General features: G+C 42.4%; 9 protein-coding genes across 14 annotated transcripts in view; 5 read left to right on the top strand and 4 right to left on the bottom strand.

Annotated features, from left to right (window-relative positions):
• Positions 1-8,364: 8,364 nt before the first annotated feature.
• On the top strand, positions 8,365-15,460 carry LOC100498238 (cathepsin S-like). Its single transcript, XM_031891631.1, has 7 exons — positions 8,365-8,714; positions 9,264-9,386; positions 10,253-10,405; positions 11,863-12,084; positions 12,895-13,060; positions 13,323-13,425; positions 15,203-15,460. The coding sequence occupies exons 1-7, from the start codon at positions 8,583-8,585 to the stop codon at positions 15,300-15,302; spliced, it is 999 nt and encodes a 332-aa protein (XP_031747491.1). The 5' UTR covers positions 8,365-8,582; the 3' UTR covers positions 15,303-15,460.
• A 6,334-nt stretch (positions 15,461-21,794) lies between these two features.
• crp.4 (C-reactive protein, pentraxin-related, gene 4) lies at positions 21,795-24,411 on the top strand. Of its 2 annotated transcripts, none has more exons than XM_012954026.2 (3): positions 21,795-21,902; positions 22,085-22,143; positions 23,521-24,408. In XM_012954026.2, the coding sequence occupies exons 1-3, from the start codon at positions 21,895-21,897 to the stop codon at positions 24,180-24,182; spliced, it is 729 nt and encodes a 242-aa protein (XP_012809480.1). In that variant the 5' UTR covers positions 21,795-21,894; the 3' UTR covers positions 24,183-24,408.
• Positions 24,412-26,417: 2,006 nt separating this feature from the next.
• Positions 26,418-28,428, top strand: MGC107876 (protein). 2 transcript variants are annotated; one of them, XM_012954028.3, is made up of 3 exons: positions 26,418-26,579; positions 27,044-27,098; positions 27,524-28,428. In XM_012954028.3, the coding sequence occupies exons 1-3, from the start codon at positions 26,550-26,552 to the stop codon at positions 28,180-28,182; spliced, it is 744 nt and encodes a 247-aa protein (XP_012809482.2). In that variant the 5' UTR covers positions 26,418-26,549; the 3' UTR covers positions 28,183-28,428. The 2 variants fall into 2 exon arrangements, with proteins under 2 accessions (XP_012809482.2, NP_001015727.1); NM_001015727.1 differs by having other exon boundaries at positions 26,457-26,579.
• A 3,367-nt stretch (positions 28,429-31,795) lies between these two features.
• Positions 31,796-38,216, top strand: apcs (amyloid P component, serum protein). 2 transcript variants are annotated; one of them, XM_012954027.3, is made up of 3 exons: positions 31,796-31,980; positions 35,720-35,774; positions 37,231-38,216. In XM_012954027.3, exons 1-3 carry the CDS (start codon positions 31,951-31,953, stop codon positions 37,887-37,889), a joined length of 744 nt encoding a protein of 247 aa, XP_012809481.2. In that variant the 5' UTR covers positions 31,796-31,950; the 3' UTR covers positions 37,890-38,216.
• Positions 38,217-42,456: 4,240 nt separating this feature from the next.
• On the top strand, positions 42,457-49,694 carry LOC496737 (uncharacterized loc496737). Its single transcript, NM_001011284.1, has 3 exons — positions 42,457-42,491; positions 48,192-48,289; positions 48,581-49,694. The coding sequence occupies exons 2-3, from the start codon at positions 48,235-48,237 to the stop codon at positions 49,228-49,230; spliced, it is 705 nt and encodes a 234-aa protein (NP_001011284.1). The 5' UTR covers positions 42,457-42,491; positions 48,192-48,234; the 3' UTR covers positions 49,231-49,694.
• Positions 49,695-53,016: 3,322 nt separating this feature from the next.
• LOC100135384 (uncharacterized loc100135384) lies at positions 53,017-61,855 on the bottom strand. Its single transcript, NM_001114050.1, is given in 3 exon segments — positions 53,017-55,280; positions 56,517-56,575; positions 61,834-61,855. Coding segments are annotated over 2 exon segments (726 nt in total). The 5' UTR covers positions 56,530-56,575; positions 61,834-61,855; the 3' UTR covers positions 53,017-54,567.
• Positions 61,856-66,976: 5,121 nt separating this feature from the next.
• LOC100489587 (C-reactive protein) lies at positions 66,977-72,072 on the bottom strand. The gene is made up of 3 exons (XM_012969638.3): positions 71,784-72,072; positions 69,091-69,149; positions 66,977-68,734 (listed from the first exon to the last, which is right to left on the bottom strand). Exons 2-3 carry the CDS (start codon positions 69,137-69,139, stop codon positions 68,022-68,024), a joined length of 762 nt encoding a protein of 253 aa, XP_012825092.1. The 5' UTR covers positions 69,140-69,149; positions 71,784-72,072; the 3' UTR covers positions 66,977-68,021.
• A 5,637-nt stretch (positions 72,073-77,709) lies between these two features.
• On the bottom strand, positions 77,710-83,857 carry LOC100145348 (uncharacterized loc100145348). 2 transcript variants are annotated; one of them, NM_001126820.1, is made up of 4 exons: positions 83,815-83,836; positions 81,478-81,627; positions 79,880-79,938; positions 77,710-79,007 (listed from the first exon to the last, which is right to left on the bottom strand). In NM_001126820.1, exons 3-4 carry the CDS (start codon positions 79,932-79,934, stop codon positions 78,331-78,333), a joined length of 732 nt encoding a protein of 243 aa, NP_001120292.1. In that variant the 5' UTR covers positions 79,935-79,938; positions 81,478-81,627; positions 83,815-83,836; the 3' UTR covers positions 77,710-78,330. The 2 variants fall into 2 exon arrangements, with proteins under 2 accessions (NP_001120292.1, XP_031746068.1); XM_031890208.1 differs by lacking the exon at positions 81,478-81,627 and having other exon boundaries at positions 78,026-79,007; positions 83,815-83,857.
• A 21,230-nt stretch (positions 83,858-105,087) lies between these two features.
• The window catches only part of LOC101730495 (C-reactive protein), a 10,843-nt gene continuing 6,843 nt past the window's right edge, over positions 105,088-109,087 (bottom strand). The window contains exons 1-3 of one of the 2 annotated variants that reach the window (XM_004917332.4): positions 108,105-108,225; positions 106,617-106,675; positions 105,088-106,507 (exon numbers count right to left, since the gene is read on the bottom strand). In XM_004917332.4, coding sequence (XP_004917389.1) covers positions 105,795-106,507; positions 106,617-106,671 — 768 coding nt within the window. In that variant the 5' untranslated portion in view covers positions 106,672-106,675; positions 108,105-108,225 and the 3' untranslated portion in view covers positions 105,088-105,794. Of the gene's footprint in view, positions 106,508-106,616; positions 106,676-108,104; positions 108,226-109,087 lie in introns of those variants that run through there. The other variant, XM_031891193.1, reaches the window with a different exon arrangement.

Genomic DNA, 109,087 nt, shown 5'->3' with positions numbered 1-109,087 from the left:
AGGAAGGGCATTCCATAACCTCACTGCCCTCACCGTGAAAAACCACCTACGCTGCTTCAAATGGAAGCTCCGTTCCTCTAATCTAAAGGGGTGACCTCTGGTGCGTTGATTGTTTTTATGGGAAAAAAGAACATCCCCCAACTGCCTATAATCCCCTCTAATGTACTTGTACAGAGTAATCATGTCCCCTCGCAAGCGCCTCTTTTCCAGAGAAAACAACCCCAACCTCGACAGTCTAACCTCATAGTTTAAATCTTCCATCCCCTTAACCAGTTTAGTTGCACGTCTCTGCACTCTCTCCAGCTCATTAATATCCTTCTTAAGGACTGGAGCCCAAAACTGCACTGCATACTCAAGGTGAGGCCTTACCAGGGACCTATGAAGGGGCAAAATTATGTTCTCATCCCTTGAGTCAATGCCCTTTTTTATACAAGACAGCACTTTATTTGCTTTAGTAGCCACAGAATGACACTGCCTGGAATTAGACAACTTGTTATCAACAAAAACCCCTAGATCCTTCTCCATTAAGGAAACCCCCAACACACTACCATTCAGTAGATAGTTTGCGTTTATATTATTTCTACCAAAGTGCATAACTTTGCACTTATCAACATTGAACCTCATTTTCCAGTTTGCTGCCCAGTTATCTAATTTTGTCAAATCGCTCTGCAAAGCGGCAGCATCCTGCATGGAACTTATAGTTTTGCACAATTTAGTGTCATCAGCAAAAATAGAAACAATACTGTCTATGCCCACCTCCAGGTCATTAATAAACAAGTTAAACAGCAAAGGCCCAAGGACTGACCCCTGCGGTACTCCACTAACCACACTGGTCCAATTAGAAAATGTTCCATTTACAACCACTCTTTGTACTCTATCCTTCAGCCAGTTCTCTATCCAATTACAAATATTATGTTCTAGGCCAATATTCCTTAATTTGATCATTAACCTTCTGTGAGGTACTGTATCAAACGCTTTAGCAAAGTCCAAGTAGATGACATCAACTGCCATTCCAGCATCAAGGTTCCTACTCACCTCCTCATAAAAGGCAACTAAATTAGTCTGGCAAGATCTGTTACGCATAAAACCATGCTGGCACAAACTAATAGTATTGTGAACTGCAATGTATTCAAGTACCCTATCCCTTATTACCCCTTCCAAAAGTTTTCCTACTACTGATGTCAGACTAACAGGCCTATAGTTTTCAGGCTGAGAACGGGATCCCTTTTTAAATAACGGCACCACATTAGCAATCCGCCAGTCTCTTGGCACCATGCCAGACCTCAATGAATCCTGAAAAATTAAGTGAAGAGGTTTGGCAATCACAGCGCTCAGCTCATTTAATACCCTGGGATGAATCCCATCCGGCCCTGCCAGTTATATAGGACACTGAAACTCCCAGCATCTCCAACAACCCAACTTACTGAAACTCCCAGCATCTCCAACAACCCAACTTACTGAAACTCCCAGTATCCCCAACAACCCAACTTACTGAAACTCCCAGCATCTCCAACAACCCAACTCACTGAAACTCCCAGCATCCCCAACAACCCAACTTACTGAAACTCCCAGCATCCCCAACAACCCAACTCACTGAAACTCCCAGCATCTCCAACAACCCAACTCACTGAAACTCCCAGCATCCCCAACAACCCAACTCACTGAAACTCCCAGCATCTCCAACAACCCAACTTACTGAAACTCCCAGCATCCCCAACAACCCAACTCACTGAAACTCCCAGCATCTCCAACAACCCAACTCACTGAAACTCCCAGCATCTCCAACAACCCAACTCACTGAAACTCCCAGCATCTCCAACAACCCAACTCACTGAAACTCCCAGCATCTCCAACAACCCAACTCACTGAAACTCCCAGCATCTCCAACAATCCAACTCACTGAAACTCCCAGCATCTCCAACAACCCAACTCACTGAAACTCCCAGCATCCCCAACAACCCAACTCACTGAAACTCCCAGCATCCCCAACAACCCAACTCACTGAAACTCCCAGCATCCCCAACAACCCAACTCACTGAAACTCCCAGCATCCCCAACAACCCAACTCACTGAAACTCCCAGCATCCCCAACAACCCAACTCACTGAAACTCCCAGCATCTCCAACAACCCAACTCACTGAAACTCCCAGCATCTCCAACAACCCAACTCACTGAAACTCCCAACATCCCCAACAACCCAACTCACTGAAACTCCCAGCATCTCCAACAACCCAACTCACTTAAACTCCCAGCATCCCCAACAACCCAACTTACTGAAACTCCCAGCATCCCCAACAACCCAACTCACTGAAACTCCCAGCATCCCAAACAACCCAACTCACTGAAACTCCCAGCATCCCCAACAACCCAACTCACTGAAACTCCCAGCATCCCCAACAACCCAACTCACTGAAACTCCCAGCATCCCCAACAACCCAACTCACTGAAACTCCCAGCATCCCCAACAACCCAACTCACTGAAACTCCCAGCATCTCCAACAACCCAACTCACTGAAACTCCCAGCATCTCCAACAACCCAACTCACTGAAACTCCCAGCATCTCCAACAACCCAACTCCCTGAAACTCCCAGCATCCCCAACAACCCAACTCACTGAAACTCCCAGCATCCCCAACAACCCAACTCACTGAAACTCCCAGCATCCCCAACAACCCAACTCACTGAAACTCCCAGCATCCCCAACAACCCAACTCACTGAAACTCCCAGCATCTCCAACAACCCAAATCACTGAAACTCCCAGCATCTCCAACAACACAACTCACTGAAACTCCCAGCATCCCCAACAACCCAACTCACTGAAACTCCCAGCATCCCCAACAACCCAACTCACTGAAACTCCCAACATCCCCAACAACCCAACTCACTGAAACTCCCAGCATCTCCAACAACCCAACTCACTGAAACTCCCAGCATCCCCAACAACCCAACTCACTGAAACTCCCAGCATCCCTAACAAGCTAACTCACTGAGACTCCCAGCATCCCTAACAAGCTAACTCACTGAGACTCCCAGCATCCCTAACAAGCTAACTCACTGAGACTCCCAGCATCCCTAACAAGCTAACTCACTGAGACTCCCAGCATCCCTAACAAGCTAACTTACTGAGACTCCCAGCATCCCTAACAAGCTAACTTACTGAGACTCCCAGCATCCCTAACAAGCTAACTTACTGAAACTCCCAGCATCCCTAACAAGCTAACTTACTGAGACTCCCAGCATCCCTAACAAGCTAACTTACTGAAACTCCCAGCATCCCTAACAAGCTAACTTACTGAAACTCCCAGCATCCCTAACAAGCTAACTTACTGAGACTCCCAGCATCCCCAACGAGCTAACTTACTGAAACTCCCAGCATCCCCAACGAGCTAACTTACTGAGACTCCCAGCATCCCTAACAAGCTAACTTACTGAAACTCCCAGCATCCCTAACAAGCTAACTTACTGAGACTCCCAGCATCCCTAACAAGCTAACTTACTGAGACTTCCAGCATCCCCAACGAGCTAACTTACTGAGACTCCCAGCATCCCCAACGAGCTAACTTACTGAGACTCCCAGCATCCCTAACAAGCTAACTTACTGAAACTCCCAGCATCCCTAACAAGCTAACTTACTGAGACTCCCAGCATCCCTAACAAGCTAACTTACTGAGACTCCCAGCATCCCTAACAAGCTAACTTACTGAGACTCCCAGTATCCCCAACAACCCAACTTACTGAAACTCCCAGCATCTCCAACAACCCAACTCACTGAAACTCCCAGCATCCCCAACAACCCAACTTACTGAAACTCCCAGCATCCCCAACAACCCAACTCACTGAAACTCCCAGCATCTCCAACAACCCAACTCACTGAAACTCCCAGCATCTCCAACAACCCAACTTACTGAAACTCCCAGCATCCCCAACAACCCAACTCACTGAAACTCCCAGCATCTCCAACAACCCAACTCACTGAAACTCCCAGCATCTCCAACAACCCAACTCACTGAAACTCCCAGCATCTCCAACAACCCAACTCACTGAAACTCCCAGCATCTCCAACAACCCAACTCACTGAAACTCCCAGCATCTCCAACAATCCAACTCACTGAAACTCCCAGCATCTCCAACAACCCAACTCACTGAAACTCCCAGCATCCCCAACAACCCAACTCACTGAAACTCCCAGCATCCCCAACAACCCAACTCACTGAAACTCCCAGCATCCCCAACAACCCAACTCACTGAAACTCCCAGCATCCCCAACAACCCAACTCACTGAAACTCCCAGCATCCCCAACAACCCAACTCACTGAAACTCCCAGCATCTCCAACAACCCAACTCACTGAAACTCCCAGCATCTCCAACAACCCAACTCACTGAAACTCCCAACATCCCCAACAACCCAACTCACTGAAACTCCCAGCATCTCCAACAACCCAACTCACTTAAACTCCCAGCATCCCCAACAACCCAACTTACTGAAACTCCCAGCATCCCCAACAACCCAACTCACTGAAACTCCCAGCATCCCCAACAACCCAACTCACTGAAACTCCCAGCATCCCCAACAACCCAACTCACTGAAACTCCCAGCATCCCCAACAACCCAACTCACTGAAACTCCCAGCATCCCCAACAACCCAACTCACTGAAACTCCCAGCATCCCCAACAACCCAACTCACTGAAACTCCCAGCATCTCCAACAACCCAACTCACTGAAACTCCCAGCATCTCCAACAACCCAACTCACTGAAACTCCCAGCATCTCCAACAACCCAACTCCCTGAAACTCCCAGCATCCCCAACAACCCAACTCACTGAAACTCCCAGCATCCCCAACAACCCAACTCACTGAAACTCCCAGCATCCCCAACAACCCAACTCACTGAAACTCCCAGCATCCCCAACAACCCAACTCACTGAAACTCCCAGCATCTCCAACAACCCAAATCACTGAAACTCCCAGCATCTCCAACAACACAACTCACTGAAACTCCCAGCATCCCCAACAACCCAACTCACTGAAACTCCCAGCATCCCCAACAACCCAACTCACTGAAACTCCCAACATCCCCAACAACCCAACTCACTGAAACTCCCAGCATCTCCAACAACCCAACTCACTGAAACTCCCAGCATCCCCAACAACCCAACTCACTGAAACTCCCAGCATCCCTAACAAGCTAACTCACTGAGACTCCCAGCATCCCTAACAAGCTAACTCACTGAGACTCCCAGCATCCCTAACAAGCTAACTCACTGAGACTCCCAGCATCCCTAACAAGCTAACTCACTGAGACTCCCAGCATCCCTAACAAGCTAACTTACTGAGACTCCCAGCATCCCTAACAAGCTAACTTACTGAGACTCCCAGCATCCCTAACAAGCTAACTTACTGAAACTCCCAGCATCCCTAACAAGCTAACTTACTGAGACTCCCAGCATCCCTAACAAGCTAACTTACTGAAACTCCCAGCATCCCTAACAAGCTAACTTACTGAAACTCCCAGCATCCCTAACAAGCTAACTTACTGAGACTCCCAGCATCCCCAACGAGCTAACTTACTGAAACTCCCAGCATCCCCAACGAGCTAACTTACTGAGACTCCCAGCATCCCTAACAAGCTAACTTACTGAAACTCCCAGCATCCCTAACAAGCTAACTTACTGAGACTCCCAGCATCCCTAACAAGCTAACTTACTGAGACTTCCAGCATCCCCAACGAGCTAACTTACTGAGACTCCCAGCATCCCCAACGAGCTAACTTACTGAGACTCCCAGCATCCCTAACAAGCTAACTTACTGAAACTCCCAGCATCCCTAACAAGCTAACTTACTGAGACTCCCAGCATCCCTAACAAGCTAACTTACTGAGACTCCCAGCATCCCTAACAAGCTAACTTACTGAGACTCCCTGCATCCCCAACGAGCTAACTTACTGAGACTCCCAGCATCCCTAACAAGCTAACTTACTGAGACTCCCAGCATCCCTAACAAGCTAACTTACTGATACTCCCAGCATCCCCAACGAGCTAACTTGCTGAAACTCCCAGCATCCCCAACGAGCTAACTTGCTGAAACTCCCAGCATCCCCATCGAGCTAACTTGCTGAAACTCCCAGCACGTTGAGTGCGGTGACACCCAAAAAGCTGCCTTTAAAACAAGGTTTGGTAAATAAAATGGGGACTTTTTAGTTGAAGGTACAAGGGTTCTTACTGTAAGTCTTTTTAGTCCAATCACCTTTACTAGTAATAGACCCAGATCAGTACTAATAGACCCCAGGGCTGCTATAAGGTACCAGTAGGCCCAAGGCAAAGATCTCATTGGCTGGCCTCCACAACTGCTCCAATACATTTTAATATGGTTATTCTCAAGCAGGGGAGCTTGAATACAATAATACAGTAAAAAATACAGAATACGTCTGAGCTTACTGAAATAGATTTGATGTGCAGGTGTGCCAGACTGTACCAATAAAGATAAACTGTTACTCCCCCAATGAGAGACCAAACAATTTGCAATATTATGTGAAGTTGCTCCTGTCAAATGTGCTGAAAATAAATCCTATTTTTGTGTGTGATTTATAGTATAGTGTACCTGCCCTCCCATTTAGCGGAGACAAAGACCCAAAAACAAGGAAACCAGTGCAGGATTTTCCTAAATATCTAAATAGGGCTGCACAATTGTGTGTAACTTTAACTTTACTGAATGTATAGACGTTGACTTACAGTGGTTAGACATGTTATATGGAAGTAAACATTGCATAGGGAGTAGTAAAATAATGTAGGAATAAGCTTATTACCAGATTAACCACAGAAAAGAGGAGGTAGCGAGCTGTACTAATAAAAGCTAATAACAGTTCTAATAATACAATAAAAATGGTTAAAGTTCTGTTTCTGAAAACTGAAATCATATGGTAGGAGAAAGAGTTTAAATAGATGAACTGAGCAGAACAATGACTCAGTTTTCTGAGTCCAAGAGTTTCCACATGTCTAGAAAATAAGGGATTAGGTTATGTATTTTAGCAATACCCGACTCAAATACCTGATTTAATTCCACTTTTTATTTTGATTAAGGTGGGAGGCAGGGAGGTTTTCCATTTTGCAGCTATTGAAAGGTGAGCAGCTAATTAAAATTTGAGTAGATTTATGGAACTTTGGAAATGGTTTGCCCAGCAGAAAAGTGCAGGGTTTGCTGGGATAGGAGTGCGTACTATTCTACTCAATAGCTCTGAAACCAAGAAGGGTGGTCAGGAACTAAAGAATGAAGTTTAACTGGAGTATGATACCAAATCATAAGGATCTTGTAGATACATTCTCTTTGTCTAAAGCAGCTGGCCATTCTAGCATTTTCCCAAATAAAGGCTCAATCCTGGTCTGTTAAAGGTTGGGTCAGAAAAGCATTTGATCGTATCTGGGTGTCTACGAGGTGGGTCAGCCTGTGGGTCTGAAAGTATTTAATAGATTTTACAAATTAGACCTTTCTGTGGGAGTCCTTTTCTAGCAATTAACTCAAATGGTGTGGGCAAAGCTATTTTGGCGTTGTCAGAACATGGTTTGAGAAAGTGTCTTAGTTGGAGGTATTCAAAAAATGTCAAGGCATTCTGATGCATTTTCTGCAGGTCATTAAAGGATAAGACCTCCTTAGCCCAAGGATTTAGTCAATTGCCTACAGTCTGCATTCCTGTGCCTTCCCATGTGTCAATAATGTGAGAGTGGGCTCCAGGTAGGAAGTCAGCGTTGTTAAGAATTACTGTATTGAGTGATTTAGTGGATATTAGATCATTATTAATTTATGTAGAGTCAATGGGGGCAGTGTGGTTAGTAAAGAAGTACAGCGCTGGTACATAATTCTTATTACTGCCCCAGTAAAGCTTACAATGCAGGGTCCCTATAACATACTGTGGGCAATTTACCAGAAGCCAGATAACCTTGCTGAATGTTTTTGGCCTGTGGGAAGAAACACATGTGAACATACCAATGATTACACTGGCTAGAATCAAACCTAGAACACAGACCTCACATTGGGTATGCAGCGCAATTCTGAATTATCATCTACAGAAATTAATTACATGATATGGGAGGCTGCTTAAAAGACAACCAAATTCATTACCAAAATGGATGATCAAACATAAGAGTTTTTTGGAGAGTCACATTTTTTTTGATTGATTCTAACATAAGCAGCTTAGACAAATTATGAACATCTATTAATATATACAAGCAAAACTCGCTCTATAAAAATATTTTTGCAGTGCAAGCGGCAACAGGTCTGTCAGACATTGTCAAAGTGAGATTAGGGCCTGCATCTTTTATATCTCACCTCTTGGACAGATATTTGCTGCTACAACCACAGGTTCCTGTTTGAGGGGAACACAAGACCCCCCCCCCCACACACACAAACCAGTATAAAGCTGCAGGTTGGCTGCACAATGGGCTGTTGGAAAGTTCTGCTCCCCAGGATCTTCCTCTCACTGTGCAGGTAGAGCGGCTCTTTTCTCTCCTCAGCTTATGCTCCTCATCTTATTCTATAGAATTCTCATGCACACTCACTCTTACATAGGCTCTTGCATCAGGAGACCATGGGACCATCCGGCATCTGCCTTGTGGCTCTGCTTTCCCTACTGATCCCGGCTCACTCGGCCCCTGATCCCACCCTGGACACTCACTGGCAGCTGTGGGTTAAAACTCACCAGAAGAGCTATAAGGATACGGTAAGGACTTCATTAGGCCTAAAGACTTGCAATTTAATAAGTAGAAATCTAGATGTAACTGCAGCAAATGAAAGCTTTTTTAGGAGCAATGATCCTTACAATCAGGCAGTGGTCAGAATAACAGACTAAAACATTATAGCATGTCATTCCATAATGGCCTTTATGTACAAATATTGGAAATACAAATTAATTAAACTCTCAGGCTGATCATAAAGTACAATTCCACAACAACATATAGAACTGAACACAAGTGTTTACCTTTAGGCTTCTACTTGGCAATGATGGAATATAGTCACACAGTAATTAAGATTAATAAAAGGGCAATTGACCAGGCCCTTGATCATTCTTTAATGAAGTCTATCTCTTGCCATAGTGTTAGTAGATAAGATGAAGCCATTCTGACTAAATATCTCAAATACCTGTATTTCTAGGTAGAATGCAAGGTAAATGAAATTCATTATACTGTTTGGGGGGGTGATTTAATAAGAGGTGCAAACTTACCATTATCTAGTATGTTCAATGATATCAACAACCCCTTACAATTCCCAGGAAGAGGAACGTGCCAGACGGACCATCTGGGAGGAGACACTGAAATTTATCACAGTCCATAACTTGGAATATTCCTTGGGACTCCACACTTATGAGGTTGGGATGAACCATCTGGGAGATATGGTAAGAACTCCAACCTTCTATGCAAAGGTTCCCTGGTGTTTAGTAGTGTTAAAATTGAAAAATATGAATACTAAGGCATATGATATGCATTAACCTCAAGGGTATTGACATAATTTGCTTAGAAATAATAATTTATTGTATATTCAATACAAAACATATTTCAAATAATTTGAAATCCATCTATGGGACATAAATTGTTATATAAAAGAAGGCAGTGCTGTAGAATTAAAAACACCTGAAGCACATTCAGCACATAAGGGCAATGTTAATCCATACAGGCTCAACTGTAGCACACCCTGCACCCTGCTTGTACTACTTTCTCAAAGTGCCTTTTGGCATTGGAAATAGCAGCTTATCCCAGGAAGAAGGCACAATAGAAGGCTTTTGTTATTAATATTTCCTTTTATTATCTGATAGCCCTATATACCTGCTAGTACACTCCCAACTTACATATTGTGACACTCTCAGGCGTACTCACTTTGGAGGAAACGTCTTAGGGCGGGCACTCTCAGCAGTTGGTCCTTTTCTGGGCTTCAGACAGCTAGCTGGTTTGGCAGAAGAACAATCTCTCTAGTCTGGGTTGGAGCTCCTACCCCTAAGATATTCAAGAGCTCCTTTCATCATAGCTGCCTGAAGGGTCTCTTCCTCAAGATGGCTGCTAAAATGCTTTTTTTTTTATAGTTGATGGCGTCCCTTCTCTCTCTGAGGGTACTTTCTTCCTCAGTCCTGCCAGAGATACTGTATATGCTGAAGAGCAAAATGTTTTCAATCTCTTAATATCATACACTCATAATCTCCCTATAAAACTATTATTATAACAGCCAATGTGTATCACTGTGATTGTGTAACATTGTATTATGTGCCAGACAGGTGAGGAGGTGAAGGCGACATTGACAGGTTGTGCTGGATCAGACCATTCACTGGCCAACATGACCCATGAACCAAAGTTATTAGAAGCTAAGATACCGGCATCAATAGACTGGAGAACCAAAGGCTGTGTCACTAGTGTAAGAAGTCAGGTATGTGTGTCTCTCTCTCTATATATATAAATATCTAATGCCATAAAGCCATTTATACTTCTAGAATAGCCAGTTACACAGTCTGCACTCTTTGTATTTAGCCAAAATGCATTAAGAGAAGGCTGGCATTGTTTTAACGTGTGCCTGTTTTTTAAATCACACAGATTAATTGACTCTTGATGAGTAAGGCAATAGTCTGACCTGCACTAGGAGCAGGAAAGGTAGGCAGGAAGCTTGGCTCTAATATAAATCAAAGTGAACTGTTTAAGGGTGGCTATAGACCCTTCCATAAGGTATGTTAAGATGACATCCCCAAAAAGCTGCCTTTAAAACAAGGTTGGATAAATAAAATGAGGCCATTTCAGTTGAAGGTACAAGGGTTCTTCTTTTAAGTCTTTTTCGTCCAATGACCTTCTCTAGAATCAGACCCAGATCAGTACTAATAGACCCCAGGGCTGCTAAAAGGTACCAGTGGGCCCAGGGCAAAGATCTCATTGGTGGGCCCCCACAACTGCTCCAATACATTTCAATAGGGTTATTCTCAAGCAGGGGAGCTTGAATACAATAATGCAGTAAAAAAAGTAAAAAAATACAGAAAAAATCTGAGCTTACTGAAATAGATTTAATGTGCAGGTGTGCCAGACTGTACCAATAATGGTGGGGAAATATAAACTGTAATCACAAATACCAGCTTTTATTAAGAATATATTTATCCTTAAGGGACATTAATTCTAATTAAAAGTAAAATAACAGTTAGGCTAATCTCTTGCCATTTCTGGAGGATTCAATCAAAAGTTACAGAAGATGGAAGGTCTGATGGTGGGCCCCCAGTCCGGGTTGGGCCTGGGCAATTGCCCCTTTTTCCCATTAATCAAAACAGCACTGATAGACCCAGTACTGATTATCAATAATGCCACCCAAGTAATTATTTTTATGCATCCCCTAAAAGTCTAAATTGCTCAGACTTCTCAGACAAATGAATATACTGTTTATCAGGATATTTGTCTATTTAATGATATTGTCATATGTAGCAGGAGGCTGACTGGTTGTCGCAAAATAAATAAATTAAAATAAAATAAAAGTCCTCAGTTCACAAGACCTTAATAATATTGTGTTCTTTGTACTTGATCTGATGTATCTCACACACTTAATGGCCAAGCTTGATCTTATTTAAAAGATGGGAACAACAAACCCTCACTGATGCTTCAATAATTTTGGGCTGGAGCTTGGGAATTGTTGATTGGTATAATTACAATACTAGATATGTACTAGACTGTTAGTATATGACCCTAAATATAACATAGTTGTGTATTTCCCAATATTATAGTGCATTGTGAAGTGAAACTAAGGGGAATTCAGATAGAAATGATGGTATGATAACTGAAGACATTATCTACTGTGCTTTTATCTTTGTATATCACTTCCATTTTCAGTTCTTTTTAAATCTTTCAAAACAGGGAAAGTGCGGATCTTGCTATGCTTTCAGTGCCGTGGGGGCCCTGGAATGCCAAGTGAAAAAGAAAACGGGCTCACTGGTCACATTCAGCCCCCAGGAACTGGTGGATTGTTCCTACACTGAAGGAAACAAAGGCTGTAAGGGGGGGACTTTACGTTCTTCCTTCATGTACATGAAGAATTCTGGCATTCTGGAGGATTTCAATTACCCATACACAGCAAAGGTAATAATTTAGTGGAAAGATGAATATCAATAGTGATGGGCGAAATGTTTCGCCAGGCATGGATTCGCGGTGAATTTCCGCGTTTTGCCATTGGCAGATTGTTTCGTGAAACGGATGAAAAAATTTGCAGTGGAAAAATTAGTCCAAGAATAGTCGCGGGCGTCAAAAGAATAGCCGTGTGACGAAATAATAGCCGCGGGAGACAAAAGAATAGCCGTGCGACTAAATAATAGCCGTGGGCGACAAAAGAATAGCCGTGGGCGACAAAAGAATAGCCGCGGGAGACAAAAGAATAGCCGGGGGTGACAAAGAATAGCCGTGGGCGACAAAAGAATAGTCGCGGGCGACAATTTGTTTTGTCACACAACATTTTCGCAGTTTCACTAATTTTTCGCCGTTTCGCGAATCTTTTGAAAGATTCGCAAATTTTTCGGCGAAGCGAAACGGAACAGATTCGCTCATCACTAAATATCAATCACATAAATGCTAATCTGCAACAGGCCTTACAATAACTGATTCTAATGACATTTTGATGATTTCATGAACAATCATTTTTTTTACCCATATTATATACAGGGTACAACTCAAGCACTATTCTTACCATGTTATTCATGCAGGAATGGCTCTAGTCCTCCATAAAGAGATAATTAGTGACTTAAAAATCGGGTTAGACTGAATTTCTACTATAGGTAACGCATCTCTACACTGTTTGCTAGTTCATATATAAATAATACATAATAATAATAATGATGACATAATAGATAGTGCGAATGAGCTTTGATCTGATTTCTTTTTGGTATTCCCCACTAGGAAGAAAAGTGCAAAAAGAAGAAGCCAAGCAAAATTGGACTCATTAAGGATTTCCAAAGAGTTCCTGCTCGAGATGAAATGATGCTTATGAAAGCTGTAGGAACTGTAGGACCCGTGTCTGTTGCCATAAACAGCAGTAGTGCAGGGTTCCGTATGTACAAGTCAGGTGCGAGCCAAAGCCTGTGTAATACTGTCCTGTCCCTGTAACATAGGGTTTCCACCCACCAACATTCCAGCGCTCGAACTTTAGGTTCCCCAAAAACTTAACTCAAAAGATCACCTTTACAGTAGCCTATGGCGCAAAAGAGAGTAATTCACTATAGAGGAGTGCCAGAGGGAAGGGCCCTGCTCACACACACACAGTACAATCTAGATAGGAAAATATCCACTTTTACCTTCTTGTGGATTTCTGTTTCTTTCTTTGACAGGTGTTTTTTATGATCCATCTTGCATCTCGACTACAAACCATAATGTGCTTGTGGTTGGTTATGGTACAGAACAGGGCATGGACTATTGGCTGGTTAAGAACAGGTAAGACAGATGGCAACCTAAAGGGATGTTGGGGTTTGAGCAAATTCAAAAGAGAAGCCCCTGTATAATTCTTAGTCCCAGTTCAAAGCTGAGCATAGATCACAGTAACACCCACATGACATTTCATCAAGCAGAAATAAATGTTTTAATGAAGTGTTTTAAGGATCTGATGGGATCCCAGCCAGGAACATCAAGGTTTCTAGTTGCTTTCCCTATCTACTAGGCCAGGTGAGCTGCTAGCAGGCTTGCTCATTACCTTTCACCTGGCTTTTCCAATCTATTTCCATCAGCCTTATTGATCAGATAGGGTCAGCCAATCAGAGCTGACTTTGCCCTATTTAAACCCAGTTCCCACCTTACTTCCTTTGCCTCAGCATTGGACTCTGTTAGCCTGAGCACTGTAGCACATCCCTGTTTTTTTCTCCCTTGCTGGCTCCTATTCCTATTCCCTGCTTTTAGTCCTGTTCTTGTTCCAGTCCTGTCTGGCTCCTCTTCCTACTCCTATTCCTGTTCTAGTCCTGTCTGGTTTTAGTCCTGTTCTAGTCCTCTCTGGCTCTAGTCCTGTTCCAGTCCTGCTCTGGTCCTGTTCCTGCTCTGGTCTCTTTGCCCACTCTTTCCCACTCCTGCCTGTACCTGTCTCTATGCCCACACCATCCTGCTCCTGACTCTACACCAGCTCTGTCCTGCTTTTCCTTGTTATTGTTTCTTCTAGTATTATTTGGCCTCCAATAAGGATTAATTGTATCTTAATTGGGATCAAGTACAGGTACTGTTTTATTATTACAGAGAAAAGGGAATCATTTAACCAGGAAATAAACCCAATAGGGCTGTTCTGCCCCCAATAAGGGGTAATTATATCTTAGTTGGGATCAAGTACAGGTACTGTTTTATTATTATTACAGAGAAAAGGGAATCATTTAACCATTAAATAAACCCAATAGGGCTGTTCTGCCCCAATAAGGGGTAATTATATCTTAGTTGGGATCAAGTACAGGTACTGATTTATTATTACAGAGAAAAGGGAATAATTTAACCATGAAATAAACCCAATAGGGCTGTTCTGCCCCAATAAGGGGTAATTATATCTTAGTTGGGATCAAGTACAGGTACTGTTTTATTATTACAGAGAAAAGGGAATCATTTAACCAGGAAATAAACCCAATAGGGCTGTTCTGCCCCCAATAAGGGGTAATTATATCTTAGTTGGGATCAAGTTCAGGTACTGTTTTATTATTATTACAGAGAAAAGGGAATCATTTAACCATTAAATAAACCCAATAGGGCTGTTCTGCCCCCAATAAGGGGTAATTATATCTTAGTTGGGATCAAGTACAGGTACTGTTTTATTATTACAGAGAAAAGGGAATCATTTAACCATGAAATAAACCCAATAGGGCTGTTCTGCCCCCAATAAGGGGTAATTATATCTTAGTTGGGATCAAGTACAGGTACTGTTTTATTATTACAGAGAAAAGGGAATCATTTAACCATGAAATAAACCCAATAGGGCTGTTCTGCCCCCAATAAGGGGTAATTATATCTTAGTTGGGATCAAGTACAGGTACTGATTTATTATTACAGAGAAAAGGGAATCATTTAACCATGAAATAAACCCAATAGGACTGTTCTGCCCCAATAAGGGGTAATTATATCTTAGTTGGGATCAAGTACAAGGTACTGTTTTATTATTACAGAGATAAAGGAAATATGTTATAACATTTTGAATTATTTGACTTAAATGGAGTCTATAAGAGGTGATATTTTATTTTTTTTCCAGCTGGGGAGCAGGCTTTGGAGACAAAGGATACATTAAAATGGCTCGAAACCGCAACAACCATTGTGGCATTGCCAACAAAGCTGCCTATCCCATTGTGTGACGCCTGGTCCTGGCAGACTAGAAATAGGCCAGCTGGATTCTGCTAATGCTTTCATGTCTCCGTTTGTGTTTATGTTTCTATAATGTTCTTTTGTATTCAAATGCATCATTCATTCCAGAAACCCGTTATCCAGAAAGCTCCGAATTACAAAAAGCCCATCTCCCATAGACTCCATTTTAATTAAATAATTCTGAATTTTAAAACTGATTATCTTTTTCTCTGTAGTAATTAAACAGTACCTTGTAATTGATCCCAACTAAGATATAAATAATCCTTATTGGATGCAAAACAATCCTATTGAGTTTAATTAATGTTTAATTGATTTTTTAGTAGACTTAAGGTGTGGAGATCCAAATTACAGAAAGACCCCTTATACCCTTGGTCCCGAGCATTCTGGATAATGGGTCCTATACCTGTAATATAAAAATCTTTATCACTGCATAACAATTATTAGTGTCCTGTAAGTTCTGCTATATTTGTAAGCCAAAATACATGTTTTCTATACCTTAAGTTCATGCATTATGATCACTTATGATAATAAAACTCTTTACAATACCTGCAAACACTTGAAATTGGGGATTGAAAGTGAAATGTTTGAGGCCACTCTCCTCTCTGAGAGTCAGGAAATGGGAATGGACCACCAAAATAAGTTCAGATGTGAGTTATGATTCTCTGTCCCCCACAACAAGATGTCTATATCTGGGAAGTGAGTTATACAGTGGATATTGCTTTACTGTGCCATACTGGATCCACAAAAACAATATTTTGTATGATCAGCAGAACTATGGGAAGGGAGGAAGATAGCAGCTCCCAGTAGGTATCAGAATAGCACTCAATAGTAAGAAATCCAAGTCCGGCTTGGGACTCCTCCAGTTACATGGGAGTAGGAGAAACAATAGGTTTTAATGTGTAGCTCTGGCTCCTTCTAAAAGCTCAAACTCGGGCACAATGCACTGAGATAGCGCCTACACACCAATATGTGATACGTGGGCAAGACTAAAAGATTAGCCACATACTTGCTTGATAACAGGGGTGATATGCCCTGTGGCATGCCAGTTCCATAAACAGTGTTGGTGTCTTCAAGGATTTTTTTATGTCTGCCATGGTGCCAAGAGATTTGTAAATTGCTTTTGGTGGCATTATTCAAAAAAGGATCCCATTTTCAGACTGATAAATAAAGACCAGTTGGTTTGATATTTATGGTAGGTAGAAGACATACATCTTTGGTGTTCCTGTCCTGCATCTTTTGCTGCAGCTTTTCCTAGGCAAGCATAAACCATATTTGCATCCCCTACAGTCCCTGTATTGACACCCTGGCAGATTGCCCTAGGCCTGCACATAGTGTAGAATTGCAGTATAGAGAGTGCCATTACTGACTGCATCTCACTATAGAATGTGCTTGGGGAGCCATTAATGGGTGCTCTCACTGTTTAATGTGCTAACAGTACTAAAAACATGGTGTTACCTTAGGTGCTCTAGAGTTAGTCTTTTTGAAACCACCAATCCCCAGAGGTCCCTGTGGGCAAAGCACAAGGTACAATATCAAAATAAAGGTGGAATACAAATCCTACTTGAAGCAGAAACTCTTAAATAAGAACATGAACAAAGAGTAAGTTTTATCGGCCTCAATTTCCAATAAGAAAAAAACACTGCCACGATTACTGGCTGGCTAGAACATTAATCAAATCACAATTCAATTTAAAATAAGGTCACTTTGAATTGAAAACATTATCCACAAATTCATTAGCAACTCAAAATTTAAAAAGATTCTAAAAAAAGCTGTAGAAAAATTTTCACCCAGAGGTGGGCCAAGCACCTTAGGCAACCCAACCGGCAACCATGCCCTCCTCCTCCCCTCCTCCCCTGCATGGGCATGCTGGGGGGGGCAGCATATGGCAACAAGTGGCGGCAGGGGCAAGCGAGCCTGGACTAGTGGTAGGCAGACATAGTACCTGCCTAGTGCCCCCCCCCACACATCGTTGTGCCCTCGACAGGTGCCTCTTCTGCATTCCCCTAAGGGATCAATTCCATTTCAGAAAGCCCAAAAGAGGGTTAGAAAAAGCTCTTGTTAGCTTTCACATCTGCTGCCTGGCATTGCTTGCTACAGCCAAGTTTATTATCTACAAGGACTCCAAGGTCCTTCTCCATTATGGATTTGCCTAGTGCAGTCCCATTAAGGGTATAAGTGGGGGCATATTTTTACATCCCAGGTGCATGACCTTACATTTATCCACATTAAACCTCATCTGCCACTTAGCTGCCCAGATTGCCAGTTGGTCAAGATCCTGCTGCAAGGATGTCACATCCTGGATAGAATTGACTGGTCTGCAGAGTTTTGTGTCATCTGCAAACACTGATACATTACTTATAATCCCCTCCCCTAAGTCATTCATGAACAAGATAAATAAAAGTGGACCCAGTACAGAACCCTGAGGGACCCCACTGAGAACCTTATTCCAAGTAGAGAATGTACCATTAACAATCACCCTCTGTACCCGATCCTGTAGCCAGTTTTCTATCCATGTGCAAACAGCATTACAAAGACCAACAGACCTTATTAGTGGGGCACTGTATCAAATGCTTTGGCAAAATCCAAATAGATCACATCTACTGCATCCCCACTGTCCAGCTTCTTACTTACCTCATCATAAAGAGCAATCAAATTGGTCTGACATGACCTGTCCTTCATAAAGCCATGCTGATTACTGCTCATAATGCTATTATCCAGTACATAATTTTATATGTGATCCCTTAACAAGCCTTCAAATAACTTGCGCACCACATACGTCAAGCTTACTGGCCTTTAATTGCCAGGCTGAGATCATAACACGTTTCTAAGCTTGCAATTAAAACCCCTTGTTATCAAGACTTGCCCCAAACTCTTCCCTAACTTGAGGGGCTCTATAGCATACCCCTACAATTAATTTACCTTACAATTTACTGTCAGTGAAATGTTCCTTCATTTTTCATGTTATTACTTTTATTTCACTTACTTTTACTTACTATACAAAACCAAATACTGCAAAACAATAAATAGTCAGTATTTTGGAGCTGCCTTGGACTTTGAGACCAAACAACTGATTTTGTCTTCTATTCTACAGACTGAGCCTTTTTATTTAGACTACTGGAACACATTAACTCACTGTTTTCCTGTAAACAAATTGTGCACCCTGTGTGCTCTATGCTGCTGGATGCTATAAACCATTCTTAGAGAGGGATTAGTAAGCAGTTAAAATTTGGTTTTGATTTCAACCAAGACTGCATGGAGAATGTCCTTCTCATATTTGAGTAGAACTATTTTTCTGCCAATCTGCTAGAGTTGATATCATACAGGCAGTTTAGTACAGTCCTAATGAAAGTGGCCCCACTGTTTGTGGTAGGGAAAATACTGTAGATTATAAGGTCAACTGAGGCAGGGCTAGAGTCAATGTATAAATAATATCTGTTGGCCATCGTGTTGGAGCTTTATAATGAATAGTAATGAAATAATCTATAGACAAAACATTCTATTACTTGGCGAGCTGAAGTCATAAAAAAGATTTACCCTCAACTGTTGAAAGCTGGAACGGCTTCTCTGACTATTCTTTCCTTATTGGCATGATACTTTTGCAGTTTCTGTGTGGCTGTTGGATTTGCACCCAAATGAATGCTCGACTAAGGCTTCATTATAGTAACATAATAAGCTAGGTTGAAAAAAGACACACGTCCATCAAGTGCCTATATATAACCTGCCTAACTACTAGTTGATCCAGAGGAAGGCAAAAACCCCATCTGAAGCCTCTCTAATTTGCCTCATAGGGGAAAAAATTCATTCCTGACTCCAAGATGGCAATCGGACCAGTCCCTGGATCAACCATTATGCAATGGCTAGTAGGAAAATAGCCTAATGTATGCACCTAATATAAGCACCTTTTGCACAGAAATAAAACTCTGCATGCATTTCCAAAAAGCAGTGAGGTGTGAGCTCTTATTTTAGTCTTAGACTTAATGTTTATAGCAATTCACATGAAGCAAGTGCATTTTCTAACAGGAAACAAGTTAGTGTTAGTGTTGCAAGGCGCCAGACAAATTCCTTCAGCTGAACCATGGCTACTAATGGTTAGGTGTTTCAGCTTTAGTAAGCACAAATAATTTGAAATAATTGCACATGTATGGAAAAGTCCTTAATGCCTAATTAGGCTGCTGCCATAGATATGATAGAGGTCCACTCACCTCTTTATAACAAACTCAAAAAATATATGTGCCTCAGAATAAACAGACACATACAGTATGTCTTGCATAGTGAAATACCACTAATTCAGAAGAGAAGCTTCTTCAGAATCCCTACAATTCACAGTGAGTCTCTTATAGGAGCCTAACTAAAGAAGTAGGGCAGAAACGTTGTACATTATGTTTTGGCTTCTGTACCAGCCCAAGGCACCCACAGCCCTTTAGCAGGGAAGATCTGTGGTATGAGAGCTGAGATGATGAGTATGGCTAATGATAATTATGAGAGTAGTAGTCAGCACCAAGCCTTGTGATTAGTTAGAAGTAGTGCAGGTTCCCCAATGGCCACTTTCCATCGGCATATCCTGGTACAGAAGAACAGGAACGGCACCTCTTGTCTTTGTAGATTAAAATGCCTGTATTGCAAAATTTTTTTGGGGCAAACAACAATAGCAGCTATTGTTGTTTGCCCTAAAAAAATGTTGCAATAAAGGCATTTTAATCTACAAAGACAAGAGGTGCTGTTCCTGTTCTTCTGTACTAATGATAATTATGAGACTAGTTACGCTAGTGATCACAAGCCTAACCAATTCACATACAGCAACGAAAAATAGTTCCCTGTATATAATTGTTATTGCTAAGGTTGAGAACATAAGTCTAAATCTGCATCATTCTGTACATCCTACAGTATTTCTTAAGTTACCCAACCATGTTCTGGGCAGAAAACAATCCTCCTGAGCGCAGTGGACCATTTAATTGGGCCTCTCATTGGAGGTTTGGTACAAATGTTAGCCTTGTATAGTGCCAGGATTGTGACGTAAAGGTCACTTCAATATGAGAATCAGAAATGATCTGGGAATCTGATGGAAGAGTATTGGGTTGTCAGATGCCAGAAGAACCCTACCCTACCCCCCTGAATATGTAATGCCAACTTTAAAGTGTAATGGAGGAGAAATAAGGATCTAGGGATTTTTATGGTTTAGGTTAAGGCCATTTTCTATTATAATATGACAATGTCACTATGGGCAAATCAAGATCTATACAAGATCTATATACTGCACCCACTGCCCCACTGCCCACATTCACTAATGATTTTGTAGCTTAATGGAAGCAAGTTCCACCAACAACGTTCCAACATCTACTGAAAGCAGTAAAGGGAAAAACAACTTCATCTAAATACCCTTGGTTTTGCAAGGACATGTTGGACAGGCCTGAATACTTATTTTTTAGTTTAGTTTATGGCAAATCAATTAAATAACCATCTCAAAGAAACTGCAGGGGTTTTATTTAATCCAGCACAGGGCCATTAGCAATATAAAAATGGTGTTTGTCTTCACCATATTGATATTACGTATTTTCTGGACTAGCCTTAGATTAAATGATATTATTAAAAGCCAATGAGGAGTTTTGCCACAAGGCTGCAGGCTGAGTTATACAGGGAACTCCGAGTATCACTTATATATTATAAGGGATAATGTACCCCCTACTGTAAATGATAAGGATATTAGCAGTCACTGAGGGGTTCTGTGCCCATATAAAGGCACAAGGCTGCAGGCTGAGTTATACAGGGAACTCCGAGTATCACTTATATATTATAAGGGATAATGTACCCCCTACTGTAAATGATAAGGATATTAGCAGTCACTGAGGGGTTCTGTGCCCATATAAAGGCACAAGGCTGCAGGCTGAGTTATACAGGGAACTCTGAGTATCACTCATGTATTATAAGGGATAATGTACCCCCTACTGTAAATGATAAGGATATTAGCAGTCACTGAGGGGTTCTGTGCCCATATAAAGGCACAAGGCTGCAGGCTGAGTTATACAGGGAACTCTGAGTATCACTCATGTATTATAAGGGATAATGTACCCCCTACTGTAAATGATAAGGATATTAGCAGTCACTGAGGGGTTCTGTGACCATATAAAGGCACAAGGCTGCAGGCTGAGTTATACAGGGAACTCTGAGTATCACTCATGTATTATAAGGGATAATGTACCCCCTACTGTAAATGATAAGGATATTAGCAGCCACTGAGGGGTTCTGTGACCATATAAAGGCACAAGGCTGCAGGCTGAGTTATACAGGGAACTCTGAGTATCACTCATGTATTATAAGGGATAATGTACCCCCTACTGTAAATGATAAGTGTCAGTTTTGATCCTCACCAACCATGTCCGGATTTTGCCCAGGTCTAATATCTAAGCAACTATTTAGCTACAGAATACTTTGCACCTTTTTGCACTTCATTTCAAAAGCATCTTCTAAGGATTACAGCAAGACTAACAGAGATTTCCCACTAGGCATCCGGCTGTGGCGTTCATTCTTCCTCTTATTGTGTTGAGCCAATTTCAGTTTCACTCTATTCTGTATGGGAACTGGACAATGGTGGGGTAAGTCATTCTCTGTCTGCTTTGTATTCACCGTTTGTTTAAACTGTTTCAGTAACGGCCAATGGGTTGGACCAATTTGGGGGAAAAAATAAAGATTAACTGTTGGAATATTCCCTACAGGAATATAATGTAAGTTGATTTTCTCCCTCCATGTAACACTAAAGACTTTTGTGTTTCTTTAGGAAGATGGAGAAGTTTGTTCTGTGGTTTCTTTTTCTTGCCGGATCTCTTGCACAAGAAGGTAAGTTTGTCTTTCTGTCAAAGCTTTATTCTTTCTGTCCATCATGGCACGAGTGCATCAAAGCAAGAGATGTCTATCTTGGAAAAGGAAAAGATGGGAGGGTCAGAGTCAGGCTCAATAAATAATTATCCATATCCCCCCAATAGCACATTCCTATGATGATAATACTCAACAGGGAAAGAAGGAAAGCAAGACTATGTACATCATTCTGCCTATAATGTTATATTGTTGGAAGGGCTCTCTCCCTCTCTCCCTAAGTTTATGTGAATGAACATTCATATGAGACTGAAGCTGTGCCCTGGCTGGGCAGGGACCCCCAACTGGCCTCCCATATTCATATGCATAGGGAATTATGCCAAAATAGGGTTGGGACAAAGGGCGCCTACACACATGCCACCCATATGGTATAAAATTAGATAACTGACTTACTTTGTGGCTAATACAAGGGCACAAGATATGAAGTGCAAGTAAAAAAAAGGTTCTTACATGTAAATGAATCCTTAGTTCTCTGCTCCTGCTGGACACATAGCCCTGTACTATTCCATCTCATACATATTCCTTTAGCATGTTTAAGTGCCCATTTACATTTGTTCTTTCTAGGCAAGTTCCAATGAAAATATTAGGTTCCAGCATGTACATTAAGGTCTCTGACTTATCCTAGCATGGATTCTTACTTTCTGGGTGTATAGGCTTGAGCTTTGCTCTGTGTTAGTATCCCCTGTATGTTTTCTCTTTGCTTGAACATTGACAGTTGTGTCCACGTAATGATTGTTGAGTGTCTGAAACCTTGGCCTGTGCATATGAAATTCCATCCTACTTGCAACCTCATTTGGATCAATCTGTCTACTTCTTCCTCCTTATTGCCATTACCTCCCTTGATATATTTGAATGTTTCTATTACACCTCCCCCCTCACTTCCCATTTGTGTAGAGGGTGATAATCTGAGACAGTTTGTAATTGGTCTTCATTTTTTATTATTTGTAGTTTGTGAATTATTTAGCTTTTTGTTCAGCAAATTGGAATTTGAACAGCTAGCAGCTATCTGGTTGCTAGTGTCCAAATTACCCTAGTGTTCTGAATTGGCATATCTTGGTATCCAATTCAAAAAATAGGAGAACAGCTGAATTTTTTTTTAAATAACAATAATATTGTAGCCTCACAGAGCAATAGTTTATGGACTGTTGGGGTCAGTGACCCCTATTTGGAAGACTGAAAGAGTCAGAAGAAGGCAAATTATATAAAAAAATATAAAAAAATAAGTGATGAAGACCAACTGAAATGTTCATGAGAATTGGCCATGTTTAGAAAGTAATAAGAAAGTTTACATCAAGGATAAGTGATGAATAATAATTTCTTCTTTTTTTCCATGTTACTTAGATTTGGTTGGCAATGTCTTTCTCTTTCCTAAGCCGTCAGTAACAACGTACGCAATCCTGAAGCCAAAGGTAGAAAAGCCACTGAAGACTCTCACCGTTTGCTTGAGATCCTACACATCCCTCACTCGATTTCATCCCCTCTTCTCTTTGGCCACTCGTAGTCCAGACCAGGACAATGCGTTTCTCATTTTTCCCAAGCCTCCAAACCAATTTTCCATTTATATTAACCAAGAAGAAAATGTTTTCAAAGTTGATCCCAGTGCTACTGAGTGGAAACACACCTGTGTGAGCTGGGACTCTGCCTCTGGGGTGATTGAGCTCTGGATCGATGGGAAATTGTATCCAAGAACAGTTTCCAAAAAGGCATCATCTATTGGTTCCCCATCTAGTATTATCCTGGGGCAGGAACAGGACTATTTCGGTGGTGGGTTTAATGTTGATCAGTCCTTTGTGGGTGAGATAAGTGACGTCCACATGTGGGATTATGTACTGACCCCAGATCATATACAGAAGGTTCTGTTTGCCAATATGGATTTCACTGGTAATATCCTCAGCTGGAGATCACTGCAATATGAGCTAAGAGGCCAAGCCTCTTCCCAGCCTAAACGCCAGTGTAAAGCGCTTGAGCACCATTATGGATTGTTTGCCAAGTGCTATGAATGAAAAGTAATTACTGTACCTTAAACCTTAATATTGTTTCCATTAACTTTACTAATTTTACTGTAGCTCTTGGTCATCTTGGAAATCAGGCAGTTACAGAATAAAGATGCAATAGACTACAGGGATAACATGTAGCCTCCTAATTCCCCTTATTTTGATAACATTTAAATCAATTCTGTTTGTATTTACATCATATGTTGATAATGAATAAAGTACCTGCTACATATTAGTATATGTGAGTATTTTTTTTCTCCCTTGGGCCCATTAGACCTTTACACAATTCAGTCCAGTGATGGCCAGGCTACACTAAAATGTTGAAGAATTAGAATGACCCAATCTCTTTGCCTGCTGAAACATGTATCTCAACCATGCAACCTGTAATTTAGATCAATGGAGCTTTTTAAGTTTGTCCATTTTGGGGCTGAAAAGTGGTACAGAGCAGTTTATATTTATTTAATAAAAGGTGGCATGGAGAGATATCTGGCAATGATATCTGCAATTAATGTGTGCCATTGATATTATGGTGATACTTACTCAGCTACACCCGAACTGAGAGACCACCAAGCTTCTTCAAACCTTACTTGGCTAGTACCCTACTACCCATAGTATAGTGTATGCTTGGGAAATGGAGACTCTAATTAAAGCTTACCTACTCTAGGTACTCAACTAACATCTTATCAAATCCTGTGCAGGGTTGGACTGGCCAACCGGGATATCAGGAAATATCCTGGAGGGCCCTAACCCTGTTGAGGCCTGCCACCTGCCCACCAGCAGCCACCCCCAGCCACCACTTCTCCCCGCTCAATCTTTAATTTTCAATAGCGAAGTAAGTAGCTTAGTGGAGTGGGAGCTGTGGTGCATAGTGGTGGAACAGGAGCTGTGGTGGCTGAGGGCAAAGCAGGAGTAGGGGGCAGCTGTGGCTGAGTGGTAAGCCCTTCGATGGCTGGGTGGTGGGCCCTTAATTGGATACCTGGTGAGCCCCACATACCTAAGTCTGACTCTAATCCTATGAGGTTATTATTGTCAAATGTGTGATCTAGTTACTTCTTCCTTTGATCACCCTAATTGTGCCTCAAATCTCCCTTATGCTTGCCTGACCTTCTTAATTGCCCCTCTTCAAGTTTTGTTTCCACTTGCAAATAATGTGCCCTAAACATCATGTTCTCAAACATAAATGTAGGGATCCATAGGGTTAACCTGCTCCTATGGCTTTAAACCCTACAACTTCCTTAGTCTTGCTGTTACTGGGCAAAGTCCCATGTATCAGTTTAGAGATGCCTTATTGGTTTATAGGTTGACTCCACCCTTTGCACTCCAATATAGTGTTTGACAAAGGGGTGGGTCTTCCTCTTTGGCTGCATCTGCTGACCCAGGTGGATGTTCCACTGAGCCTGGGATCAACAGGGCCCCAGTAAAGCATTTTACCCTAGAGTCTGCATCTACTCTAGAGAAGTTGGGGACAGGGACCCCGTGAATGAGGACCAGTTAGATAGTTACTCTTGTTGAGCACTTTCTAGGAAAGGGAGATAGAGACGGAAAGAAGCAAGAGCAGTTTTGGCTCCACCAAGGAAAATAGTGGTAAGTATTCATCCATACAGGCACTGTTGCCTTAGCGTAGGGCCATGGTTAAGACATAGGAGGCAGGCAGTATCTGAACCCTGATCCATAGTTGCTGTGGGACCCTGAATGCTAGAGTTAGTCAACCTGAGTAGTGTGGTATCCAATCTGACTGTTCCAAAGGGTGGGCAAGCTGACCAGGTGCACCGACCCTGCCCAGGAGGATTTGGGATAAACCGGTATGCATCCTCTCTGTGCTGTCCTCAGAGTATTACTGTCTTATAGAAGCTGTATGTGAGTAAAGCTATAACCCTGCATATTGATCGTCTCTGACAATAAACTGATTCTATTGTTCAACTGCAAGAAGCTTCTGGCGCCCATTTGTTACTTTGCACTGCACACAGTTACAGTAGGTTTTAGTTGCACTACACCACAGCTCTGTTTGGTCACTTCCACTTAGCAAAGGCCCATCCTGAAGGATTGAGTTGCATGTACCCTATGCTCTAAACCTACACTAGCCATGCTGTTGGCTTTGTTACAGCCAAGAAGGGGTTACATAAATATGAAGTGTAAAGTTCACATCAGGTTGAAAGGTCTCCCCACACATAGCTGATAAGGTTATATAACTGGCTGAGCCAGCTGGCAGTTAGTGTATGTGGGCTAACACAGTATAAATATTGTCCTCTTAATACTCATGCACAGAACAAGGTGGAACGTGGAGAGACATTGCAACACTACAAAGAAGGACAATCTTATTTTCTGTAAAATAACATTATTCTTTAAAAAAACTTAGCAGTGCATATATTATCCAGGATGTCCATAAAGCAAAGGGACTCCTTAAAGGTATGGTTAATGCTTGGCTTTCTGGGGACAATTGTATTCCAAGATGACTTGATGACTTTTAGGTTCTATATTGTTTAGTTTTATGGTTTTTCTCTCAAACCGAATTCTGAAGCATTATAAAACAAAAGAGTATATACATAATAATGCAGATTACAAATACTGGAAGGTGTCCATTAGAACATACCATATAAAGAAGAGGGGGGACATGAGACCAAGAATGAATAGAATGTCAGTGATCTTTTATGTATTGAGCTCTAAACTCTATATAAATCTGTCCCAAAGTGTGTGACCGGCAAGATCATGAAACTGACAGACGGGGCATTGGGCGTTGTGCTTACCAGGTGGCAGTCACTTTAGTATAGTCTATAGTCTATCACGAAGGATTGTTAATTTAGATGAAGCTTTTCTAATGAGAGAGATCATGTAACAATCAATCATTAAGAGGAATGTTTTCTTTTATGGAGATGGGGAGATATGTCCTGTGGTTTGTCTTCTTCGCTGGATCTCTTGCAGTAGAAGGTGAGTTTTTCATAACATGAAGATCCCCTTTTCCCCCTTTCGAGCCCCATAGTTGACAGTTTTATATAAGTCCAATTCTGACATCAGAAGGAACAAGCTAGTTATAGTTTTTGTAGTTCATATTCTGCAGGGCTGTACAATAGAATGGTTTATTCAAGGAAGATAAACAGTACAGCCGATAACTGATACAGCGGCTAAAGAGGGACCTGCTGAATAGAACTTGCAATCTAAGCAGCTTCTACAGACATTAACTCATATAGATAAGGAAAACCATGTTGGCTTGCTTACATGCTTACGGGCACATGTGTAACTCATGGGTATTTCCTACAATATCACTGTTCAGTTCTTTACATGAAGAGTCACTTAAACCACTGAATATATGCAGCAATTCTCTCCTCTTCTCTCTTTGTCTCTCTTTATTCTAGATTTAGGAGGAAAAGTCTTTATTTTTCCCAAGGCCACAGACACAGTCCGTGTGATTCTAAAGCCTACGATAAAAAAGCCAGTAGAGAGTTTGACCGTTTGCCTGGAATCCTACACAGAATTGACTCGAGGACATTCCCTTTTCTCTTTGGCCCTTCCAGGAAAGGACAATGCTCTTCTCATCTTCCCAATGTCACAGACCAAATGTGAGTTCATTGTAAACCAAGAAGCTTACCAGTTCAGAGTAAACCCAGAGGTATTTGACTGGAAACATACCTGTATGACCTGGGATTCTGAGTCTGGAGTGGTTCAGCCCTGGATTAATGGAAAACTGTACCCCAGAACTGTTATAAAGCAAAGATTACAGATTGATAGTGAGACCAGTATAATGCTGGGACAGGAACAGGATTCATATGGTGGCAGGTTTGATGTCAGTCAGTGTTTTGTGGGTGAGATAAGCAATGTGCACATGTGGGATTATGTCCTGACCCAGGAAGACATACAGAAGGTTATGGCTGGAAAAAACGATTTGAATGGGAATATCATTAACTGGAGATCATTGCAGTACGAGATAATAGGAGATGTGACTGTCCAGCCTAAGCTACAGTGCCAGTCTCTGGAGAATAATTATAACTTGTATTCCAAGTGCCATGAAAGTTAATTACAGGACTCTTTGATTTTTTTAATAAACTAAATGCTTTATACATATAGAGCACATAATCAGCTCGTTGTATGCATTCAGATCATATTAAAAATCAGGGATGCGTCTTATAAATGCAAAATATTGCATTTATATTGTTCCTAAATGCGCATTATACAGTAACCTTAACCTTGGCTGCCAGTATATGTATGCAAGGGTTTCATGAACTTGAATTAAAGATATTTGAAATAAAGTTTTGATGTGAAATATGCTGAGCTAATACTGATAATGGTGGGTAATAGCTGCTCTCTGACACAAAATAAATCTGCATACAGGCATTTCTGGGGTCTCATAAAGCTATGGGAATTTTTATACTACAACAACCATGCACCCAGAGCTTTACACAGATAACTGCATTAATCAGTTATGACACTCAGGCCCGCATTTGTGGCGAGACAACAAAGGCCCCGTCCTAGGGCGGCAGAAATTTAGGGGCAGCATGCCGCCCCGCCGCAACAAAATTTTGACATTTTGCTCCCATACAGAGCAATGGGGACTTCTCCCCACTGCTCCATATAGGAGTTTAAATGCCCACGCATGTGCGCTTGTGGCGGCGCGGCACGGGGGGTGGTGGGGTTGTTTGCATGCACGGGGGGGGGGGGCAGGGCGCGAATGGGGGGGCGGCCTAGGGGCGCCCGGATTTGAAATCCGCCGCTGATGACACTGAGGACAAACAAGTAGAAGGGAGCCAATATGCTGGACAACCTGAACCGTAAACGGCAGAACAGAGTCTGGAAGCCATGAAAAGATGAGGTTTAATAAAAATAACTTAATGTACAAAATAGAAACCAGAATGAGTGTGCTGAATATAAGTGAGGTAACCGGCAGGCTGAAGCAGAGTCCAATAAAAAGGCCAGATGTCGGGGCAGGCAGCAAGCAACAAAGGTCCAATCAACAGGCCGAGGTCAGGACAGGCTGAAATAAACAGGCTGAGGTCAATCTAAGGAACTTAAAATCAGGACTAAGCAGGTTCAATGCAAAACTGGCCAAATCTGGTAGGAGAACTCAATGATTGGAAACCAGAAGTTGCTTGAAACAGGCTTTTAAAGGGTCTAAGATGCTTAATCGAGGACACAAAGTTAACAATGTGGGTGGAGGAGAGCAGCAAGGAGAGGTAATATATATCTATCACGATAACTGACCCACACCAACTCCAAAGGTTCCCAGTGGCTGAGAGGATTAGTGCAGACACAGTTCAACACGGAGACCGATTCTATGTGTTTTTTGACACTATACAGGTATGGGATACCTTATGATACCTTATCCGGAAACCCGTTATTAGGGGGTCCCTAAGGTCTTTAATTATGCAGTGGCGTTTGCTGTGCTATCCACAGGGGAGAAAATCATCATAGGTGGATTTTCAATAAGGCTAGGGTAGGCTAAGCCTCCCCAAACCTGCTTTGGCACCTTAAAAAAAACAAAAAAAAAACCTGGCTCCCTTTCTGCACTGTCCTGCAAATCTTCTCCAGGTTCTGCAGAAATCAGCTGTGCTCTGATTGGATCTTTCTTCTTGTGGATTCTCCAATCAGAGCACAGTTTTCTTGACAGGCAGTAAAATTGACCAATCAAGGCGCAGATGCAGACAGGGATCGGGAGATTTTGCAAACTGGAGGCAGTGCAGAATTGAAGACTAAAAAAAGAAGAATCTGCAGGCTGTAAACTTTACCCAAGAACCAACTTTGAACTTTTGCTGCAGTTTTCCTCCCACAGGTACTATACACAGGTACTATACTGTATATGTTCTAAAGACTGACCCACTAGCTGAAATTAAATTGTTTTTGTCACCTGACATCTATAATATCCCTTTCCCCTACCCTAACAGATGGAGGGTAAGTTAACTTTTCCCCCTGACAAAGCTCATTGTGCTTTTATATATTTGTTATGGTTTTTTGCACTTTCTATTTTTCCTTTTACTTTTGTCATTGTTTTTTGCATTTCTAGTTAGTTACAGTGGGGCCAATGTTGTGTATCAGTGCCAGTATTATAGTGCCAGGGCCTGAATATCTGCCATCTGTACCCACTGCTCCTCACGGCATATAATGTGCTGGTTTTGTATATAAAGACTGCGTCTCACTGTATATAACATGCCTGGGATGTCAGTACCCACTGCCTGTCTCTCTATAAAGCTAACTTAAACACATCTAAAGGGGAGGTTCACATTTAAGTTAACATGTAGTATATTATAGAATGGCCTATTCCTAGCAACTTTGCAATTGGTCTTCCTAGTTAATTTTTTATAGTTTTTGAATCATTTGCCTTTCGCTTCTGCCTCTTTCCAGCTTTCAAATGAGGGTCACTGACCAAAAAGTATTGCTCTGTGAGGCTACAGTTTTATTTTTCCATGCAGACCCTTAACTAACTTAACTATTCATATTCCCATCTCTTGCTTAAACCACTACCTGGTAAATAAGACCCTAGCAACCAGATAGCTGCTGAAATACCAAATGGAGAGCTGCTGAAAAATAAGCTAAATAACCGAAAAACCATTCAAAATAAAAGAGAACCAATTGCAAATTGTGTCAGAATATCAATGTCTACATCATATTAAAAGTTAATTTAAAGGTGAACTACCCCTTGAAGCTAACTGATCACAAACACAAATGTTGGAGAACCCTTAACAAGTGCGCGTATGAATGCTTTTACATCCTAAGCATTTTAGGGTTAAAAAAAGCACCCCCACCCGCACTTTTGCACAGTATCCCTGGGAGTCAGTGGGAACGGCAAGAGGTAGTTGGGAGGTTAATTTTTTACACCAGCAGCGAATCCACTAAGTCTCACATTAGCTGTAGGTCAGTCTGTGTTAGCCTCCCCAAACAAAAAAGTCACCTTCCGCCTATGAAAATCATATATAGATTTAAGGGTGTGTCTTAACATGAATTAATAAACTACTTTCACATACGAGTGATGGGTGAAATCCCTGCAGTGAGCACCAACCATTTGGTTTTTTTTTAAGCGCTACCACCATTAATGTGGGTATGGTCTTAAAAGCTCTTGTGATAACATGGGTGTGGTTTGAAGTGGGTGTGGCTTAAACAAGGGAGTGGTCAAAACCTGTTTGTATTATTGCCCCTCCACCACATAGGACACAATAATTCCAGCTCTCGGTACCACAGATGGTTAACATGTCTTTTCTTATGTAATGATCACAGCATGCATGGTTCTGTCCCTATTCTTGAGGGCATCTTAAGCCTTGGTCCTATTCTTTGCATGTAAAACTTCATACTGGGCAACTGCAAGCTCTGTTGCTTAGATTTGGCCAGAAAAGTCTTTATTTTACCCAAGCCAACATTGACTACATACACATTCCTGAAGACAAGGGTAGAAAAGCCACTAAAGACTCTCACCACCTGCTTGTGATCCTACACAGTGTTTACTCCATTCCATACCCTTTTCTCTTTGGCCACTGGTTTGGCCTTTGGCTTTGTGTGGCCTGGACAGGTCAGGGTATGTACAGACACAGTTTAGGAGAATGGATCATCTATAAAAAGGTTTCCCTTATCAGATATTCAAAATTGTGTATTAGTTTCTACCCCAGCTGGTAGTTACATGAGCTGGAACACAGTATAAATAAACATGCTCCTCTTGTTACATGCACAGGGCAAGGGACGAGGAGGCCATTCAGTGCAGAGACCCTGTAACACCACGGAAAGATAAAAAGTCATATAATCTGAATAGTAATATTCATTTTTTCAATTAAACCTGCTTTGCAGTGCTTATCTATTGTCAGGGATGTCTGTTAAAGAGAAGAGCTCCTTGAAGGTATGTTGATGACACTTTTTCTTAATTTTATAATTGCTCAGATTGATAACATTGAACAATGCCCATTTTTGCATATCTTGGTAGCTTAATGCCCTATAAATATTGGTAATGGGTGAGTGCAGAGGAACTCTTGTTGTTATCTATATGAATTTTTTGGTCTCAGCCTCATTGCACTACCGTTAAATTTTAAAATATAGTGGTGAGCACAACTTCCCCTTGTTTTGCTATAGTTTATACAAGAGCAGTGGCCAGCCCCATGTAGAAGCTACCTCCCTTCCCAGCTACAGTCACGTGATCCCAGTGGAGCCAATAAAAGGGCAACCATTTGTGGGTTTTAACCTTAAAAGCAAGTAAGTTGCAGTTCCTTTTGTAAAATGTATAATGAAGCAGTAGCAATACCGCCGCTCCCTATACGCAGAGTACGCACTCTGCGTAGGGCACCAACTCCCAGGGGGGCACCCAGGACCACCGCTCCCTATGCAGAGTGCGCACTCTGCGCACTAACATACCAGTCATCGGCGGCGGCTCCTTCTCTTATGCAGCAGCGACAGGCCCTTTTATAAGGTTGCGCCCATGCGTATGACGTCACACGTCAGCAACGAGGCGCAACCTTATAGAAGTGCCTGTTGCAGCGGCATAAGAGAAGGAGCCGACGCCGATGACTGGTCTGTTGGGGGTAATTTCTATGGGGGCAATTGGGGGCATTGTGTGTGGGGGCTACCACCTATGGGGGGTACTGTGTATAAGGCAATTGGGGGCACTGTTTATGGGGGCAATTGGGGCACTGTGTATGGGGGCAATTGGGGCACTGTGTATGGGGGACACTGTTTATGGGGGCAATTGGGGCACTGTTTATGGGGTCAATTGGGGCACTGTGTATGGGGCACTTTCTATTGGGGGCACTGTGTGTGGGGGCAACTGTCTATGGGGCAATTGGGGGCACTGTTTATGGGGGCAATTGGGGCACTGTGTATGGGGACACTTTCTATTGGGGGCACTGTGTGTGGGGGCTACTGTCTATGGGGGTACTGTTTATAGGGGCAATTTGGGCACTGTGTATGGGGGCCCTGTGTATGGGGCACTTTCTATTGGGGGCACTGTGTGTGGGGGCTACTGTCTATGGGGCAATTGGGGGCACTGTTTATGGGGGAAATTGGGGCACTGTGTATGGGGACACTGTGTGTGGGGGCTACTGTCTATGGGGGTTACTGTCTATGGGGCAGTTGGGGCACTGTGTATGGGGGCTATTGGGCACTGTGTATTTCTATTGGGGGCACTTCCGTAATATTTGGGGAAGGGGCACAAAAATAAATTTCTGCTTAGGGCACCCATTTGGCCAGCAGCGGCCCTGAGCAGTAGAATTCTTAATGAATCAGATAAAGGTAAGTGTAGGACTGGCCAGACCGGGGGTGACTGACGCAGTTGGCCAGCTTGAAGTATATTGTAATATATGGACAAACAATCTTGGTATCTTGGTAGCTTAATGCATAGAATGTCCTAATGTCCTATATATTGGTAATTGGTGAGTGCAGATAAACTTTTGTCGTTGTCTATATATATATATACAGTATACTGTACATACACATTGTTCTGCTTCTCTCCAATATGAAGACCATGCATTTGTCTTAATTACAGACAAGATGATAAATTACACATTGCCAAGTAGAAAGAGTATACACATTTTAGTAAAATAAAGACATCACCATACTAACTATGCTTTTCAGTTGCTAGGGTAAGTAACCTGGCAAATGGATGGTGGGTAAAATGGAAGGCTAGCCTAGTAGGATAGGGTTGGGTTACATATGGATAATATGACCTGTTTTCTCATTGTACTTAGTTTTTGAATGAAACTTTCTTGCTTCCTACTTTTCCTTTGCTGTTCTATATGGAATGATACACACACAATGCCAACAGGGCAAACATGTGACGGGAAACCTAATCACACAACTGAGTTATTTAATGCAAAAGTATTGGGCTAAAATGTTTATCAGTAAATGCAAAGGGTGGAATACCCCACACAAAGGAATATAAGTGAGGTGTAACACTACAAAACTAACCCCCATATGTAAGGAATGGCAACCCACAGCAACCAATAGGATTCTTTCTTTTAAACAGATGACTAGTGAAATTGGCCAGATATCGATCGGCCAGGTTAAAAGATTCAGTCGGATCGGGGGCTGCATCGGCTCGTTGATGCGGTCCCCGAACCGACTGATACATTGCCGCCTACATAATCCGGTCGTTTGGCCAAGCGAGCGGATCTTACCGTGTATGGGGACCTTTAGACAATGTTAATATGTTATGTGAAGGCATACCTATAATAGCAGGGGTCTCTAATAATTAACCTGAACCTGTAACCAAACAGGTTACAGTACCTCACAGAAGGTTAATGATCAAATTAAGGAATATTGGCCTAGAACATAATATTTGTAATTGGATAGAGAACTGGCTGAAGGATAGAGTACAAAGAGTGGTGGTAAATGGAACATTTTCTAATTGGGCCAGTGTGGTTAGTGGAGTACCGCAGGGGTCAGTCCTTGGTCCTTTGCTTTTTAACTTGTTTATTAATGACCTGGAGGTGGGCATAGACAGTACTGTTTCTATTTTTGCTGATGACACTAAATTGTGCAAAACTATAAGTTCCATGCAGGATGCTGCCGCTTTGCAGAGCGATTTGACAAAATTGGAAAGCTGGGCAGCAAACTGGAAAATGAGGTTCAATGTTGATAAGTGCAAAGTTATGCATTTTGGTAGAAATAATATAAACGCGAACTATCTACTAAATGGTAGTGTGTTGGGGGTTTCCTTAATGGAGAAGGATCTAGGGGTTTTTGTAGATAACAAGTTGTCTAATTCCAGGCAGTGTCATTCTGTGGCTACTAAAGCAAATAAAGTGCTGTCTTGTATAAAAAAGGGCATTGACTCAAGGGATGAGAACATAATTTTGCCCCTTTATAGGCCCCTGGTAAGGCCTCACCTTGAGTATGGGGGGCAGTTTTGGGCTCCAGTCCTTAAGAAGGATATTAATGAGCTGGAGAAAGTGCAGAGACTGCAACTAAACTGGTAAAGGGGATGGAAGATTTAAACTATGAGGTGAGACTGTCGAGGTTGAGGTTGTTTTCTCTGGAAAAGAGGCGCTTGCGAGGGGACATGATTACTCTGTACAAGTACATTAGAGGGGATTATAGGCAGATGGGGGATGTTCTTTTTTCCCATAAAAACAATCAACGCACCAGAGGTCACCCCTTTAGATTAGAGGAACGGAGCTTCCATTTGAAGCAGCGTAGGGGGTTTTTCACGGTGAGGGCAGTGAGGTTGGGGAATGCCCTTCCTAGTGATGGGGTAATGGCAGATTCTGTTAATGCCTTTAAGAGGGGCCTGGATGAGTTCTTGAACAATCAGAATATCCAAGGCTATTGTGATACTAATATCTACAGTTAGTATTAGTGGTTGTATTTATAGTTTATGTATGTGAGTGTATAGATTGGTAGGTGTGGGTTAGGTGTGCTGGGTTTACTCGGATGGGTTGAACTTGATGGACACTGGTCTTTGTTCAACCCTATGTAACTATGTAACTAAATAAAACAATGGACTAAAAAAGCTGTAAAAGTGGCAGCACCTTATTGTGTATCATAGAAGCAGGTAGGATAGAGGAGGGTAAGCTTGTCTAACAAAATCTATGTTTGAAGACTGACTGTTTAAAGAGTGAATATTAAATGTTATGTTTTCTTTTATGGAGATGGTGAGATATGTCCTGTGGTTTGTCTTCTTCACCGGATGCCTTGCACAAGAAGGTGAGTTTATCATAGTAGGTAATAAGAATATAAATATTAAGGCCCACTTTTTTTCTCTTTTCAAGCCCCACAGTTTCCATTTTTATTCAAGTCACATGTTGACATGAGAACAAAATGTTTCTAATGGCTGACATTCTTAGGTTTGCTAATAAAGCAACGTGCCCCCTTGTGATACTTAGACCACGGTCCCCTTTTTAGGGAAGCCTGTGCTACACTGTAGCAACAAATAAAATGGACTTAAGAATAGATTTATTATCAGCCCCCAATATGATTCAGCATTGACATTAAACACATGAATCTTCCTTCCCCACACACTCTTGACACTTGAGGTTCCCCAGACCACTAGGCTCCAGCCCCTGCCTACTTTCCTGAATCTCCTGGGCTGTCAGGAACACTGCTCCTTGCCAGAGAGGGCTCAGCCTTATGTTCCAGGTACACTAGGCCATACATACACTAGTCCCTATCCTCCTGGGTCCCTAACTGGGTGAGTACCACCGGGGACCTGGTCCTTCTCCACCTCCTCATTGGAGCTGCTCATCTCTCTACTAGGGCTGGTATTTTGCAGGCCTAGCAGTTAAAACACCTGTATTACAAATGTATTACAATGTAGTTGCTGGTTAATTTGTATTATCCTTAAAATAAGCCCCTTGCCCACCCATAATCTGCCCAAATCCAGCCCAAACTTACCCTTTAAGCTTCCCAGATCGCTCTATAACCTGCCCTCTTGCTGTCACATCACGTGTCATAGCTCTCACCTTTTACATCACAGGTCCCATCACTGTCAATTAGCTTTTTGTTCCCACCCCCACTGGCTGAACCAGAAATCACAATAGTTACAATAAAAACATGTTCCCACTCCTTACAAGTGACCTTACATATGTTGGGCTTTGGCGCTACTCCTGCTCTTAAGATATATTCCCAGTGGCTCACAGCAGCCTCAAGAATACCTACTAATGCAGATGAATTTTTAGGTTTACAGCCTCTTTTTTTAAATAGTAACCAATTAAAGCTTTTTAACCAATTTACCTTTGTATTTGCCCCTCCTACAGTATATAATAAATATATGAAAGATGTTGAGGAGGGAGATATATTTCCTACTTTTTCTAGTCTAGTATTCTACTTTCCCTCGGGTATATTGCTGTAGGCTGTATTGGCATTCATGTTGCTCTTTTAAAGTAAGCTATTTTAGCTGCCCCTGCTGCATTGTAACTTATATTATTACCTGCATTAGTAATTTAAAAGAAATAACAGCTTCTACAGACTTTGGCTCATGTAGAAGAAAACATGGTGGCTTGCTAACTGGCACATGTGCAGCCCATAGGTATTTTCCTTACTACAATGTATTCTTTGCATGAAGAGTCATATAAATCCATTATTTTGATAATGTGATACAGTCCCAATATGTGTGTAGTCACATGTCCTACTCTCCTTCTCTCCTTGACTTCCTTCATTCTAGATTTAGGAGGAAAAGTCTTTCTTTTTCCCAAGGCCACTGACACAGCCCATGTGATTTTAAAGCCTGTGATAAAAAAGCCAGTAGAGAGTTTCACCGTTTGCCTGGAATCCTACACAGAATTGACTCGAGAACATTCCCTTTTCTCTTTGGCCGTTCCAGGAAAGGACAATGCTCTTCTCATCTTCCCAATGCCACCGACCACATGTCGGTTTATTCTAAACCAAGAACCTGTCGATCCCAAAGTACAACCAGAGGTTTTTGATTGGAAACATACCTGTGTAGCTTGGGAATCTGGGTCTGGAGTGGTTCAGCTCTGGATCAATGGAAAACTGTATCCCAGAACTGTTTTAAAGAAGGGGCCACTGATTGATGCTAAGGCCAGTATAATCCTGGGGCAGGAACAGGATTCATATGGGGGCGGCTTTGACATCAGTCAGTCCTTTATGGGCGAGATAAGCAATGTGCACATGTGGGATTATGTCCTGACCCAGGTAGACATACAGAAGGTTCTGGCTGGAAAAAAGGATGTAAATGGAAATATCATTAACTGGAGATCATTGCAGTATGAGATAAAAGGAGATGTGACTGTCCAACCTAAGCTACAATGTCGGTCTCTACAGAACCATTATAACTTGCTTTCTTCATGCAATGAAACTTAATTACAGTATTTTGCATGATGGAGTCACGCGCCACATATCTATACTGGTTTCATTCTGATTTACTAAGTATCTAAATGCTTTATAGCTGTAGTGTTCATAATTAGCTTATTCTATTTAATGGGATTGTGGGAAAAATCAGGGAGGCTTCTAATAAATACTATTGGTTATCGTGTTCCGATCAACTGCAATCAGTCCGGCCTTTGTAGGTTGCTTTCTAGAGATGTCCCTTACTGTTCCCATGATACAGTCACCTTGGTTGTCAATGTATTATGCAATGTTTTAACAAGCTCTTTAGAACTAAATAAAGTTATGACCGTTGTTACTGTGCTCTATAGATTCTTATTTGTACATTTACTGAAGGAAGCAGGACGTCTATTGAGCCTAAAATGTCTCGTAATGGAGGGTAATAGCCTCCCTCTGATAAACATATCAGCATACAGTTGGGCATTTCTGGGGTCCATATTGGTAGAGGAACTGTAATATGTACCCATCTGTAAATACAATGTGAGGCTCTGCTGGGGTTTGATCCAGGACCTCCTGGTTGTTGGCTGCTCTCCATTACCATTGAGCCAGGAAATAAGCCAGCAAGAGGTTATTGCATATATGTTCTTCCATCTCACCCGCTTCCATCTCTCGTCTACGCACACTCCGTCATGTCCAGTCAAGTCTTCACCTGCTCCGTCCAGTCCTATAACAGCCCCTGCCTCAAGGACTCGCCTTCCCATCTCCGACTCGTAACATGCTTTTTTATACTACAACTTTTCATTACCTATAAATCACTGTGTTCCCCAACATACAGTGATTCTTCATAAGGTTTCTGCCTCAATCTGCTTGTATGTCTTTGTAGTGTGGGAATCAGAAACGATGGAATCCAGATGGTTCTCAGGAGTTTAGTGGTACAAGGCAGCAGTACTAACCACCATGGTGATGTTGCCCATAGCAACCAATCAGATCTTTGCTTTTGTCTTCTAACTTTTGGTAACCATTCAAATCTAATCACTGATTGGTTGCTGTGGGCAAAATCACCAATGATGTTTGTCTCCAGTGCTAATAAAGACACTCCTTAATGTGGAAATCATTTGAAGTTTTCCAGGCTATGAAACCCTTTAGCTCAGGAAAGGCCTTGCTTTCTTAAATCCACTCTTTAAACACTGATTATGTTAATTAATTTGTAACTTAAATGAGAAGGAAAGGTAAAAACTAAGTAAGCTTTATCGGAAAGCTCTGTGTAAATACAGCCATAAGCACTCACAGAAAGTCCTCTATCAAACAAAACACAGGATGTCTTGTCTTCTTTTGTGTAAACATGTTCTTCGGTATCTGAATTCCTCTCTCACAAAAATCCTTCATTCTCGGGGCCTGAGTCTGCGCAGCTCGCTCCTCTCTCCCTTCTCCTGCTCCCCCGCTCCCATAAGAATTCAGCAAAATTCCCTCCCATCAGAATGTGTGATCTGTGCTACCAACGGCTAAAGCTACAGCAGGGAAGCTACAAAAATCCGAGCTAAAATGGCAACTGCTATCTTTAACAAACAGAGGGAGTTTCTAGGGCTGTTTACTCACTTATGGTAAAGCTTTCTGCAGAAAGCAGAAAGTTTTAATGACTTGCCTTCTCATTTGGGTTCTCTTGTAATTGTCAGTGTCTATTTATTCCAGTCTGGGAATACAACACTAATTAAACACCTTATGAAACAAGCGTGTTAATGTGATTACCTTATTTTTTGGGGTATTCAGCTGTATCCTGTACCTGGAAGCCACATTATCAGGAGATGGACTTGTTCTATAACTATGTTGGCATGCTGCAGGATAAACCTTGGCCCCTAAGTAGCTCCTCCAACAGCTGCAGCCATTCAGTTTGCTGGAAAAGATCATTGGAGGATCTGTAATGAAACTTTATCCTATGCTGAACGAATGAGGATTGAATTTCCTTTCCATAATCCCTGTGTGCCTCACAAGTGCCAATTGGCTCAATAAGCCATTTTTATTATCCCAGCAAGTTAGAAGAATTACCGTTGCAACCTGATTTTCGAATTTGTGTATTTGTGCGAATTTTTTATGCTTTTAGCAAACAGCAATGAGAGAAGAGCCCATATTATTTATGGTTTCTCGTGTTCTTTAATATGAGAGTTCAATGACCCGCTATTTGTTTATGTAACTGGGGATGTGGTGTATCTCTCGCCAGATGTATTGTGCAAGAGATATTCTGTACAGAGAGTACACAGACTCAGTTCTTGTGTAAGAAAAGTGACGGGAAAAGGCCAGTTGAAGGGAATAGACTGATAAGCAAAGAGCACTATGTAAACGAAACCAATGAAAATAAAAAAGTATCCCAGAGGAGTTCTAACTGGATTTCTCATAGACATGATATCAGTCTGTTCCTACAGGCATTAAATGTATGATAACATGAGCAATAATCAGCTTATTTGCCTTTATTGGTCACTGATTTAACAAACAATGTGAAAGGGTAGGGTTCAGGGTGGTGTTTTGAATCTGCCCTAAGGATATGTCAATATAAATTCATTTCTTTTTATTCTCTTTTTTCAAATAGGAATATATAGCTATATGTGTTTGTTTCGAATGCCCAGGCTAGAATTGTCAAAGGGTAGAATTCTTATCTTGTTCATGTTGGGGTCATAATAATAAGTGACTCCCAAAAAATCCAGCAGGGTTGGCTGGTATGTAGAATGGGGATAGCCCAAATACTGGCCATACATACAAGGGATGATATAAACCGCCAACTCAGCAACATTGGTTTGAGTTGGCAACTTATTATTTATTTGGGCAAGTGTTGAAGTCCCATTGGATAAGGCTGGCACTGGTGCAGTCCTCACCCAGTTGGGTCTTCATAGGGATCTGTTATGATCTGATTGTTGGTCTGGGGCTCAAGTAATGTGACCACATTGACATTTCTGACCAAATCAGGGAAAGATAGACTTGTTTGTCAGCCTCACCAAACAGTGGTTTGACCACTTTAGAAGGGCACTCATCCAATAGGTTTGCAGATAAAGTAAATGGTTGTATAAAGCTTAGTACACATCGATGGGCCGTCTCCTATTCATCTTCTAATCTGTCACTGAAACCACTTCTTGGTTGCTAGGGTCAGCAAAAAAACAAAAAAACTGGAAATGCAAAAGAACAATTGCAAGTTCTTAGCACATCCGTGGCCACAGCCCCTATTTCAGTTCAAGTAAGAAACCCTACAGAAATAGCACTGTATCTTTATTTTGGCTGGCATAGCACATTCTGGTTAGCATTTCCTGGCATTCTGCTTAAAGTGCAATATGTGGCATTTCTCTCATCTTATTGCAACATTTCACACACAGACTGTACATGCGTCAGAGGCATCTATTCCATCTGTTCCAGCTGCTCCCACAATCATCTGTAAAGGCACCCGTCTGCTTTTTAACATGGTAAATTAATGAATGGGGGGGGGGGGAAGACGTGAGATTTTATACCTTAGTTCAAAATTGACCTACAGAAAAATGTAATCCCAATTTACACCCCACTAAGACATTCACTTGCATAGTATGCAATATTAAGGGGAAACACATTTAGCAGAAACACGCCTGGTTTCCTAGATTTCTTACTGTTAACAAAGATATACTATAAATGGCACAAAAAGATGAATTGTGTTGCATTGATCTTTCCCTGTGTGTCTGTAGCACTCCCTCACCCATCCCTTTAATGGTATTTGTATGCCCTTAAAAAGGTGTTGGTCCCAGAGCACTTTCCCCTATTAAGCTACAGTGAAGGAACATTAGTCTATGAGACCAATGTTTTGGTCAGAATAGGTCAGGATTTGGTCAGGATTATCAAACAATGCAAAGAAAGAAGTTCAACAAACATTGCCTGGGAAATCAGGCTAGCCCCCCTCCCACACACATTTGGAGCTGTTTGTGTTGCCATTATTGCCATTATTGAAACTGTAGAGGTTTGCACTAGGCTATTGCTCCAAACCCAAATCTAGACTGGGAGACCAGAGAGAGCTGTAGCTCCAGCACATGTTGTGGCTTTTTAGGAAAAACACCTTAGAAAATGTACAGAGAAGTTGAAATACCCCCAACTTTCAAATTGCCAGAGGCTCAATATATTCATTTAAATCTAGCCTTGCAATTGTTTGTTCACGCACTGTATCTAATGAAGGAGTCACAATTCTACTTCATGATGAGACCTGTCCTAGTAACACAACAAGAATGAATGTGGGGCTCTTATACGTTCTAAGCACAGGGTAACACTGTGTTGGGGATAATGGAATTAGTATTGGCTTCTGGCTTTAGAACTGGTTAGAGTGAGGTTAATCAGTAAAACAGAGATAGAAAATAGATGTCTTCTTGTGTTGTTTGGGCAACTTTGATTAAAATTGTTGGAAATCATTTCCTTTTGCACTCAGTGATTAAGCAGAGAGCACAATAACCAAGGTTATCAGACTGCGTGGGACATACTTTTCCTGTACCAAAACATTCAGGATTCACTGATATGGGAAACAATAGTAGGCTGTTCCTGCCTGAGAGTCTATATAAGCACATATCCTATGAGTATGGACTGCATACCTGGCAGTAGGAAACATCGGGTCAGCTCCGTCGCCAGTGTACAGGAGAAATACAGGTAACAGATATTTGTTTTATGCAGGGTGGGGAACAGTTATGTACGGAAGAGCAGTAGGGCCACCAAAAAAAAAAAAATCCGGTGAATTATTACTTTTAAACTCATAATTATGACTTTAAAGAGTTGAAATTATGACTTTGACTTTTAATCTCATAATTATGACTTTTGACTTTTAAAGTCATAATTATGACTTTTAATCTCATAATTATGACTTTAAAAGTCATAATTTTGACTTTTTAAAGTCATAATTATGAGATTAAAAGTCATAATTTCGACTTTTTAAAGTCATAATTCACCAGAATTTTTTTTTTGGGTGGCCCTACTGCTCTTCCGTAGTTATGGGTTTATTTGCACCAAGAAATATTTCTGGAACAACATACACCTCAAAATGAGAATAAAGAGAGAAACAAAGAAAAGCCAAAAGCTGACATTATTTCTGAGTAGTTTGGTTGCAGTGACAGGGGGTAGATACAGATAGGTTTCCATTTCTATTATCTTGGTACTAAAGATAAAATAAAACGATCTAGCAAATGTCAGGCTACGGGGTGTATTTACAAGAAACCGCTTGGAAAAACTCCAATGCAAGGGAAGGGAGCCTCTGTGTACTTGAAATGCCAGGGCCTATTTTGACTCCCAGTCAAGGCCTGGCATTCGGCCTTCATTTTTTGTTTAGTTTTGTACTGTTAAAGCTTCTGTTCTTTCTTGCTGTGTGTTACATTTTACTATTTGTCTGTTGGAGCTTAGAGAATCTCCAGTGCTGGCTCTCACCCAAGTACCTGACAGTCAGTGCTGTTTATTTGAAAGGAGCTAGGTAATAAAAGATCTCAAAAATAAGGACAAAACATTCCATTTTTTTATTCGTCAAGCTGTCAGATTTTTAAAATGATCTTAAATTTTAATTATGTCAGATTTTGCACAGTATATTAAGTGGCTATATGCACAATTGCACTTTGGTATAATACTTAAACACAGGTTTTGTATGATAATTATGCACAATAATGCACATTGCACTTTGGAGTATAGATCATAGTTACAGTTTTTAGCACAGTATTTAAATTAATTAAGTAAAAGTAGAATTGTAAAACTGTGTTAGGCACTAGGATTGGACATTGAAAATGTTGGGTTTGCTAAGTAGACTGCTGTTTCTTATAATTCAACTTTTTATAAATTCAACTTTTTGGCCAAGATAAGACCTGTGAGTGCGGATTTCCTTCAATTCATGAGTATATATATATATCAGGGATCAGGCACTCACGTATCAAAAATAGGTAACAGATGCCTGGGTGCAGAATGTCAAAAGCATAGATATTGTAAACATATATCCCGCACTCACAGGGCTTATGAAAACAAAAGAGTATTTTATTGGTAAGTGACTAACGTTTCGGCTGACACAGCAGCCTTTCTCAATGTTAATGTAAGGCAAACAAATCCCCCAATTAAACCCAACAATGGCGCCAAAACCAGTGTGACGTCATACACTGGGATTGTGTTAGGGTAAATGGGTAAATAAATCAAAACAAATACAAAATAGAACATACAAATAAAAATGAAAATTAAAAAATAAAAAAGTAGGGAGATGAAAAAGTGAGACAAGCGTGATTGCGATAGAAGAGACACCCAGTGTGGAAGAGAATACGCAGTGAAAGGAACTGTAACTAGCACCTCATGTTCATAGGGTATTGCTGTGCCGGGAAAAAAAGAACAGCATCGGGGTAATAGAGGCAGTACATGTCACTACAGGCCGGGACCGCCAAGGAAAGAAATTGTAGGGACCCACATGTGTTGCGCTTATCTGTGCGTATCAGACCGAACACACAAAATGAGAGGTACGTAGCAACCGTCACGGCATAAGCAGTTGGTGGCGTGTATGAGAGGTACGGCTCCCTTCAAGGTGGCGCTTATCAGCGTGTATCAGGATTATTCACGATAGTAGATAAATAGCGTATAGGGGTGGGACCGAGGACGGCTAGTGACACGTATGAACATGGAATCCATGCCATTGAGGGGACCCAATACATCAATACGGTGCACAAATTTGTACCATCCAGGGTATGGGGAACGATGCGTAACATACTTAAAGGGTTAATAAAGAATTTTTTGAACTGTGTCGTTTATTTGGTCGGGCAAGGGTGCGGCAATATGGTGGACTGGTAAGGTGTTGGTGTCCGTACCCGGCAAAGGGCGAACCGCCACACACTACACACAAATCCATAACAGGCAAAGGGGAGGACAATGTACAGGTGCTATGAATAAAACGTGCACAGAACGGTACAACAGGGTACAAGCTAGCGGAAATAGCAAGCAGTATGAAATAAAAACAAGGTGAAGAGGCTGCTGCTAAATATTTACTATCTCAACATAGGTCTACCCTCCTGAATATTTTTCCAGCAGCCTCTTCACCTTGTTTTTATTTCATACTGCTTGCTATTTCCGCTAGCTTGTACCCTGTTGTACCGTTCTGTGCACGTTATATTCATAGCACCTGTACATTGTCCTCTATTTGGCTCATGTCATACCTGCCCCTTTGCCTGTTATGGATTTGTGTGTAGTGTGTGGCGGTTCGCCCTTTGCCGGGTACGGACACCAACATCTTACCAGTCCATATTGCAGCACCCTTGCCCGACCGAATAAACAACACCGTTCAAAAAATTCTTTATTAACCCTTTAAGTATGTCCCGCATCGTTCCCCATACCCTGGATGGTACAAATTTTATGCACCGTATTGACCTATTGGGTCCCCTCAATGGCATGGATTCCATGTTCATACGTGTCACTAGCCATCCTCGGTCCCACCGCTATACGCTATTTATCTACTATCGTGAATAAACCTGATATGCGCTGATAAGCGCCACCTTGAAGGGAGCCGTACCCCTCATACACGCCACCAACTGCTTATGCCGTGACGGTTGCTACGTACCTCTCATTTTGTGTGTTCGGTCTGATACGCACAGATAAGCGCAACACATGTGGGTCCCTACAATTTCTTTCCTTGGCGGTCTCGCCCTGTAGTGATATGTACTGCCGCTATTACTCCGATGCTGTTCTTTTTTTCCCGGCACAGCAATACCCTATGTCAGTGCTGTCCAACTGGCGGCCCCCCTCTGTGTGGCCCCCCAACTGTCTGGCTGCTTTGATGGCTTACTCTTGTGTAAGCTTTAAATGGTATCAGTACTGAGATTAACTGCCCCCCCCTGCATTGCTCACACCTCAGATTCAGGCTGTAATCAGGCCGTATTGTTTAAATATGTAATCCCCTGTACTGTTCACACCTTTTAATCTCTGCATTGTTCACCCCCTGCAGTGTTCACACCTCAGGCTCAGGCTGTAATCACCCCCATTGTTCCCCTGTTCACACCTCAGGAGCAGTAGAAACCCACAAATAATCCCTGCACACTACAAAAAGAACATATACTGAGGTGGTACTGCAATTAAAAAGTTTTTTAATATATAGTTATTGTGCAGAATGTAGGAGTAGTGCCAGCATTGTGTCACTGTAGGCTGCCTGTGTGTGCCATACACACAGGCAGCATAGGGCAAGCAGAGTATGGCACACACAGGCAGGGTAGGGAAGGCAGAGTATGGCACACACAGGCCAAGTTTGGCACAAACCAGCCAAGAATGGCACACACAGTGAAAGTATGGCACACGCAGGCAGGGTAGGGAAGGCAGAGTATGGCACACACAGGCAGGGTAGGGCAGGCAGAGTATGGCACACACAGGCCAAGTATGGCACAAACCAGCCAAGAATGGCACACACGGTGAAAGTACGGCACGCAGGCAGGGTAGGGCAGGCAGGGTAGGGAAGGCAGAGTATGGCACACACAAAGGCAGGGTAGGGCAGGCAGAGTATGGCAGGTTTTTGCTGTACTACAACCATTAATATGGGTATGGTCATGTGATAACATGGGTGTGGTTTCAAGTGGGTGCGGTTTCAAAAAGGGGAGTGGTCAAAACTGGCTTCCATTATCGGCCCTCCACCACGTAGGTCGGAAAAATTCCGGCCCTCGGTACAACAGAAGTTGGACAGCACTGCCCTATGTACATGAGGTGCTAGTTACAGTTCAGTACATATGTGTACAAGCGTTTCTTGCTTTCCTTTCACTGCGTATTCTCTTCCACACTGGGTGTCTCTTCTATCGCAATCACACTTTTTCATCTCCCTACTTTTTTATTTTTTAATTTTAATTTTTATTTGTACGTTCTATTTTGTATTTGTTTTGATTTATTTACCCATTTACCCTAACACAATCCCAGTGTATGACGTCACACTGGTTTTGGCGCCATTGTTGGGTTTAATTGGGGGATTTGTTAGCCTTACATTCACTTTGAGAAAGGCTGCTGTGTCAGCCGAAACGTCACTTACCAATAAAATACTCTTTTGTTTTCATAAGCCCTGTGAGTGCGGGATATATGTCCCTGAGGAAGAGCACAGTTTGGTGCTCGAAACGTCGGATCTCTTTCAATAAACCTTTTTTGTTTTTTCATAAAGTCCCTATGTGTGCGGTACTCTGTTTGCTTATTAAATTTTTTTGACCAGCACCGAGGGCATTTGTTTGCCTGATGGGTGTGCTCCTTTCTGTTTCTGTATATATATAAATATATATATAGTTCCAGTACTGGAAGCACACCACATACAAAGTGTTAATTGCCCGGGTGCTTATGCAGAAAATACAAATAACAGAGCAATGTAGGCCAGCACTCACGGGTCTTTTCTGGAATCACACTTTAGTAGAAATAAAATTTAAGCAAAAAAGAATCTTTGCTACTACATGGTTTTTTATTAATCCGACGTTTCAGTTCCTAACAGGAACTTTCATCAGAACTGATGAAAGTTCCTGTTAGGAACTGAAACGTCGGATTAATAAAAAACCATGTAGTAGCAAATATTCTTTTTTGCTTAAATTTTATTTCTACTAAAGTGTGATTCCAGAAAAGACCCGTGAGTGCTGGCCTACATTGCTCTGTTAAATATATATATATGTAGGGAAAGAGAGTATTTTTTGTTCTGGTTTATGCAGACTACCATACCTCCCAATAGCCTCATTTTCCAAGGGGCAGTCTTAATTTGCAGATCCTAAAAGTTGTTAACTGGGAAAATGGACAGACATGCATTTCAGGGAGTATCTGGTTGTGGCCTGGGGAGGACTGGGTTGTGTCCTAAATTGTCCCCTTTTTTGGGAATCCAGTGTTGAAAGGTATGCTATGCAGTCTCATCCATCTGATATGGACTGTAGGGCCCAGGTTGCAGCTTTTGGCCTGATAGAAATGTTCCGTGCAGTTGGAAAATGGACGGACAGGCATTTCAAGGAGTGCTATGCAGTCACATACAATCTGATATGGACTGAAGGGTCCAGGTTGCAGCTTTTGGTCTGACAGAAATGTTCTGTGCAGTTGGATCTGATTGATTACAAAGCCAGTTGGTACAAATGTATTTGGATTCCAAAATGCTGGACTGCATAAATGGCATTTGTAAACGGATTCTCTGTACAGACAGACTGCAACCCAATGGGACTGAAAGGTGACCAGGTGCCTCAGAAAGGGTCAATAGTTGCAGTGAAGGTTGGGAAATAAGCTTGAAATTGGGTGAATTTCTCAAGCCCATTTGTGCACCGATGGGTAAATTGACATTAATTGCCCTACAATCTGGCAGGAATGAATGATAATGACCATTACTCTAATCTTGGCTATTGGGTTTCACAGATAAAGCTCAGGGATTTGGCATTTCCTGTGTTTCTGAAGAGCAATGGAGGGAATTTGGCTCTGTCTTGTATTTCTCACAGGATCTCTGGCACAACAAGGTAAGTGCATGAGCATATATACTTATATACATATTTACTTTATTAAATAATACAGATACAATTTACAGATATCAGTAGTTACAGAGAAATTTGAAGTTCTGTGACCTGTATAAAATCCCTTAGCCTTGTGCCTATATGGTTGTCCTATGTCTATTACTATAGAAGTGGTGCTTTCAAACCCCTGAGATTACTGCTAACTACTATTTTATGCCTTAGCATTATTGTGTATCACATTTAGCTATAATTTCACTTGTCCAACACGATCATTTTCCTTGAATTTATGTTTACTAGATATGGGCGGAAAAGTGTTTATCTTTCCAAAGGAGTCTTCAAGTTCATATGTGATTCTAAAGCCATCAGTGATAAAATCCCTAGACAAGCTTACCCTATGCCTTCAGTCCTACAGTGACCTTACCAGAAGTTATCCACTCTTTTCATTGGCCACTAATGGATCTGGGAAGGATAACACCTTTGTCGTTGTTTCAACCCTAGTAAAAACCTTTATTTATGTGGACCAGGAAGAAACCATGTATACAGCTGCAGGAGGTCTGGACTGGAGGCACACCTGTGTGAGCTGGGATTCAGAGACAGGAATAATTCAGCTTTGGCTCAATGGTAGACTGTATCCTCGTAAGATTTCCAAGAAAGGCTTCATTATCAATGAAAAGACCAGTATCATCTTGGGGCAAGAGCAGGACTCGTTCGGCGGTGGTTTTGATCCCAAACAGTCCTTTGTGGGTGAATTAAGTGATGTTAACTTGTGGGATTATGTTCTAACACCACCTGACATAGAGAAACTCTTGCTTAATAGAAAGGATATGACCGGGAACATCATAAACTGGAAATCTCTAAACTATGAAGAGAAAGGTGGGGTCATCCATGACTTGAGACTTCAGTGCAAGTCTTGGACTCATACGTTCAGCTCATATTTTCAGTGCTAGTGTAACAAAATCACAGCCAAACTTTAAAAAATGAGGTGTTAGTACCACATTTTGGCCAAAATATGTAAGCTCACGTGCCATGTCAAGGCCCCTCATTGTACGTGAGTCCTACACTGTCTAATGACTTTGAGTCTGTGATGCAATTAAAATAAAGTCCCCCAGCAAACAATGTGACTGAGTAGTAAGACCTATTGCACCTACCTTTAGCTCAAAAAGGCTCTAGTGGGAAAGCAGGGAGCTTTTAAGCCCCAGCTCATTAGCACACACATGGAAGTGATTCATTGGTTTAAAGGCTACATAGCAGCTAGAAGCAAAATTTGGCTACAATTTGTACACAATTCCTAGACTTGCTGTATGGGGCTCTTGACTGAGCTTTTATTATAATGAACATTCTAATTCTACCTTCTACATCTAATTTACAACTGGGCATCACTTTTTTTAATAAATGTTTTGTGGTTTTGGAACTATTTGCCTATCTATGTGTCTCACTCTACATTACATTACATTAACATTTATTTATAAAGTGCCAACATATCCCGCAGCGCTGTACAATAAGTGGGTTTCATACAATGGGCATACAGAGTAACATATAAAGCAATCAATAACCAATACAAGAGGTGAAGAGAGCCCTGCTCAAAAGAGCTTACAATCTACAAGGAGAAAGGGTTGAGACACAAGGTGTGGGAATGGGCATGACCAGAGTTGTGAGAGGTGGGGCACAGGGTATTGCTAAACTAGATTAGGGTAAGCCTCTCTGAATAAATCTGTTTTTAGAGATCTCTTGAAGGCAGAGAGATTGGGAGAAAGTCTGACAGTTTGTGGGAGCGAATTCCAGAGAAGGGAGAAGGCTTGGATGTGAGCGTGTGAGGAGGGAATGAGAGAGGAGTTGAGGAGCAGGTCAGTAGAGGAGCGTAACAAGCGGGTTGGGTGGTACCTAGAGGTAAGTTCAGAGATGTAGGGTGGGGCAGAGTTATGGACGGCTTTAAATGTGAGAGTCATTAGTTTGAATTTTACCCTGGATGGTAGGGGAAGCCAGTGCAGGGATTGGCAGAGCGGCACGGCAGAGGAGGAGCGGTTGGAGAGGTGTATGAGCCTGGCAGCAGTATTCATTATGGACTGGAGAGGGGACAGTCTTTGGAGGGGAAGGCCAATTGATAGGGAGTTACAGTAGTCCACTCTAGACAGAAATGTATGATATCTGGTTGCAGGGGTCACTACCCCCCCCCCCCCTTACATAGTCTGGTTTGTTTTTCAAACTGATATTTGGTTAAATAGGACACTAACAGCAAGATAGACTCAACTGTATATTGTGTTAGAATACCACTGTCTTCATCAAGGGGGGCCAAAAGGTAGATCACAATTTGAATTAATTGAGTAGAGGATAATTCCTCAGCTTTCGCTTTGTATTGCCTCCCAATAACAAAAATGTTCATTCTTCCGCTGTCAACTTGCCACTAAGCTATTAAACAATAAAGCCACTATACTATATTGTATGTTTACTCTATATGATACCGATCAATTAACAAGATCCAAATAAAGTCAAGACAATAGCTATGAAAAGTAAAAATTTATTTATTTGGGCATGGAAAAGTGGCCTGATGCATTTTGTGCCTATTGGGGACCTTATTGATAGACTCACAGCCAATGAGTAAGTACCCCAGTAGGCACGAAACGCCTTTTTACCTTTTCTTTCTCCTAATAAATGAACTTTTACTATTGTCTTGACTTTTGAAATCCTCACATTGTTTTCTTATTTGGATTTTGTACCATGCACCCATAGACTGGGGTGAACTGTGAGATATTTCTTTATACTCAGCCCTTTGATTTGTTTGAATTAGATACACTTGCTATTTAATTTTTATTGCACTGCTTATTATGCTTTCACAGATCAATTTATGATAAGAGAAAAGCATAAAAATAGCATTTCCAGTGAGTTGCGTCGGTAATTAACATAATCAGGCAGAACGCTGAAAGATCGCCATCTGTTGGTTACTGATGAATGTTGCCGCTTTAAAACCATCTCCAGCTGTCGCATAGAGACCAAGCTGTGTGCAACATACTAAACCCATGAACACAGCTGATATTATAGACTGGTTTGATTCCTTTGTGGAATTAGGGAAGAATGTTTATGGGCAACACACTTGATATTGGACACATGAATGTATAATGGTCTCTGTTGAAAACTAGTCACCCATGAAGAACACTATATATATATATATATATATATATATATATACAGGTAAAAAGTGTCGGCACTCACAGGGTTTGCATGAAATACTCACAGACAGCAAGTCATAGTCAGATGCAATAAGGTGAGGTTTATTAGTCCAACGTTTCGGTTCCCTACTAGAACCTTCGTCAGGGAAAAACCTGTATTCCAATAACATTGCTCTGGCACCCAGGTATCTATATATATATATATATATAGTCTTGCAAAGAATCGACACTCACCAGTATCGGGCACAGGCTGGGTGCTGACAAAAATAATACATCAAACTCAACAGTAGAAAGCACTCACAGCCACAGCATCAATCAGGCCAGCGATCTGATGGTATGCTGAAATAGATCGCTGGCCTGATTGATGCTGTGGCTGTGAGTGCTTTCTACTGTTGAGTTTGAGATATATATATATATATATATATATATATAGTAGATAGCAGAGTCACGGCACTCACAGGATTTTATACATCAAAAATAACAAAATAATAATATTCAAATAGTGAGGTTTATTGATCCTACGTTTCGGTTCCCCACTGGAACCTTCGTCAGGGTTCCAGTGGGGAACCGAAACGTAGGATCAATAAACCTCACTATTTGAATATTATTATTTTGTTATTTTTGATATATAAAATCCTGTGAGTGCCGTCACTCTGCTATCTACTATTGTGTATCCTGCTCTGGCACCCAGGTATTGCTAAGTGTTGAAGGAGTGCTTCCTCTTGTGGTTTTGTATATATATATATATATATATATATACCGTTTCCCCGAAAATAGGACATCCTCCGAAAGTAAGGCACCCCCCCCCCCCGGTTTTGTCACCCCCCTCCGAAAATAAGGCACCCCCCGAAAATAAGACACCCACCTAGGGCTGGGCGATAAATCTCGCCCAAACGATGGAATAAATGTGTACTGTATTCTTCTTCATGGAAAAATAAGACATCCCCTGAAAATAAGACCTAGTGCATATTTTGGAGCTTAAAAAAATATAAGACGGTGTCTTATTTTCGGGGAAACACCGTATACACACAAGAGCTATGAATATTCTGTACATTATATTCTTATAAACGGTGCTTAGTGATACCTCGGAGTTCCGTGACCTGTATAAAAGCCCCAAATGTTTAAAAACAATATTACTGATACCTTTAATAATAAAAAGAAAAATGTATCACAGAGAGGTACTTTTATGATTCCCCGTAATGACAAAAGGCTAAAATGACATGTTGGGGATTGCAAAATAATATCTGTCAAATCTTTTATGCAAAATATTATAACAAGCTATTAATAAATGCTAAATTGTCTCAGACCTGGCATGACCCTCTGAAGCCAATGGCACAAGGATAAAAGGTCTTGAAAGCAATGTCTAAATATTGGCAAACTCAGCACTTAAACCGTTTGTTTGCTGCCCAAATGGCAATATCCATTTCCCAGTTTTAAACCTTCCCCCTGATTTTCCATGGCATTTACCCCCCAATGTTTAACGTCTTACAGTTAATGCAATTGCTACTACTCACAGATACCAGCAGCTTGTGTGTAGCAAGGTAAATAAATCACTGCTCACTGCACTCATAGCTTTCATTTAATGCTGTTTATTGGTAAATGAGTATATTGTACCATTCCCTTAATATGGCCATATATCATGTCATTGTGCAAATACAATATAGTGTTACATGGTGCAAAAGATAATCATAAAATACACATTATGATAACACAAACTGTGGTGCCAGTGTGGGGTAATATGACCCCCTTGGGATGTGCCACACAATGGGAGAATAAAATACAGGTTGGTAGATGCTGATATCACAGATAGTTTAAGGATAGGGTGGGGTGGGCATGGGGTATTGGGTCCCAGAATCAAAGGGGTCTTTAAAGGGAAACCTTAGATAGAAGTTCAAAAGACAAATTACATTGTATAAGAATTGTAAGATCTATTAAGTACATACATCAGGCATGGTCATAATGCAGCCTTCCAGTTGTTGGTGGGATGCTGGGAGTTATATTTTAACAACCGGATGTCTGTAATTAGAAATATTTGATTTATGCAATCCCCGCCCACACATACAAGATGGACCAGGGATCTCTTCATCCCTAACATGAGCAAAAGATGAGACTAGATTAGTAGTGATGAGCGAATCTGTCCCGTTTCGCCATAAAATTCGCGAAACGGCAAGAAAATTTGCGAAATGGCGAAAAATTTGCAAAACGCATTTGTTGTGCGATTTTTTGTCACCCGCGTCTTTTTTGTTGCCAGTGGCTATCTTTTTGTCACCACGGCTAATTTTTTTGTCGCCCGCGTTTTTTTGACGTGACCACGCCCAATTTGACGCGACCACGCTCGTTTTGACGCTGCCACGCCCATTTTGGCGCAAAATTTTTCCGCGGCAAATTTTCACAGAAGTTTTTCACAACAATTCGCCAATGGCAAAATGCGGAAATTTGCTGCGAATCCATGCCTGGCGAAAAAATTCGCTCATCACTAGTGATGGGCGAATTTCTGCATTTTGCCATTGGTGGATTATTTCACGTAGCAGGCGACAAAATTCACTGTGTCAAATAAACATACGCGCGTCAAAAAAATGTCGTGCACATGTTTATTTTGTCGTTTTGCAAATTTTTTGCTGTTTCCCAAATCTTTTGAAAGATTTGCTCATCACTATAGATTAGCCCTTCTTTCCAGAAACAGTTCATAGTTCCCCATGAACCAATCATTCATTGGAAAGCCATTGTACTACTGGTTTTATCAAACCCATTTGCCAGTGCCAGGGTATCCCTGCCTCTTAAAACAGTTTTAAAGTCTTGGAAGGAAAGAAAGGTTGCTTGGCTTCCACAGTGGAACAAACAACCATCTTTTTTTTAGCTAATCAGAAGGCTGAGCAAAACAAGAAGCACTGGAAGTCTGGGGTATTCTACATGTTTATTTTCTTTTAATGTAGTGCTCATTATTAATTGCCTGCAGTGATCTTACTGGAATTTCTGTGGCTAATGTGCTCATTAATCATTTTGGACTGTAATCTTATTGGCATGTTCTCGGTTAGGAATCTGACAGGCCGGAATCATTGTGGTTAACGGGAGTGCCAAAAGAGAAAACTTTCACCATAAGAAGTGAATTTTTTCAGGGCCCTAATTTTCACTTTCTAGGCCCTCTATATTGATATTTTGTTCAGACAGCCCAGGATGGTGTAAGCCAAGCTTACCGCAATATCTACACTGGAGTTTGGGTTGGACAGTGACATTACCATAAAGAGTGTAGTTTAGAGACCTCCAGCTAATGACATTCCCATTAATATTCCTTCTATTTAGCAGAACCTTCCTTATGGTCTCAGGAGGCAAAACCCTATTCCACATATGGACGTCACTTATTTCCCCTTCAAAGGAAACGTATGAATCCCACTTCTGATAATAATAATCCCGCTTCTGACCCAGGACAAAACCTTTCTGAAGATCAACGGAAAAGGCTTCCTGCATTATTGTGCGAGGGGAGACTTTCCCATTAACCCAAAGCTGTAGAACCCCAGTATAAGAGTCCCAGGTCACACAGATGTGATTCCAGCCCAGAACATCTGCCTTTGCAGGAATAGATACCTTCAAAGTGTTCATGAAGATGTCGTTTGAACAGTATGGCAAGTCTGTGTAACATGGCATGGACTGGAAAACAACAGACATTTCAATTAATGACTCTGTTGTGCCCACGTTAAAAAGGGCATATCTTCTGTCATTTGTATAGATCCTCAAACAAACGGTCAATTTATCTAAAGACTCAGTCACCATTGGGGTCAGAACCACATAATTAATGACAGACCGAGTGGGGAATAGGAAGACATTTCTTTCCATGTCTAGGAGAGAAACAAGAAAATACAGTTACATGAATCTTGAAGTCAAAGGGGAAAACAAGCAGTCTGAATTCCAAAAACAGAAAACAAAGAATTCAAAGAACAGGCTTTATTTGAAAATTATTTTTAGGATGAGCATTCTATGGGGCTGATTCATCAAAGTACGAGTTCGAATCTAGAAATGCGTAGAATTCGGATAAGATACGATAATTTCTGATGATCGCAAATGTCACGAAAATGCTTACGAAAAAATCGTAATAGTCACGACAATATTGATCTGAAAGTCACAAAATTTTCGAATTATTTTGTAAGTTTCTTATAGGGCTCAATGGCACTCTGCAGCTCCAACCCGGCCCAAGGAAAGTCTCCCATAGGGCTCAATGGCACTCTGCAGCTCCAACCTGGCCCAAGGAAAGTCTCCCATAGGGCTCAATGGCACTCTGCAGCTCCAACCCGGCCCAAGGAAAGTCTCCCATAGGGCTCAATGGCACTCTGCAGCTCCAACCTGGCCCAAGGAAAGTCTCCCATAGGGCTCAATGGCACTCTGCAGCTCCAACCCGGCCCAAGGAAAGTCTCCCATAGGGCTCAATGGCACTCTGCAGCTCCAACCTGGCCCAAGGAAAGTCTCCCATAGGGCTCAATGGCACTCTGCAGCTCCAACCCGGCCCAAGGAAAGTCTCCCATAGGGCTCAATGGCACTCTGCAGCTCCAACCCGGCCCAAGGAAAGTCTCCCATAGGGCTCAATGGCACTCTGCAGCTCCAACCTGGCCCAAGGAAAGTCTCCCATAGGGCTCAATGGCACTCTGCAGCTCCAACCCGGCCCAAGAAATGGCACGATGCCGAAGCTTGAATGAATCCAAAACTTTCATACTCGTTGCGACAACACGATTTTAATTTTTGACGCACAGTATGAAAAAGTCGCGCAAATTAGCGAAAAAATCACAGAACATACGCAAGGTACAAAAATTTTGAAAAAATACGATTTTTTTGTATTTGGAAGCGATCGTACTTTGATAAATGGGCCCCTATTAGTAGTAATACCAGTACCCTTCTATAATAGCCTCCACCCAGCAAGTTGTGCCTAATTAGGGGGAATTCACAACCAGTCAGGTGCTTTCTTTTAATCAGTAATCCAATAGATGCTGCCTGTTGATTGGCTGCTAGAGGGTCTCTAGACCTGGATGCAATTTATCACCCTTTGTGATTATAGCCGGATGGACTTTTTGTTCTTTATTTACCTTCTTGTGCCATGGATCCGGCAACTAGCAAAAGCCAAAGGACTCGCATCTCTGTGTTCCTAAATTAAAAAAAAAAAAATTAAAACAAAGAAACAAAAATAAACATTTTTTTATTTAGTGTCATATTTTTCCAAGCTGTAGGATATAGGACATGTAAACAAAGGATTTACATTTACCCTCTTGAGTTTCTGTCAGAAAACACTGACCACAGTGGATTTCATTTTGCTTTTTTTGACACAATTAATAGAAATAGGGTAAAAATGAAAAACTAATTACAGTGATTTAATGAAGCATAAACTAAAACATGAAAAGGTGGCATTAGTCTTTATAGGTATTAGAAAACAACTTTCCATGTCTTTTATATCTGCAAGGCTCTGCTGGGGTTTGATCCCAGGACCTACTGGTTCTTGGCTGCTTTCCCTGACTGTTGAGCCAGGAGAGCAGCTGATGAGAGGGGGTTGCTTTGTAATCTCTTTCACCAGTGTCCTGGGCTTCATAACATTACCCCAGCAGCCTTATTGGCTAGGTGGGGTCAGCCAATCAGTCCGCACTCTTGATCTTGCCTAGCTCTGTCCTGTTCTGCCTGATCTTGCCTTGTCCACTCCATCCCTTCCTGTCCCATCTGATCTACGCCCGCTCCGTCCCTTGCTGTTCCCATCTGATCTACGCCCGCTCCGTCCCTTGCTGTTCCCATCTGATCTACGCCCGCTCCGTCCCTTGCTGTCCATCTGGTCTACGCCCGCTCCGTCCCTTGCTGTCCATCTGGTCTACGCCCGCTCCGTCCCTTGCTGTCCATCTGGTCTACGCCCACTCCGTTCCTTGCTGTCCCATCTGGTCTACGCCCGCTCCGTCCCTTGCTGTCCATCTGGTCTACGCCCGCTCCGTCCTTTGCTGTCTCATCTGGTCGACGCCCACTACGTCCTGTCCACACCTCCTCCATCCTATAACAGCCCCTGCCTGTAAGACTCACCTTACCTTCTCCCACTCACTACAGAATAAATCTTGACAATATCATTTTTAAAGAATTTGAATAGTTCTACCCTCCCCAAGCTTACTCAGGTTCAGGCCAAACAGGTGTGTCATTTATATCCCATAATCCACATCCCCAACCATGTGACTATGGGTAATGATACTGTCCTTAGCAGCTATGCTTCATATCCCATAATCCCCATCCCCAACCATGTGACTATGGGTAATGATTCTGTCCTTAGCAACCAGCCTTCATATCCCATAATCCACATCCCCAACCATGTGACTGTGGGTAATGATACTGTCCTTAGCAGCCAGCTTTCATATCCCATAATCCCCATCCCCAACCATGTGACTATGGGTAATGATACTGTCCTTAGCAGCCAGCTTTCATATCCCATAATCCCCATCCCCAACCATGTGACTATGACTAATGATACTGTCCTTAGCAGCCAGCCTTCATATCCCATAATCCACATCCCCAACCATGTGACTATGGGTAATGATACAGTCCTTAGCAGCCAGCCTTCATATCCCATAATCCACATCCCCAACCATGTGACTATGGGTAATGATACTGTCCTTAGCAGCCAGCCTTCATATCCCATAATCCCCATCCCCAACCATGTGACTATGGGTAATGATACTGTCCTTATCAGCCAGCCTTCATATCCCATAATCCACATCCCCAACCATGTGACTATGGGTAATGATACTGTCCTTAGCAGCCAGCCTTCATATCCCATAATCCCCATCCCCAACCATGTGACTATGGGTAATGATACTGTCCTTATCAGCCAGCCTTCATATCCCATAATCCACATCCCCAACCATGTGACTATGGGTAATGATACTGTCCTTAGCAGCCAGCCTTCATATCCCATAATCCCCATCCCCAACCATGTGACTATGGGTAATGATACTGTCCTTAGCAGCCAGCCTTCATATCCCATAATCCACATCCCCAACCATGTGACTATGGGTAATGATACTGTCCTTAGCAGCCAGCCTTCATATCCCATAATCCCCATCCCCAACCATGTGACTATGGGTAATGATACTGTCCTTAGCAGCCAGCCTTCATATCCCATAATCCCCATCCCCAACCATGTGACTATGGGTAATGATACTGCCCTCACCATAAAGGACCATTGTTGTTGCTTCAAGTGGAAATACTGTTCTTTAACTTTAAAGGGGTGTCCTTTTGTTCTTTGCTCTTTTCTATGGATCCCACACTTTAATACCTATAATAGCCCTCTAATGTACTTGTAAAGGGTCCCCTCCCAAGTGACTATTTTCCAGAGAAAACAACCCCAAGATTGACAGTTTTTCTCATAGTTTCCATCCAGCTTCCATCCCTTTGACTAGATGCTGTCTCTCTCCAGCTCATTAATATCCTTCTTCAGGACTGGGGCACAAAACTGCACCGCATCTTAGCTAAGGCCTTGCCTGGGACCTATATAGAGACAAAATTATGCTTTCCTACACTGAGTTATGTCCATTTCTATAAGTACTAAGGGCCGCCCCCTGGAATCATAGGATTCACAGTGCACACAAACAAGCCAAGGCACACATACATGCTAGGCCCCATCAGCCAATGAATGGGCAGAGTTTTGCCTTTTGCTCCCACACTACTTCCTGTTACAGTTAGAGCTGCATTATTTCCTGTCAGCTGATCTCTGAGGGAGCACACAGCCCATCACTAAATGGCGGCTCAAGGGAAAGGATGTAAAAGGGCAATATTTACTGATATGTATATATATATATATATATATGTGTGTTTGGCTGAGAGTGGGTGGCTCCTGTGGCTACCAAGCTGCTAAAGGGGAGCTCCACCCAAACACAACTTTAACTTTTTGTAAACATAAGTGAATATAATTAGAAGCTTAGCAATATACATCAATTGAAAAAATACGCAGCCTTTTCATGGTGTTTAATGTAATAATATGGTTTGGAACAGTTCCCTAAGCCCCACCCCTGTTCCCCTGCTGATCCGGCTGTCTGCTTTGAGACCCAAATAAAATGTAACAGTAGTCGCCTGTCCTCAGCCTGCCTTCAGCCTGCATCCTCCCAATCCCACAATTCCCTGCACACGTGATGTCAATAAGCAAAGTAAGTCTTCCATTCTAAATCCCAAATTGAAGTTGTAGCAACAAATGCTTCAGTTGAAATTCCAAGCCTGAGCGGTTCAGACTGGGCTGGGCGCTCCTCCTGGGCCGCTGGTCTCCTTCCCCCAATGCGCTAAAAGTAAAACTTACACTTGATCAGGGGGTTAGACAGGTGGCGGGGCCCCAGCGGCGGGTGTGGGAAGGTTGGCGTGGGCTGCTGCGGGGGGAGTGGGGACCCCTTGGGGGGTGTGGAGGCTCCTTGGATGGCAGCCCCAGTGGGCCCTGCAACCCCCAGTCCGACCCTGACTGTCTTAGAATACTGCTGTCTACATCATTTTAAGTTGAGTGAGCCCCTTTAAAGGATGACCGTTGTTTCTGTTTCAGTAAAAGGATACTGTACAGTGAGATATGTACTAACCGTGCAATGTTGGTATAAAGCCAGTACAGTAGGTACAATAGTAATAATGCTATTTTATTGGTAAGTGGATATATTGGTACAATCCACTTAACACGGCCATATATAGTGTGCAGATACAATACAGTGTAAAGGTCCCCATACACTGTAAGATCCGCTCGCTTGGCGAGATCGCCAAGCGAGCGGATCTTCCCCCGATATCCCCACCTACGGGTGAGCGATATCGGGGAGCTTTTAGTAAAAAAAAAAATAATCCGATCGTTTGGCCCTGGGGCCAAACGATCGGATTATATTGCGGCAATGGGGCAGTCTGTTCGGGGAACGCATCAGCGAGCCGATGCGGTCCCCGATCCGACCAGATTTTCTAACCTGCCCGATCGAGATCTGGCCAATTTGAGGCCAGATATCGGTCGGGCAGGCTAGTCGGGAGTGCCCATACACGGACCGATTAGCCGCCGAATCGGTCCAAGGGACCGATATCGGCAGCTATAGTCGGCCCGTGTATGGGCACCTTAACATGGTGCAAAGTATAATCATGGGATACACATTATAATTACAGGAGTTTGGTGTTAGTCCTGACCATTGTTTTACATAACAGTCAGCAGAACAATCAGCTCTGATTGGGCAGATCCTATCAGTTATAGGCTTAATCCTCTCAAAAGTTGTTAATTCATTTATCATTGGCTTAATCGTGTCTGTTACCAGTCATCTAACAGAGGGAGGATGTCCAGAGTCATTGAGCCATATTTAAAAAGAATTAGTTGGAACTGTTATCTCATTAATGGTTCAACTCCCCCCGAAGTAGCATCTGCATGGGGTACCCTGCTAGCCTGAAAGCTTTAAGTGCTTGTTCTGATTTTCTGACCTTAATACTAGACCTTTCCATTAAACTATAATGGTTTTCATTTTCTGAGCGCTTACTGACAGGTATAGTTGTTAAGCAACATTTTAAAGGTGTTCTATTTTCCTTCTGTGTTTAACCCTTTGACAAATCTGTCCCAGTTCAAATATTGCCCTTACGAACGCCCATATGAAAAGTGTTATCGTAAAATCTCTAAATCTACATCTAAGTCACTTAATCTAAAATTTTGTTTCTTAGACATGCATTAGAATAGCAAAGGAGATGACTATGAAGGTTCCCAAGCAGGGCGTTCCTTTAGTAACAGGCATTAAACATCTCCCAGGCACAATACACAATGTGTTACGGGGACATTTACTTACCAAATAAGGGCACTACGATACTTGAAGGCATTTATAGAGCACTTATGAGTGTGATTCATAGCTCATATTATCAAACTAGTCTCAAAACAAACAAGACTAAAACAATATAAATGTATTTAAAGCTAAATCAGAGTTCAGCTGAATACATAACTTGGTTATTGCATCTGTTTTATTCCTGTATTATCACAGGGCTACAATTACACTGTAATATTAAAGTCTAAACCAGTGATCCCCAACCAGTGGCTCTGGGGCAACATGTTGCTCCCCAACCCCTTGGATGTTGCTCTCAGTGCCCCCAAACCAGGGAGTTATTTTTGAATTCCTGACTTGGGGGCAAGTTTTGGTTGAATAAAAACAAGATTTCCTACCAAATAAAGCCCCCTGTAAGCTGATAGGGTGCATAGAGGCCCCTAATAGCCAATCACAGCCCTTATTTGGCTCCTCCATTAAGTTTTATGGTGCTTGTGTTGCACCCCGAGTCTTTTCACATATGACTTTGGCTCACAAGTAAGAAAGGTTGGGGATCCCTGGTCTAAACCATGTATCATGGAACAAATCATCAGCACAATATACAGACAGAAATAAGTGGCAAAGCTCTATTTACCTGGTATATTAGTGAGTATGGCTCCTGTATGGTGAGCAGGGAAGGAATGGCCGTATCCTTGTTGGGATCCCAGAGTTCTGCTTACTGTTTCACAGGCTCCTCCTTTATATACTCCGGGCTCCCTACTTAAGGGAATTGCAAATTTCCAAAGCTGGAAACAGAGCTACTCCAATTTCCAGAAATCTTTAATTTATGGATGCAGTCAGTTTTAATGATGCCTTATCATTATACAACAGAAACTACAATTTAAAAAGGAAATAAAATGCTGCTTTCTGTTGGGTCAGATGTGCTCAAGCCTGTTCCATGACTAATGTCGGGGGGGGGGGGGGCACAGAGGGTAATCTCATTCTTGTGGCCAACTACCACGTCACAAAATGAGAAGTATAAGTGGACAGCTCCATCAGAGTATATAATGAATTTTAGGACCTTCAGGATCATATTCATAGGGGAATATGTACTTAACTATCCTCAGCCTGCCTTCAGCCTGCATCCTCCAAATCCCACAATTCCCTGCACACGTGATGCCAATAAGGAAATAAACATCATAGTGCAATGCATTGTGGGTTATGTAGTTCCTGCATGCTGTCTGTAAGCTGCGGAAACGGTGTTACAATTTGTAACATTAATGTTTTAGTCCCTCCTTCTCTGCCAGGATTTTTTAATGATGCAGAAAGAAAATAACTGTTTTACAGCTGGCTTTCAGCATTAAAAATTAGCAAAAATATTTACTGCTAATATGATAATTATTAACAACATCGCCACCTGCTGGCCAGTTTTCCGTCTGTGATCCAGTCAACAGAGTATGTCAGAAGAGAGAATGAGAACTGTCCAGATATTGCTTTGTTTTAAAACAAAGGTTTCTGACCTTTATCCTAGAACAACATCAGAAAAATTCTCTGTCTTCTTCTGATACGTTTTCTGACTTTATCTCATCTTGGAAAACTGGCCAGTATTTCTTCATTATATTAGCACTACATTTTCTTTAATGTTTTATGTGGTATGTATGGGAAAGCATCATTACAGTATATCAGTGCATAATAGTTTCTCTTGTGTTTACCTGGCATCTATGGCTGGGTCTGTTCTAGGGGGCAATTTTACTTTATTTATAAAATAAAAAAAAATGAAATTGAATAAAAAATTCCTTTGCAGCCTTTTACAACCGGACTCACTGTGTGACTAATGATATATTTATAAGGCCGGACAGCAGCGTGGGAGCCACAAGTAAATATTTTTGTCAGAAGCCTGACAGTAGGCATCGTAAATTTGTGTGAAAGTAAAATTGTAATTCATGTAGTTTTACTGACTATGGAGCTTCCTATGCAAGGTTCTTACATTTAGGTGTTTTTCCGCCTTGCTTCTTCTAAACTGGAATAGACACATGAACTCTTTTACAATTTGGTGTATAGGTATGGGATCCCTTATCCAGAAAGCTCCGCATTACGGAAAGCCTGTCTCTCATAGACTCTATTTTAATCAAATAATACAGAATTTTAAAACTGATTTCCTTTTTCTCTGTAGTAATAAAATAGTACCTTGTACTTGATCCCAACTAAGATAGAATTACCCCTTATTGGGGGCAGAACAGTCCTATTGGGTTTAATTAATGGTTAAATGATTCCCTATTCTCTGTAATAATAAAACAGTACCTGTACTTGATCCCAACTAAGATATAATTACCCCTTATTGGGGGCAGAACAGCCCTATTGGGTTTATTTAATGGTTAAATGATTCCCTTTTCTCTGTAATAATAAAACAGTACCTGTACTTGATCCCAACTAAGATATAATTACCCCTTATTGGGGGCAGAACAGCCCTATTGGGTTTATTTCATGGTTAAATGATTCCCTTTTCTCTGTAATAATAAAACAGTACCTGTACTTGATCCCAACTAAGATATAATTACCCCTTATTGGGGGCAGAACAGCCCTATTGGGTTTATTTCATGGTTAAATGATTCCCTTTTCTCTATAATAATAAAACAGTACCTGTACTTGATCCCAACTAAGATATAATTACCCCTTATTGGGGGCAGAACAGCCCTATTGGGTTTATTTAATGGTTAAATGATTCCCTTTTCTCTATAATAATAAAACAGTACCTGTACTTGATCCCAACTAAGATATAATTACCCCTTATTGGGGGCAGGACAGTCCTATTGGGTTTATTTAATGGTTAAATGATTCCCTTTTCTCTGTAATAATAAAACAGTACCTGTACTTGATCCCAACTAAGATATAATTACCCCTTATTGGGGGCAGAACAGCCCTATTGGGTTTATTTAATGGTTAAATGATTCCCTTTTCTCTGTAATAATAAAACAGTACCTGTACTTGATCCCAACTAAGATATAATTACCCCTTATTGGGGGCAGAACAGCCCTATTGGGTTTATTTAATGGTTAAATGATTCCCTTTTCTCTGTAATAATAAAACAGTACCTGTACTTGATCCCAACTAAGATATAATTACCCCTTATTGGGGGCAGAACAGCCCTATTGGGTTTATTTAATGGTTAAATGATTCCCTTTTCTCTGTAATAATAAAACAGTACCTGTACTTGATCCCAACTAAGATATAATTACCCCTTATTGGGGGCAGAACAGCCCTATTGGGTTTATTTAATGGTTAAATGATTCCCTTTTCTCTGTAATAATAAAACAGTACCTTGTACTTGATCCCAACTAAGATATAATTACCCCTTATTGGGGGCAGAACAGCCCTATTGGGTTTATTTAATGGTTAAATGATTCCCTTTTCTCTGTAATAATAAAACAGTACCTGTACTTGATCCCAACTAACATATAATTAATCATTAATGGAGGCTAAAGTAGCCTATTGTGTTTATTCAGTACATGAATGATGTTTTGCAGACTTAAGTATGGAGATCAAAATTCCAGAAAGATCCCATATCTGGAAAACCCCAGGTCCCAAGCATTCTGGATAACAGGCCCCATACCTGTACTAGCATCATTTAGGAAGAGGGAAGCAATGTGCAATCAACCTTCCTTTCTTCCTGAATTGCAGGTCTGTACTCAGACAACTGAGACCTGGAGAGGCGCGATGGTGCCACCCTACTGCCCCTACCTGATTCCCCAACAGGCACATCATTCAGACACGCAGGTAAGGAAGAAGGGTAGATACTGTGCTCCCCACCTTGTGTTGAATTTTGCACTCCTGTCCCAGCTTTACATAAAAGACCCCTGCTGCCATTTCATTATTGCCCTTTATCTTGCATAGAATAGCCATACACAGTAAGATATGTGGAGTTACTAAAAAAGAGGATCTTTAACCAAATTGGTCACCCTAATCTAGGTCAAATAAACTTTTATTTATTTATTATGTAGGGGACAAGTTGGCAGCTTTTATAGGCACAGGTATGACCAGCTTTATCCTATTGTGTAAAGCCAAGTGTATATCTAGAATAATTTTAGGTGAGAAGTCTGTGACTTCTAATATCCTTATCATTTACAGTAGGGGGTACATTATCCCTTATAATACATGAGTGATACTCAGAGTTCCCTGTATAACTCAGCCTGCAGCCTTGTGCCTTTATATGGTCACAGAACTCCTCAGTGACTGCTAATATCCTTATCATTTACAGTAGGGGGTACATTATCCCTTATAATACATGAATGATACTCAGAGTTCCCTTTATAACTCAGCCTGCAGCCTTGTGCCTTTATATGGGCACAGAACCCCTCAGTGACTTCTAATATCCTTATCATTTACAGTAGGGGGTACATTATTCCTTATAATACATGAGACGTGTATAACGCCACAAACAGTAGAGGGGCCTGTTGAGAGGAATGGTGATTAAAGTGCAAAGTACATATTATATTATGTATCAATTATTAGATATATTCAGTGAATATAATAAAGTCATCCACCCACCAGGCCTCCTGCTGTTACTGACCTGCAACAGAACTGTATAGAAACTATTATCAGATGTACTGTCAGGTAGTAATGAAGCTCCATTTACCAGCGTTTTCTGCTTACATGATACTGTAGGTCTTGTGACTTCTTGCCACACAGACGGGGAACAGTTTGCTGACTTTTGGGATCCTCACATGATTTTCTTATTTGGATTTTGTACCATATATATATATATATATAGTATACAGGGAGGAGCACACCCTATACAAGTCCAAATGCCCTTGGTGCAGGTCAAAAAACAAAAATATAGTAGAAAGAGTGCCGCACACACAGGGACTTGATACAAAAGAAAAAGTGGTTTTATTGAAAAAATTCCAACGTTTCGAGCACAATCTGTGCTCTTCCTCAGGGACAAACCTGGTTTGTCCCTGAGGAAGAGCACAGATTGTGCTCGAAACGTTGGAATTTTTTCAATAAAACCACTTTTTCTTTTGTATCAAGTCCCTGTGTGTGCGGCACTCTTTCTACTATATATATATATATATGTAATAAACAAGAGCTATGAATATCCTGTGCATTATATTCTTATAAATGGTGCTTAGTGATATCATCAGTTATAACCAGTACTTAGTGATGTCATTCCTTTCATGTGACCCACAATAACTTGTGTATTATAATAATCTACCCCCTTTTGAAAAATATGAGGATATGATAAGTTACCTTGGAGTTCCGTGAACTGTAAAAAAGCCACATCTGTTTAAAGGCAATATTACTGATACCTTTAATAATAAAAAGAAAAATGTATCACATTTATTCACAGAGAATATGTTTCCCCGTAATGGCTAAACTGACATGTCGGGGATTGCAAAAAAATTTAGCAAGAGTCTCTCAAAAGGGGATATCTGTAAAATCTTTCATGCAAAATATTATAAAAAGCTATTAATAACTGCTAAATGATCTCAGACCTGGCATGACCCTCTGAAGCCAATGGCACAAAGATAGAAGGTCTGGAAAGCAATGTGTAAATATTGGCAAACTCAGCACTTAAACCGTTTGTTTGCTGCCCAAATGGCAATATCCATTTCCCAGTTTTAAACCTTCCCCCTGATTTTCCATGGCATTTACCCCCCGGTGTTTAACGTCTTACAGTTATTGCAATTGCCAAAATGTCAAAATCCATAAAAATATATGTTAAGACTGAATAAAGACTACTCACAGATACCAGCAGCTTGTGTGTAGCAAGGTAAATAAATCACTGCTCACTGCACTCATAGCTTTCATTTAATGCTGTTTATTGGTAAATGAGTATATTGTACCATTCCCTTAATATGGCCATATATCATGTCATTGTGCAGATATAATATAGTGTTACATGGTGCAAGGGATAATCATAAAATACACATTATAATAACACAAACTGCGGTGCCAGTGTGGGGTAATATGACCCCCTTGGGATGTGCCACACAATGGGAGAATAAAATATAAATTGGTAGATGCTGATATCACGGATAGTTTAAGGATAGGGTGGGGTGGGCATGTGGTATTTGGTCCCAGAATCAAAGGGGTCTTTAAGGGGAAATCATAGATAAAAGTTCAAAAGACAAATTACATTGTATAAGAATTGTAAGATCTATTAAGTACATACATCAGGCATGGTCATAATGCAGCCTTCCAGTTATTGGTGGGATGCTGGGAGTTATATTTTAAAAACAGCTGGATGTCTGTAATTGGAATCCCCACCCACACATATAAGATGGACCAAGGATCTCTTCATCCCTAATACAAGCAAAGGATGAGACTAGATTAGTCCTTCTTTCCAAGAAACAGTTCATAGTTCCCCATGAACCAATCATTCGTTGGAAAGCCATTGTACTACCAAACCCATCTACCAGTGCCATGGTCGGCTCAAGGGTAAGGTGAACAAGGCTAAGTTATCCCTGCCACCTAAAACAGTTTTAAAGCCTTGGAAGTAATGAAAGATTGCTTGGCTTCCACAGTGGATCAAATAGCCATCTTTGATATGTTTTTCAGCTAATCAGAAGAAGGCAGAGCAAAACAAGAAGCACTGGGAGAGAAGAAAAGTCTGGGGTATTCTCTGTTTTTATTTTCTTTTAATGTAGTGATCATTATTAATTGCCTGAAGTGATCTTAATGGCATTTTTGTGGCTAATGCACTCATTCTTCATTTTCGAGTGTAATCTTATTGGCATGTTCTGGGTTAGGGACCTGACAGGCCGGAATCTTTGTGGCTAAAGGGAGTGCCAAAGGAGGAGTCGCCAAAAACTTTCGCTGAAAGAAGTGAATTTTTTCGGGGCTTTATTTTTCACTTTCTAGGTCCTCTATATTTATATTTTGTTGAGACAGCCCAGGATGGTGTAAGCCAAGCTTACCGCAATATCTACACTGGAGTTTGGGTTGGACAATGACATTACCATAAACAGTGTACTTCAGAGACCTCCAGCTAATGACATTCCCATTAATATACCTTTTATTTAGCAGAACCTTCCCTATGGTCGCAGGAGGCAAAACCCTATTCCACATATGGACGTCACTTATTTCCCCTTGAAAGGAAACGTATGAATCCCACTTCTGATCATAATAATGCCGCTTCTGACCCAGGACAAAACCTTTCTGAAGATCAACGGAAAAGGCTTCCTGCATTATTGTGCGAGGGGAGAGTTTCCCATTAACCCAAAGCTGTAGAACCCCAGCGTCAGAGTCCCAGGTCACACAGATGTGATTCCAGTCTAGAGGATTTGCCTTTGCAGGAATAGATACCTGCGTAGTGTTCATGAAGATGTCGGTTGAACAGTATGGATATCCTGAGTAACATGACATGGGCTGGAAAACAACAGACATTTCAATTGATGACTTTGTTGTGCCCACATTAAAAAGGGCATATCTTCTGTCATTTGTATAGATCCTCAAACAAACGGTCAATTTATCTAATGGCTCAGTCACCATTGGGGTCAGAAGCACATAATCACTGCCATTCTGATTGGGGAATAGGAAGACATTTCTTTCCATGTCTAGAGAGAAGGAGAGAAACAAGAAAATAAAGTTACATGAATCTTAAAGCCAAAGGGGAAAACAAGCAGTCTAAATTCCAAAAACAGAAAACAAAGAATTCAAAGAATAGGCTTTATTTGCAAATTATTTTTTTAGGATGAGCATTCTATTAGTAGTAATACAGTAGTACCCTTCTATAATAGCCTCCACCCAGCAAGTTGTGCCTAATTAGGGGGAATTCACAACCAGTCAGGTGCTTTCTTTTAATCAGTAATCCGATAGATGCTGCCTGTTGATTGGTCTCTAGACCTGGATGCAATTTGCACTTGTTATCACCCTTTGTGATTATAGCCGAATGGACTTGTTCTTTATTTACCTTCTCGTGCCATGGATCCGGCAACTAGCAAAAGCCACAGGACTCGCATCTCCGTGTTCCTAATTTAAAACAAAGAAACCAAAAAAAAATTATTTTTTATTTATTGTCATATTTTTCCAAGCTGTAGGATATGGGACATATAAACAAAGGATTTACATTTACCCTCTTGAGTTTCTGTCAGAGAACACTGATCACATTGGATTTCATTTTGATTTTTTTGACACAATCAATAGAAATAGACTCTTTAGAGTAAAAATGAAAGGCTAGTTACAGTGATTTAATGAAGCATGAATTAAAACATGAAAACTTCCAAGGGGGCATTAGTTTTTATAGGCATTAGTAATAAACTTTCCATATGTTTTATATCATTTATTTTTAAAGGATTTGAATAGTTCCACCCTTCCCAAGCTTACTCAGGTTTCTATTGATACTGCCCTTAGCAGCCAGCCTTCATATCCCAATATCCACATCCCCAACCATGTGACTATGGGTAATGATACTGTCCTTAGCAGCCAGCCTTCATATCCCAATATCCACATCCCCAACCATGTGACTATGGGTAATGATACTGTCCTTAGCAGCCAGCCTTCATATCCCATAATCCCCATCCCCAACCATGTGACTATGGGTAATGATACTGTCCTTAGCAGCCAGCCTTCATATCCCATAATCCACATCCCCAACCATGTGACTATGGGTAATGATACTGTCCTTAGTAGCCAGCCTTCATATCCCATAATCCACATCCCCAACCATGTGACTATGGGTAATGATACTGTCCTTATCAGCCAGCCTTCATATCCCATAATCCACATCCCCAACCATGTGACTATGGGTAATGATACTGTCCTTAGTAGCTAGCCTTCATATCCCATAATCCACATCCCCAACCATGTGACTATGAGTAATGATATTACCCTCTGTAGTCACATGGAATTTCTTGTAGCAGATAAGTGAGTTGAACCAGTTGTGGTTGCGCGTAAAGAATATTTTGGGAAAACACAATATTTTGTATTTACTCTGACCAGAAAACATAGTTTTTAAAATGCGCACACAAGTTTGAAAGATATTTTTTTGTGCACATAGCTAAAAAAGAAATAGAGGGAACATTGGCCCTCACCATAAAGGACCATTTTTGTTGCTTCAAGTGGAAATACTGTTCTTTAACTTTAAAGGGGTGTCCTTTTGTTCTTTGCTCTTTTCTATGGATCCCACACTTTAATACCTATAATAGCCCTCTAATGTACTTGTAAAGGGTCCCCTCCCAAGTGACTATTTTCCAGAGAAAACAACCCCAAGATTGACAGTTTTTCTCATAGTTTCCATCCAGCTTCCATCCCTTTGACTAGATGCTGTCTCTCTCCAGCTCATTAATATCCTTCTTCAGGACTGGGGCACAAAACTGCACCGCATCTTAGCTAAGGCCTTGCCTGGGACATATATAGAGACAAAATTATGCTTTCCTACACTGAGTTATGTCCATTTCTATATTCATTATAGTAGTAACTGACTAACACTACCTAGAATTGCACAGTCTCTCATCCATTTTAAGTACTATATATAATATATATTCCAGTTTGGTAAGATATAAACTATCTGTCGGTGAAATATTCATTCTAGGGAGTATAGGTTTTCTTTGAATTTATTTGCCTTTTTTTATTACATTGTAATAACAGGTTTAGCTGACCCTGCTAGCCTGAATGCATAAAGAGCTTGTTTTGATTTTCTGACCTTAATACTAGACTTTTCCATTAAACTATAATGGTTTTCATTTTCTGAGCGCTTACTGACAGGTATAGTTGTTAAGCAACATTTTAAAGGTGTTCTATTTTCCTTCTGTGTTTAACCCTGTGATAAATCGGTCCCAGTTGATATATTGCCCTTATAAATGCCCGTAAGTGTTATCACTAAATGTATAAATTTCTAAATCTACATCTAAGTCACTTAATCTAAAATTTTGTTTCTTAGACATGCATTAGAATAGCAAAGGAGATGACTATGAAGGTTCCCAAGCAAGGCGTTCCCCTAGTAACAGGCATTAAACATCTCCCAGGCACAATACGCAATGTGTTACGGGGACATTTACTTACCAAATAAGGGCACTACGATACTTGAAGGCATTTATAGAGCACTTATGAGTGTGATTCATAGCTCATATTATCAAAGTAATCTCAAAACAAACAAGAAATTTAAAACTAAATCAGAGTTCAGCTGAATACATAACATGGTTATTGCATCTGTTTTCTTTCAGTAGTGTTGCAGCACTACAATTACATTGTAATATTAAAGTCTAAACCAGTGATCCCCAACCAGTGGCTTGGGGGCAACATGTTGCTCCCCAACCCCTTGGATGTTGCTCTCAGTGCCCCCAAACCAGGGAGTAATTTTTGAATTCCTGACTTAGGGGCAAGTTTTGGTTGAATAAAAACAAGATTTCCTACCAAATAAAGCCTCCTGTAGGCTGATAGGGTGCATAGAGGCTGCCTAATAGCCAATCACAGCCCTTATTTGGCTCCTCCATGAACTTTTATGGTGCTTGTGTTGCTCCCCAAGTCTTTTTACATTTTACTGTGGCTAACGAGTAAGAATGGTTGGGGACCCCTGGTCTAAACTATGTATCATGGACCTTCCAACCTAAATCCAAATCATCAGTCCAATAAGCAGACAGAAATGAACAGGAAAGCTCTATTTACCTGGTATATTAGTGAGTATGGCTCCTGTATGGTGAGCAGGGAAGGAATGGCCGTATCCTTGTTGGGATCCCAGAGTTCTGCTTACGGTAACACAGGCTCCTCCTTTATATACTCCGGGCTCCTTATTTATGGGAATTGTAAATTTGTAGTTTATATCCAAAGCAGGAAACAGAGCTACTCCAATTTCCAGAAATCTTTAATTTATGGATGCAGTCAGTTTTAAAGATGCCTTATGGTGAACAACAGAAACTACAATTTAAAAAGGAAATAAAATGTTGCTTTCTGCTGAGTCAAATGTGCTCAAGCCTGTTCCATGACTAATGGGGGGGGGGGGGGGCACACATATGGGGGGCACAGAGGGTCATCTCATTCTTGTGGCCAACTGCCACGTCACAAAATGAGAAGAATAAGTGGACTCCATCAGAGTTTATAAGGAATTTTGGGACCTACAGGATCATATTCATAGGGGAATAAGTAGCTTGTAAGAGTTCATCAGCCTTTGTTCTGTATGCTTACTCATATATAGTGATGAGCGAATCTGTTCCGTTTCGCTTCGCCGAAAAATTCACGAATCTTTCAAAAGATCCGCGAAACGGCGAAAAATTCGCGAAGCGGCGAAAATTTCATGCGACAAAAAAAATTGTCGCCCGCGGCTATTATTTTGTCGCACGGCTATTATTTTGTCGCGCGGCTATTGTTTCGTCGCCTGCGGCTATTATTTTGTCGCGCGGCTATTGTTTCGTGGCCCCCGGCTATTATTTTGTCGCGCGGCTATTGTTTCGTCGCCCGCGGCTATTATTTTGTGGTGCGGCTATTGTTTCGTCGCGCGGCTATTGTTTTGTTGCCCACGGCTATTGTTTTGTCGCGAGGCTATTGTTTCGTCGCTCGCGGCTCTTATTTTGTCGCGCGGCTATTGTTTCGTCGCGTGGCTATTGTTTTGTCGCCCGCGACTATTCTTTTTTGACGCAGCGAATATTTCCGCGGCAAAATTTTTCATCCGTTTCGCGAAACAATCCGCCAATGGCGAAACGCGGAAATTTGCCGCGAATCCATGCCTGGCGAAACTTTTCGCCCATCACTACTCATATACAGACGTTAGCACATTGTATCCATTATGTGTTTTTAAGAAGAGAGCTTGGCTTGCAGAACCCTATCCCCCTCCATTGACGCTGGCTGAGAGTGGGTGGCTCCTGCGGCTACCAAGCTGCTAAAGGGGAATATGTAGTTCCTGCATGCTGTCTGTAAGCAGTGGAAATGGTGTTACAATTTGTAAGATTAATGTTTTAGTCCCTCCTCCCCTGCCAAGATTTTTTAATGTTGCAGAAAGAAAATAACTGTTTTACAGCTGGCTTTCAGCATTAAAAATTAGAAAAAATATTTCTTCTTCTTATTATTATTATTACTGCTAATATGATAATTATTAACACATCGCCACCTGCTGGCCAGTTTTCTGGCTGTGATCCAGTCAACAGAACATGTCAGAAGAGAGAATGAGAACTGTCCAGATGTTGCTTTGTTTTAAAACAAAGGTTTCTGAACTTTTTCCTAGAACAACATCAGAAAATTTCTCTGTCTTCTTCTGACACGTTTTGCTGACTGCATCCCATCTTGGAAAACTGGCCAGTATATATCCATTATATTAGCACTACATATTTCTGATAGCAAATATAAAACAAGTAAATTGCAAAAATGCTTAGAAAAGCATTCTGGGAAAATGTATATTTATTTGTTGTAAAGGTTTGCATGTTGTATAAATATGGGAAAGCATCATTACAGTATATCAGTGCATAATAGTTTCTCTTGTGTTTACCTGGCATCTATGGCTGGGTCTGTTTAAGGGGGCAATTTTACTTTATTTATAAAATAAAAAAAAATGAGATTGAATGAAAAATTCCTCTGCAGCTTTTTACAACCGGACTCACTGTGTGACTAATGATATATTTATAAGGCCGGACAGCAGCGTGGGAGCCACAAGTAAATATTTTTGTCAGAAGTCTGACAGTAGGCATCGTAAATTTGTGTGATAGTAAAATTGTAATTCATGTAGTTTTACCGACTATGGAGCTTCCTATGCAAGGTTCTTACATTTAGGTGTTTTTTTCCCCTTGCTTCTTCTAAACTGGAATAGACACATGAACTCTTTTACAATTTGGTGTACAGGTATGGGATCCCTTATCCAGAAACCCGTTATCCAGAAAGCCCAACTGATTTCCTTTTTCTCTGTAATAATAAAACAGAACCTTGTAATTGATCCAAACTAAGATATAATTACCCCTTATTGGGGGCAGAACAGCCCTATTGGGTTTATTTCATGGTTAAATGATTCCCTTTTCTCTGTAATAATAAAACAGTACCTGTACTTGATCCCAACTAAGATATAATTACCCCTTATTGGGGCAGAACAGTCCTATTGGGTTTATTTAATGGTTAAATGATTCCCTTTTCTCTGTAATAATAAAACAGTACCTGTACTTGATCCCAACTAAGATATAATTACCCCTTATTGGGGGCAGAACAGCCCTATTGGGTTTATTTAATGGTTAAATGATTCCCTTTTCTCTGTAATAATAAAACAGTACCTGTACTTGATCCCAACTAAGATATAATTACCCCTTATTGGGGGCAGAACAGCCCTATTGGGTTTATTTAATGGTTAAATGATTCCCTTTTCTCTGTAATAATAAAACAGTACCTGTACTTGATCCCAACTAAGATATATAACTGGATAACTCAGCCTGCAGCCTTGTGTCTTTATATGGGCACAGAACCCCTCAGTGACTTCTAATATCCTTATCATTTACAGTAGGGGGTACATTATCCCTTATAATACATGAGTGATACTCAGAGTTCCCTGTATAACTCAGCCTGCAGCCTTGTGCCTTTATATGGTCACAGAACCCCTCAGTGACTTCTAATATCCTTATCATTTACAGTAGGGGGTACATTATCCCTTATAATATATGAGTGATACTCAGAGTTCCCTGTATAACTCAGCCTGCAGCCTTGTGCCTTTATATGGGCACAGAACCCCTCAGTGACTGCTAATATCCTTATCATTTACAGTAGGGGGTACATTATCCCTTATAATACATGATACTCAGAGTTCCCTGTATAACTCAGCCTGCAGCCTTGTGCCTTTATATGGGCACAGAACCCCTCAGTGACTGCTAATATCCTTATCATTTACAGTAGGGGGTACATTATCCCTTATAATACATGATACTTAGAGTTCCCTGTATAACTCAGCCTGCAGCCTTGTGCCTTTATATGGGCACAGAACCCCTCAGTGACTTCTAATATCCTTATCATTTACAGTAGGGGGTACATTATCCCTTATAATACATGAGTGATACTCAGAGTTCCCTGTATAACTCAGCCTGCAGCCTTGTGTCTTTATATGGGCACAGAACCCCTCAGTGACTTCTAATATCCTTATCATTTACAGTAGGGGGTACATTATCCCTTATAATATATGAGTGATACTCAGAGTTCCCTGTATAACTCAGCCTGCAGCCTTGTGCCTTTATATGGGCACAGAACCCCTCAGTGACTGCTAATATCCTTATCATTTACAGTAGGGGGTACATTATCCCTTATAATACATGAGTGATACTCAGAGTTCCCTGTATAACTCAGCCTGCAGCCTTGTGCCTTTATATGGGCACAGAACCCCTCAGTGACTGCTAATATCCTTATCATTTACAGTAGGGGGTACATTATCCCTTATAATACATGATACTCAGAGTTCCCTGTATAACTCAGCCTGCAGCCTTGTGCCTTTATATGGGCACAGAACCCCTCAGTGACTGCTAATATCCTTATCATTTACAGTAGGGGGTACATTATCCCTTATAATACACGAGTGATACACAGAGTTCCCTGTATAACTCAGCCTGCAGCCTTGTGCCTTTATATGGGCACAGAACCCCTCAGTGACTGCTAATATCCTTATCATTTACAGTAGGGGGTACATTATCCCTTATAATACATGAGTGATACTCAGAGTTCCCTGTATAACTCAGCCTGCAGCCTTGTGCCTTTATATGGGCACAGAACCCCTCAGTGACTGCTAATATCCTTATCATTTACAGTAGGGGGTACATTATCCCTTATAATACATGATACTCAGAGTTCCCTGTATAACTCAGCCTGCAGCCTTGTGCCTTTATATGGGCACAGAACCCCTCAGTGACTGCTAATATCCTTATCATTTACAGTAGGGGGTACATTATCCCTTATAATACATGATACTCAGAGTTCCCTGTATAACTCAGCCTGCAGCCTTGTGCCTTTATATGGGCACAGAACCCCTCAGTGACTGCTAATATCCTTTTCATTTACAGTAGGGGGTACATTATCCCTTATAATACATGAGTGATACTCAGAGTTCCCTGTATAACTCAGCCTGCAGCCTTGTGCCTTTATATGGTCACAGAACCCCTCAGTGACTTCTAATATCCTTATCATTTACAGTAGGGGGTACATTATCCCTTATAATACATGAGTGATACTCAGAGTTCCCTGTATAACTCAGCCTGCAGCCTTGTGCCTTTATATGGGCACAGAACCCCTCAGTGACTGCTAATATCCTTATCATTTACAGTAGGGGGTACATTATCCCTTATAATACATGATACTCAGAGTTCCCTGTATAACTCCTTTGTACCTGGACCTCATCTAACTTGATTCTTTAAGGTGGGTTGCCACTACCAGAGGTTGCTCTGTAGGTACAGCTTCCAGCGTGTGTGCATTCGCTATTATAAACCAACTGTCAATAGATGGCTGTAAGTGGGTGGCTGTCCGTGGGTGTGTTGAAAACCAGGGCTATATTTTCCAAATAGACACATATAGACACAAATAGACCCTGCAGCCTGCCCCTAGGCAACTGATGCAAAATTGGGCTGCAGATTTGTTAGGATAGGTGGTAGCTCTCTTCTAGCAGATGTGAGTATATAAATAGACTCTATTATGCATGTACCATCAGAGGTGCCATGGCAGTGCCAGCTACTCCAGAGCTGCCGGGATCTGTATCTACAACAGCTGAAGTGATACAATTGGTTGGTTCCTGTTGGCACCTAGGGGCACACTGAGCTAGGTGATAAACACAGGGGCCACTGTGGGCTAAGTAATGCAATTCAGGGACTCTGAGCTATGTCATACACATAGGATCCCTCTGGGGTGTCTCTGACATAAAGATAATAAGGGTTTTATAATACACTAGGAAGGATAATTTGCTTATCTCTTCCCTCAGTTATGGTAAATAACAAAAAGTGGGGGTGGGCAAATGTAATTTTACTGCTTTGCAAACCATAAATGGCTGTTAATATAAAGCAATAGTCAAAATTCACTTTCCATACAAGCCATGTCCACTGATTTTATGTTAAAGAAATGGATACTTCTGTTAATATGTACCTTATAATGTATTTTAGATAAAAAAGATGTTCTTCAAACTCCCCACAATTACACTGTGACTGGCCATATGGGGCAGGGCAAGGGGCCTGCAGCTCCAAAGGGTACAGGACCACAGGGCACCAGGCAGGGTCGGACTGGCCCACCAGGATACCAGGAGAACTCCCGGTGGGCCCAGTGGTCAGTGGGCCCTCTTTCTTCTAATTAAGCCTATTTCATGGTCATTCCAAATTTCTGTATGGGAACAAGAAAGCTTGATAGATGGAAGAACAGAAAATAGTATGTAGAGAAAAGAGATTAGGATAATAAAGAGTGAGGAATTAAAGTTTTAAGAGTGTCCAGGGTTTTCTGGTGGGCCCCTGCCATCTCAGTCTGACACTGGCACCAGGACCCTCAGCTAGGTGTGGGTGGTTGGGAACCCACACGTAAAGGTTGGAAAGGTCCTATCCATAGTTATGTCCCTGAATAGGTGATGGGCAGGTAGGTCTACGTTTTGTAGGAATGATGGATTCAAGAATGATTTAGCAAATGGCTGAATTGTATTCTGCAGCTTTAAAAAAAATGTAGGCAGGGTGATCTGGTCTGATAGATCTTGGCAGCAAATATGAAGGCATGAAAAGCAAATAGATACAGACAGCACAAGCATAAGCAGAACAAGTTTGAGTTTGTTACGTGACCCTTCCCTGTATACCTCCAGATAGTCTATGGAAGGGGTCACCAAGCAGCATGTATAAGAACCCAGCCCAAAGGATTAACATTAAAGGCAATTTTCAGGCAAACTAGAGTAAATATTTAACATACTTATATTCCCAAGATGCATGAAGTGCTGAACGTGAACCACATCTGCTTTTTTTAATTGTCAAAGACAAATATGTAAAACTCCATGAGCAGTGACTGGAAGGGTGAAATAGTTTACTACCACATCTTCAACGGAGTTTGGGTTGTACAGTGACATCTCCTTTAATCGCGTTGTTCTATCGGTTGTACATCCAATATATGCAGCCCTAACATCAGCCTTGTCTTGTTGTTCTTTGCTAAAACAACAATTTAACAATTTTGCTTATTATGAAAGACACAGTTCCCCTTGAAACAATTATTTATTGGAAAGTGATTGTTATACCTGTTTTACCAATACCCATTAATCCATAGAGCACTGACTGTGTAAGCTGCGAGGTTCATTGCCATATCTACACTGGAGTTTGGGTTGGACCGTGACATCTCCTATAATAGTGTAGTTCAGGGACCTCCAGCTAATGACATTCCCATTGATATACCGATTATTTAGCAGAACCTGCCATATGGTCTCAGGAGGCAAAACCTCATTCCACATATGGACATCACTTATTTCCCCTTGAAAGGGAGGTGTAGGACTCCAATCATCTTTCTGCATCTGACCCAAGGAAATACCTTCCCCCAGGTCAATAGAAAAGCCTTTCTGCAGTACTCTTCGGGGAAAGACTTTCCCATTAACCCAAAGCTGTAGAACCCCAGTGTTAGAGTCCCAAGTTACACACCTGTGTATCCAGTCCAGAACAACTGCCTTTGTCTTAATGGATACCAGTGTATTGTTTATGTAGATTGAAGTGTAAAAGTATGGTGATGTTTGGATATAGTCTGTTGGGGACTGGAAGATAACAAACATGTTGCGCTTCTGTGACTGTGGTGTGCCCGTGGTAAGAAGAGCTTGGTTCATCTGATCCGTGTAGCTTCTCAAGCAAAAAGTGAGGTTGTGTAAAGGCTCAGTCACCTCTGGGTTCAAAACCACATAATCAGTTTTGGACGGTGTGGAAAAGAGGAAAACATTTCTGTCCATGTCTAGAGATGAGGAGAGAAGGATTTTGCAGGGGAAAAATAAAAAAAATAGTTAGTATAGTCACAGCCAAACTTACAGTCAAACTGCTGACTGGTTGCTTGGGAATAGGGATGTAGCGAACATCGCCAAAAATGTTCGCGGACCCGTTCGCGGACTTTCGGCAAAACTCGCGAATATTCGCGAACTTTGCGAACCCCATAGACTTCAATGGGAAGGCGAACTTTAAAACCTAGAAAAGCCATTTCTGGCCAGAAAACTGATTTTAAAGTTGTTTAAAGGGTGCCACGACCTGGACAGTGGCATGCAGGAGGGGGATCAAGCAAAAATTTCTCTGAAAAATACTTTGTAAAAAAAACGCAAAAAAAATGCAAAAAAAAAAAACCGAAAAAAAAAAAAACGCCAAAAAAAACGCCAAAAAATAAGGAAAAAAAAAGGCGAAAAACCGAAGCGAAAAAACGCGGCGGAAAAAACCGGGGCGAAAAAACGCGGCGCAAAAAAAAAAACGCGGCGAACCCAAAATGGCGAACATCGCCAAAAGTTCGCGAATTAGTTCGCCGGCGAACAGTTCGCTACATCTCTACTTGGGAACTTGGGGCAATAACATCCAGATAAGAGTATTAACAATTAACAAAAGTTTCTTTAAATCACAATATCCATAGACACATTGTCTTTGTTGATATCATACTGGTTCATTTTAGGACCATTGTGCTCTGTATCTCCTGCATCCCCCTAAATCACTATATACATACAGTAATTTAACTCAAGAACAATAATTCTTCAGATATTAAAGGGGACCTGTCACTGTAAAAAATAATTCCAAATTGTTATCACTGTTTGTATTTATAACTGTAAGGATTTGCTGTTCTTTACTTACCTTCTTGTGCCACGGATCCAGCAAAGAGAAAAAGCCAAAGGACTCGCATCTCCATGTTCCTATATAAAAGATGGTTTCGATTAACAATCATTATTAATTATTTATTGCCATATCCCTCAAATAAGCAATAATAATTAGCATGTGTCCTGGAAACCTTTAATATCCCAGTCGCCTGGTTCCATAATTCATAGTAGTAGCAGAGTTTGATCTTGTCAAATTCAAGTCTATATACAGTATTTTATATCAATGTTCTAGGTCAGGGGTAGGGAACCTATGGCTCGGGAGCCAGATGTGGCTCTTTTGATGGCTGCATGTGGCTCGCTGCCAAATCTTTACAGGGGCGTGGCGTGGCCTGCGCTCTGCGGATAGAAGACGTGTTCTAAGCCTTAGAACACGTCTTGTATCCGACGAGCGCAGGCCACGCTATCCTTTGCATCACATTCGGCATCCTTGGGACCCACCCTACCTTGCCCCGCAGTATCCGCGGCCAAACATGTATGGCTCTCACGGTTCTTTTCTAAAGACAACAATGCAACAATCCCCAGTAGGCACATTCCACACTACATTTGTATGAACTTCATTTAGTCCAATTTTTGCTAGAATGTTTATGGGCAGCTTTAGCGTCCTTTGTGGGATACTAAGATCTCTGAAGATGCCCTCCTATCTCTTTAAAGGCTTGAATCTCCATAAGGAACGTGCAAATGTAGTTGTTGGCTTGAGTGACTGTATGTATTAAAAGAAAGTTTCCAAAACAGTATGGAAGCAGTAGACTAAACCAAGACTCTCTGTATTTGGTCATAAAAGCTGCTCATATATAATGTAAATAATTATTTAAATACAGCATTGGGTTTCTAAAGGAAACATCAGATTGGTTGTTCTAAGTTACTAGACATGGGGCAAACTTTGCCCGTTTTATTACATTACCCTCCTTATTTTCAGGGACACATGGCCTTTTGGACTGACTCACGGAAAACAGACAGAAACAATGTGCAAACCGAAAATCTTTCCTCATAGTTTAATTGGCCACTGGCGAATTGTTTTGCGAAACTTCAGCAAAATTTTGCAGCGTCAAAATAGTCGCATGGTTGCACAAATTTTTCGCTGTTTCGTGACTTCAGAAAGCGTTTTCTGTATTTATGAAGGCAAAGTTCCCAAACAGGTTTTTCCTATCATTAAACATAACCAGGGCGTGGTTAAACATGGCACAAACTTTTCTTTCAGTAAAAATGTAATTACATATACTCCGATACAAACTATAAAACTTGCAGCCTTTATTCTTGGTGGCCGGGGTCGATAAATACTTTCTGGCTTAGCCAAAGCTATATAATCTTTTTTTTTTGCATTGCATTGTGCACTATGGGTCATGAAGGCATTTTTAAGACTCCTTCCCTGTGACTTGGTTGCATGGTTCATATTATCAAACAGGACTACACAAATGTTAAAGCATTTAAGGCTGAAGCAGAATTATATATATATATATATTGCAAGTGTTGCAGGACTACATATGCCAGTACACCTAAATTACAATTAAAGACTAAAGCAAGAGTTGTCCAACCACATCTGGGGGTGAAATAAAAGAATCACAAAGCGCTATTTACCTGGTATATTAGTGAGTATGGGTCCTGTATGGTGAGCAGGGAAGGAATGGCCGTATCCTTGTTGGAATCCTAGAGAACTGGTTACTGGAACACAGGCTCCTCCTCATATACTCTGTTGGAATTGTGGGATTTGTAGTCTGTATCCAGTAACTGTAATAGAAAAATAGTGGAAGAGCAACTACATGTCCCAGAACTCTTTAGTCTATGGGTGGGGCTGGCTTTAACACAGTGCCTTATAGCGCAACTCAAGCTCTAATTACAATATAAAATAAAAAAAGAAAAAGAAAAGAAACTTGTATCTTGTGAATTCTCTGACTTTAATCCCCTGATGAGCAAAGCAGCCAGAAATCAGAGAGGGCCTCCCTATCCATGGGGAGAATTACATAAACTAGGGGTGTCAGACCTCCAGTAATTGTTGTACTAAAATTCCCTTTGTGAGGCGATAGGAAAGTTGGAAGCACAGTTGTTCCACACCATGAAACCAAGCAATGCTTAACAAACAAAAACCAATCTCTTGGGGAACAGGCACAGATGGTACAGTACAGTCGCTCAGCATATACTCACAGAACCTTCAGAAGTGTTTGCCCATTAGGGGCCACTGACCAGTCTATAGTATAGTCAACTTCAAAATGTCCAACCCCTAAGCTTCAGGCCTTCCAAATGGAAACTAGGTGAGCTACAGTAGTGCCTCAGTCTGTACACTTGTGCCCCTACTCTGTGGGGGGTACACACAGGTCTCTAATGCTTCTACTTTCCTCATAGGAGCATCAGCCTGCTCCCTAGTTCTGTATAAAAAAGAATATTGTTACAACTAAGTCCCTCTACTACGCCCAGGCCCCAATCTTTTTCAACCTTCCTTCCCAGGTAGAATCCAGAGAAAAAAAGGAGCCAGAGCACATGTTGGCCTCCCCTTTTATTGAGTAGAACCTGGTGTGAAAATAAAATACTTATAACATGCAACAACCCTGCTCTGGGAACCTGTGTGGGTTTAGCCACTACTGGCTCAGTCTCTCTGGAGACACAGTTCCACACTCCACTCCTGGAGGAAATACCCTTTCCCAGTTCAGTCCTGGCAAAGTCCCTTCCCCAGAACCCTTTAGTTTCCCCAGGTAGCGCTACCTGCCCCAAAGTCCCTTCCCCAGAACCCTTTAGTTTCCCCAGGTAGCGCTACCTGCCCCAAAGTCCCTTCCCCAGAGCTCTTTCAGTTTCCCCAGGTAGCGCTACCTGCCCCAAAGTCCCTTCCCCAGAGCTCTTTCAGTTTCCCCAGGTAGCGCTACCTGCCCCAAAGTCCCTTCCCCAGAGCTCTTTCAGTTTCCCCAGGTAGCGCTACCTGCCCCAAAGTACCTCTCCCTTTGGAATTGCTATGGGTTACTGCCCAGATGCAAATTTGCCTGGTGTTTACAAATAAAGCTTACTGTGGTGGAGCAGCCCAAGATGGGAATAGTAAAGGAGAAACTGGAACAGCTTTCAGGGCCAATTCCATTTACAAATATCTGAAATTATACAGAAACCATTGGCCTGGAAAGTCACTTAGAATTGCCTTTTTTCATTACAAATTAAAAAGTAATACTTGGGAGGGCATCACTTATCAGCTTATTTGGGCAGGTGTTGGGTGGAGAATGAGCATATGAATGAGTCGGCCCCTTGATGGGCAAGGTTAATAAAAGTTATTTTGTAGCAATTATTAGTTATTTAAATGTATAGAATAGGGGCGCCCAACCTTCAGGCCTCCATCTGTTATTGAAGAGCAAAAGAACTCAGGGGAAGGCCCTTACTATAATGTATAGGAACCGTTATCCATATGTACCATCTGGTAGTAATAAAGCTCTGCGAAACAGCATTCTCTTTCAATGGAACCTTTTTTCTGCTTACGTCATACAGTAGGTCATGTGACTTTTTTGCCACATCACAAAGATCGGGAGCTTGTTTGTTCATCTTTATGAGGGGAAGATTCCCCAATAGGCCGTTCCTCTAGTTACAAGCATTCATTAAATATATTCATATATAAAACATAATATTCATGTATTTAAGGCTAAATAAGACTAATTTAGGGCTAATAAAATGGTTATTTATTTATTTTTGTTACAAAGTGCTGTTGCAGGACTACAAATACCAGCATCCTCCAGATTCCAATTTCTGGCTAAAGCATGCTGGGAATTGTTCAGCCACATCTGGGAAAATAAATATACAATAAACAATCATCTAAACAAAAGATAGCTGATGTTTTGCTTTGATAAAATGAATAATAGCATTGCATGAATGCAGCATCATGGACTTTCCAACAACAATCTGTCAGGCCCATTAATAGATAGCGAAGAGCAGGAAAGCTCTATTTACCTGGTATATTAGTGAGAATGGCTCCTGTATGGTGAGCAGGGAAGGAATGGCCGTATCCTTGTTGGGATCCCAGCGTTCTGCTTACGGTAACACAGGCTCCTCCTTTATATACTCTGGGCTCCCTACTTATGGGAATTGTGGGATTTGTAGTCTGTATCCAACACTTGTATTAGAAAATTAGCACCAGAGCAACTACATGTCCCAGAAGTCTCTATTTTATGGATGGAGTTGCATTAACCCTTTAAGTGCCAGCCGAATTCGTCATTTCGGTTCCCCCCAGTGCCAGACGTTTTTTAAGCATTTTGTACTCATTCACTTTAACAATGTTTTTTGGTAGGAAAACCTCCACGAAACTAGGGAAATTATATATCGTTTTTTTCGTCACTAATTGGGCTTCGACATACATACCAAATTTTATAACTTTTCTGGAGATATGATGTGTATTTTGGGTGAAATATGTAAAAAAAAAATAAAATTATGAAAAATTTCTGTATATTTTGAGGTTTTTTTCCATAGAAAAGTTAATTTTACTCACTTTTTTTTATTGTTTGTAAAAGCCCTGATACTCCCAATTCCAACGATACCAAATATGTGGTGGTACCCCACAGTTCCTGTCCAGAAGTAACCCCCAAACTAAGGCAATACTTAGTACAATATCACACCAGAACAAAGCAGAAAAGCGCTTGTAACAGTTAATGCAGCATAACTTATATGTAAATCTAAAATATCCCCTCATGTTTGGTATCTTTAGAAACTACAGACCTTCAGGTTTCTAGGTGCAATGTAGTTTTCACTCAAAAGCCAAATACCTTTTGTCAGTGCATTGTGAAATTTGGAACTTTTTATGACATTTTTTTTTTTTTCTAAAACGTAAACTTGGACGCATGATCAAATGTGGATTTGACAAAAAAAAATCTCATAAAAATTTTCTAGCAAAGGCATATTTGAAAGACAAACTTCTCCTGAATAAAATGATGCCCCATATGTATGGGTGCACATAAAGACATGGGCACCAAACACTCCAAAGCAGGGGCAATGCACAAGGGCAATTACAGCTAAAAATGTGGGGGCTGCGCTCTATGTGCACTTCCTGCAGTTTTTCAGTGTTAACCCCCCCTACCTGTGAAATAACCCCCACAAACTATATATTTCTGAAAAGTGCACACCTTCAGCTATTCAGAGACGCCACTCTCCTCTTTCTACATGGAAAATTGTGGCCGCAGTCCCTTGCAGAAGTTAGCGCTTTGGTCAGAAATCAAGGAAAAACCAGATACAAACCTAGATTTCTCCCCAAAATCTCCATGGCAACTACCAAAAACTTACTAACCATCAATCTGCAAGTTCCCCTGAATAAAACGATACCCCATATGTATGGGTGCACATAAAGACGTGGCCACCAAATGCCCCCAAACAGGGGCAATGCATAAGGGCAATTTCAGTTGAAATTTTGGGGGCTGCGCTCTATGTGCACTACCTGCAGTTTTTCAGTGTTAACCCCCCCTACCTGTGAAATAACCCCCACAAACTATATATTTCTGAAAAGTGCACACCTTCAGCTATTCAGAGACACCACTCTTCTCTTTCTACATGGAAAATTGTGGCCGCAGTCCCTTGCAGAAGTCAGCGCTTTGGTCAGAAATCAAGGAAAAACCAGATAAAAAACCTAGATTTCTCCCCAAAATCTCCATGGCAACTACCAAAAACTTACTAACCATCAATCTGCAAGTTCCCCTGAATAAAACGATACCCCATATGTATGGGTGCACATAAAGACGTGGCCACCAAATGCCCCAAAACAGGGGCAATGCATAAGGGCAATTTCAGTTGAAATTTTGGGGGCTGCGCTCTATGTGCACTACCTGCAGTTTTTCAGTGTTAACCCCCCCTACCTGTGAGATAACCCCCACAATCTATATATTTACGAAATGTGCACACCTTCAGCTATTCAGAGACACCACTCTTCTCTTTCTACATGGAAAATTGTGGCCGCAGTCCCTTGCAGAAGTTAGCGCTTTGGTCAGAAATCAAGGAAAAACTAGATACAAACCTAGATTTCTCCCCAAAATCTCCATGGCAACTACCAAAAACTTACTAACCATCAATCTGCAAGTTCCCCTGAATAAAACGATACCCCATATGTATGGGTGCACATAAAGACGTGGCCACCAAATGCCCCAAAACAGAGGCAATGCATAAGGGGAATTTCAGTTGAAATTTTGGGGGCTGCGCTCTATGTGCACTACCTGCAGTTTTTCAGTGATAACCCCCCCTACCTGTGAGATACCCCCACAATCTATATATTTACGAAAAGTGCACACCTTCAGCTATTCAGAGACACCACTCTTCTCTTTCTACATGGAAAATTGTGGCCGCAGTCCCTTGCAGAAGTCAGCGCTTTGGTCAGAAATCAAGGAAAAACCAGATACAACCCTAGATTTTGGTCAGAAATCAAGGAAAAACCAGATAAAAACCTAGATTTCTCCCCAAAATCTCCATGGCAACTACCAAAAACTTACTAAACCTCAATTTGCAAGTTCCCCTGAATAAAACGATACCCCATATGTATGGGTGCACATAAAGACGTGGCCACCAAATGCCCCAAAACAGGGGCAATGCATAAAAGCAATTTCAGTTGAAATTTTGGGGGCTGCGCTCTATGTGCACTACCTGCAGTTTTTCAGTGTTAACCCCCCCTACCTGTGAGATAACCCCCACAATCTATATATTTACGAAAAGTGCACACCTTCAGCTATTCAGAGACACCACTCTTCTCTTTCTACATGGAAAATTGTGGCCGCAGTCCCTTGCAGAAGTTAGCGCTTTGGTCAGAAATCAAGGAAAAACTAGATACAAACCTAGATTTCTCCCCAAAATCTCCATGGCAACTACCAAAAACTTACTAACCATCAATCTGCAAGTTCCCCTGAATAAAACGATACCTCATATGTATGGGTGCACATAAAGACGTGGCCACCAAATGCCCCAAAACAGGGGCAATGCATAAGGGGAATTTCAGTTGAAATTTTGGGGGCTGCGCTCTATGTGCACTACCTGCAGTTTTTCAGTGATAACCCCCCCTACCTGTGAGATACCCCCACAATCTATATATTTACGAAAAGTGCACACCTTCAGCTATTCAGAGACGCCACTCTTCTCTTTCTACATGGAAAATTGTGGCCGCAGTCCCTTGCAGAAGTCAGCGCTTTGGTCAGAAATCAAGGAAAAACCAGATACAACCCTAGATTTTGGTCAGAAATCAAGGAAAAACCAGATAAAAACCTAGATTTCTCCCCAAAATCTCCATGGCAACTACCAAAAACTTACTAAACCTCAATTTGCAAGTTCCCCTGAATAAAACGATACCCCATATGTATGGGTGCACATAAAGACGTGGCCACCAAATGCCCCCAAACAGGGGCAATGCATAAGGGGGGGCTGTGCTCTATCTGCAGTTATTTAGTCTAAACACCCCCATACCTGTGAAATAACCCCCGCAAACTATATATTTCTGAAAAGTGCACACCTTCAGCTATTCAGAGACGCCACTCTCCTCTTTCTACATGGAAAATTGTGGCCGCAGTCCCTTGCAGAAGTTAGCGCTTTGGTCAGAAATCAAGGAAAAACCAGATACAAACCTAGATTTCTCCCCAAAATCTCCATGGCAACTACCAAAAACTTACTAACCATCAATCTGCAAGTTCCCCTGAATAAAACGATACCCCATATGTATGGGTGCACATAAAGACGTGGCCACCAAATGCCCCCAAACAGGGGCAATGCATAAGGGCAATTTCAGTTGAAATTTTGGGGGCTGCGCTCTATGTGCACTACCTGCAGTTTTTCAGTGTTAACCCCCCCTACCTGTGAGATAACCCCCACAATCTATATATTTACGAAAAGTGCACACCTTCAGCTATTCAGAGACGCCACTCTTCTCTTTCTACATGGAAAATTGTGGCCGCAGTCCCTTGCAGAAGTCAGCGCTTTGGTCAGAAATCAAGGAAAAACCAGATACAACCCTAGATTTTGGTCAGAAATCAAGGAAAAACCAGATAAAAACCTAGATTTCTCCCCAAAATCTCCATGGCAACTACCAAAAACTTACTAAACCTCAATTTGCAAGTTCCCCTGAATAAAACGATACCCCATATGTATGGGTGCACATAAAGACGTGGCCACCAAATGCCCCCAAACAGGGGCAATGCATAAGGGGGGGCTGTGCTCTATCTGCAGTTATTTAGTCTAAACACCCCCATACCTGTGAAATAACCCCCGCAAACTATATATTTCTGAAAAGTGCACACCTTCAGCTATTCAGAGACGCCACTCTCCTCTTTCTACATGGAAAATTGTGGCCGCAGTCCCTTGCAGAAGTTAGCGCTTTGGTCAGAAATCAAGGAAAAACCAGATACAAACCTAGATTTCTCCCCAAAATCTCCATGGCAACTACCAAAAACTTACTAACCATCAATCTGCAAGTTCCCCTGAATAAAACGATACCCCATATGTATGGGTGCACATAAAGACGTGGCCACCAAATGCCCCCAAACAGGGGCAATGCATAAGGGCAATTTCAGTTGAAATTTTGGGGGCTGCGCTCTATGTGCACTACCTGCAGTTTTTCAGTGTTAACCCCCCCTACCTGTGAGATAACCCCCACAATCTATATATTTACGAAAAGTGCACACCTTCAGCTATTCAGAGACGCCACTCTTCTCTTTCTACATGGAAAATTGTGGCCGCAGTCCCTTGCAGAAGTCAGCGCTTTGGTCAGAAATCAAGGAAAAACCAGATACAACCCTAGATTTTGGTCAGAAATCAAGGAAAAACCAGATAAAAACCCTAGATTTCTCCCCAAAATCTCCATGGCAACTACCAAAAACTTACTAAACCTCAATTTGCAAGTTCCCCTGAATAAAACGATACCCCATATGTATGGGTGCACATAAAGACGTGGCCACCAAATGCCCCCAAACAGGGGCAATGCATAAGGGGGGGCTGTGCTCTATCTGCAGTTATTTAGTCTAAACACCCCCATACCTGTGAAATAACCCCCGCAAACTATATATTTCTGAAAAGTGCACACCTTCAGCTATTCAGAGACGCCACTCTCCTCTTTCTACATGGAAAATTGTGGCCGCAGTCCCTTGCAGAAGTTAGCGCTTTGGTCAGAAATCAAGGAAAAACCAGATACAAACCTAGATTTCTCCCCAAAATCTCCATGGCAACTACCAAAAACTTACTAACCATCAATCTGCAAGTTCCCCTGAATAAAACGATACCCCATATGTATGGGTGCACATAAAGACGTGGCCACCAAATGCCCCCAAACAGGGGCAATGCATAAGGGCAATTTCAGTTGAAATTTTGGGGGCTGCGCTCTATGTGCACTACCTGCAGTTTTTCAGTGTTAACCCCCCCTACCTGTGAGATAACCCCCACAATCTATATATTTACGAAAAGTGCACACCTTCAGCTATTCAGAGACGCCACTCTTCTCTTTCTACATGGAAAATTGTGGCCGTAGTCCCTTGCAGAAGTCAGCGCTTTGGTCAGAAATCAAGGAAAAACCAGATACAAACCTAGATTTTGGTCAGAAATCAAGGAAAAACCAGATAAAAAACCTAGATTTCTCCCCAAAATCTCCATGGCAACTACCAAAAACTTACTAAACCTCAATTTGCAAGTTCCCCTGAATAAAACGATACCCCATATGTATGGGTGCACATAAAGACGTGGCCACCAAATGCCCCCAAACAGGGGCAATGCATAAGGGCAATTTCAGTTGAAATTTTGGGGGCTGCGCTCTATGTGCACTACCTGCAGTTTTTCAGTGTTAACCCCCCCTACCTGTGAGATAACCCCCACAATCTATATATTTACGAAAAGTGCACACCTTCAGCTATTCAGAGACGCCACTCTTCTCTTTCTACATGGAAAATTGTGGCCGCAGTCCCTTGCAGAAGTCAGCGCTTTGGTCAGAAATCAAGGAAAAACCAGATACAAACCTAGATTTCTCCCCAAAATCTCCATGGCAACTACCAAAAACTTACTAACCATCAATCTGCAAGTTCCCCTGAATAAAACGATACCCCATATGTATGGGTGCACATAAAGACGTGGCCACCAAATGCCCCCAAACAGGGGCAATGCATAAGGGCAATTTCAGTTGAAATTTTGGGGGCTGCGCTCTATGTGCACTACCTGCAGTTTTTCAGTGTTAACCCCCCCTACCTGTGAGATAACCCCCACAATCTATATATTTACGAAAAGTGCACACCTTCAGCTATTCAGAGACGCCACTCTTCTCTTTCTACATGGAAAATTGTGGCCGTAGTCCCTTGCAGAAGTCAGCGCTTTGGTCAGAAATCAAGGAAAAACCAGATACAAACCTAGATTTTGGTCAGAAATCAAGGAAAAACCAGATAAAAAACCTAGATTTCTCCCCAAAATCTCCATGGCAACTACCAAAAACTTACTAAACCTCAATTTGCAAGTTCCCCTGAATAAAACGATACCCCATATGTATGGGTGCACATAAAGACGTGGCCACCAAATGCCCCCAAACAGGGGCAATGCATAAGGGCAATTTCAGTTGAAATTTTGGGGGCTGCGCTCTATGTGCACTACCTGCAGTTTTTCAGTGTTAACCCCCCCTACCTGTGAGATAACCCCCACAATCTATATATTTACGAAAAGTGCACACCTTCAGCTATTCAGAGACGCCACTCTTCTCTTTCTACATGGAAAATTGTGGCCGCAGTCCCTTGCAGAAGTCAGCGCTTTGGTCAGAAATCAAGGAAAAACCAGATAAAAAAACCTAGATTTCTCCCCAAAATCTCCATGGCAACTACCAAAAACTTACTAACCATCAATCTGCAAGTTCCCCTGAATAAAACGATACCTATGTCTGGTTGCACATAAGTACATGGCCGCCAAACCTGAAAATGCATAATATTGGGGCTGCACTCTATGCACCCCTTTTTTTTTGCCTGCACCCGAATGAATGGGATACGCTCGGGTGCAGGCACATGTAGCCGATATACGCATGAAAACGCGTGAGAATGCAAAGTCTCGCGTTTTCATGCGTATATCGGCTACACGTGCCTGCACCCGAGCGTATCCCATTCATTCGGGTGCAGGAACAAGTAGCAGGCGTAGGGCTGAATTTTCGGCAAGCGTTTTTCCACTTGCTGAAAAAATCAGCCCTACGCCTCGTGTGGCATCAGCCTAACCCTTGGCAATAGAAACTACCAGAACAATCTTAGCACCTCTGGACCTTTCTAGAACAACTGAAATCAAATGGAATAAAACCACTAAAAGCAATCAAAGAACAATAGTTGCAATGAAATCGGTAAGAGCCCTGGATCCACCAATGTCACTGCAAAAGCAACCTTTTTGGGGGCACTAAACACACAATAAAGAACAATGCAAAGATAAAACACCGTAAAATCCAATAAAACCACCTAAACCAACAGAAGAACAATAATTGCAATGAAATCGGTGGTCAGAGCCCTGGATCCACCAACGTCACTGCAAATTCAGCACCAAATAGCAATAAAAAAAGTTACAGTGCAATAGAATAATTCAAAAACAGAAATCAATTATGAAAATGCCAAAAAAACACTAAAATGCAACCAAATAAATCAGATAATTATAGAGCAAGATCAGAAATAAAGTTTTAGTAAAAAAAAAGACTGCCAAAGAAAGCAAAGACAGAAAGAAAAGAAAAGAAAGAAAGAAAAAAAAAAAAAAAAAAAAAAAAAAGTGTAAGTGTAAGTGTGTGTGTAAGTGTCTGTGTGTGCTTGGGAAAGTTGTAAATAAGTGTGTATGTGTACAAAAGTGTAATAATGACAAAGATAGAAGAAAAAATGCAAAAAAAAAAAAAAAAAATTTTTTTAGACAGTTGAGATAGAAATAAGCAAAATAAACAGTGGTAGAGAGTTGTAGTTCAGCTTACCCAAGGCAGGCAGACGATCAGGGGCGATCAGGGGCGATCAATCCAGCAGGAAGGCAGCAGGGGAGCTCCATCTTGTCCCAAGTGCGCAGCAGGAGTGAGGGAGCCGACAGTAGGCGGCGCTATTTAAAGGGACAGCAGTGGACACGTCATCAACGCGTGTCCACTGCTGTCATTGGCTGGCGACGCGATCGGTGCGGCTGGGGGACCCGGATCGGTAAGTATGTCTTCATTGCTCGTTGCCTAGGGGGATCTGAGGGGTTTACAAGCGCTGCGCTGCTTTAAAAGCGAGCGCAGCGCTTGTAAACCCGACAGTGCCATTGGACGTAGATTCTACGTCCCATGGCACTTTGGTCCCTTGGTACCTGGGACGTAGAATCTACGTCCCTTGGCACTTAAAGGGTTAATGTGTTGAGTCAAAGGCACTGAAACTTTATCTCTAAGCAGAGCAGTTTCCATCTCTCTATCTCTGAGCAGAGCAGTTCCATTTCTCTATCTCTGAGCAGAGCAGTTCCATCTCTCTGTCTCTGAACAGAGCAGTTCCATCTCACTGAAACTTTATCTCTAAGCAGAGCAGTTTCCATCTCTCTATCTCTGAGCAGAGCAGTTCTATCTCTCTATCTCTGAGCAGAGCAGTTCCATCTCTCTATCTCTGAGCAGAGCAGTTCCATCTCTCTATCTCTGAGCAGAGCAGTTCCATCTCTCTATCTCTGAGCAGAGCAGTTCCATCTCTCTATCTCTGAGCAGAGCAGTTCCATCTCTCTATCTCTGAGCAGAGCAGTTCCATCTCTCTATCTCTGAGCAGAGCAGTTCCATCTCTCTATCTCTGAGCAGAGCAGTTCCATCTCTCTATCTCTGAGCAGAGCAGTTCCATTTCTCTATCTCTAAGCAGAGCAGTTCCATCTCTCTGTCTCTGAACAGAGCAGTTCCATCTCTCTATCTCTGAGCAGAGCAGTTCCATCTCTCTATCTCTGAGCAGAGCAGTTCCATTTCTCTATCTCTAAGCAGAGCAGTTCCATCTCTCTGTCTCTGAACAGAGCAGTTCCATCTCTCTATCTCTGAGCAGAGCAGTTCCATCTCTCTATCTCTGAGCAGAGCAGTTCCATTTCTCTATCTCTAAGCAGAGCAGTTCTATCTCTCTATCTCTGAGCAGAGCAGTTCCATCTCTCTATCTCTAAGCAGAGCAGTTCCATCTCTCTATCTCTGAACAGAGCAGTTCCATCTCTCTATCTCTGAGCAGAGCAGTTCCATCTCTCTATCTCTGAGCAGAGCAGTTCCATCTCTCTATCTCTGAGCAGAGCAGTTCTATCTCTCTATCCCTGAGCAGAGCAGTTCCATCTCTCTATCTCTGAGCAGAGCAGTTCCATCTCTCTATCTCTGAGCAGAGCAGTTCCATCTCTCTATCTCTGAGCAGAGCAGTTCTATCTCTCTATCCCTGAGCAGAGCAGTTCCATCTCTCTATCTCTGAGCAGAGCAGTTCCATCTCTCTATCTCTAAGCAGAGCAGTTCCATCTCTCTATCTCTGAGCAGAGCAGTTCCATCTCTCTATCTCTGAACAGAGCAGTTCCATTTTTCTATCTCTAAGCAGAGCAGTTCCATCTCTCTATCTCTAAGCAGAGCAGTTCCATCTCTCTATCTCTGAGCAGAGCAGTTCTATCTCTCTATCTCTGAGCAGAGCAGTTCCATCTCTCTATCTCTGAGCAGAGCAGTTCCATTTCTCTATCTCTAAGCAGAGCAGTTCCATCTCTCTATCTCTAAGCAGAGCAGTTCTATCTCTCTATCTCTGAACAGAGCAGTTCCATTTCTCTATCTCTAAGCAGAGCAGTTCTATCTCTCTATCTCTGAACAGAGCAGTTCCATTTCTCTATCTCTAAGCAGAGCAGTTCCATCTCTCTGTCTCTGAACAGAGCAGTTCCATCTCTCTATCTCTGAGCAGAGCAGTTCCATCTCTCTATCTCTAAGCAGAGCAGTTCCATCTCTCTATCTCTGAACAGAGCAGTTCCATCTCTCTATCTCTGAGCAGAGCAGTTCCATCTCTCTATCTCTGAGCAGAGCAGTTCCATCTCTCTATCTCTGAGCAGAGCAGTTCCATCTCTCTATCTCTGAGCAGAGCAGTTCCATCTCTCTATCCCTGAGCAGAGCAGTTCCATCTCTCTATCTCTGAGCAGAGCAGTTCCATCTCTCTATCTCTGAGCAGAGCAGTTCCATCTCTCTATCTCTGAGCAGAGCAGTTCCATCTCTCTATCTCTACACAGAGCAGTTCCATCTCTCTATCTCTGAACAGAGCAGTTCTATCTCTCTATCTCTGAACAGAGCAGTTCCATTTCTCTATCTCTAAGCAGAGCAGTTCCATCTCTCTATCTCTAAGCAGAGCAGTTCTATCTCTCTATCTCTAAGCAGAGCAGTCGGATGGGGGCACAGAGGGTTCCATCATGTTTGCGGCCCACTGACAAAAACTTGAAACATGATATCCCATGAGGCCCCAGATGTAATTTTTGTGTGGAGCCCCTTAAGGCTTATCAGCTTTTGGATGCTGGTTCAGTCTGTATATGGATAAATAGCATGTTGTGCCTATGGGCTGGGCTGACCAGTAAGGTAACTGTACATAAAACCAGTAAAGTCAAAAAGGGCCTCATTCTTGGGGGGATTACATAAACTAGGGATGTCCAGCTTCTAGGTCTCCGGCCATTGTTGAGATATTGTTCCCAATAGCCTCTGGCTTGACTCTTTTTATTTATTTTAAATACAGTCCAAGGCTCCAAAAGGAAATCAATAACAAAATCTTATTTATAGGCCCCGGTTGCTGCTGTGCCCAGTCAAAGGCAACCATCTTCACAAGAAATAGTGGCAATGAAAGAAGGGAAATAAAAAGAACGATCTGTCTATTAAACGTCAAAAAATTCTCTGCTGTCCCACAGTGTTTTTATTGATCTGATTCCCTTGTTCTTGTGTTCCACTGACAAAACCTACCCACTTTATTATGTCCAAAGACCCCCAAATGCTCCATTTGTATCTAACTCCTTCAGGCCAATTACATTTCTGAAGCTGGCTCTGTCTGTATATGGCTATTAATATGAATATTGTATCTAGGTATTGGGAGGCTGATTAGTAGAGTCAGAAAGCTCCCCCTCTGTGTGGATGGAATTTTAACAAATTAGGGATGCCCATGTTACAGGCTTCCAACTATTGTTTAACTACAATTCCCAACACCCTGCAAGCAGGCTTTAGTGTGACCCTAGGGATCACCATTTTACAATAGCTGGTGGGCTACAAGTCAGAAGTCCTTTCTAAATATTCTAACAGTGATTTCATACATTGCATATGACGAATGGCCCCTTTCTTTTTTAGTCTAACATCCCTAATATAACATAGGATATTCTATGTGAGATCCCAGCATGACAAGTATCACACTGATTTGTGAACATGACGCTACTCTACTACCCTCTAGTGATAAAAGAATAATTGACACTTTAAAGTAGGTAAAAGAGCATAATGACTGCAGTATAACAAAACTTGTCTCCCTGTCGGGATGAGGGGTAACTATGCTACTGAGGACAGTATTTATAATATTTAGTTAGAAACAGTAAAAACTAGAATAAAATAAATTATGTGACCCTACATGTGTACTAAAGTCATTACGAAGAGTTGACCCTGCATTTACTTATGGCATACTAATGTAGCCCACCTTTGCAGATTTTACTGTGGCACTACCTACTGGAGCACTATCCTTGGCGCTACAGGAGTCCTGAGCCCCCGCTTACTATGGGGGTTTACAAGGGATTCTCCCTTAAAATGGCGTGCCTCCACCCAGGGATGGTGTTGTGGAACTATAATCCACCCCCTGGGAACTTAATAGACTTGTTATGCCCCTCTTGGGACCCACGTACTCCTGGCAGATGTACCCCACCCTGGGGTTATTTCTTACCAGCTGGTAGTGGTCCTCTGGGCTTGGCAGATACTCAGATACGCAGACACAATCTTGTATTTGAACTAGATGCACGGTTTATTTAGGCAGGGTCCTCTCCAGGAGTGGCAAACATATTATTGGTACACAGTGCAGGGCATATCTCCTTACTACTCATTGATACTCATTTTCTGTTGGACTATTTCACGGTACTCCCGCCACATGCTCCCATCTAGGAAACCTTCCCGGTACTCTCGACAGGAGGCACCCCCTCTTGGAGCCCTCCCCGGTACTCACGCTAGAAGCATTTCCACAGGGACCCACACCGGTACTCACATGAAGCATCCTCAAATCCGAGATCCTGGACTAGTGGTGCCTTGGTACACCTTCCCTAGCCACTTGTGGCCCTGCACTCCAGCAGATGTAACGCTGGGAGGTCATAACCTCACTACCACTCCTGGAGGGGTCAGGTCTGCCCATTCTAACCTATGTTGTACTACATATTACTCCTAGAGCAATCTATTACCAGAACTTCTAACTAAGCTGTACCTGGGGTACTCCTGCCTGGAGCAGTGCCCAAAATGTCTGCCTACAGCACATGGCTGCTATCCCTTATATGGGCCTATGCACCACCCTGTGGCCATAACCCGAACTACAGGTGTACACCCTATTAACTATTGACAACCCAGTCATCCCAGTGTCCCTGTTTCCCAGCACCACCCTGTGGCCTGTCCTAGGGGTTCCTGTCCTAAGGGCCCATTTTTGGTAAACCCCTACATTCTCGCCCTACAAGAAAATTGTCACCTCCTGGCTGACACACATTCTACCAAATACAATGCATTTACCATGTTGTTAACATCACGCTTCACAGCTCCTCCAGGAGACTGCCAGGGTACAATGGATGAACTGGAAAGGAAAAATGAGACATAACAACATTCCCACCCTCCAAAGTCTTTGTGAAAGTCCCCACAAGAGTCTCTGTCCCTTTAGACATTTCACACTCAATCAAGAGAAAGGACACTTATTGCCCAAAATCAAAACAATTTCTTTATTTTTCAGCAAAGAAAATAATAGAAAGACTTTCTTTTCCTGGCCCTCCCCTCCTCCTTGAGGGAGTCCATATCCCAAGGTGCTCCCACCTTGGGCTTGCACATCCACCGATTGTGGTAACTGGCAAACTGGAGCCCTCCTGGGCTAACTTTCTCAGCTCCCCTCTGGGAATCAACTGGAGCAGTCCTCACTCCAGGCCATCCGGCTGGCTGTGGTGTGGGTTTCCTTTCCACTCCCAACAGTTCCTTCCTTGGGAAAGTGAGTCTCTCCTTGAGAGTACACCCCAACAGTGGGTGCTGCTCCCTTTAACTGAAAACTCCCCGCATGGGGTTGATGGACGCCTCCTGAAGCTACTCACACCATGTATCCAAACCGCAATTTAATATCTTCATACGGTGCATAGTAATTGGGATGGGGTTTTTCTACCCGCTCCCCATTTGGCAAATCTACTTCCACACTGAAGTACCTGGACTCTGGGTGCTTGCGCCCACAGCTGTGGACAGTATGGCGCAGGACTGTGCGCCCCCACCACCACTCTTTCTCTATTGAGCGGATAAATCTTTTGGCAGCCATCCTCTTTCCCTCATCTGGATGTAACAAGGCACGGCCTACCTTTTTCTCTTTTGAGGTGATTTCTGCTTTCACCCAATCATCCATCATGGATTCCATCTTGTCATATACCCACAGTGGGGCATATGGCATAAAATACCCCCACAGGCGAAAGATTTTATAGTTCATGACCCTTTGGATTCTAGAAACTCTGCAGAAAATATCAGGGTCAGCTTTCCCTGGCAGAACCCAAAAGTCTTTTTCTTCCTCTTTAGGGATCTTTCTTGGGGCATAACATGGGTCAGGTAATTTAAACAACTGGGGGCTATAGACATCCTCCTCTTCAGGGTCTCCCCCTTCCTCATCCACTCTGGAAGTATTGCTGCTGGCAGACCCACGGGCCCCCACTGATGGCTTAGCCCCTACCCTGATAACCTCTCTGTAGGCTGGGGTTTCCGGAGTCCCTGGGGACTTCTCTCCGGTTTGGGCTGCGGTGGTCTCACTCTCCACCTGAGCAGAAATGGGCAGCTCCCTCTGGGGTGTGCTATCCGGGCCCTGGGGCATAGGTATGGCACCTGGGGCGACAGGCAAGCCGGGCGCAGGCCCGCTCCCTTCTCCCTCCCCTTCTGGAGTAACTGGCCGGGACCCCTCTTTCTCTGCCTCTTGGGCTACAGGGCTCTCATCCCTTGTTGGCACACAGTCAGTAACCACTTCTAACTCGGGTACTATCACGGGGGCAGCCGCCGCTTGGGCGTCATCACTCACCTCCGAGTGCCCGCTGTGCTGTGAGGAGCTGAACTTTCCATTGCTCAGTTGGAACAGCAGCGCCAGCGTCGCGCTGTGTCCGTGGCTCTTGGCTTCATCTTTAAAGGGGCCCATCCAGCATCGATGGCCGCAGTGGGCACAACGCCCTGTTGGTTGAGTCAAGGCCACGCGCGCCTCCTCTCCACACTCGCCGCAGAGTGGGACCATTTGGGGCTCCCCCCTTGTAGTGGTCTGTTCAGCAAAGGACCCGAGCCACACATAGCGAACGCCGCCATCATAAGCTAGCTGGTAAGTAAGCTGTACCGGTAGGGACTCAAGGCCCGCGCTACCGCACACTTTTGGCACAGGTGTCTCCATGGTATCATACAGCAGCCAGTCGCGCACCCTGCTCACGCTGTGTAGTGCCTGGAACTGATCCAAAATGGCCCCCATGACGTCAGGTCGCATCGTCACTCCCTGGCTCACTGGCGCCCTTTCTAAGGCTTCTTATTGGCCGGCCGGCCTCACGGGGCGGTCAATAGGTAAATCAGGTACGCGTCACCCTCTGGCACGCCCCTATTTCACGTGTCTTCCCCGGCTCTCTCTTTGGCGCCCACTTGCCTGCAATCCTATTGGCAGGAGCTGCCTTGCTCCTCTTTGGCGCCAAATCCCCCCTGGGGATGCGGATCAGGGTGGCCCAAATCTAGCCCGGTCGGGAACAGGGTTTCACAGACACACTAGGCCTCAGTTCCTTTAGGGCCCTGTCTGCTAAGCTGTAGTCAAAACTATTTCAGCAGTGCCTCCAAATGTAGCCCACCTTTGCAGATTTTACTGTGGCACTACCTACTGGAGCACTATCCTTGGCGCTACAGGAGTCCTGAGCCCCCGCTTACTATGGGGGTTTACAAGGGATTCTCCCTTAAAATGGCGTGCCTCCACCCAGGGATGGTGTTGTGGAACTATAATCCACCCCCTGGGAACTTAATAGACTTGTTATGCCCCTCTTGGGACCCACGTACTCCTGGCAGATGTACCCCACCCTGGGGTTATTTCTTACCAGCTGGTAGTGGTCCTCTGGGCTTGGCAGATACTCAGATACGCAGACACAATCTTGTATTTGAACTAGATGCACGGTTTATTTAGGCAGGGTCCTCTCCAGGAGTGGCAAACATATTATTGGTACACAGTGCAGGGCATATCTCCTTACTACTCATTGATACTCATTTTCTGTTGGACTATTTCACGGTACTCCCGCCACATGCTCCCATCTAGGAAACCTTCCCGGTACTCTCGACAGGAGGCACCCCCTCTTGGAGCCCTCCCCGGTACTCACGCTAGCAGCATTTCCACAAGGACCCACACCGGTACTCACATGAAGCATCCTCAAATCCGAGATCCTGGACTAGTGGTGCCTTGGTACACCTTCCCTAGCCACTTGTGGCCCTGCACTCCAGCAGATGTAACGCTGGGAGGTCATAACCTCACTACCACTCCTGGAGGGGTCAGGTCTGCCCATTCTAACCTATGTTGTACTACATATTACTCCTAGAGCAATCTATTACCAGAACTTCTAACTAAGCTGTACCTGGGGTACTCCTGCCTGGAGCAGTGCCCAAAATGTCTGCCTACAGCACATGGCTGCTATCCCTTATATGGGCCTATGCACCACCCTGTGGCCATAACCCGAACTACAGGTGTACACCCTATTAACTATTGACAACCCAGTCATCCCAGTGTCCCTGTTTCCCAGCACCACCCTGTGGCCTGTCCTAGGGGTTCCTGTCCTAAGGGCCCATTTTTGGTAAACCCCTACATTCTCGCCCTACAAGAAAATTGTCACCTCCTGGCTGACACACATTCTACCAAATACAATGCATTTACCATGTTGTTAACATCACGCTTCACAGCTCCTCCAGGAGACTGCCAGGGTACAATGGATGAACTGGAAAGGAAAAATGAGACATAACAACATTCCCACCCTCCAAAGTCTTTGTGAAAGTCCCCACAAGAGTCTCTGTCCCTTTAGACATTTCACACTCAATCAAGAGAAAGGACACTTATTGCCCAAAATCAAAACAATTTCTTTATTTTTCAGCAAAGAAAATAATAGAAAGACTTTCTTTTCCTGGCCCTCCCCTCCTCCTTGAGGGAGTCCATATCCCAAGGTGCTCCCACCTTGGGCTTGCACATCCACCGATTGTGGTAACTGGCAAACTGGAGCCCTCCTGGGCTAACTTTCTCAGCTCCCCTCTGGGAATCAACTGGAGCAGTCCTCACTCCAGGCCATCCGGCTGGCTGTGGTGTGGGTTTCCTTTCCACTCCCAACAGTTCCTTCCTTGGGAAAGTGAGTCTCTCCTTGAGAGTACACCCCAACAGTGGGTGCTGCTCCCTTTAACTGAAAACTCCCCGCATGGGGTTGATGGACGCCTCCTGAAGCTACTCACACCATGTATCCAAACCGCAATTTAATATCTTCATACGGTGCATAGTAATTGGGATGGGGTTTTTCTACCCGCTCCCCATTTGGCAAATCTACTTCCACACTGAAGTACCTGGACTCTGGGTGCTTGCGCCCACAGCTGTGGACAGTATGGCGCAGGACTGTGCGCCCCCACCACCACTCTTTCTCTATTGAGCGGATAAATCTTTTGGCAGCCATCCTCTTTCCCTCATCTGGATGTAACAAGGCACGGCCTACCTTTTTCTCTTTTGAGGTGATTTCTGCTTTCACCCAATCATCCATCATGGATTCCATCTTGTCATATACCCACAGTGGGGCATATGGCATAAAATACCCCCACAGGCGAAAGATTTTATAGTTCATGACCCTTTGGATTCTAGAAACTCTGCAGAAAATATCAGGGTCAGCTTTCCCTGGCAGAACCCAAAAGTCTTTTTCTTCCTCTTTAGGGATCTTTCTTGGGGCATAACATGGGTCAGGTAATTTAAACAACTGGGGGCTATAGACATCCTCCTCTTCAGGGTCTCCCCCTTCCTCATCCACTCTGGAAGTATTGCTGCTGGCAGACCCACGGGCCCCCACTGATGGCTTAGCCCCTACCCTGATAACCTCTCTGTAGGCTGGGGTTTCCGGAGTCCCTGGGGACTTCTCTCCGGTTTGGGCTGCGGTGGTCTCACTCTCCACCTGAGCAGAAATGGGCAGCTCCCTCTGGGGTGTGCTATCCGGGCCCTGGGGCATAGGTATGGCACCTGGGGCGACAGGCAAGCCGGGCGCAGGCCCGCTCCCTTCTCCCTCCCCTTCTGGAGTAACTGGCCGGGACCCCTCTTTCTCTGCCTCTTGGGCTACAGGGCTCTCATCCCTTGTTGGCACACAGTCAGTAACCACTTCTAACTCGGGTACTATCACGGGGCAGCCGCCGCTTGGGCGTCATCACTCACCTCCGAGTGCCCGCTGTGCTGTGAGGAGCTGAACTTTCCATTGCTCAGTTGGAACAGCAGCGCCAGCGTCGCGCTGTGTCCGTGGCTCTTGGCTTCATCTTTAAAGGGGCCCATCCAGCATCGATGGCCGCAGTGGGCACAACGCCCTGTTGGTTGAGTCAAGGCCACGCGCGCCTCCTCTCCACACTCGCCGCAGAGTGGGACCATTTGGGGCTCCCCCCTTGTAGTGGTCTGTTCAGCAAAGGACCCGAGCCACACATAGCGAACGCCGCCATCATAAGCTAGCTGGTAAGTAAGCTGTACCGGTAGGGACTCAAGGCCCGCGCTACCGCACACTTTTGGCACAGGTGTCTCCATGGTATCATACAGCAGCCAGTCGCGCACCCTGCTCACGCTGTGTAGTGCCTGGAACTGATCCAAAATGGCCCCCATGACGTCAGGTCGCATCGTCACTCCCTGGCTCACTGGCGCCCTTTCTAAGGCTTCTTATTGGCCGGCCGGCCTCACGGGGCGGTCAATAGGTAAATCAGGTACGCGTCACCCTCTGGCACGCCCCTATTTCACGTGTCTTCCCCGGCTCTCTCTTTGGCGCCCACTTGCCTGCAATCCTATTGGCAGGAGCTGCCTTGCTCCTCTTTGGCGCCAAATCCCCCCTGGGGATGCGGATCAGGGTGGCCCAAATCTAGCCCGGTCGGGAACAGGGTTTCACAGACACACTAGGCCTCAGTTCCTTTAGGGCCCTGTCTGCTAAGCTGTAGTCAAAACTATTTCAGCAGTGCCTCCAAATGTAGCCCACCTTTGCAGATTTTACTGTGGCACTACCTACTGGAGCACTATCCTTGGCGCTACAGGAGTCCTGAGCCCCCGCTTACTATGGGGGTTTACAAGGGATTCTCCCTTAAAATGGCGTGCCTCCACCCAGGGATGGTGTTGTGGAACTATAATCCACCCCCTGGGAACTTAATAGACTTGTTATGCCCCTCTTGGGACCCACGTACTCCTGGCAGATGTACCCCACCCTGGGGTTATTTCTTACCAGCTGGTAGTGGTCCTCTGGGCTTGGCAGATACTCAGATACGCAGACACAATCTTGTATTTGAACTAGATGCACGGTTTATTTAGGCAGGGTCCTCTCCAGGAGTGGCAAACATATTATTGGTACACAGTGCAGGGCATATCTCCTTACTACTCATTGATACTCATTTTCTGTTGGACTATTTCACGGTACTCCCGCCACATGCTCCCATCTAGGAAACCTTCCCGGTACTCTCGACAGGAGGCACCCCCTCTTGGAGCCCTCCCCGGTACTCACGCTAGAAGCATTTCCACAGGGACCCACACCGGTACTCACATGAAGCATCCTCAAATCCGAGATCCTGGACTAGTGGTGCCTTGGTACACCTTCCCTAGCCACTTGTGGCCCTGCACTCCAGCAGATGTAACGCTGGGAGGTCATAACCTCACTACCACTCCTGGAGGGGTCAGGTCTGCCCATTCTAACCTATGTTGTACTACATATTACTCCTAGAGCAATCTATTACCAGAACTTCTAACTAAGCTGTACCTGGGGTACTCCTGCCTAGAGCAGTGCCGAAAATGTCTGCCTACAGCACATGGCTGCTATCCCTTATATGGGCCTATGCACCACCCTATGGCCATAACCCGAACTACAGGTGTACACCCTATTAACTATTGACAACCCAGTCATCCCAGTGTCCCTGTTTCCCAGCACCACCCTGTGGCCTGTCCTAGGGGTTCCTGTCCTAAGGGCCCATTTTTGGTAAACCCCTACACTAATACAGAACATTACACCATTATATAGTCCCACAGAGCTGCCCAGGCCTACTAAGTTGGACAAAATCATACAACAGAGAATTTCCGGGTGCTCTATGCCAATTTATTCAAGCGGGCACCTCTTTTTCTACACCGTGATTTTACACTTTGCTCCACAAACCTTGGAATACCTGTAGATGAAAGATTTAGCCCTAAAAAAAAGAAACATGGGTTTCTGACAGTAGAACATAGTCACTGAGAGTCAGTGGTACAGCACCATTTAGAGATTCAGTAGGGAATAGAGCAGCCATACAAACACCAGTACATACCAAGGAGAGTACAAGAGAAATAGCAGCAACATAGGACCTACTAATTATGCTTTTCAACACTTTAACTATAAACAAAGGATTGGCATTAGTAGCGACATATGGACCCCAGTGCAAGAGTTGCCTCAGTCAGGGCCTGTTGTGGAGCAGCAACTGCAGCTACAATGGAACCCACAATATCCGTAGTGAAATGTAGGGAAGCAGGGGCATGACAGATACGTTGGACAGACTTAGCCACTCCCAGTTGCAGGTGATTCGCTGATTCATAAGGGGTATAAATGCTGGGGAACCGTTCCCGCTTCTCAATCCATTTTAGTCAGCATAGTAAAATGCCCACCCTCCCTCCCTATAGAGATGGAGATAGCGGAGTGTTGTGGGCGGGGTGATTGACTTGGGGGAAAACAATGGTTGGGTTAGGAGGGGAGTTATAGTTAATTGGGGCTGGCATGCTTGGAACCTCAGGGGTAAGAAAGTGTATTAGGAGGTGAGTTTGTTGGGTAGTTGGTTCCGGGCTAGAAGGGCAGCTGGCAGCGCCAGTTGCGCTGCGCAGTTATTGGATTGTTACAGTGTTTGGTTATTTAAAAGTTGGTTTGTTTGTTATACAAACATTTGTTTTATGTTTGAGATGTTTTGTTTCACATTTGTTATTTATGTTATGTTTTAAATTAAAACTTTGTTGTTAATAAATTCTCTGCGGCCATTTTATCCCAATAATTGGTGTTTGTGTGTTTATTGGGGATGGTAAGTAAAGAAGTAAAAGGGGGGTGTTGGTTGGGAGAAGGGCGGGTCAGGATCCAACGTTACTCATGTCATGTGTGTAGCAAGGTAAATAAATCACTGCTCACTGCACTCATAGCTTTCATTTAATGCTGTTTATTGGTAAATGAGTATATTGGTACCATATATCATGTCATTGTGCAGATACAATATAGTGTTACATGGTGCAAAGAGTAAATAATAATGAAATACACATTGTGATAATAGTAACAGGTGCAGCATATATACATTGTACAATATTCCCCATGCCCTCACCCCATTGGCACATATACACGGCACAGCCTGAGAACATATGGCATCTAAACTGGTAAATTCCCCTTAGTCACCAGCCCAACTAGGCACCTCATCTATCCCTTGGCTACAAGGGAGCATCTCTCTGCAACACTCATAGAAAATACTTGAACAAATCCAAGTGTCCAGTAGCAGACAAACACATAAATATGCTTGCATTAAGAAAAAAAAAATTAGATATAATTGGTAAAAAAAAAACCACGGAATTGATAAAAAAGTAGAAATGGAGTGAAAAAAGCCATCTTTAAATGAAATAATGGAAAGGACCAACTCATACAGCTATGGGATCCATTATCCAGAAACCTGTTATCCAGAAAGCTCTAAAGTATGGGAAGGCCATCTCCCATAGATTCAATTTTAATATTAATTCTCATTTTTAAAAATCATTTCTTTTTTCCCTGTAATAATGAAACGGTTCCTTGTACTTGATCATAACTAAAATATAATTAGTTATTATTGGTGGCAAAACAATCCTATTGGGTTTAATTAAGCTTTGAATGATTTTCTAGTAGATTTAAGGCATCTTGATCCACATTACAGAAAGACCCCGAGCGTTTTGGATAACAGGTCCCTGTATTGTTGACTAAATGGCCATTGAATGAAATAACAGGGTCAGTATTGGTTGCCCAATAGCTGCCCAGAGTGGTAGATATATAGGTGAAACTAAATTGAGGGTAGCAGTGTTGCCTGTTTGTGCTGGGGTCCTGGCTTTGGCTCTGTGTGTATGGAGGGCAGGAGAAACCCTCATTATGGCAGAGTTTGAATGCAAAGCTACAAATACTGAGGCCCTGACATTAGGGTTGGTTTAAGGTTAGGGAAGGAAAGTCATGTACCATGGGGACCTCCCAATCAAAAGGTGACAACACAGATTATAATACAAGAGATAAATTATATTGTATAGCAAATGTTGGATATATTAAGAACCTATATCTGGCTGGTCTCCAGCTATTGAGTTGTTTGTGGGATATGGGAGGAATATTTTGAAAAACAGCTAGAGGGCGGCTGGTTGGACATCTGATTTATACAGCCCCCACCCACATATACCAGATGGGCCAGGGGCCTCCTCTTCTCTTGTCTTGTTTGTCTTGTCTGACAGTATATTAGCCCCTTCTTCACAAAAACAATAAATCATATTAGTATCCTGTTCCCCTTAAAACAATTATATTTGGAAAGCCATAGTTCTACCTGTTTTATCCGTCCTATTAATCCATTACTCCATAGAGCACTGATGGCGTGAGCTGCCAGACTCACTGCCATATCTACACTGGAGTTTGGGTTGGACAGTCACATCCCCATTAATAGTGTAGTTCAGAGACCTCCAGCTAATGACATTCCCATTGATATACCGATTATTTAGCAGAACCTGCCATATGGTCTCAGGAGGCAAAACCTCATTCCACATATGGACATCGGTTATTTCCCCTTGAAAGGAAAATTGTGAATTCCACTCATTCCTCATATTCTGCATTTGATTCCACCTAAAATCAGGATTCTTAAGTATCTGACCCAGTGAAAAGCCATCCTGTAGATCAATAGAAAAGCCTTTCTGCAGTGCTGTGCGAGGGGAGACTTTCCCATTAACCCAAAGCTGTAGAACCCCAGTGTTAGAGTCCCAGGTCACACACCTGTGTATCCAGCCCAGAGGATGTGCCATTGTTTGAAAGGATACTGATACACTATTTATAGCAATATTGGAATAATAGTTTTGTGGATTATAATCTACTGCATCCTGTAAAATAAAAAACATGTTACGGAGCCGGGACTCTAGTGTGCCCACAGTGAGAAGGGCGTATTTTCCTCCACCTCCTGTGTAGCTCCTCAAGCAAACGGTGAGATTGTGTAACGGCCCAGTCACCATTGGTGTCAGAACCACATAATCAGCGGCAGATCTTCTGGGGAAGAGGAAGACATTTCTATCCATGTCTAGTGGGGGGAGAGAAGAATTTGAAGAGAAAAAATCAAGAAAATACAGTTAGAAATAAACCAACAACCAGGAAACTCCAGCTGGAAGGATTTGTTGTTCTTTATTTACCTTCTTGTGCCATGGATCCGGCAAAGAGCAAAAGCCAAACGACTCGCATCTCCATGTTCCTAAATAAGAACCATTTGTGAATGAATTCAATCATACAATTTGATATCACTGTTTCAAAGCCACAAAGGTTCTCCTCTGAAGGCAACAACATAACAATCCCCAGTTGGTACATTCCACCCGAGAGTCTGGGATCATTCTCATTGTGATGAGATTCTTCTAGTTGACTCTTTAGAACAAGATGGCTGCTCCCATTGTCTCCCATTATAGGATGAGCAACATTCCTATATATATATATATATATATTATGTTGCAAGAAGACAGGCACTCATGTATAAGTAGGTCCAAGGGAGCCTGGGTGCAGTCCCAAAATAATAGATGGAGTAGCTGTAGAGAGATTCCGCACTCACAGGTCTTACAGAAAATGTAGAGGTGTTTTTTCAAATCAACATCATATATATATATATATATATATATATATATATATATACAGGTATAGGACCCATTATCCAGAATGCTCGGGACCAAGGGTATTCCGGATAAGGGGTCTTTCCATAATTTGGATCTCCATACCTTAAGTCTACTAAAAAATTAATAAAACATTAATTAAACCCAATAGGATTGTTTTGCATCCAATAAGGATTATTTATATCTTAGTTGGGATCAATTACAAGGTTCTGTTTTATTTCTACATAAAAAAAGGAAATCAGTCTTAAAATTCTGAATTATTTGCTTATAATGGAGTCTATGGGAGACGGGCTTTCCGTAATTCGGAGCTTTCTGGATAACGGGTTTCCGGATAAGGGGTCCGATACCTGTATTTATATATTTTGTTGTTGTTTTATTGTACAGAGTAGGGGTGTCCAACCTTTACACCTCCAATTGTTACTGAAGAGGAACAGAAAAGAGGGGAAGGCCCCTGATAACATGTATAGGAGCCGCTATCCATATGTTCCATCAGCTGGTAATACAGCTCTGCTAAAGAGCACTCTCTGGTAAAGGCTCCTTTGTTTTCTGCTTACGTCTGACTGTCGGCCATGTGACTTTTTGCCATATCACTCAGGGAACTGTTTGCTGGTGTTTTTTAGGGGCCATTTCTCAAACAGGCCGCTCCTCTAGTTACAACCATGAAATATATCCATATATTAAGCATAATATTAATGTATTTAAGGTTCAAAAGTACAGTTGCATAAATAACATAGTTATTAGACATGGGGTGGGGTGCTATAAAGCAGTGTTGCAGGACTACAAATCCCAGAATTCTCTAAACGACCAAATTACAATTTAAAGCAAAAGCATAATGGGAGATGTTCAGCCACATCTGGTGATATAAATATAAGAAACACTAAAGAAAACAACACAAAGGAAAGGAAAGTTGCAGTCCTGCTGTGCTAGGCTGAATAATGGCATTACATTAATACTCTATCACTGAATTTCCAACAACAACCTATCAGCCCAATAGACAGAAATGAACAGGAAATCTCTATTTACCTGGTATATTAGTGAGTATGGCTCCTGTATGGTGAGCAGGGAAGGAATGGCCGTATCCTTGTTGGGATCCCAGAGTTCTGCTTACGGTAACACAGGCTCCTCCTTATATACTTTGTAGGAATTGTGGGATTTGTAGTCTGTATCCAACACTTGAAATAGAAAATGAATGATGGAACAACTACATCTCCCATAAATCTTTAGTTTATGGATGGAGTTGTCAAACGTACAAAGGGTTCCTTCATGTTTGTGGCCCATTGATAAAGTCTGTTATGATATCCCAGGAAGTCCCACATCCCATCCTTGTTTGGTGCCCCTCAGTTTCCTGTTGGCGGCTCTATCCGTATAAATGGATATTTATTTGTATGCTGTATCTGGAAGGCTGATCAGTAAGGTCACTACATTCAGAACCAGAAACATGATATCCCATGAGCTCCCAGACGTCATTTTTGTGTGGAGCCCCTTAAGGCCTATCAAGTTTTTGATGGCGGTTCAGTCTGTATATGGATGTTAAATAACATGTTGTGTCTATGGACTGGGCTGACCAGTAAGGTAACTGGACTCAAAAGTGAAGTCAAAAAGGGTCTGGGGGCAATACATAAACTAGGGATGTCCAACTTCTAGGCCTCCAGGGATACAATTCCTGGCAATCTCTGTTTGATACTGAGAGTGGCTGTCAAGGAATGTAATGGTCCCTTCTGGCTGTGTCTAATGATGGAAAGTGCAAATACCCAATTATCCTAATTTAAATGACAAAGAAAAAGAAAATCTTTGGGTTCCAAGTGTCTCCATTTGAGCAAAAACACTAATCTTTTGGGTCAGGCTTGATGGGCCCCATGTAAACGTGTACAAGGAAGTGTCTATATGTTGTTTAGTCATTGCCCCGCTACCCACTCCTAAGGAGCTGAGCCCTGTGGGCCACCGTATGGTATGGGCAGTGTAGGGATGTGGGGGGCACATTTTTGGAAAAAGAGTATAACATTCCA

This window comes from Xenopus tropicalis, chromosome 8, assembly GCF_000004195.4.
Source record: "Xenopus tropicalis strain Nigerian chromosome 8, UCB_Xtro_10.0, whole genome shotgun sequence".
Lineage (NCBI taxonomy): Eukaryota > Metazoa > Chordata > Amphibia > Anura > Pipidae > Xenopus > Xenopus tropicalis.
The sequence above is the reverse complement of the archived record's forward strand: the minus strand, read 5'-3'. Positions and strand labels throughout refer to the sequence as shown.

Coding starts and splice junctions, on each gene's coding strand:
- LOC100498238 (XM_031891631.1), top strand. CDS start 8,583: ATGGGACCATCCGGCATCTGCCTTGTGGCTCTGCTTTCCCTACTGATC. Junction 12,085..12,894: donor ATTACCCATACACAGCAAAG/GTAATAATTTAG, acceptor ATTCCCCACTAG/GAAGAAAAGTGCAAAAAGAA. Junction 13,426..15,202: donor TATTGGCTGGTTAAGAACAG/GTAAGACAGATG, acceptor TTTTTTTTCCAG/CTGGGGAGCAGGCTTTGGAG.
- crp.4 (XM_012954026.2), top strand. Junction 22,144..23,520: donor CGGATCTCTTGCACAAGAAG/GTAAGTTTGTCT, acceptor CATGTTACTTAG/ATTTGGTTGGCAATGTCTTT.
- MGC107876 (XM_012954028.3), top strand. CDS start 26,550: ATGTCCATAAAGCAAAGGGACTCCTTAAAG. Junction 26,580..27,043: donor AGCAAAGGGACTCCTTAAAG/GTATGGTTAATG, acceptor TCTTTTATGGAG/ATGGGGAGATATGTCCTGTG. Junction 27,099..27,523: donor TGGATCTCTTGCAGTAGAAG/GTGAGTTTTTCA, acceptor TCTTTATTCTAG/ATTTAGGAGGAAAAGTCTTT.
- apcs (XM_012954027.3), top strand. CDS start 31,951: ATGTCTGTTAAAGAGAAGAGCTCCTTGAAG. Junction 31,981..35,719: donor AAGAGAAGAGCTCCTTGAAG/GTATGTTGATGA, acceptor TCTTTTATGGAG/ATGGTGAGATATGTCCTGTG. Junction 35,775..37,230: donor CGGATGCCTTGCACAAGAAG/GTGAGTTTATCA, acceptor CCTTCATTCTAG/ATTTAGGAGGAAAAGTCTTT.
- LOC496737 (NM_001011284.1), top strand. CDS start 48,235: ATGGAGGGAATTTGGCTCTGTCTTGTATTTCTCACAGGATCTCTGGCA. Junction 48,290..48,580: donor AGGATCTCTGGCACAACAAG/GTAAGTGCATGA, acceptor TATGTTTACTAG/ATATGGGCGGAAAAGTGTTT.
- LOC100489587 (XM_012969638.3), bottom strand. CDS start 69,139: ATGCGAGTCCTGTGGCTTTTGCTAGTTGCCGGATCCATGGCACGAGAA. Junction 68,735..69,090: donor CGGATCCATGGCACGAGAAG/GTAAATAAAGAA, acceptor CCTTCTCTCTAG/ACATGGAAAGAAATGTCTTC.
- LOC100145348 (XM_031890208.1), bottom strand. CDS start 79,934: ATGGAGATGCGAGTCCTTTGGCTTTTTCTCTTTGCTGGATCCGTGGCA. Junction 79,008..79,879: donor TGGATCCGTGGCACAAGAAG/GTAAGTAAAGAA, acceptor CCTCATCTCTAG/ACATGGACAGAAATGTTTTC.